The following is a 115929-nucleotide window of genomic DNA, read 5'->3' on the forward strand; positions in this document are numbered from 1 at the left end:
ACCGCTTCCACCGTCTCCCTACAAAAAGGCTCGTTAGCCCAAGCATCATAGAACCGGAAAGGTATCCGGCCCTTAGCCTCGAGCATGAAGCAATCAAGAATAATAGGCGCATGATCCGAACCAACGATAGGCAAATTTCTAACTCCCGCTTTCCCAAACCTACACAACCAATCTCCACTCACTATTACCCTATCTAGTCTTGCTTTTATTCTCTTTTTTGGCCCTCTCCCGTTAGACCACGTAAACTTTCCCCCGGAAGCTCCCAAATCTATTCCCCTCGAGACCCCCAGAAAATTCCTCAAAATGTTTCCCGATCCCCACGTAACTGATCTTCCCCCATCTTTATCACTTCCAGCCAAGACAAGATTAAGATCCCCAACTAGAGCCCACCCCCTACCCGAACTCACCACCAACTTACCTAGACTATCCCAAAAAGGCACCCGATTCTCCACTTTGGGGGGTCCATACACTCCCCATAAATCTCAATCTTTATCCCGAGTATCCCCTCTAACTATACCCCAAATAAATTTTTTTGACACCTTCCACACATCTAATTTAATTCCCCGACGCCACCACATACACAGCCCCCCAGACAACCCCACCGAGCCAAAACCCACTCCGCCCCAATACCCCATTTTTTCCCTAAGGTGTTGCATCTTACCCTCACCCATTTTTGTTTCCAACAATAACAAAACATCCGGATTATGGTCCCGAATGAGGCTCCGGAGCTCCTCACCCGCCGAGTCCCTATTAAGGCCCCGGCAATTCCACGAGAGAACTAACATTTAAACAGTTGGGGGTTGATTTGGCCCGCCTCCTCGGCCACTGAATTTGAGAGGTTTTGTTCCATGGGCTTCAGCTCACCCACGGCACCCGAGTTTGTCACCTTGTTATTCCCGGTAACCCTGATACCTCCTTGTTTTTTCCTGGACGCTTTAATGAGTTTCCTATTTCCTTGTGACACTTCACTTTTTCCAGGCTGGAAAGCAGCTTTGAAATTTAGTGTCAAACTTGCCAGAGTGCTTCCCTCGTCCACGTCCTTAGTTCTAACCGCCGAATCCATGTAGCACCTATTTTGGCTGATTTAACCAAGCTTTGACCATCTGGCATGAGAGTTTTCTTTCTTTTTGTCGTAAAAACCACATTCTCCTCTTGGCTCCGTAAGTTGTTGATGGGTGTAATTGGCCCAGCCCATTCCGATTGCCCAATCTCCACCCTTGACCCGTTTCCTGGTCCAAGTATTGGCTCACAAGTAACACCAACCCCTCCAGTTTCTGGCCCACTCTTATTATTCTTTTGGGCCTCTTCTTTGTTAGGCCCATTCTTTTCCCATGGCTTGTCTTCCATTCCCAGCCCTAATTCCACCTCACTCATTTTTCTGCAACTTTCGATCACTTTATCCCCACCCCCCAACAGCTTGCTTTCTGACGAAATCCCAGTACAGACAGAGTTAGTGTTTGCACACAGCAGCGCTGGCACGGCGGACAACCTCGTCTCTCCCAGACACACCTATGTAAAATCAGTGGTCCCTTCTTCTCCAAAGCCTCCACGTGTCCCTCAGCGGGCTTCATGCTACTCCTCCTTGGCGCTCCCGATCTCGACGCGCTGTTTTTGCTCACTTCATCCCCACGCGCTCTGGCCCAACCCGCCGTAGAGAGGAGCGGCGTTTCTGCTTCTGCCGCCTTGACGATAGCATGCTTGTCAATCGATCCTGTAACTTTCTTCAACTCTCATCCAGATTCGTTTTGATATCGTTCTGTCTGCTTCTTCTCCACTTCGAAACAAGACTCCAAACGAGACTCACTCCGTAGCCATGGCCCGTACATGACCACTTTTGGCCCGTGGATTGAGTTTACCATGGCCGTTTCTATCTCCTTGCAATCCCCTTGACCATGGCCTATCTTCCCACATTTGTAACAGAAATTTGCTAATCTTTCATATTTGAATTGTATCCAGGACATATGACCCTCTCCTCGGTTAAGGAAAAACCCGGCCATCAACGGCTTGGAGACATCGACCTCACATTGCATCCGCAAATAATCCTCCCATTCCTCCTCTCCCGCCCCATCCTTGGTGGTACTGAAGAAAATCCCCAATCAGTGGAGCCAGCTCCTTCGCCATTTTTTCCGATTGAAATTTTGGAGGAAGACCATGTCCCTGAACCCAGAATGGACAGAGATCCATGTTCACCTCCGTTAGTCTGAGCTCCAGGGGCCATCTCCTGATAATCATCTGGTTCCCCTTCACCGTCCATGGCCTTTTGTCTAGCACAAACTTCAACTGATTCATATCCCAAAATCTCATTTTGAACATCCCAGGTCGTACCTCTTCGACCGTCCATTCAGCTCTCGACCTCCAGAGTTGTTGAATCACATCTCTGATCAGACCCCTCCCTACTGGTTTGTCTGAGCATACCCGAGCCAAGAGGAGGTTGTAGTTCGCATACAACTCAGGGTACTCCTCTTCCTCAGGTAAGGTGAGCACTAACTCCGACGAAAGCATCTTCCTTGTCTGTTCTACCACATCCCCCAACTCGCTCTCCATCAGATTGCACAACTGGAACTCGAAAGAAACACTCGTATTTCCCTTACCCAAACCCACAGCTCAGAATGACTCCCTCACCAGACTCTCGTGTTTCCCTTACGCAGCCTAACAGCCCAGAAAAAACAAATGCAGCTCCCTAGCCCCTTTCCTCACTCAACTCCTCAGCTCACCTCGAGAAACTACACCTAGGAACCCACATGAAACTACCAGCGGGATAAACCCCTTTTGTTTACTGATGTTATTTCACCTTTCACTATTTGTTATTTCACCTCGAGTACCTCTTGATGCACCCATTTTTGTTTTTGTCTTTGAAAAGACAAATTCATGCATTACGTTTCCGCTTACTTGTTCGTGTACCATTTGATCTCCTTCAACCACTGCTTCACCTTTTTGAAGCTTTCCTTAGCAATAACATCATACACGATCTGTGATTTTGTGGCTTTTTATGTAGTCCAAATGAAAATATATATGAATAGCATAAAAAAAGATCAACGATGAAAGGAGAAAAAGAAGAACAAAACCAATGCCAAATTATCTAAATCACATTTCCAAATGCATTATTTTTGTAATCTTGTCATACTTAACTGACTAAATTCATGATTTGTACACACAAGCCATTTAGATTAAATAAAATTCACGAAACATAAGGCCAACCAAATTAGAGACTAACAAGACCGCTAAAATTAGTTTCTTTAATCCTTATTTGTTCGATCGCCGATTCAATCATTTAAATTACTTGCTTGCAAGACCAAAGTCGATGACGTAAACCTACAATGAACAGGTGTTTCAAAACTCCATCATGCAGGAATATAAAAGAATAACCTCCAAATACCTGTTTGCACGCCTCCCTAAACCCATGAGGAAGTTGTCTGGCTTAATATCTCGATGCAGAAATGACTTTGAATGAACAAACTCCACGCGGTTGATCTAAACCAAAAACAAACTTAATGAGAAACTGTAACGAACGATTAAGATACAGTCTTTTAGACAATTTCAATCCGTAGACCCACCATCTGGTCTGCTAGCATGAGAACAGTCTTCAGAGACAATTTCCTGCTGCATAAGTTGAATAAATCCTCGAGACTTGGTCCCAGTAAATCCATATCAAGCACATTATACTCTCCTTCGGTGCCAAACCATCTCACATTTGGAATTCCAGCTGAAAAAAAAATCACATAAAATCAAGTATCAGGTGAAAGAGACACGATGTGAGTAACATCTAGAGTAAACAAAGACTGTGGCACATAACATCTAGAGTAGCAGAGATTCGAATCCATGTCACTGGATTAAAGCTCTTGCACAACGCCTACGAATCGGTAGATTTAGTAACTAAAACAGGTTAAAGAATTACACAAATTCATAAAACTGAGAGCACATTTCCAAACTTTTCAATTTCAAAAACCTAAAATACATAAAAAAAAAGAAACGCACGCAGTTACAACAAATTCCAAGAAATTAGCCAAAGGAATACTCACAAGCTTAATTGCAACCTCCTCATTCGACTGAATGTTAGCACCTAAAATCAAACAAATAATAATTGATTAGACAAAACAAAAACCAAAACCAAAAATACAAAAAAGTAGCGAAACAAAGAATTTGAAAACGAACCAAGGTAGATCTCCCCGAACGATCCGCTTCCGATCGAGTCGGAACTTGCCTCCGACTCGAGGCTCCATAGCCAATAAAAAATAATGCAAAAATGTAAAGAAAAAAAATCCCCGAAGACGATTGCAAAGAAACAGAGAGATAGCTCAGAAGAAGAAAATTGCAAACCCAAGCATATCCTAAAATTTCTTACAACTATAGTGGACACTGACAGCGATCCTGAGCACATAAATAAAAAAAGTCAAAATTACCCCTAAATATTTTGGCAAGAAATAGAAGAAAAATTCAAAGTTTCCATTACCTCAACACGAACTGACTAGCCTTCCTCTCAACTTCCCTTCCCGGATTCACGGTGAAATCTTCGAGAATCAACAAACCCAAGCAAAACAAAAAGTTAGACCCTAGAATTTTATCTTTGAAATGCGAGCAGTGAAGAAGAAAAAAAACCGTGAGCCCTTACCTTGGACGAGGTAGGCAGAGGAATTTCCAATCATCTTCCTCCATTTTTCCGGCGAGATTCACCTCTCTCTCTCTCTCTATTTCTCTCACTCGGCTTTTCTCTCTCTCTCTCTCATCGCTTTGCTCTCTCTTTCTCCTGTGTATTTTATTTTTTTTAAAGAGCCGGATTAACGAGAGAGAGAGATGGAAGATGGATCAGTAGAAGATGAATCGATTTATTGAAAATATTGAGAAAATTAGAAGTGAAGCAGTCAATAAAATTGCAATTAAAAAAAAACAAAACAAAACAGCGCCGCCACGTGTCACGCAGGCAGCATCCGACGTGGCAACACCAGTATGAAAGTTGGAGCGACATTGCCTCTTATTATCTATGTTATGGATATATATATATATATATATATATATATATATATATATATATATAGTTTTATCTTCGCATATTATAAATGATAATAGCAAGTAAAATTTGTAGAGGCTAATTTGTGCTATCAAGAATCGTAAACAATGGGCACCAAAGGAATCGACGATTAAGAAAAAACTCTTAAATATCATGAACGAATAATAAAATGTAAAAAATTTATTTTGTACATTGATTAGACTTTCACAGGTAAATAAGACTTGCGTTCACTTTCTAATGAAATATGGAGACACATATAAGGTGAAAGTAAATAAATATCAAAGATAAAAAGAAAGATAATTTGATAAAGAAAATATAAAACTAACATACCCTCAAAATAATGTATATTATTGATATAGTATAATATAGTATCAGTAATTATGATTATAAAATACATAAAAAATTATAAAAAAGATATTGATGAGAGAGAGAGAAAAAAAATAATATACATTAAAAAAAGATTTACAAAATAGATTAAAAAAACTAAAAAAAAAAAAGATATAGTATAATTAAGAAAAAACCCTTAAAAATCATGAACGAATAATAAAATGTAAAAAATTTATTTTGTACATCGATTAGATTTTCTTGGGTAAATAAGACATGCGTTCGCTTTTCAATGAAATATGGAGACACATATAAGGTGAAGAGAAATAAATATCAAAGAGAAAAAAAATAGAATTTAATAAAGAAAATATAAAACTAACATACAGTCAAAATAATGTATGTTATTGATATAGTATAATATAGTATCAGTAATTATGATCATAAAATACATAAAAAAAATTATACAAAATATATTGACGAGAGATGGAGAAAAAAAATAATATACATAAAAAAAGATTTACAAAAGAGATTGAAAAAAAACTAAAAAAATAAACGATATAGTATAATTAAGAAAAACCCTTAAAAATAATGAACGAATAAGAAAATGTAAAAAATTTATTTTGCACATCGATTAGGCTTCCATTGGTAAATAAGACGTGCGTTCGCTTTCCAATGAAATATGGAGACACATATAAGGTGAAGAGGGAAATAAATATCAAAGAGAAAAAGAAATAGAATTTAATAAAGAAAATATAAAACTAACATACAGTCAAAATAATGTATGTTATTGATAGTAACAGTAATTTTGATCATAAAATACATAAAAAAAATTATACAAAATATATTGATGAAAGAGGGAGAAAAAAAACCAATATAAATAAATTTTTTTTTACAAAATATTAAAAAAAAACGAAAAACAAAAAAAAAAAAAACCGCCACGTGTCGCCGCCTGGCGACGCCACGTGGCGGCTTGTGGATGAAAGTTGGAAGGGGAGTTTGTGTTTATTATCTATGTTATAGATATATATTAATTGTGCATAATTCCCATATATTGGTATTTATTATAAATGTGTACATTACTCACGTTTCCCACAATTTTACAAAAACTAGACCCAACTTCCCAAGTAAAAAAAGTAGGTAATTAAAGTAGCAAATTTGTAAGAAATTGTTATATGTAAGAACGTAAGATGTTTTAGGGATATTTTTTACACAATAAAAGAAGCTTGGGGTAAGAATTAGTGAAAACTTAAAACTATTAAAGTATATATTTCCATAATTTCAAATGTAGAAACAAAAAAATTGAGAACATTATTTCAAGATTCTCAAGGCGGGTCTTTTTTTTTTTTTTTGGAACTCCAGTAATTGAAAATTAGGCTTTAAACAAAATAACCAAAATTGACTAATATTGAACAACTAACCAAACCTAAAATAAAATATCTCATTTAAATATGAAAATGCAGTTATTTCATGTGAATGATTGCCAGTCAATGGCTCCTCATTGTCTTGCAACCGTGTTCCTCGTGGTGGCTCACTCAAATTTTAACTTTTCCGCCTAGCGTAGTTCCGTTGCATTGATGATGTTATCTCGGCCGACTTGGTTGCTATTATTTAATGAAGTGGTTATATATAAACGGCTATGACTATTACACTGGAATGAATTAATTTACTGCCCTGTCGAAATTTGAATATATTACCATATGTTACGACATTTCCCTTTCTTTTTTCACGCTTAACCACACATGCAATACAAATGTGATAGGAGGGCAAATTATTTCTGACAATTTGTAATGAATCATAACGTGGCTATAAATATCATAGCATAATTCAGGGGTTTGATTGGATTTGGACCACAGGCTTACTCATGAGTGAGCTACCTTGAAAAAAATGAATTCAATTTTTTTTTTTTGTTTGTTTATTTTTCCAAATTCAAAGGACTTGTTGCTTCAGTAAAAAAAATAAGACTCACTAATTTCCTTCTCTATGCACAGCAAATTTAATGACTGAAATTGTTTTTTTTTTTGGACAACATCACTAGATAAAATTGTATGTTCGAGTAGAGATAGTCACCGAGCATCTCAGTGTTATAAAATCGTCGAACACAAATTAGACAGTATTTGAACCTTGCTTAAAATACACGCAACCACACAATTCAAAATCAAACCACACAAACGAAAAACAGAAAAAGAAAGAAGAACACCGGATTTGTTGACGAGGTTCGGTGTTAACAAGCTTACGTCCCTGCGAACTCCTTTAGGTAAAAGGTAGTCCGATTTGCACTAATTCTTCAAGAACAAATGCAACAATCTCGATACAACTCTTCTCCGAGAGTAAATCCGATACACCTTCAACACTCTCAAGAAATCTTGGCTTTTCCTCTAAGAATCTCACTCAGATATGTCTTTTTCTCTCTTGTGTTTTCTCAGATTATTTTTTTCTCTCTCTACATTCAATCGTACATAAATCAATGAAACAATACAAGTGATATAAGCACAAATCTTAACATAATAACTGCCTCAGCTTCCCAGCTTCAATCTCAGCCATCCAAAGCCTTCTAATCTCCATCACTTACTTAGCCACGTTAGCTAGTGAGTCTTCAAGCCAGCAATCGTTCCAGATTGATGCAATGACAGTCGTTTCTATCATAGCTTGCTGAGCACGTAACAGTTGCAGCTGAATATACAAGATCTCCACCTTCAGCTTCAACTCTTACCTTTGTTCTTTCCTTCTACTGCAAATCATATCTTCATGCCTGAAATCATCGTTCGATCTCCTCCTTCACTACTCTGCCAAGACCCTCAGCAGTTTAAGGCAATGCTCAAACTTACTAAGTGTCACAACCTTGCACACCATATTTTTAAGGAATTGACTATCCCGAATTTGTACATTATTTGAATGGCGGGTAATGGTAAATATTAACTTGGTGTTATAGGAGATTTGGAAGGCTCGCTGCAAGAGCAGTCACGACGATGTTAATATGCATTATCTCTATAGAAAAAAGGCTACTGTTATGAACTTAGATGATCTTCAATGCAATCGACAAGGTACTTCATTATACACGTAAAGCATAAATATAACATTATCCATTTTGATAAAATCATTCGGGACATTGCTCCAAGTCCCTCTGCTTGGTTAAAGTAGTTATCTCATCCCGATAGTTTGAAACTTATAACTAATTGTTCTTTTTCCGATGGAAAATGTACGATAGAGGGCTTAATTAATCATAAACACTGTCGGCGATTTGCATTGTCCGATATGTTGGTCCTATTATGGCAAACTCTAATTTTTTAGTTGAAGTTAAAAGTTTAATTTGGAGTATTCACTTATTATCTCTTTATTGGTGGATATATATCAATATATTGAAAGTGTAACCAAGTGATGATTGATGCCATTATCGGTAATTCTCAGTCTCCGTGGTTGATGGGATGCATATGGAATTTCACAACGGAGGCGCTCAAAAACATGAAACATTGGGAGATGAACTTTGCATCGAGTTCTTTAAGCAACATGAAACATAAAAGAATAATATTCAACCCCGGTATTGGCATTAATTAATTAAGCTAATCACGTTTGAAAAATGCTATAAATAACTTAATAATCAAGCCACAAACCGACAAAATCTTTATCCGGTCATGATCAAACCTGAATAAGCAACACAAGCCACACAGACTTGAGCAACCCTGTTTTATTGCAAATATAGAATCCCCAAAATTAACTACTTGAAAAGGTTGAAAAATTTGATAATCGGAACCAGCGAGCTAGATATAAAGGAGTAATGTTGTTGGAGAGTTAAACAAGATCTTTGTTCTTGTAGAGCAACATCTGACATGCATATAATTAAAATAAAATAAAAATAACAAATGAAAGATTACAATATCATTCCAATCTAAAGCAAACCCTAAATCTTCTGGAGCAGACAACAAAGGACATCATAGTAACTATGAATTCAATTGATAAAAAAACTATGAATTCAAAATGAAATTGAGAGAGAGAGAGAGAGAGAGAGCTTGTTGTCGGCTGGTATCAAGCAAAGTCGCACGAGAGCCTTTAGGAATATCACAAACACTGCCGTTGCTGCCGCAACCTGTGGCAGAAACAGCCTTCGCTAAATCTGGTTCGAGAAAATAAATGCGTAGCTCCTCAAGGAGCAGATTCTCGTCAGAGGACGACACATGGGGGATCCTGGAACTTACTTACTGTCCAATCCCCAGGAGTAGCTGAGTGTTGAAAAGTATCAAGGATAGTCCCACATCGATTGGGTATTACGATCCTGGGCTCTTTATAAGGCTTGTGGGTTACTCCTCTAATTACCAAGCTTGGTTTTAGATGGAACCCCACACCTTTAAGATGGTATCAGAGCGGGGCCCATTCTCGGTTGTGGGCTACCTGATCGGGCCTATACTTCACGCTTCCAGTGCCTGTGCCAATGTGTGCCCGTGCCTGTGCGCGTGAGGGGGTGTATCAAGGATAGTCTCACATCGATTGGGTATTACGATCCTGAACTCTTTATAAGGCTTGTGGGTTACTCCTCTAATTACCAAGCTTGGTTTTAGATGGAACCCCACACCTTTAAGAAAAAGCAACAGCAAAATCCAGGCGGATGGCCTAGATGCAGGTAGGGAAGATGAAGAAGAAAAGCAAAAATATTAAAGAACATTGCAAGGTTTGACAAAATCCAGAACTTCGAATTAGATAAAAATCAAAAGAATTAAAAGAGAGACAAAAATAGATGTTTCCTGCTCCCATTTCTTCCATCCATGAATCTGAGAAAATAGAACCACAGTCAATTACCTCTCATTTTTACACAAATATAATTTTTTTTTAAGAAAAAAGAACTTTGTTCATTTCAATAAACTGGCAGAAACCAGGAATACAAATGCTAATTGAATAATAAATAAATTTAAAAATTATTTAAAAAAATTAATCAAACCTTTAGCCTCCCGAGCATCATTGTAAAACCACTAAACATCACACGAAATAGCACTAAAAATCATGTGCAACTGATGCGAACCATTTACAGAAATAAGTGGCTCATATTCCTGTCAGCAATAATTGGATTAGAGGTCTTGTTTACTAATGGAAAAAATCTTCATTAAAATTGTTTTCAAGTAAGAGAGTGGACTAACGATCTAGTTCACCAGACAATACATGTTTTTATCATCAAACTCATGAGCATGTTGGTTTCTTTTTCCAATGATGTAGTAGATACTTACGGTTTTGAACCACAACAGTTTTCTCCCGTGTTCCTCATCGCTCGATTTCGTTTCTTTGATAGAACATGGCAACATGGTCTCTGCACTTTTAATGGGGATACATACTTTGGCAATGTAGTTCTGACTTAAAGTTAAGAGCAGCGAAATGAAGCCCAGAGAATCATCAGCTCTGTGAAATCGACACACCCAAAATCACACTATCAGAATTCAAATAACTTAATATCAGCCCTGAAAAAGGAGAGCAGAACTCAGTCAAATCTACCTGCTTTGACCTTCTCAAGAGCTTCATACAGACTGCAAGCCTATATAAAATAAAACCATGAAAAATGATTCAAATAAATCAAACTTATGCTTTCGCTTTTATTTCACAAAACAAAGAACCAAACTTCATTTCAAAACAGTAAAAAACAAAGACCAATATCGTAATCACTTTCTAGCGACAAAAAGAAACACAACAAGCACTTACAACGCCAAACTTGTGAAGTACTTCCTCCAAGACAATGGGATGATGATTATGACAGCGCAAATCCGGCGGCCACTAAGGTCGACGTCTGATCGAGCTCCCTCAACTGACCCGTCATCTTCATCGCCACCGTGGCTTTCCAACCAAACTCCGAGCTCTGCAACAAAGATGACATCCATATCGCGCTTTTTAAAAAAAAATCGTTCATTAATGTCTATGAACTTGAATGTAGACAAATCCAAAATAGTCCTAATTTTTGTAAATATATCAATGAATGATATTTAAAAAAAAAGGTTATCCTTCAATATAGGAAGTTGAAAAATGGTTGGGTGCTTTTGAGTGTTGAACTACGGTCAATTCAGGTCTGCATGAACGATTTTTAAGAGGAGAATTGTGGACCAACGATATAAAAATGTTTCAACCATTTTTTTAGAGAGAATAAAATAAAATGAAAGATAGAGGGACAGAGGACCCTGATCATAAAGTAAGGATTGTGATTATAATTAAGATCTTGGACACGAAAACTTAAATTGAAAAGCTAACCTAAACTAACGATCCACGAACCATTCTCCATCAGATGAATGCAGGTTGTCCTGATTATGAGGTTTAAACCCATCAGAGCTTGGACCGCTTCCAACAAACTTCCTCGCCTATTTGCTTGCGCTATCAACCTGAAATCAATATATCAATTATATAAAATCGATAAGAATAAATGATCTTGTTATTGAAAGTTGAAAAAACATAGAGAGAAGGGAAAAGCATAAAAACCAGCTTAGTGTGGAGAGAGAATATGAAGCGGTTGAAAATTCATAGTGGCTAGATAAATAGATACACACGACTGTTGGTTTAATCAAATCGAATCACATTCTGATGTACACAATTGTTGGTTTTGGCTTGAGATTGAGAAGTCGGCGAAAGGTTTTTCACATTTCATCTTCATCTTTCGTTTCCCTCATGATATTAAGATGATTAAAGGACGACGTGAAATTAATTAGCACTAAATACGTGAAATTAAGATGACTACAGTCCGTTGTAACGAAGAGAGTTGTAATGGAGAGAGAGAGAGAGATGAGATGAGGTGGCACGATATTATTGGCTAAAAGTAAATATCAGGAACAAGGTGATTTCGTCGTAATTTCCGGACATATTCAGATCTTCTCTGTTGTTTTGGAATACGATGAGACTGGTGTATAAAGCCATTACTGTTCGAAGGTATGACATTCCTCAATCAACTGGGGTTGTTAGATTATACGTTCTCGTATGAACCCAGAAGATAATACACTAAAATAAGTTGGACAATGCCAGTAAATTGATTTGGTTGAAGTACAAATAAGCCTTACTGAAACTGTTTCTCTCACTGAAGCCATATCTGCTCTGCGTGAACTGATTTTTCAAACCAGAACCGTGGCCGAAAAGCGCACAATTTCATCATATCTCTGCACACGAAGAACAAAGTGGGACTTTATTAAGATTAAGAAGAGAAAATGGAGAAGATATATTTTTTTCACTGACTGGTGTGTAGAAACAAATAGCCCATCAGATTTTGCTTGGGTACAATAAACAAGAAGAAAACAAGAGTCTAAATTATGTTTATATTTACTTAGTAAGTGATGTTACCATGAAAGGAAAAAAAAAAAGCTCAAGAAGCCCGCCAGGTGTCGGCGAGTAGGCGAGCCCGGTCACGCGACGGTCCCGACAGTTTCTGGAGAATCACGTTCTTGACATGGGCTCCGGTTGTTTCACCGCCAAGGCTCGCTAGTTCCAGGTACACAAATGCTTTTAGCATTTCTCCTTCCTGTCCAAAAAAAAAAAAACTCGGGTTAAGCCGTTTTACTAATTAAGCGGAGATCGGGGTTTAGCAAATCTTCTCCTTTATCAGGAAAAAAAAAATGTTTTTACCTTCGAAACCTAAAACCAGACCAAACATCAATTTGAGCAAGAAATTAGAATCTAGAAGAGGAGGAGGAGCGAATCTGGAGGCCGACAACGAAGAGAACGGAATCGGGCGGGAAACCTAAAATCAGACCAAACATCAATTTGAGCAAGAAATTAGAATCTAGAAGATGAGGAGGAGCGAATCTGGAGGCCGACAACGAAGAGAACGGAATCGGGCGGCCGAGATTCTTCGGAAGCGTCGTCGCCAACGAGGACAGAGCAGAGGTCGGTGACGGGGCGGCAGCGGCTTGGTAGAGGCAGAATCGGCGAAGGCAGAGAATCGGCGGAGGCGGAAGAGGTATGGTAGTGGAAATGAGAAAAACGCCCGATAAAAAGGATTTGAGTTTCGAGTGGACACGAAATGGGAGGAAACGAATAGACATAAGAAATATAACTCATCTGATGTGTCGTGATTTAATAGGATAAAAATACAATGAACAGTCTATTAATAGTGATTTCATGATTCTGACTTATTATATTATATAGATATATATATAGATATATATATATATATATAGATATATATATATATATATATATATATATATATATATATATACACAGATTAATGCATACCAAAATTTACCCCGTATAAGAAAAACATTTACCCAATTTAAAAATGAAACAAACGATTATTTAAAAAAATGAAGCAAACTCACGCCTTAAACTATGAGTCCATTAGTTAAATAATCACATTTACAATTAACATTGTTAAATAGTCAACATTTCGTAAATCTTAGGTAAATGACCACTTCATATATTTATAGATGTAAGTTTTAGGTAAATAGTCAATTCCATTTATTAGAACACGTCATCTTTATGATTATTTACCTAAAATTTATGAAACATTGACTATATAGGAATTTCAAACGTTTTATTTGGCTATTTATCTAATTTTTATTGTTAAACTATTCATTTTCAAACTAACTCGTGAGATTTATTTAGCTCGATACATATATCGGCATCTTGCTCCAAGGAAATTTAGATATTGTCATCAACCTAGACATTACACCAACAAATACACCACTTAATCACGACTTAGTTGATATCATATATAGCTCATCATCATCGTCATATTCTTACAATGAACCTTACGTGGGGTCTTCTTCTTAAACATCTGAATATGACTCAAATGCGACCACTCGAACAATAATCGGACTCCGAACACGATGCTGACCATCATTCCAAACTATGCTCCCGAACTTGTAAAACCCGTGCATCCTCTCATTAGAGAAGAAGCTAACTTGGTAAGACAAACTCTTTGTGGCCACGTTGAATATAAGCGTCTCTGGTTTCACCGTTATGTCTATGCCCGGAGGAGCGTCGATCGTCGCATTGTACACAGAATTCACGTACCCGATATTTGTTACTGTCCTTGTCACGTAGACTTTGATTCCCTTCCTAAGCTCCGGAACCGATATTGATGGAAGATTTAAGTCTAGAGGAGAGGCCACTTTTCGGCTACAACTTTTTTTCTTGTGGGTCAATATGGTGAGTGATGGGTTATCGAAACCGCTTGCACAGAGATAATCAACATAGTCTTGTGTGGTCACATTATAAACTAGCCCCGGATCCAAGACTTTGCTCGGGTTGACTTGTCCACCTCCAATGTCAAACGGGTCTGCGGGTTTACGGTTCGGTCCCTCGGCGTAAATTTGAGACCCGTCCGTGCCAACTTGAGACGCTGCAAATGCAAATCCACAGATAAATTAAATTAAATTGCAGTATGTGAGTTTTCATATGAAGATCATATTCCACGCGATACTAGTTAAAGCAAGGGCAGCAGGCCTTGGGCCCCCTTAATTTATTTTATTTTTATTTTTAATACAAATAAGCTCTTTTAATTTGTATTTGTTTATATTAAAAAATTCAGCCCTTGTGATTTATTAACTCATCTTTATTTTAAATTTATCCAGTTAAACTTCAGGTTAAAATTGCTCCCTAGAAGTACCTTCATAATTAAGATATATATGCTAATTAAATTTTAGAATAAAATAATATTTTTAGCTGATTTGAAATTTAGAATTTTTTGACTCTCTTAAAATATTTGTATTTGATTTTTCCCATCTAAAACCTTATTTCAACTTTTAGCTGGCCTAAATTTTAAATTTTGACCCTCTTTAAATATAGGTTCTAACTCCGCCCCTGTGTGGGACTTGTTGACTCACCGGTCGTGATGAGAGCGGATCTTATAACGGAAGGGGTCCAGTCCCTATGAACGGACTTGATGAGCGCCACTATCCCTGAAACGTGCGGACACGCCATTGAAGTTCCTGATGAAAAGCCATAGCCACCGTTCAACACAGCAGACAATATATCCACTCCAGGGGCTGCTACATCGGGCTGTACCAGTACACCATGTCATCCAATCTCTGTAATCAGTACAAATAAAGTCTATATATGTATGTATATAGATTTTTTTATAAAAAAAAGTTAGTGGGGTTATGCCTTTAGAATGTCCGGGGTCAACGAACTCGGTCCTCTGGATGAGAAACTCGCCACTCGTGGAGACGGAATTCTGCCGATTGATGTTCTCGGGCGGCTCATCTTTGCCGTTGGAGATCTGTGCAATAGTAAAATAAAAAATAGGTTTTGAGCGAGTGATGATAAAGTTGGAAATCATGAAATGAAGTGAACTATAGTACATACTCTTCAGAGGATATGTAGTGGAAAATTTGTGTCGCGATTGTATAGTCTACAATAATAGTGGGAAGGTCAAGCGTCGAAAGGCCGTCGGAGTGTGACTGGGCAAATATGAGGCCAACTCCTCCAGCGAGAAACACCGCTTTCGCAGCCGCATTGACGTTTGGCTCTGCTGATAGCGAGAAACACAACACTATTTTTCCCGCTGCCAATGTGGAATTCAAATTTCCCGCCAAGCAATTGCCGCTATTAAAATGAATGGATCATAAGTTCATAACCATAATGGGTGTATTAGTAGCAATATTAGAATATTAAAAGAAAATCATATAGTTGAGTGACTTGTATGTTACCTGGTTGCATTTACTGTGAGTATTTGGCGTGAGTTTGCCACCGGAGCAGAAACATGGCGTCCCCCTCCGAAAGACATACCTTGTCCCTGCAACAAAGAATAAACTACAGTTATTGTTCAACATACTATATTATTTGTGCAAATAGTCTGCGGGTATTAGATAAGTCCCTTAACTAATTTTTTTTAAAGTAAAACCGGTCTTTAATTTTATATTGTTGCATTTTATTCCTATTTAGTATAAAGAATTAAACCTGTTTTTTGTTTTTTTACATTCAACATTTAAACAACTTAAACATATTTACAAACTTAAAAAACTTGCATAATTTATCTCGTGTTTTTATGGTCAAAATTAATTTTTTAATATTATTTTATATTATAAAATTAACAAGTTACATGAGTTTGTGATGTCCTAATTTATTTAGTTGTTGAATTTTATTAAAAAAAAATTATTTATAATGCTTTTTTATATAATAGAAAATGACTTAATACTATACATACAAGAGTACCATTTTTGCCCCGAGAGTTAGTTTAAAAATCAAAATACCAATTGAATTATAAATCGAAAGACTATTTGTGCTAAAAAAAAGGAAATTTTCAAAATCGAACCCCTAGTTTATAGTTTATATGCGTACCCAAAATGTTTGGTTGTTTCCAAGAGCAATAGGGGCCGGGAAGGCTCTATCAATGGTTGTGGCTGCAACGCTAATGACCCACGGAGCTGCATTCCCAACGGTCTGGGAAACGGGACCATCATTTCCCGCCGACGCGACGACCGTGATCCCGTTTTGTGTCGCGTGAAACGAGCCGACCGCAGTCGAATCCGCAACGTTGTTATAAAGAAAATGAGGCACGCTTCCGCCGATGGACACCGATATGACGTCTACTCCGTCCTGAATCGCTTGGTCGAACGCCTTGAGGATGTCGGATCCGGTGCCCCGCCCGGCCGATCCCCACAGCGCTTTGTATATCGCCAAATGCGCACGAGGAGCGCCTCCTCTCAAAATTCCCGAGGCCAGGCCTTCAGCGCTTACGCTCTTCACGAAATTCCCGGCCGCCGTTGCCGCGGTGTGAGTTCCGTGCTGCTCAGCGTCCCTTGCCGACACGAACTCGCCTATGTCAGAGACGTTGACATTGAACTGTTCTGTGTATCCTTTGAGATACCATCGAGCGCCTATGATTTTTTTGTTGCAATTCGATTGATTGAATTGTTCTCCCACTTGGCACGCACCTTTCCACCGTGATGGAATTTCAGGCATCCCGTCGTCCGAAAATGCTTCAGACTCTGGCCAAACACCTGCGCATCATCAATTAGCATAATACCTAAGAAACTTGAAAACTTAATTGCACCACTTATTTATACAGCCTCATACTACAAAAAAGGTCTTTAGAAGCGACAAAAAGTCGCTTCTAAAGACCAAAATCTTGCTTCTATTTGTTAAGGCATCAGTGTGACGTGGCATTACTATCTGACTCTTTAGTCTTGCTCATGTCCTATGTGGCACACCTTTACTCTTTTAGTGTTTCATTGGCTTAGTATAAATATCTCTGTTTTGTACTGCACACTTGCTCTAATCAATACAATACAGTTACTCTCTCTCGAGCTCTCAATCTCTCTCTAGAATCTGAATATGGTATCAGAGCCCTAACTCCGGTTTCGGAAAGGGAGATCCAATCATGGCGACGGAGTCGACGACTGTGGTGGATGATACAGCAGAGAACAATTCTGCGAGAGTGAATCCAATTGTGTTCAAGAATCCAATTGGAATGAAACTCGATCTTAATAATTTTCTTGTTTGGCGAAAACAAGTTCTCTCAACAATGAGAGGACATGATCTGCAAGAGTTTCTTCTGTCAAGCACTGGCGGAGCACCGGTGAAGTTCGCTGAGCTCGAAGACGAAGAACTGGAGGTTGTTACTCCAGCATATCGAATTTGGGAAAGACAAGATCAGTTGTTGGTCTCATGGCTTCTCTCATCAATGACTGAAGGAGTTCTTACTCGAATGGTGAACTGTGATACTGCTGCTCAGATCTGGAAGACGCTTGAGGTTTATTTTGCGCAACAAATTCGAGCTAAGGTGTCTCAATTCAAAACTCAACTCTCTCGAACTAAGAAGATTGATATTACAATGAATGAGTACCTGCTAAAGATCAGAAATCTAGTTGATCTGCTAGTTCTAGTCGGAGAGTCATATACTGAGAGAGATCATGTGGAAGCAATTTGTGAAGGATTGCCTGATGAGTATGAAATGTTTATATTGGCAACCTCTAATCGCAATGATATGTTTTCAGTTGATGAAATTGAAGCTTTACTCCTTGCTCAAGAAGCTAGAATTGAGAAGAAGAGTTTTGAGCTGGATTTGCCACAGTCCAAGAGCTCTAAGCCATTCAGTGCCAATTATTCGTCGATGAACTCTCACTATGATCGTAGAGGAGGAGGATCAGGTTATCAAGGCCAGACGCAGAGTTTCAATGGCGGTGGATACAGTTTCTCAGGAGGACCACAAAGCCATGGCTACAATAACTACTTCAGAGGATCACAGGGAATTCGTGGTGCTCAGCGAGGACGAGGCTGTGGTTTTGGAGGACGTGGATTTCAGTCAAATCGACCTCAGTGTCAAGTTTGTGGCAAGCTAGGTCATCTGGCACTGGCTTGTTTCTACAGATTTGATGAGTCGTTCAAAGGTCCTTCTCAGCTTCAAAATAGTGGAGTGCAAGCTAAATCCACAGGTGCTGTGCAAGGTCATCTGGCTCAAACATCAGTCACTCCTCAAGATGTCCAGAGTCAGCACTAGTACTCTCAAGATCAGTCATGGTACATACCTGACTTAGACTGGTATCCAGACTCCAGAGCAACCAATCATGTGACGTCTGAGCTGCAGAACCTGGAGTTGCAGTCAGAGTACCATGGTGGTGAACAACTGCATATTGGTGATGGTAAGGGACTTTTGATTAAGCATATTGGTCACACATCCTTTGAGTCTCCTTTTACTAGTCACAAACTTGATCTAAAACATCTCTTGCATGTCCCAGAAATTACCAAAAATCTCCTTAGTGTGTCAAAATTTTGCACTGATAATGATGTCCTTTTTGAATTCCATTCTACTCGGTGTTTTGTCAAGGACCAGAGTACTAGGACTATTCTTTTGGAGGGAGTGCTTAGAGATTGACTATACGTGTTTGACAAGGCTCAAGTTTCTCTCAGTTCCCTACCTAAGTCTAGAGTCTCTCAGTCTGATTCATGTACTAGGAACATCACAAACTGTAAAGCTTTCATCTCAGCTAGTGTACCTAAACTTGATCTTTTTCAACTTTGGCATAACAGACTTGGTCATCCTGCTTGTAAAGTTGTTCAGAATGTCATGACAAAACTAAATATTTCTCAATCTCTGAATAATATTGCCAAAGATGTGTGTTCTGCTTGCTGTTATGGAAAAATACACAAATTTCCCTATTTTGCCTCGGAAACTGTATATCAAAAACCTCTTGAGCTTATTGTTACTGATTTGTGGGGTCCTTCACCTGTTCAGTCCAGGAATGGCTTCAAATATTACATCACCTTTGTAGATGCCTTTACTAGGTACACATGGATTTACATGCTAAAAGCCAAGTCTGAAGCCTTTCCTGTTTTTCAAAACTTTAAGTCTTTTGTGGAACTTCAGTTTCCTCACAAAATCAAGTGTGTGCAATCTGATTGGGGAGGGGAGTTTAGACCTTTCACCAAGTTCTTAGAGAGTCTAGGAGTCACACACAGAAAGCTATGCCCTCACACACATGAACAAAATGGTTTGGTTGAACGAAGGCATAGACACATTGTTGAGAATGGTTTGACTCTTTTAGCTCAAGCTCAGCTACCTTTCAAATTCTGGGATGAGGCTTTTCGTACTACTGTGTTCTTACTTAATAGATTGCCTACAAACATTCTTCATGGCAGTACACCATTTCAAGCTCTTTTCAACCAACAACCCAAGTATGACCACCTTAGAGTTTTTGGATGTGCCTGTTATCCAAACATTCGTCCTTACAATTCTCATAAATTGGCCTTTAGGTCCACACTGTGTATTTTTCTTGGGTTGAGTCCTGATCATAAAGGGTACAAATGTCTTGACAAGTCTGGAAAAGTCTATGTCTCCAGGGATGTTATTTTCAATGAATCCTTGTTTCCCTATACTTCTCTTTTCCAGTCCTCACCCTCATCTCCTCAGTCTCAGCCTTGCCCTCTACCATCCATGTCTATTCCCCTTGTCCCTGTCAGTCCTGTGTTAGCTTCTGTGACTGATCAATATGCTCAATCTGGTTCCTCTCCTTTGCACTCACCATTACGTGCATGTCTTGGTTCCTCTCCTATGCCCTCACCATTGGCAGTAGGTTATGGCTCTTCAGCTCCTCTTGCAACTGAGTCACCTGTTGCAGCTGTGCCTACAATTCAACATGGTCCAGGAAATATTGTGATCACTCTTCCTGGTGCTGCCATCCCTGCTGAAAACACTCATCCTATGGTCACTCGGGCCAAGAATGGCGTGTATAAGCCAAAGGTGTTCAGTGCCTCTGTGGAACCATCGTCTGTTCAAGATGCATTAGCTTCTCCTGATTGGCATACTGCTATGACTGATGAGTACTTAGCACTGATGAGGAATGAGACCTGGTATCTCACAGAGCTACCTGCTGATAGGAAAGCCATTGGTTGCAAATGGATCTTCAAGCTCAAGCACAATGCAGATGGTACTTTGCATAGACACAAAGCTCGGCTTGTAGCTCAAGGGTATGGTCAGACAGCTGGCTTTGACTACACTGAAACCTTTTCACCAGTTGCCAAGCCAGTCACCATTAGGATTATTCTGACTGTTGCTCTCTCTCGTGGCTGGACTGTGAGGCAGCTAGACGTGTATAATGCATTTTTAAATGGTGATTTAGAGGAAGAAGTGTACATGGCTCAGCCTCAGGGATTTGGAGACCCCAACTACCCTACTCATGTGTGTCGTTTGAAGAAAGCTCTGTATGGCTTGAAGCAAGAACCCCGGGCTTGGTTTGGGAAGCTGTCTCACGCTCTCATATCTCTGGGGTTTCATGCTTCTAAGACTGATCATTCCCCGTTCATTAGGTGTAATTTGGATGTTCAGGTCTACATTGTGGTCTATGTGGATGATATCTTGGTCACAGGCAGTGACACCAAGGCTGTTGAGAAACGTATCGCTCAGCTTAGCTTGATGTTCTCAATGAAGGATTTAGGTCTACTGAATTTCTTCTTGGGTATTCAGGTGCTCAAAACTGAGTCAGGAATCCTGTTGTGTCAGACCAAGTATATCAAAGACCTGCTGAGCAAAGCCAAGATGCAGTTTGCACGATCATGTAACACTCCTATGACCAATGGTCTCAAATTGACAGCCTATGGTAGTGATGTGGCTTATGATGCTCAACTTTATCGAAGCATTGTAGGGGGGCTTCAATATGTCACGATCACGAGGCCTGAGCTTGCATTCTCGGTGAATAAAGTGTGTCAGTTTATGCATTCTCCGCTTCAAAGTCACTGGTGTGCTGTGAAGCGCATACTTCGTTACTTGGCGGGCACGCTAGACTATGGTCTACATCTTTCCAGTGTTTCTCATTTCAATATCACTGCCTTCAGCGATGCAGACTGGGGTGCGAACTCAGATGATCGGCGCTCAACCTCAGGTCATTGTGTATTTCTAGGAGGCAACCTGGTTGCTTGGAGCTCAAGGAAACAGCACACTGTGGCATGTTCTTCAGCAGAAGCAGAGTTCAGGAGTCTAGCTGGTGTGGTTTCTGAAGTCACATGGATTTCTTCATTACTGGACGAGTTGCAACTGCCACGCTCTCGAGTGCCTGATATCTGGTGTGATAATATCAGTGCTGTTATGCTTTCTGCTAATCCTGTGCTCCATGCCAGGACGAAGCATGTTGAGATGGATCTGTATTTTGTTCGTGACAAGGTTGCTCAAGGTAGTCTTCGCGTCAAACATGTCCTAGCGTGTGATCAAGTTGCAGACGTGCTTACCAAGGCTATCTCTAGCTCAACATTTCCTGTTCTGCGTTCCAAACTCCATGTCACCAGTCTGGATGACTTGAGTTTGAGGGGGGCTGTTAAGGCATCAGTGTGACGTGGCATTACTATCTGACTCTTTAGTCTTGCTCATGTCCTATGTGGCACACCTTTACTCTTTTACTGTTTCATTGGCTTAGTATAAATATCTATGTTTTGTACTGCACACTTGCTCTAATCAATACAATACAGTTACTCTCTCTCGAGCTCTCAATCTCTCTCTAGAATCTTAATACTATTTGACCATTAAAGTGACATTAAGAGCGCCAAAGTCGTTTACAAAAGTTCGCTTATAATGATCAGTCACTTCTAAAAGGGACTCAAATAAGATATTTTCAAAATAGCGTTAGAGAAATCATTTTTCCTCTTCAATTTCTGTTCAAAACGGTTATGATTAATGGTCTTGAACTTATTATCTATCAATGTATTTAGGTAACTGGATTGTCAATTTATTTTTTTCTTTTATTTATTTATTTATATATTTTTATCATACTATTTGTGCAGCTAAGTTATATAAGCCAAATTTATTTATTTTAGTTTTATCCTATGTGTAATTGATTTATATATGACGGACATAGTTAGGTATGACTTCATATGAATAGCTATATAGACACCTTAAGTTCTTATAATAAAAAATTAGGAAAATAATCAACTTAAACGTTTGACATTGCTAAATAACCAACATTTGATAAATCTTAGATAAATAGCCCACTTTGAGACGTAAATCTTAGATAAATAGCTAACATTTGATATATGAAAGTGACTATTTAGCAAAGATTTACGTATGAAAGTGGTTATTTACCTAAAATTTACTAAACGTTGGCTATTTTGCAATATCAAATGTCTAAATTGGCTATTTTCCTAATGATTTTTATAATAGCCAACTAATTAGTCACTGATTTTATTGACAACAATTAATTGACGATCTTTCCAAAATAATTTTCGCCCATTTACAATTAATGAGTGGGAGTTATTTGACACTAAAATAAAAAAATTTATGATTATTTTAAGAAATTTATCACTTCCGAAAAAATTAATCATAAGTTCAAAAAAAATATATTTGAAATTCAACTATTGCACATTTAGATTATTTCATTAATTTTAGATAAGTCTTGTCTAGTTTGCAAATCCATTTTTTTAAAATTAGCTAAATCATCCTTTTAAATATAGTTCATTAAGATAAGATGGTGTTTTCATTTTGAAAAAAAGGCAGTTATCGTTGATAACACTAATACAAGTGGCTCCAACCATAGCAGGTGGATCCCACATGTGGTTTAGCCATCAATGGCCGCGGCGCGATGTCAGTCCTAATTTATTTATAATTTATTTCAAAATAACCTTCTATATGGGTCTAGACGTGGTGTAAGAATTCTAGAACCGAGAGGCTAATAGGAGAGAAGTGCAGAATCACTAAAACGGAGCTGACGTGCGTCACAAGTAATGCACGAAGGAAGGATGCATTACGTGTGAATGAAGCAACGGCAGTTAGGATTAACTAGACTAGACTTAGTTAGCTTGAGTAGATCAATTGGTTAAAAGTTAGTTACAAACTAGATCTGAAGATTGAATTTTCTATATGTAATCGGTTTACTCTTGATGATTGTTAAAGAAGAAAATTGTCCCGATTCATTATCTCTTCATTTTCTCTCTCTCTCTCTCTCTCTCTCTCTCTCTCTCTAAATTCTCCAATCTGAGATCTCTCAAGATCCTTTCAGAGGCCAATCAAATGGCATTCCTATTAGATTATGGAGACAATATGGAAGAGATCAAAAGACTTGATACGGTCGTCAATGGTCAGGTTGATCGGGACGAGGAAAGTGTCGAATGGTTGGAACGAGTGATCCACAATCATTTTTATGAGGCCAATAACATTAACAACCTAGAGAACTCCAAGAGGGTTGCAACCAAGTATACTGAATAGAGTTTATTGTGGATTCGTATGGTGAATGGAATGATAAAAATCAACGTCGATACGGAATATAAGAATGTTGAGTCTGTTCTTGGCATCATTCAAGAAATAAAGACTTAGTGTGGATGTGGCTGACACTAGCACAAAATATAGCATCAGGTGTGACTGTTTTCGCACCTGAAAGTACAAAAGTCGCACATGGTGACACTTTCAGGTACGACGGTAGGTCTGGTGGCCGGATGAGGCGGAGATCCGGTAGCTGAATGAGGCGGGGGACCTGAGACGGTAGCTTGTGGTGGTCGGCGAAGTGTTCTCAGGCGAAGGAAGAGACATAGAAGAGAGAGACGGAGGAGATGGTGGTCGGAGTCGGCTTTGAGACCGGAGAAGGGAAGTTAGCAGAGAGGGAGAGAGAAAAAAACATGTTTGCAACGGCTACCGAGAAGAAAGGGTCGACTTGGGTTTTTAAACAAACCCTAATAATCAAGTGCGACTTTATCGCACCTGATAAATCTTCAGGTGTGATCTGGTAGCACCAGCTGATAATTCTTCCAGTGCGACTAGTCGCGCCGAATCATAATAAAAAAAAAATCATTCGCCACGTCAGATTAATGAAATAAAAGAGGGGGAGATAAGACCCGCCTAAAAATTTTAACTATCCGATGCGACAAAGTCGCACCTGAAAGTTTGAACATATTTTCAGGTACGACAAATCGCACCAAATAGCCAAAATCAAAAGACAATTTGAGCGAATTTTTTGGTCTTCTGATTAACTATCTGATAGTCGCATCTGATAGTCTTGCGCATCAGAAAACCATTTTTTAGTAGTGTACCTAATGGACCCTTAAATAAATGTATATTTTCTCTACAGTTATAAATAAATTATTTGAATTTACAAATATGTATTTTACTTTTCATAAGAATCTTAATATTTTCTGAAAACAGTGAAACTAATATAAGTTTAATCATTCAACGATCTAGCTCAGCAGGTGACAATACTGTATTTTGCATTCATACGACTTCTCTTCTTGTGTGAGAGTGGATTTCCATCCTCAAATTTGTAGATAACTTATTCAATATTGAACTTTAGATAATCCTTTTTTTTTTGTAATTTGTAATTCCTTCTATTTGAAGTTTAGATGATTACTTTTGTAATTTGTGCTTAAATATCTACTTAATGTAATCACTTATACCCTACATAAGTGACGTAAACGTTTAAATGAAAATAGTGAAAAAAAATTGAAAAAAAGGGAGAGCTATACATAGATCCATTGGGATCAACTATGCTAAATTCTAGTCGACTAAGACAATTTGTATGTACTATATATTATGAAAGAAAGCATTAATTAAACTATACTTTTAATATTTCAATGGATAGCCCTCATTTAACCTTTCTAATCCTATAAATCAATGTTAATATTGGGTTGTAAAAAATTACCGGAATCGATGACGCCGATAATGATCCCTGTCCCGAGACTCTCACTTAAAAGATTCCGTGGCTTGTTATGATTGATTCCTAAGAAGTCCCAGCTATGAGTTGTGTGAGGTTTCACAATGTGATCTGGAATTACTTTAATTACTTCCGGATGTTCTGCGTTGCCAAAATCATCATCAATATTAATACAAGTCAATAAAACCCTTCATTAATTTGATTATAATTCAATCCAAATGTACCTGCTATAGCTCTTGCCTCCTCATCTGTTAATTTTGCAGCAAATCCAGAAAAGCCATGTCTGTAGCTGTAAAGAATGGACTTCTTCGCACCTTCTTTGCTTCAATTCCACAATTATAGCACATTTATTATCATTATTCCATGATGTATAGTCATGGTATATGTATGGATGTTGAAAATGAAATATATATACCTGCCCAAGAAGTCAGCTAACAACTTGTAGTGTGACTTTTTAGTTAGCGCAGGATTGTCATGTGTCTTCTCTCCCAAGTAAACAATATGAACCTGAAAACACCAAAACACTTCATTAACATTCAATCTGAAATACCATCAAAAAGCAATATCTCTCTCGATTCTAATGAATTCTCGGACTTACGCTAGTTGAAGCCTCCACAAGAAGTGCTGGGAAATAGCTTTGAAGAAGACATAATGCAAGAACCACTGCAGATTTCCATATTTTTGGAATCATAATTTTCAAACTCCACCTTTTCTGGGATTTTTTTTAATGGTGGGAAGCAGCTCTTTTGGAATCATGATCTTATAGTATTAGGTCTCAGTAAGCATACCGATTAAATAAAGACTTAAAACAGGTGAGTAAACAGTCATCTTCAGCTACTTGCAAACTATTTTATTAGTATTTTATAGACAACCTCAAAGACTATTGCGCTGAATCATTCTTCCAAGAACGAGTCCATGAGCAAATGTTGCTTATTTTCTGAAGTAGAATGTGTATATATCACACCTATCGTCACAGCCCCCGACCCTCTTGATAAGGTAGAATAACTCAAAGCATCGCCAATTGCTAATTCACGTACACAACTAAAAGAATTATAGTTTAAGAGCTACTAGCGAGTTCCTTCCTCTAGACCTTATTTTTATTTATTTATTTTATCTGAAATATATTCAGTAGTACCCTTTAGCCCTTGGCCCACTAAAGCTCGAAACTCTAACTTGAAGTGAGATCCATAATCTCTGTGCCTCCGCTGTTCTTTTTGCGGCTGCTCAATTTTGAGCAATGACTAATATTTGACGTAGACAAATTTTAGGTTGGGCATTTAAATTTGCGTGGGTCGCCTCAGGTGAGAAACCACCGTCAGCCTAAAGAGGGACAACCCTTCTCGATGCAAAATTTAATCTTAACATGAGGTTTGGAGGCAGGGCCGGCCCAAACTCATCAGGGGCTCTAGGCGATTCAATATTTTGGGCTCTATAATACTAATAAAAATTTAAATTTTCAGGGTAAAAAATATAATTTTTTTAGAAAATGGGTCAAAAGTGTAAATTTTTAGGGTAAAAAATGTAAATTTTCTTAAAAATAAGCAAAAAGTGTAAATTTTTTGGGGCCCATCCACATATGGGGCCCTAGGCCTGGGCCTAGCCCGCCTTAGCCCAAGACCGGCAGTGTTTAGAGGGAAGAAGTAAGTCCCCTTTGGATTGATATATAAGAGCCAACGCCGGCCCATTCAATCACTAACAGTACCCTTCTTAGAAAGAGCCAAACCATATATATATCAACTCTCAATAAAAACAAAAACTGTGAGCTAATTATGATAATCCCACAAAGAATACCGTTAAATCGAGGTCTTTGAGTGATTTTTTTAGTAATTTCTTCTCAAATTTGTTGTGCGCTTTCAACTAGTCTTTTGTGTTTTGGCTATCTCATTTTACACTACGTCCGGTGATTTTAGTTATTTGTTTATTTTGCATCTTTTATTTGTTTTTATTGTTGGATGCAATTTTCCGGTATTTGGATGCGACAAAAGTAGAATCCAAAGCTCTTAGTTGTCCTAGTGATGTTCCTTAAAAATAAAAAATAAAAAAATAAGACGCACCCAAGAAAGTTTCTCTCAATTTCTATCGAGAATTACTTTTTTTTCATTTTGTTTCGTTTATATTTAGTTTTTTTTATTCCTTTTTTAATTTAGTTTTGGCTTTAATTTAGTTCTGGCGTGGTGTTTGTTTGCGCAAGTCCGTCATGTCGATTGTACGGAGAGATGTCGTGTAGTTTAAGTACTAGGGAATGGGGAATGACTTGGGGAAAGAGCCTTTTTTTTGTGCGACTTGGGGCAATACATGTCAGGTATTTCATATATATCCTATTATATTAGGGTTATCGACCCTATAAGCCTAAAGTGACAAGCAAATAAAGAGCTTTTGACTTCCAATTCACATGTCATCCAGTTGGGTCTTTTACAAAAAAAATAGTAAATTTAAACGTTGATATTATTAAATAGTTAACGTTTCATAAATCTTAGTTAAATAACCATAAAGATGACGTGCCTCTATCAAAAAAATTTATGTTTTTCAGATTTGTCCCTCTTTTTAATTTCCGAATTTTAATTTAAATTTTGATTATTAATTCAACAATTCATTTAAGTCAATCTTTTTTAAAATTTAAATTTTAAATTCTATCTTATGTTTCAAAAAATAGAAAGCAGCTATTTCTACATTATTTCGTGGATTTCTGATAGCATATCAATGCCCAAAATATACGCAACAGTTATTTTTCTGATTTTGTGCTTAAGATCGTAGTTCACATTTATAATTATTTACAGATATTTACAGAATATTTACAATTATTGACACACATTAACATAAATTAACACATTTCTTCTACGTTTTTATTTGAATATTTTTGTGAGTGATTCATTTAAATTTGAATTGTGTTATGTGTTTAAATTTATAAATTAATTATTTAGTTGACTTAATCGCGTTAAGAGGGGCAATTTATCGAATTCATTTAAATAGTTGACATTTGAACGGGAATGATATGTATGAGTATTCTTGTAAAACTGCGCTTGTAAATAAAAGACAGTGGCTATTTAGCAATGTCAAACGTTTAAGTTGGCTATTTTTCTAATTAATTGTTAGTTGATTAGTGGAAAAGTTTATGATGTTCGCGAAATTGAAAATTTAGATGAGCATATGATATTAGAAAGATGTTTGAATTTCCAATTTCCCACTCTTTAATACAATGAAATTTTAAACACAAACAAGAATTTCACATGAAAAAGTGCCTTCCTTATCATTTGTTGATCAATATCTTTTCGATTATCATTTGTTGATCAATATCTTTTCGATTATCATCTTTGAGTTAACTTATGTTTAGAATTTATTTGATTTTATTACATTGAGGTATCTAACTAACGCTTGGGAATAACAATATCATTGTGATCACCATTCATTTCAGTATGTATTTGTGTGTTTTTCTTTCATATTTTAGGTTTTATTTTTTGCTTCGGTGTTGCTTAAGGAGAAACAACGGTTCATTAAGGATATTTGATATGTTAGTTTTATACACACTTAACGTGTATTTTGAAACTTATATTGAAGCGAGTCTTGTTGTCGGCCGTTCTCAGAAAACCCGAAACATTAAATTCAACGCAACTTGTATCGGATTTTGAATCCGAAGGCCCAACGGGCCGGGCCACTAAAAAGCTCATCATGGCCCAAAAAAGAGCCAAAGCCCACTCAAGAAGAGCGCAAACCGAGCCCACGCACGAAGCAGGTCGCGCGCCGCGCTGACACACGCAAGGTGCGCGCCCTCCGAAATCTCTCCGCACGCGCCTTACCTCCGTCTAAGAGCTCATCCGCAGCTCTTCTAAGCACTATAAATACCCCTCCTCAGAGGGACCAAGGTACACACACAATTCTCATCTCTTTACTCGATTCTAGAGTTCTGAAACACTTCCAAAAACCCTCCGCACACAGTTTCTTCTAATCGAGCCTCCAATCTCCTAAATATTCACTAATGAATATCGGTCCCCCACCTCAAGCATAGCAATCAAACTAATTTTGTGCGTCAAAGCACGCCCCGGAGGCATTGCATCTGTGCCCCTCTAGGCTTATTTTCTCTTCTTCTTACTATCAAGTCTCTACGACAAACGATTGAGCTAAAGGAGCGACACTCGTGACTTTCGAGTATTTCGCAATTGGCTCGGGTGCAGCCACTTGGTCCGGCCTTGGGTCGAACCGCCGGAAGGTTTAAATAGTTGTTCAATTTTCAGCGACAATATTTTGGCGCTTGAAAGAGGGGATTTCCGGAATCAAACAGCCCGAAATCTCTTCCAATCATCTTATTCTTTTCTTCTAAAACATCCAATTTTCTCAAACTTGAGAAAATATGAGCAATCAACAACCTGTACATTCTGAAAGATTTAGAAACCCCGATAACGCGACGAGAGGCATACAATATTTCCTACAATCTCGAGCGGATGGCGAATGAAGAGTCGCTCCTCGAAGAGAGCTCGACTCGCTTGCCGTCTCCATCTCCGGATAATCGGGACTCCCGTATTAGGGAGATGGAGAAGGATATTCTCCGACTAAAGTGACAAATGAAAAGTTTCGTAGCCGTGGCTGCAAAACAAATTATGCACATCGATGGGATCTTTGAAAACCACAATAAGGAAGGTCGTGACGTCGATCCAAATTACAAAGGCCTTGAAGGTTCCAAGGAACCGAGATTTCTCTCATTAAGGACGGAGGACTCCCCGATGTGAATGAACCGGTCGATCGAATCTTCCGCCTAAGACGAGGAACACACATGTCGCTTCCCAAGAAGGAAACTACTCTCGACGCTCCGTCCATGACCGACTTGGTCGAAAGGAAGACGTTGCAGACAGCCAGGGTACACAAAGAGCAAGACGTCCCAGACGAAGCTCACGTCTTCGCGCCGCAAACCAAGATCTTAGGGATCGCCTCACCGCCCAACTGAGCGAGCGTGGCAAAGACTTGAGAGAACGACTAAGCTCTCGCTCTAATGCTCCCCCTGCGGCTCCTACTAACGGGAATCGCCACATGGATCATGGCTCAAACGAAAGGCGGTAAATGACTCTTACCAAGCAAAGGGTTACTCTGACCACCAGCCTCGATGTCATCACCAGGATCCACAACCTTCGAAACCAAGTCTGTGATCTCCGAGAATACGACGTAGGTAGTAGCTAGGCCTACGGGTTCTCGAGGAAACTTCCTTTCCTTTCACGGCCCAAATTTGTACGGGAAATATCAAACTCCTGAACCTCGATCCCTACGATGGAAAAGCAGATCCTGCCTACCACATCCAACAATATGAGACTTGGATGGCAATGCAAGGTATTACTCCTAGGGCCATGTGTCGGGCCTTCTGTCTCACACTCGCTAAACGCGACTTTGAGTGGTTCATAAGCTTAAAACCAGGTAGCATCCAATCGTTCAAATACCTGAAAGACACGTTCCTGGCATGCTTCGCTACATCTATGGTCCAAAATAAGACTAAGATGTACTTGTGGTCTATTAGTCCAGAGAACGGCAAGTCTCTTCGCTACATCTATGCATAGTAAAACTCTAAAATTGGAGTTCCATTATTCACCCACTCTATAAACTGATATTATAATAATATTAAATTACTTTCATTAATATCAAAACAACCCCAAAATTATTATTATTACATGTTATCTATCATAATATTTTATTATAACAAAAATAAATACAAATAATTAACTAACTACGCCACCAAAATTTGAGGATTTGCTAATTAGTCAACTTTTTGTAAATTTTAGGTAAATAGTCAATTCGGTGACGTGACATCTTGTAAATTTGATCAATTTTAGAAGATTTTAAGGGTATTTACATCAATCTGGTCTTGTAAATATTTTTTTTTTTTGCCATTTACTAAAAACTTACAAAATGTTGGCTAAATAGTAAAATCCATTGTTTCATGGGGCTATATCTACTGGACCCAAATAAATATCATACTCTTACAAATATTTTATATCATTCTAATTAGACTGTGGTACAAAAATTAATTTTAAACATAATAACATAAAATAAATTAAAAATATAAATCTCTATTAAAAACAAACTTTAAAATAAATTACATGACATAAATATATAAATAAAATCTTAAAAAATAAATTGTCAAGAATAATACAGCACAAGTAAATCAAAATGTAAAAAAAGAATGTATCTTAGTTAGCAATTTTATGTAAAATGTTTTTTTTTATGTAATGTGTTTTAATTAGTATTTTAGTTTATTATTTATATACCTAATGTTTAATTATTATATAGAGTATGTGTTTAACCAAAAAAAAAAAAAAAGGAGAAATATGATTGGATAAAAGATACTTATATGTGTGGTAAAATATGATATATAAAAAGTAGTTAAAATTATTTAAATAATAGATAGATCAAGAATATATGCTTTTTTGGGTTAAAAATAAATTTTTTGTTGGAGATAAAACACTATTTGATTGATATAACTTGTATAATAGAGTGAAAAATTGTGTAATAGAATTTAAGGTTGGATATGTTCTTAGTCCATAAATATGAGATTTGACCTCAAAAATACCTATTTCTCTTATTTTTTTAGTTTTGTTTGGATTTTTTTAGAGAATTGGTTATTTCTATTCATCTTCAACTAGTTTCTTCTTTTCTCATGTTCTTAACTCTTTAATTATGTCTTTGTTTATTGCTTTTGCTTTCATGGTTTTAATTATGCACTAAGTTTTTTTTTGAAGTACTTTGATGTTCTCTAGTTTATTTATTTATTGATTCGCTTCCATACGTGTTTGCTTGATTTGAGCTGTGCATATCGGTATATTAATTAACTACATCTAAATTTTTATCTAGGATCATTTAGAGGTCATGAATAGTCTTTCTTTTTTAATCAACATCGACGGTCTAGGTGAGTAGAATAGTGTTTTATGTAATCTTATGAGTTGACATTGTTAATGTTTGTTCTTATTTTAATAAGACTTCGTACCGAGAGGTTATATAGTCTGTCAAATATTTAGGATTTTTATTCAGTTGAGGGAGGTTAACAATTGTTTTCGTGAATCGGATCGGACCGGTTAGTGTTTAATAAAAGTGTGATAAAATAGGTCTAAAACAATAATTTTATTTTAACGGTCTAAAATAGTGTAACGGTCCAAACTGCTTTGTCTAAAATTGTCTAAAACAATTAATACCGGGCAGAACCGTGATAGCCTTCATGTATAAAACTTTATTCACGATACTTGCGTGGATACAATTATTGCAACAATTTTTTGAACCTTTGACTCGTAATTTCCAAATTCTATCTGCGGCTTAGCCTATATCGATCAATTCGGGCTTATATATAAACTATATATACATACATATAAATGATGCTGATGTAGATGGCATCGGAGATATTTCCTTTTGTTTTTTACATGATGCCGATGGGATGCCCAATCTAGAACCGATGTTGTTCGTGATCTTATAGTATTAGGTGTCAGAAAGCATGCGGTCAACGATTAAACAAAGACTAAAAAAGAGGTGGGTAAACAGTCATCTTCAGCGACTTGAACACTCTTTAATTGGTATTTTATAAACAACCTCAAATCCTATTGCACTGAATCATTCTTCCAAGAACGAGTCCACGAGCAAATGTTGCTTTTTTATTATTTTCTTGAAGTCCACACCCATCGTCGCAGCCCCTGACCCACTTGATAAGGAAGAAAAACTCAAAGCATCGCCAATTGCTAATTCACGTACACAACTAAAAGACCTTATGTTTATTTATTTATTTTATCTGAAATATATTCAGTAGTACCCTTTAGCTCTTGGCCCACTAAAGCTCGAAACTCTAACTTGAAGTGAGATCATAATCTCTGTGCCTCCGCTGTTCTTTTGCGGCCGCTCCATTTTGAGCAATAACTAATATTATATTTGAAGTAGACACGCTTTAGGTTGGGCATTTAAATTTGTGTGGGTCGCCTGAAGTGAGGAGCCAACGTGAGCTTCAAGTGGAAGTTTAATGAATCATGGGAAAATAACACATTCATACCTTGTGTTTTAGTGAAATGTCGAGTTTAACCCTCGGTTTTCAAAAATGTCGAGTTTATACCCTCTGTTTAACTAAAATGACGAAATTATACCCCCTGTTTATCTAAAATGACGAAATTATACCCTGAAATGAATAACAGCATCACAAATCTCCCTTTCATTGATATTAACTCTTATATAAGAAAAACCGAATCAAATCTAAATCAGTACCCTAACTCCAAAATTCTCAATTTTGAAATAAAAATAGCCCCAAATTGAAATTAAATAATAAAACTCATACCTCCTAAGAAATAACTTCATTCCGTGTTCGAATTGTAACTCTACATCCTGGATTCTCTGTTCGAATATGCGATTTTGATGACTATCAACTATCGATGTTTACCCATTTGCCTCTTTCTGTGTTCTTCACGATTAAAAGACTGTTGTTTATTTTTTAGTTTTTAAATAAATTACATATATGGCGCAATGAATAAAGATAATTGGTGTTTATATATATAAATATTATAGTCAACGTCAATAAAAAGTCAATAAAAAGAATATTCGTGACACTGTTGTTTATTTCAGGGTATAATTTCATCATTTTAGTTAAACAGATGGTATAATTTCGTCATTTTAGTTAAACAGAGGGTATAAACTCGACATTTTTGAAAACCGAGGGTTAAACTCAACATTTCACTAAAACACAAGGTATAAATGTGTTATTTTCCCATGAATCATTAGTAATATTAGTCATTGCCCACTGATAAGCTTGGGAGATTCGACTTTCCCGCTGGGGATTTTTTCAACCTAGGTTACTTTCTTCTCGCTGACGCCGTTTCCGGCGGTGGCGTGACGGCCGATTGCCGTCCTTCTCTTGGGTTTCTTCACTTTTCTTTCACTGTTTATGGATTAAGGACCATAATGTTTGACGATGATGAATTTCCGCGCCTACAGGGCATTACTCGTGATGAGAATCTGAAAAATTCTGTGGTGGTGCCGCCTATGCCCCATAATAAATTGAATAAACGCTCTTTTGCATCAGCCTCATTGAAATCAGAAGAAGCTCTTTTCCCCCAAATTCCCATGGCAAACAGAACGTACAGTATCAAGAATGGGATTCCAGCGATCTTGTTTACCTAAACTGAACTGGCAGCAGCCGATCAACAACTCTCAAATGCTCTCATCGCCAAATTTACTGCTGGGCGTCCTCCCCTACAGCAGATCAGAGACCATATTCATCAGAATTGAGACCATATTCATCAGAATTGGAATCTTGGAGAAGTGCCTGCCTCCTTGATCACAGGCATGTATTAATCATTTTGCGCAATGAAGCAGATGTTATTCGGGCCCTCTCTTGTGAGTCACATCGGATCGGGACCTCGTTATTCCGACTATTTCACTGGACCCCTGATTTTGATCCAAAAAAAGAATCCACGTTAGCTACAATATGGATTATGCTTCCCCAATTGCCGATGATGTACTACAACATTAGCATGCTAAAACAAATTGTTTCTAGTTTTGGTACATTTTTGTAGGCAGATGAAAACACGCTGCAATATAAACAGCCAAGACATGCTCGGGTCTGCGTAGAGATTGATTTGGCTAAGGAATTACCAACGGAACTCTGGATTGGGACCAAATTAGACAATGGATTTTTGCAATCCGTGGTGTACGAGGGGAACACATCCTATTGTCCAAACTGCTGCCGTCAGGGCCATTCTCTTGCTGAATGCAGAAGAGTGATACGAAAGAAGTTTGAAGCTAAAAAAACCGATGCCATTTATCCGGATAAGTTGCTGCCCCTGAATAAGAATAGTGAAAACCCGACCACCATTACCTCATCACAAGCAGCGACTACCAAACCCAACAGCATCCCTAGTGTTGCCAACAACCTTCGGAACCCCAATAACCTTCCTACTTTGCAGAACAATAAAAACCACACAAAGACCACAAATTATCCATCCCTAATCTTACTTGATAAGCCACAAACTAGCCAGGAGACCACAAATATTGACCCTCTCCAATCTGATCTTAGAGAGGATGAGGGAATTGGACCAAAGTGACCAGCAAGAAGAAAGGTAAATTATCTAAGAAGCTGAATGACAACCATGGAAAAAATATCGAGAATGTGTTAAGGATTTACAGCTGTAACCGGTTCCTGTCACTCTTCCCATATGTGACGATACGGTTATTCGCGCTCAGCAAAAAACTTATTTCCATAGTTACTTTTCACTGAGGAATTTAGAAGAGTATGATGATATAGTAATATCCTTTGATACAGATTTTCACCAACCAATTGATAACATCACAAATCAGACACCAGCGAATGAGAGCATGACTACTGAGGCAGGGAAAAAAAGGAGCCAAGAAATTACTCTTCGAAGATCGTCTAGGCAAATTAATGCCCCACAGATTTACTCCCATTCCAATAATCAATGATCAAATCAATTATTTGGAATATTAGGTGGATTGCTAGTATGGATAAAGTGGACTACCTTAAGACTCTCATTAGTCGTTCTCGAATTAATTTACTAGTACTACTAGAGCCGAAAGCCAAGTTTAGCTCTATGTCTCGTTTAAGCCTTAAACTGGGATTTACCAACTTCCCTAATGGAGATGACGTCAACAGCAATGTGTGGGATTTTTTGGAAACATCCCTTAGTGGCAAGTAATACGTTGTTTCACGAACAGTTCATCAAGATGGACATCAATATATCGGGTACCCTACAGATTTACTCCCCTTCCAATAATCAATGATTAAATCAATTATCTGGAATATTAGGGGGATTGCTAGTATGGATAAAGTGGACTACCTTAAGACTCTCATTAGTCGTTCTAGAATTAATTTACTGGTACCACTAGACCTGAAAGCCAAGTTTAGCTCTATCTCTCGTTTAAGCCTTAAACTGGGATTTACCAACTTCTCTAATGGAGATGAGGTTTATAACAATGTGTGGGTTTTTTGGAAACATCCCTTAGTGGCGAGTAATATGTTATTTCACGAACATTTCATCAAGATGGACATCAATATATCGGGTACTACTTCTACAATCTCTGCTATTTTGTCTATGCAAGCTGCAGTTCTATTAACCGTAGAGATCTTTGGGCTGGAATTCTCGCTACTATGGATACTGGTGTGCCGACTATAATTGGAGGAGATTTCAATGTTGTAAAGGAGGAATGTGAAAAAATCGGGAGAAAAGGCATTGATAGAAGGGATGTAAATGAGTTTAACGATTTTATTTCGGATGGTTTCCTCATTGACGCCGGGTACGTGGGGTCCAGGTTCACATGGTGTAATAATTTAAAATATATTCAACCAACATGAGCTCGTCTCGATAGGGTTCTTGTTAACTCTCCTTTTCAGCAAAGCTTTTCAGCTCTTAAGATTGAGCATCTTACTAGATCTCTCAGCGATCACTCGCCTTTACTGATCACTGCTCAAAGCCATGAACCTATAAAGTCTATTTTCAGATTCTCCAAAATGTGGCTGACCAGTGGTGATTTGATGCCCCTCATTAAGAACCACTGGAAAAATTATGAGCCTAATTCTTCTCCAATGGCCCATCTTGCCACGAACCTTAAGCAATTGGCTATGGTTCTGAAGGTTTGGAATTGGAATCACTTTGGTGACGTTCATCAAGCTGTCCAATGTGCTAAAGACAAGGTTAATCAATGTGAAAGTCTTCTCTAAAATCAGTGGAACAACCATCTTGCTGCCCAGCTTAGTGAAGCCAAAGACAAATATGTTATGGCCATTAAAAGAGAGAAGATGCTTCTTAAAGAAAAGGCTAGTTGAAATGGATCTAAGAAGGTGATAATAATTCCGCCTTTTTTCATGCCACCATCAAAGAAAGAAATGCAAGACCGGCTTTCCAACTAAAGCTTGCAGATGGCTCTCTTACTTCAGATAAGAATCTCATTAGCTCTGCTTCAATAGACTATTTTTCTAAATTATTTGAATCAGCCTCTTTTGCTAATCCTGATTCATTTTTGGATATTATTGATGCCTCTATTTCAGTTGATAAAAATTCCATGCTTGATGCCATACCTTCTGCGGATGAAATTTTTGAGGCCGTTAAGAAACTGAACACTGATAGTGCCCCCGGGTGTGATGGCTTCTCGGGCCATTTCTTCATCAACTACTGGGAGATTATTAAAGAGAGCTTTGTTCTTGCAATCCAAGATTTTTTCAGAGGTGCTACTATCCCGAAGATGATCTCGTCCACCACTCTAGTATTGATTCCGAAAATGAACCGCCCCACTAGCTTCTCTGATATGCGCCCTATCAGCCTGTGTAATTTTTACATAAAACTGGTATTCTATCCAAATCAATGGGATTAAAACTGGTTTCTTCAAATCTTCGAGAGGACTGAGACAGGGTGACCCTCATTCTCCGAACGTGTTTGTTATTGTACAGGACACCCTTAGTAGAAGACTTAACCAAGCTGTGGATACTGGGGCAATGAAAAGCTATCATGTCCCTAGCTCTAATTGTACTGTGAATCATCTAATGTTTGATGATTGTATGCTTTTATTCACTAATGGGGGAAAATGATCACTTAGTTATCTAAAGAAGATACTTGGGGACTATGAAGCTGCCTCTGGCCAACATATGAATGCATAAAAAAAAGCTCTTTCATCCCTAGTTCGAAGAGGGACATGATTTATTCCGAGAAAATCCATGAGGTAACTGGATTCGGGGCTTCTTCCTTTCCTATAAAGTATCTTGGGGTTCCTTTATTTAAAGGAAAATGGAGGGCAGCGTATTTCAAAGGCTTGATTACACAAGTCAGAAGTAGATTAGGTGGATGAAAAACGAAGTTGCTCTCCACGGGAGGTAAACTTACTCTCATTAAATATGTTCTTAGTAGTATTCCCATCTACACACTTGTCATTCTCCCCATCCCTAAATCAGTCCATTACAAGCTTGATAGGCTTTATGCAAAGTTCTTGTGGAATGACAAAGATAGAAATAGACACCACTGGGTGGCTTGGGACAAAATCTGCAGACCTTTATCCTATGGTGGATTGAATATTAGGAGAACATGTGATATGGCTGAGTCTCTCTAGCAAAAATGGCGTGGAAATACATTACAGATAAAAGCTTGTGGACTAACTATATGAGGAATAAATGTTTAAATACTAACCATGCAGAGGATGTGACTAAAATCCGACATGGTGGCTCTAGTCTTTGGAAGAAAATTAAGAATATTATCCCTGATTTGTTGGATAATTCTCAGTGGAATATTGGGTGCAGAAACTCCCTCTTTTGGATGGACAATCGGTATGGATTAACTCTCAAGTTTCTGGCCGCGGACTCCGATAATCTTAAGCTCACAGTGTCGGATGCGCTCCATGATCAACCCTTACTAGATCGGGTAAAGTCTCTTGTCCCTTTTGGTATTTGGCTACAAATGTGTACGCGTCTCTCTGATAAATGTGATAATCTTATTTGGAAACCTCACGAGACTGGGAAATTTTCCGCCTCTAAATATTATTACTGGAAGTTCTATCCGAGAGCATATCTGAGTAACTTCGCGTAGAATATCAAACTCTATAAATCACATACCCCGGCGAAAATTTTCTAATTTGTTTGGAAATTGTGGTACCATGCTATTCCTACTGATGATAGAATTATTAGATTGGCGATTTCGCTGGCCTCTAAATGTCATTGTTGTGAGACACACGAGGCTTAAACGATTAATCATCTTTTCTTTACTAGTGAGTTTGCGGAGAAGTTATGGCAAGTATTTTGTGGGATTTTTAAACATCTGAACAAAGAGATTACTATTCCCCACTTTTTTGAAAACTGGTTCACAGGCAATATAGAGTATCAAGAGGTTAAACGCAAAATTCAGGGAGCATGTGTGACGTTATGGGAAATTTGGAAGGCGCGATGCCTTAGCCACTTTGACGATCATGTCATGAGTAGGGACAAAACCCAGCGCAGCGTTGAGTAATATATTTCTCTATTACTTCTGGCTAATCCGAAAGGAGCTGATAAGAAAATCCGCAGCGATGCATGGCTTTGTTGGAAGCCACCAAATGAGGGTCTTAAACTGAAAATTGATGGTGCTTTCGTAATGGATGTGGGGCAGTTCGAGGACTCATCCGAGACACAAGAGGTAAATTTATTTATGGATCTGCAGGTCCTGGCAAGGTGGTAAATAGCCTGGCCGCGGAGACAGAAAGTCTCGTTACTAGCATTCTTAATCTCTCGGATCTTTGGCAAGATATCACTAGCATTGAGAGTGATTCAAAAATCCTTGTTAATTCTCTGGTTGGTAAAACTAAAACGCTTGGTACACCGAGTGTCGTTGGAACATGATTAGGGGGGCTATAATGAATATTGATATTAGCCTTGTGTATCGGGAGGAGAACATGGTGGCCGACTCACTTAGTAAGTTTGGTTTTTTCCTAGCTTGTTTTACAGTTTTTGATTTTGATAGTTTACCCGTTCATATTCGTTCTTTAATTGTAAAAGATTGCACGGGATATAGATATCATAAAAAAAAATTCTGTAATCTATCCCTTTTGCCTTCTTATTTATCTTTTTTAATATTCTTGAGTTCTTAAATTATAACCACGGTTTTCCTCTGCCACAAGTGAGGGCTTATCAATAAAATTCTCGTGGTACCCCCCACATTTCTAAAAAAAAAAAAAGTCATTGCCCACTTAAGCTCAAATCACTATTCAAGTGTTTGATCAACGTTTATAACAATACGTGATCTTATAATACGACGAAATATAAACCCTATTCTATCACTCGCAAAAATATGCAGAGGTGAAACAAGAGAATTACCATCACACCCAAGAACAAAACTGTTTTCTCTCAATACAGCTCTCAAAAAAACAGAAAGTACGTAATCAAAATCCTAAGGGAAGAATATATCTTTTATAAGAGCCAAAATATAACATTTGATGCCTTACTAGAGTTTCTATGTAGATCGCCTTGGTTTGATTCAGTGAAGAGAAATCTCGAAGCGAACCAAATAATATATCAAACTTGCACAAAATATCTACATAATCGCATCTGATGTGATCTTCCAAACAGTACTTGTGTTTCCAAAATGCTAAGAATATGATTTAGTACATATTTGAAGTAGTTTTGCCAAACTACAAAAATAGCCAATCAACATAACAACAAACTACCCCTCTGTTTTTTGTAGGTAAACAACATCGCATCGTCTTTATTAATCGTCCAACATTACTCACAGTCATAGCCATAAAGTGAATGAGCAACAAATCACATGGCCTAACAGTAATACGCATTTTGCCAAGCACAAGTGAAAGTTCGAACCCACATGTAATGACTTGGTTATTGTATCTCCCCATGTTTGCTTCAATAAAGTCAATGAGGAGGCAAGATGCAAATGATTGAACACCAAAATAAGCACAAACATGAACCAAGCAACAGTATAAATATAATAGCAAGTTTCAAAGTAGGCTAAAATATTGCATACACAAAATTAAAAGATGTTCATATGGACGATAGAACAAATTAAGCATATACAGCAAATGAGAAGGTCTTCTACATCGCATCCACCTTCCTTGTTCACGTGATCTTCTAAGATAGGGGCGGCTATCTCTTGAGAAGTATAAGTGCCATTCGTGTTATTGGTCAAGCACATCAACTTTAACACATCTTCTATCTCATTCTTCATGTTCGAGTAAATTTTGATTACCTCCTCAAGAGACTTCAGTTGTCCATATAAGGTACTTGCGGTGATGGCACGCAACTGAGCAAACATTAAAGGTGTCATGTTCAGAAAGCTGCAGCTTGCAGGAACATAGAGGTAGATGGGGGCCTCACTATGGCAGGATCATGATCACCCTGTAACACCTTGTAACTGAAGGAGATCTTTGCAAATACGAGCTTAGATGAACTAGACTCCTCTAGTTTTAGTACATTTGAATGTTTCTTCACAAGAATTCCACATATCAAAGATGGATATGGAGTAGGGAGCTTCACAACATTGAAACCAGTATAACGAATGACTTGGTCAAACACAAATTGACCATAGTGTAATGTGGCTCTTGTCCCAATCTGGAAAATTATATGAGCAAGTGTCGGAGAAATGCCAGAGGAATGAGTAGATGGAGCCCAAATCTTAACAATAATCTTGTGCAATATTGCATACTTCACACTCAAGGCAACAACTAGAAATTGACCCTTGACATGCTCAATATCTCACTTATGGAGGAAGAGGATCCTCGAAAATAGGTACGATTTTCCCTAATTATTAATCGTAATAGGAGAGAATTCAAAACAATGGACGCGAACATGTACCTTCTGGATAGTCAGAAGACTCTTAATTAGCAATCTTCTCTGGAAGAATGAATACAAACTCCCTCACAAGCTTCACATAATATGGGCCAATATTCGTCGTTTTCATCATATTGGCGTCATCAATGAATTCCATAATTTCCATGCAGGTATGGGCTTCTTCTGTAAGAGTGGTCTTGTAATTCTTAGGCCACTTTCTCAGATAGTTTGGGACTTAGCTTCAATGTTCTCAGAGCCCTCACATTATGGGCAGTGAATTCATTTTCCTATGTTCATTTTAACCATAGCCTCTGTCATTATCTCTCCATTTTTTGAAGTTCTTCCCATATCTGAAGCCTTGAGGAGCCTTGTCTCGACGGTTGTGTCTATTAAAAGGAGTTTCATGTTGAGCATTCGAGCTGCCTTGTCTCATGTCAAGCCTTCTCAAAATTCTTCCAAAACTTTTAGCAAGCATGGAAAGAGTTTCATCATAATCATATCATTAGAGACATTGATATTGTGACAACCCGACTTTTCGGACCATCTTACTATACTTATTTATTTTACTTATCAAAATTATGTATTAAAAAAATGAGGATTTTATTTTCTATCATATAATACCCTTAATAAACCGTAATCTGGAAATTTACGGATTTTTTTTATTTCTAATACATACATTCTCAAATACCATAAAACAATAAAATCATACTAGTCATTGTCAAAATAATTTGGTCAAAAGTATAACAAATAACTGAATAAAAACTAAACTTTGAGCTTTGATCATGGTCAATCTTTGACTTGAAAATATTTGACCTTTACTTGAAAACTGGTATTTTTAATACCAACTTAGTAGAAAATAAATTATAATAAATTTGTTAATCAAGCTAAGGATAAAATGATACAAAACTATAACATACTACTTAATCTATATTAAAGATTTATTTTAGAAATTATATTAAATCTAATTTATCTTATGCTTAGCGGAAGTCTTTCTTACGTAGTTGCAACCATAACCCGACCATCTTGCTATCGATGCCGCTGGTCCATACTCATCACTTGGCAGTAAGTTGTTTACCTACAGCACATACGTAAAAAATTTCATGGAAATGAGCTATCGCTCAGCGAGAACAAGATAAAACTCACAAAACAAGATGAGTAATGCAATGCATGGACCGGTTATTAGTATTTTTATTCTAAAGGTGAAATGGTCTTTCTTAACATAAATCTTATCATATTTTATTCGGGGCTCCCCTAGAGTAGTTGTACCAATTTCAGTGCACACTTTGGAAATAAAGATATGAGGTTGCAAGGTCCCATACTTTGCTCCATCTTATAAACTTATAGCATATGAGAAATTTCCCCATTTGGGCCCGTAAGTCGGCTCGGGAAATTCTCCTTGCAGACCTCCGTAACTCGAGGTGGTACGACTCTCTTACTTATCTTTTCACTTTATTATTTAGGTGACATGCAAATATGACATGTAATATAGATAACCATCATACATAACATCATATGTGACATGATTATAACTTAAAAAATAATATGACATAGCTTACCAGTGCAATGAAACATAACATAGCTCAATAGGAAACGTTAACTAACATCTCATACATCATACATAAATTTACTTAGCATAAAGACATGTGCAAACATTAACATACATAATGTCATATAAATTTAAAAACATGTCATTAATACTCCATCTTCATCATTTATCATAGCACAACATATCATAAGCTAAAATGCATAAACGTAGACATGTAATCATCGCATAATATATAACAACTCATATATCATATCATCGTACTTAAGCATATCGTATCATGTATCACTTGGCTTATAACTATAAACAAAACCATATAATACTATCTAACAAACCACGTCATGAATCACAAAACTCATCATAATTTTATTTACAATCTGGAGTATTACTAAAATACCCTTAGTAATGGAAATCTCGAGAAAATAAAACTGTTGAGATAAATTCTGATAAAATTCCAGAAAATATAAAATAATAATTTGAATGTTTTCTTCTGAAGTGGAAAGAGCAAAATCGGTTTTAAAAAAATTAATAAAGGTTTAAAATGCATGATGAGCAAAAGACTAATTTTATAGAAACTGGACAGATCTGCGCATGTGTTGTAAAAGCACTCAAACACGTAATTTCTTACATCTATAAGTGACCATATTTTCATCTTATAACAATAACATATGAATTAATATTGTATAAAATTTTCAGTTGAAAATACGATTTTTAGCTATTTTAAAAAAATCAATTACACGATGTTTCAAAAGAAGATACTATGTTTGCGCACTGATCGTAAAATATTTTTAGAAAAAAAATAGTTCATCTAAAAATCATGAAATTAGAAATACGTACCAAAAACATCTTAAATATTCGTGTGTAAAAAATATGAGATCAAAATAATTTCGGTAGCTATATAAAACAAGACGCTTCTTAAAATATATGAAACTCTTTCAAAACAGAAAATATTTTTACCAATAAAACTTGTAAAAAAAAATACATATTAACAAATATAATCCTAAGAGAATAAAAACAATGAGTTTTGAAATAAAATACCTCTTATCTGATCGTAGAAGACACTCCCTAAACTTTGCTAGAACACCAAAATGAGAGAAGAAACCCCCTAAACTTTGCTAGAACACCAAAATGAGAAAACTCCACTTGATAAATAGGATTTTCGTTCTCTCTCTTTTCTTTATTTTTTCTGAGGGATGGAATTGATAGTGTTTGGAGAAAAAAAAAAATGTTTTGATCGTGTAAGTGAAGGGGAAGGAAAAAAAAACTATAGGTCAAAAGAAATGGTAACTGCTAAGAAAATCATATCAAAGTACATGATGCCCAATTAATATACTTAAAATCTCTCTCTTAAATATAGCATACGGTGAATAATGAAAAAAAAAGTCCACGTACAAAAAAGAAGGAAAGTCCTATTACTAACATCCACATCATTAATTCTGATTATTTCTTATATATGTAATACATATATATATATATATATATTTATATATATATATATATATATATATTTATATATATATATATATATTCATTGAACTTTATTTTTTTTTGTCAGTATACGTAATAACAAAGTAATTGTTTACATGTATATATATATATATATATATATATATATATATAATGTATATATGTATATGTTTGACTTACCAACATAAATAACAAATTTCACACCGACAAAAAGTTAATTAAAAATCAATTCTCAACTAATACATAATGTATATACATAACACATCAATATCCAAATTTTATATATATTTTGTGTCTTGAAAAAAACGAAATTACCTTTCCAAGTAATTTATCCACAGAAAAAATTCATAACAAATAAATTAATTTTTAATTTAACATCACAAATTTTTAATTTCTTGATGGCTAAGTTTGGGGTTTCACAGATATTCAGAGATTTAGAATCATAATTTGAAGCTTTGAAAGAACCTTTCTTTGACTTCTTCTTTGTGGGACTCTCATTGAGGGACAGTTCAAAGGTAAGTAGAGATCCTATGATCTCATCAACCTTCATCTTGGTGATTTCTTGGGCTTCCTCAATAGTTGTGACCTTGATCTTGAACCTCTGAGGCAATGATTGGAAAATCTTTCTCTCAAGTTTTTCTTTTGTCATCTTCTTTCCCACCCCATGTGACTCATCAGAGAGATCATGCACACACATATAGAATTCATTGGCGGTCTCCTTTTCTAGAATCTTTTCTCAAAATATGTAGTCCCCAATTGAAGCCATGATGTCTTCGCCTTAAAATTCCAATCATAACATGTTTCGAGATTTTTCCACGCCACTTTGGAACTGACAAATGTGTTTATCAGTCTAAGTACATTATTGGCAACTCCATTGTAGCTAGTATTTAGGGCTTTGGAGCTTACAAGAGCATCATTATCCTCAATATGAGACCCGTTCTTTTCAGGCTTTTGGACAATTGTCACTTTGTCTTCAAGAGTTGTCATCGGATGCACTACAACAAATTTCATTTTCTGGTGCGGAAGGGTATCGGTGCGACATGTCGCACCTAAACGGGCATTGGGTGCGACATGTCGCATTGGATACCTTTCCAGAAAACCAAAAAGTTCGCTCATTTTAAGTGGTATCGGGTGCGTCAAGTCGCACCCAATACTATCCGGTGCGACATGTCGCACCTAAAAGTTTTAAAAATTTTAGGCGTCCATAAAATCCCTCCTCATATTTTTTACTGTCTTGAATTGAAAAGTTTTTTTTTAGTATCCGGTGCGACATGTCGCACCCAATATGAGCAACACCTGAAAGTATTAGGTTAAAATTATAAAATATCGCTCTTTCTTCTTCTTCTTCTTCATTTTCGCGACTCCACTCTCTCTCTCTCTCTCTCTCTCTCTCTCTCTCTCTGAACCTCTGCGACTCTCTATGCGCGACAAACGTCCTCGCCGCAGCCTCTCCTCCTCGCCGCTGCCTCATTGTAAGCGACTCTCACTCTCTATTTCTCTATATCTCACTCTTTTTCGGTCTATCTTACTCTCTTTCTCTTTCTCCTGCGACGCCCTCGCTCCGCGGAGACCTCAGCCTCAGTCTCTCTCTCTCTCATTTTGGCGTTGGCGCTGGACGCGCTTTGCAAGCTCGGCGTCCTCGGAGACCTCATCGAGATTGACATCGCGTCGGAGGATGAGGACGACAAGGACCGGGCAGAGAAATGCCAGCGACAATGGCCGAAGCTCCTGAAGAAGATCTAGGCGCTTGGGCCGCGGCGAAATGGCCCCAACATCCTCTTCACGCCAAACCCAGAAGAAGAACCCGGAGGCGGAGCGGCTTGAGACCAGCGTAGTTTCAAGGTTCCATCTTCTAATTTGTAAATTTTTATAATTAAAATAACGTATTAGGTGCGACATGTCGAACCTAATACTCTTTTTTGAGATTTTCTGAAGGCAAATAGGTGCGACTTTAGGTGCGACATGTCGCACCCAATTTCTGAAGGCAAATTTTTATAATTAAAATAACGTATTAGGTGCGACTTTAGGTGCGAAAAACTTTCGGGTGCGACATTCTGGGCATCGGGTGCGACTTTCGTCGCACCCTTTCGTCGCACCCGATGCCTATATTTGTAGTAGTGATGGCTCTATCCATGAATGAATGTCTTCCAAGTCTTGTGGTTGATAGACTTTATGAAGGAACTCATCATAGCCTTCCAGTAAGTGTAAGTTGATCCATCAAGAAGTGGAGCACGACTTACAGATCACCATTCTCTAAAAACAACCATCTTCACACAAACAAGTTAAATACCAAGGAACACACCCAAATAACGCTCTCATACCATATGAAGTTAAGTATCTCATGTTTAATTGATGCTCTTATGATGTTACGGATAAGTTGTGTGATCCAAAGTATTTTACCTGATTAATGCGTAAAGGAAAATAAGTAAATAAAGAAACACATAAGATTGGTAACCCAATTTGATCGGTGGAGAGAAATTCAGAAGCAAATCAAATAATAAATTAGACTTGCGCAAAATATCCACATAATCGAATATATACCACGATCAAACAAAACATGTATTTCCAATGTGTTAAGGACATGATGTAAGACATCTTGAAAGCAGTTTTGTCAAACTACAAAAATAACTAATCAATGCAACAACAAAATCAAATTTGTATTTGAATCAAAGAAAAAGAAAATATGGATCAAATCCAATTCGAATATCAAATATTTGAATTGTACTCTTGTCGAAATTAATCACATGGTTTAAATAAAAAGCTCTCATAAGCTTTATATGGTTATTTACGAGACATGAAATCCCCATATGTACGCAATTTAAATAAAACAAAACACATGGATAACATATAGATTTTCAAACTAATTTGTGAGATTTATTTAGCTCCATACATATATCAACATCTTGCTCCAACCAAGAATAGATATGGTCATCAACCTAGCCATGACACCTAACGAATACACCTCTCAATCACGACTTAATATCCATAGCCCCTTTCATATTCTTACAATGAACGTAGGGTCTTCTCAAACATCTGAATATGACTCAAATGCGATCACTCGAACAACAATCGGACTCCGAACAAGATGCTTACCGTCACTCCAAACTATGCTCCCGAACTTGTAAAACCCGTGCAGCCTTTCAGTAGAAAAGAAGCTAACTTGGTAAGACAAACTTTTTGTGGCCACGTTGAATATCAGTTTCTCGGGTTTCACTGTTATGTTTATGCCCGGAGGAGCCTCGATCGTCGCATTGTATACAGAATTCACGTACCCGATGTTTGTTACTGTCCTTGTCACAGACACTTTGATTCCCTTCCTAAGGTCCGGAACCGATATTGTAGGAAGATTCAAGTCCAAAGGAGAGGCCACATTTCGGTTGCAGCTTTTTCTCTTATGCGTCAATATGGTGAGTGATGGGTCATCGAAACCGCTTGCACAGAGATAATCAACATAGTCTTGTGTTGTGACATTATAAACTAGCCCCGGATCTAAGACTTTGTTGGGGTTGACTTGTCCACCTCCAATGTCAAACGGGTCTGCGGGTTTACGATTCGGTCCCTCGGCGTAAATTTGAGACCCATCTGTGCCAACTTGAGACGCTGCAAATGCAAATTCACACAAATTAGAAATTGCGTGGATTATATTAGAAATTGTGAGTTTTCATATAAAGATCGATATTCCACCCGATACTCTAAATAAAGCAAGGGCATGCATTGGGCCCCCTAATTTTTATTTTTGCAAATAAGCGCTTTTATTTTATTTATCTGTAGAATGAAATAAAAAAAATAGCCCTTATTACTTATTTTAGTAATTTTTATTTTGTAATTTATTCAATAAAACATAAAATTGATCCCTACTTATATATATTCAGAATTAATAAATATACTAAACTTTAGAATAAAATAATATTCTTAGATGATTTTAAGTTTTCTGTTTCTCTCTAAAAATTTTGTATTTTATTTTTCCCATCCAAAAATTTATTGACATTTAGACTCCTTAAATTTTAAATTTTGACATGTTCCAAAAAAAATTAAATTTTCACACTAATCCTTAAATTTAGTTTCTTGCTCCGCCCTGATTAATTGAGACTTATTGACTCACCGGTTGTGACGAGAGCGGATCTTATAACGGAAGGGGTCCAATCCATATGAACGGATTTGATGAGCGCCACTATCCCTGAAACGTGAGGACACGCCATTGAAGTTCCCGATGAAATGTCATAACCACCGTCCAATACCGCGGACAATATATCCACTCCCGGGGCTGCTACATCGGGCTGTCCAATAACCTCTGTAATCAGTACAAATGAAGTCTATATATGTATGTATATAGATTTTCTCTAAAAAAGGTTATTGGGGTTGTGCCTTTAGAATGTCTGGAGTCAACGAACTCGGTCCTCGGGATGAGAAAGTCGCCACTCGTGGAGATGGAATTCTGCCAATAGATGTTCTCGGGCGGCTCATCTTTGCAGTAGGAGACCTGCGCAGTAGTAACAAAATTAGGCGATGGGAATCATGAAATGAAGTGCAATTAATAAATATATATACATACTTTTCAGAGGAAACGTAGTGGAATATTTGTGTAGCTATTGTGTAGTCTACAATAATTGTGGGAATATCTAGCGATGAAAGGCCGTCGGAGTGTGACTGGGCGAATATGAGGCCAACTCCTCCGGCGAGATACACAGCTGCCGCAGCCGCATTGACGTTTGGCTTGGTTGATAGCGAGAAACACAACACTATTTTATCCACTGCCAACGTGAAATTCAAATTGCCCTGCAAGCATTCGCCGCTATGAAAAAAATGATCATCTTAGGTATATTGATTAGGAGCAAATCATATAGTTGAGTGACTTATGTAATACGTTACCTGGTTGCATTTTCTGTGAGAAGTTCGTGTGAGTGTGCCACGGGAGCAGAAACATGGCGACGCCCTCCAAAAGACATACCTTGCCCCTGCAACAAAGAATTAAATTACAACTAAATGGTCTCCGGCTGGTAATGAAGTCCCTAAATTAACTTCTAGAGTAAAACCGGTCCTTTTTTTTTAGCATTTTAGTCCTGTTGTGTATATAAAGAATTATACTTTTTATGCATTCGGCATTTAAATAACATGATTAATTTATGTAGTGTTTTTAGGGTCAGAATAAAAACTAATTAGTTATTATTTCATATTTTATTAAATAAAAAGGGGTACATGCAGCTTTTTGTCGATTTGCTTGGGAAAGGTTAATCACGTACTTACAATTAAAACATCACGTCGTCAACTTTTAAAGATCTTTCTAATATTTCATTTTCTCTCTGCAAAAAAACTTAAAGTTTCATGATTCTCAACCGCCACCCTCTCTTTACGACGGGAGATACCATTCCCGGTCTGATGTTCTCTCTCTCGCCGGATTTTGTCTGCTTCTTCTCGTTGGATTCTGTTTCCCCCATGCCGCGACGGATCTTTGCTCTGACGGTAGATCTCGAGTCTTTGGATGGTCACTCCCTCGGATTTGGTCTCACCTTCGACGCCTCCATCTCCGACCCTTTCGACGGCTTCGCGTACAGTGGTCCTCCCCCTATGCCTCCCCCAGCTTCGTGCGTTCCGTCCCGACCCCTCTCGTGCGTTGGTGATGTTTATTGTTTCTTGAGGTGGGTCATTGAGAAGAGGCTAGTTTTAAGATAAGAAATAGTTTTTATTTCTTGAAATTGTGTGTTTTGGACTAGATATTAGGGATTTTTACTAGTTTAGTTTATCTTTTGCAATCAAGTATTGTAAGCATCGATGTTTTGTCCACGATACTATGGTGGTTTTTTGTGTTCGGGAATATGACGTAGTCATCTTTCAGATTCGTAGCTCGAGGTTTTTTGTTAGTCTTTTAGCGGTACAAAAACTCGAGCGTTTTTCTCAATGGTTGGTGATCCTCGGGCATTTTGGTTCATTCACTAACCTTTGAGAGTTTTTTTAAAGAGTCGATGAGTTGTCTAATTTTAGTGTGGTCTATATTTTGTTCGTCGAAAGTTTCTACACAACGTGCTTTCATCTGATTCTAATAATATTGAATTGTTATTGTTTTGAGGTCTCATTCTATCTTGTTAAAAGATTTAAAATGTTTGTAATCTTGAGTTTCCTACTCATTATTTATAAAAATAAAAAAATAAAAAACTCTTGAGCTACTTTTTTCAACAACAAAACTAAAAACAAAATACATTCGCATCATCTAAAATGGCTACATTTCAAGCTTTAATGAAAAGTTGGTTAAAAATCAATTAATCAAACGTAGTTAGTTTTTACATATAAAAATATCATACTACTTGAGTTTAACTGGTTTTTTAGTCATAGAACTCTTTATTAAGAGGTTTTTTCTTTTTTTAATTTTAATAATTATTCGATGTGACTTATATGCTATAAAACTACAAGTTTTAGTAAAAAACCATTATGACTCCAAGAGTTATAAATCCTTGTGCTAAAATATAAAATTTCAAAATCTAGCCATATAGTTTGTGTTTACGTTACGTACCCAAAATGTTTGGTTGTTTCCGAGAGCAATAGGAGCCGGGAAGGCTCTATCGATGGTCGTGGCTGCAACATTGATGACCCACGGAGCTGCGTTCCCAACGGTCTGGGAAACAGGGCCGTCATTTCCCGCCGACGCGATGACTGTGATACCTTTTTGCGTCGCGTGAAACGAACCGACTGCGGTCGAATCCACAACGTTGTTATAACGAAAGTAAGGCACGTGTCCGCCGAGGGACGCCGATATGACGTCTACTCCATCCTGAATCGCTTGGTCGAACGCCTTGAGGATGTCGGATCCGGTGCCCTGCCCGGCCGGTCCCCACAACGTCTTGTAAATCGCCAAATGCGTGCGAGGAGCGCCTCCCCTGAAGAGTCCCCGGGCCAGGCCTCCATCCACGCTGACGTTCTTCACGAAATTCCCGGCCGCCGTTGCAGCGGTATGAGTCCCGTGCTGGTTAGCGTCCCTCGCCGACACGAACTCGCCTATGTCAGAAACGTTGACTTTGAACTGTTCCGTGTATCCTTTGAGATACCATCGAGCGCCTATGATCTTTTTGTTGCAATTGGATTGGTTGAATTGCTCTCCCACTTGGCACGCGCCTTTCCAGCGTGACGGAATTGCAGGCATTCCATCGTCCAAAAATGTTTCAGACTCTGGCCAAATACCTGCACATATGAATAGTATCAACATATAACCAATGCATAAAATTAGACCCATAAAACTTCTTTTAACCAAAAAAAAAAATTAACAAAAAAGAATAGTTCAACTTATGCTTGCGTCTTGTGAAAGTATCATGGGGTTCCATATCAAAACCAATTGGTAATGAGAGGAGTAACTCATGACCTTTATAAGCTCTTGTTAGTTCCCATTCACTTTCGATGTGGGATTCCTAACACGCCCCCTCAAGATGGCGGCTCTTTGCGTTCGCTCATCTTGGGCCGAATCCCAACGATTGGATCGGATACCCGTTTGGGCTTAATGGGCTCTGATACCATGTGAAAGTATCATGGGGTTACTCCTCTCATTACCAATTGGTTTTGAGATGGAACCCCATGATACTTTCACACGTCTCCATCGTATGACTGGCTTAATATTTTTGTTTGAGCTATTTTCTTAATTTTTAGAGGCTAGAATTCCAGCGTAGGTGGTTCAAATAGGCTATATGACTAACTCTTTTTAAATTTAATTACATAAAATTTACGTTTACTTTTATTTTATCAGTAACTGAAAAGGAATTTCCAAGAAGTTAGTCGTGCATGTGTGCACACTGCGTGTGGGTGTGTCTGTGTGTGCACGCACGCACGCGTGCGTGTGTGGACTTGGTGGCTGTTGGCGGGAGTTATTGGAACACTCCTTGAAGCAATTTAAAGAGTAAAATCAGTTTTTACAGATTGGGAGATTTTGTTTTTGTTTTTCTAAGACGAGAAAGAGCAAAAGTCTAATATCTCGAATTTTTAAGTCAAATGTTGTTGAATAAGTTTATCGAAAGGACGAGAATAAATCGAAAATGGAATTTAAGGACATTTAAGGTCGAAGAGGTTTTGGAATATTTTCGAGAAGTTATGAAAGGCAGCGCAAGAGAAAATAAATTCCAACGACCTTAAATAATTTCTACATGAAAGAATTTTCAAGACAAAATTATTTAATTGATACCCGGACAAGTTTTCCACCTCCCGGGAAAGGAATTAAAAGAAAAGGACTCGTTTGTAACAAAGAAAAGAAGAAAAGATTTTTTTGTGGAGGAAATTGGAAGAGAGAGAAAGATAAAGATTTATTGAGCAATTAAGGAATGATTTAATTGCAATTTTTGAGAATCCTCTCGGCCTTATCTTTTGTGGTAACCGACTCTTTTCTCTAGATGATGTTGTCGGTCATTTTTGAAACCTATTAAATTCTTTATGACTTACAAGGAATTTCACGTCAAAGCCCAAACAAAGGTAACTAATAGGCCCGATCCGGGCCCACGAAGGCTAAAAAGTCCACTCGAGATGAGCCCATGAATAAAGGCGACGAAAAAATGAAGAAAAAAGTCAAAAATGACCATGGCGCGCCGCGCCACGGGCAGGCGTGCAGCGCTACACACTTGGCGCGCCACGCTAGTGTGAACGCAAGGCGCGCGTGCTTGTATTTTCATGAGCGCGCACCCGGCATTCCGCGCGCACCTTGCCTTCACCCAATCCGACATTTGGTGCTCTTTTCAGCACCCTAACCACAATAAATACCCTTCTCCTCAAAGAGATAATTTTCTCTCAACACAATCACTCGATTCGAGAGTCGTGAAACGTTATCGAAGACCCTCCACACATAATTTTACTCTGATCGAGCATGATACTCTCAAATATTCTCAAAGAATAACAGCACCCCCACCTCACACACATAGCAATCAGACTAATGTTGAGCATCGGAACGCGTACTAGAGGCACCCCTCCGCGCCCTTCTAAACTTATTTTTTTTTCTTCTTCTTACTCTCAAGTCTCCGCGACGAACGAAAAACATTCTTGAGCTAGTAGAGGGAGCTCGTGACTTTTGATTTTCTACAACCCGGTTCCGGCACGGCTACTTGGTCCAACCTTGGGTCTAACCACCCAAAGTCTTCCACGTTGTCTGATTTTCTTCGACAACATTTTGACGCTAGAAAAAGGGGCACGAAAAACATTCACGAGCTCCCAACAACAATTCTTTCCGACTTGGAAAGATAAAAAATTCCAATCACCTTCTTTTCTTCTTCTAAAATTATTCAGTTTTCTCAGAGTTGAGAAAATATGAACGATCAAATTCCTAACGCATTTGACAAAAGCGAGAACTCTCGCGCAGAGAGTACCTGATACAATTTGCGCCGACTGCCGCAGAGGAACGAAGACTTGCCTTCAAACGAGGTCAGAAGTTCGATCTCGGAGAAAGACCCGCGTGACTCCCGCATTGTTGAGCTAGAGGAAAACGTCTAGCGATTGACGAACCACCTCGCAAGACAAGGGAACAATAGAGCCATTATCGAGGGACTCATCAGCCCAACAGGAAAGGCTCGTAGTCTCTCCCGCTTAGGAGGTTCCGAAGATGAACATCAAACATTCATACGAACGGGGACGGGTGTGATTACACTCAATCTTGCACAGACGAGAGCGATGACACTCCCGGCCCCAACGTTTGGGACCTCGATCACGACATCCATAACTTAGAGAAGGCACCAACAAACGCGCTATTCAGTGCGAATCCCAAAGTCCTACAGCTTTGGATGAGCTGGGATACGGATGAGTTGGGTCCGAACCATGGCCCGTGGATGTGCCGGCACCACGAATTCTCAATAGCGGAACGAAAATCGGGAACTATCCCCTCGTCGTAAAGACAACTTAAGGAAGCACCTCGATGCCCGTCGGAAGAGCTCGGGAAACCAGCTTCCTCTTAAAAACGGGGTTGTGCAGAAGACAGTCGGACTCAGCCAAAATAACGTCGCTATGTCTCGTACAACGCCCGTTGACCAGGCCTCTAACGAAAGAGGGCAAGACACCCCACTCGTCCAGATCGGTCTCCTTGCAACACATGCAGACGTGGCCACCATGCTCCATGACTTCATAAACGAGGTCCACAACCTCGTGGCCATTTAGATTATGATCCAAGAGGTCTGGGGAATGATGAAACTTACAGCTTCCCCGTTTATGGCTGACATCCTCAAAGAGGAATTTTTGGGCGAATCCGTATGCCGGATCTCCCTCGCTACGAACGAAAAACAGACCTCATTCACCACATCCAACAATACTGCATGTGGATGGCAGTGAAGAAGAACTCGCCGGCAATCTTGTGCCAGGCATTCAGCCCCACTATAGGAGGACTCGCCTTCAATGGTTCGAAAACTAGAGGCTCGGGTCGATCAACTCGTTCGAGGAGCTGCAACGTTCCTTCCTCACTCGTTTTGACGAGCTGCAATGAGAAAATCCTTCAAAAATCTCACTTGCGATCCCTCAAACAAAGAAGAGGAGAATCCCTTTGCGGATACTTGGTTAGATTCAATGAAGAGTCTAACAAAGTAAACCACTTCGAGGACGGAGATGTCGTTGCAGCGATCCTCTAGGGCTTCAAATTGAGAACTTCCTTAGCTCTATCGTCAAACGAGAGCCGCGAACAATGGCCAAGCTCTCGACTCGCACCGAAAAATATATGTCCCTGGACAACTTCAAGCAAAGCCAAAAATCTCACGACGACCATCATAGGGAGGAAGAAGACTCTGACACCCGTGACTTGCAAAGGAAAAGGGCAAAGTTCGATGACAGCTCTCGTCCACATGCGAGACAAAAGCCTCAGCTACCGGATAAGTTTCCCGATTATGTAAACTACACGCCGCTGAACACACGGCCCGAAAGAATCCTCGCTCTAAGAAGGGAAAATGTTTCAAGACCTCACGTCTATCAGAGCTGACATGCCCTGAGTTGGCGCACCAAAGACGTTCTGAGTAACGCACCAAAGACGCCCTGAGTTGGCGCACCAAAGACGTTCTGAGTAACGCACCAAAGACGCCCTGAGTTAGCGCACTAGAGACGCTTCGAGTCGGCGCACTTAAGACGTCCCATAAGGCGCACCAAAATCATCTCTCACAATGCACCTAAGCCGCCCGCAAGGCGCGCAAAAGTCATCTTTCGAGATACACTGAAGACACCAAGCAGGTGCAATAAAGGTTGTCCTCCGAGACACAATCAAATCAACGACTATTGAACAAGACGAAACACGACTTACTTAAGAAACAAGACGGTGCATCAAAGACATCCAAGCTATGCAATAAAGACGCCCACGAGGCGCAACAAAGCCGTCCACCTCGATGAGACGCAATGTGACATGCTTCCTAAAGAACAAAGAACGTTCTTGAGCTAGGAAATGAAACTCATGACTTTCGAGTTTTTATAACTCGGCTCGGGCGCGACCACTTAGTCCGAACTTAGATCGAACCGCCAAAAATCTTCCATTTTTCCAGAGCGTGACAAAAAGCATTAGAGAAGGACAGAGAAACTTGACGTGGTGAGAGATAGAGGGGGAGAGAGAATCGGTATGTCGGTGTATCTTCTAGCTTTTCTATTTTGTCCGACATTTGTCTTTCAATTAATTAACCGCCTCAAAATTTAATTGGGTTTTCTTATAAGCAATAAAAAATTATGCCGCTTTATTATATTAAGGTATATATATATATACTTGTGTATATATATACATACATACATTTTTGTCAGGTGCAAAGCCACGTAGGGACCATTGGTGACAGTGGCCTTGGATGATAATGAAAATTAGTAGATATAATTTATAATTATTATAAAAATAATTAATCATTATAATTGTAGCTAGGCTCTTATACCTAAGGGATTGGTGTTCGAATCTCAGTGTCAGCGTATTAATCCATTGTTTTCGAATAATTTATATATTTATAAATAGTTTATAATAATTTCTAATTCTATTATCTTTATTGTTTACACAAAATCCTTAAATATATACAATTTTATTTTTCTTCTAATTTTCATCATTTTAAGCTACAGATTTATCCAATTTTTATATAAAAATAATTTTCAACCCTATTAGCATTGATAACTAGACTATCTTCATTGTTTACATAAAACCCATAAAAATCTACAATCTTATTTTTCTTCTAATTTTTATTGTCTCTACTATTTCCACTTATTGATTTATTATTAACAAAGAAATACTTTATTGTAACTAGCCAGTCCTCTAACTTCTTTTTAGATTATAGTCAAACTTTCATTTTATTATGAAAATAATCCACCAGGTCCGTGATAAATTAGTTGATTAAAGAGTAAATTACTCTTTAGTCAATTAATGTACTACTGATCTGGTGGACTATTTTCTTAATAAAATAAAACTTTGACTATTTTTAAAAAAAATGGTGGATTATTGGGCTACTGACCTAATTGCCACTTAACAATGTAGGTCTATTATATTTGAATATGTATGCATTGTTAATTATCATTTTAAGGATAATAAATTATGCCTTTAATCATTGCATTAATAATAAAGTTTGTATGCAATATTTTTAGAATTCGAGAATTCGTCGTTCAATTTTATGTCTATTAATCATAGTATTATTATAAACTAGTAGGCAGTCTCAGTGAGGTGTACGTTTGTGAAAAGGTTGAGATTTGTGGCTGCGTGACTCCTGATTTTAGGGAGAATTAAAGAACATTAAATCAGATCGGACCATCTATTTTTAAAATCGACGGTCCAGTTTAAAACTATTTTGTCTATAGTCCAATTTTTTAGACCGGTATAAAACGATCTGATCCGATTTGAAAATTTTAGACCGCAATTTTGATTGGACCGGACCGGTCTTAATTTTTTAAAGTTTTTTTATTAAATAATTCTAAGAGATTTGGATGAACGAATTTGAGTTTGACATCATAATATATATATATATATATATATATTAATGTTAATATTAATTTTTTTTTTTCATTTTTTGCTATTTTATAATTAAATTTGTATAAAAATAAAAAATACTAAAAACAGTTAAAAACGGTCTAAACCGGACCGGACCGGTCTAAAATGGTTTGATCCGATTTAGTTTATTTTATTAAGCGATACAGTCCAGTCTAAAAAATTTCAAACCGTTTAAAATAGTCTGATCTGGTTTGGAAGTCGGTTATCGGACCTGACCATACATACCCCTACCTTATTTTTTTCTTACGAATGATATTGATAAATAATAAATAAATAAATAAGAGTAGGAAGTTAACCATAGAAGGAAATAAAGAAATGCACTTTTGAAACTTTTGTTTTAGAATAAGTCCTACATGGACAAAATATGCAGTATGAAAGAAAAAAATGGGATGTATACTGACAAGATCAAATAAATGTACAACCAATGTGCTACATCAAATTATAGAGGTACTAGTTTTTTTTCTCTCTAGGCTCTCTCGGTCTAAGAGTGTTTCCTTTCCCTTCACTGTGGTTTTTTCTTTCCCCTCTCTATGGATGAGATGATTGGAAAGCTTCAGGGGTTCTCCCTCGCCGGTGAAGATGAGGTGGTGAGCATCGAGGATGATCTGGTTCAGGCGGGTATGGCTGAGGTCAAATTCAGCCTCTTAGGGAAAATTCTCACGGTTAAGCCGGTACGGCTGAATTTCTTTAAAGACCTCTTCCATACCCTCTGGAATCCCTCTGGTTCCCTATCCATCTCCCAAATCTCACCAGACAAGTTCCTCTTTAATTTCTCCAATGCGTCGGACAAACGGAGGGTGCTCTCAAATGAACCTTGGAACTTTGATAAAGCGTTGCTCATCCTCAAGGAGCCCTCCCCTGACCCGGGAGGTGACGACAATTTCTGGTTCACCAGCCTCTGGCTTCAGATCCACGGTCTCCCGGTGTTTGCTATGACCAAGGCTATTGGTTCGTTCCTTGGTAACCAGGTGGGTCAGGTTCTCCACGTTGACAGTGACGGCAATAATCTCTGCTTTGGTCGTTACATCCGAGTCCGCATCCGTTTTGATGTTCGAACCCCCCTTCGGCGCGGATCTAAAATCAAACTCGGGGGGGACGGTGAAACTCGCTGGGTCGATTTTAAATACGAGAAGTTGTCGCTCTTCTGCTTCAGATGTGGACTCTTATCGCACACTCTCCGCGATTGCTTGTCTCCGGAGTCAGACCCACTGCAAGCTCTGCCATATGGTCTCTTCCTTAATGGCTCCTCCCTCCGGCTTGCCTCTGGTCGCTCCCCAACCCAGCCTCGCCGGGGTCGGATGACTCCGCCCTCTCCCAACCCCGCCGTCACTCTGACGCCCCCATCCCCCACTGGCCACCACATCCCGCTGGTCCAGAATCCTTCGCCCCCAGAAATTTCGGCATCCTCATCTCCTGATCCCGTAACCCTCGCTGCCACGTCACCCAAACTTTCCCTCCCAACAAACACCAGTTTGAATTCCCCCATTAAACCCGCCCCCAAAAATCTCGATCTCACTCCTCCATCCCCTTTTCCTCGCGATAATTTCCCTCCTGACCTCCCCTCTTATCGCCTCAACGATTCCAATCAAATCTGCTCTCTAAATGCCCCTCATTCTCTCTCCGAAAAATCTACTCCTATCCCTAACCCTAAGGGTCAACCCCCTTCTAATGCGGCTAAAATTCTTTCACAAACTTCCGCTGAGTTCCCTTCTGTCCAATTTCCCTTTATACCCCCAGGTCTTGAGTCTTCCATTTCTACCCTTAATGATATACCCATATCTCACTTTCCCCACTCCCCGTCCCAAAGCCCTCCCTCACCAACTCCCAGTGTCATCCCCTCCAACTCGCCAGACCCTCCCCACCTAACCTCTCTCCATCCTCAAATACCCATCCTTCCCCATCCCTCCTCAACCCCTCTTCCCCTCCATAAGGACTCCCAAGCCTTCTCTGTGGGTCTCTCGTCCACAGACTTTCCTCTCCCAGCGAAAAAATGGAAGAAAGTGGCGAGGGAAGTGGGTAAGGTTAAGGCTTCTCGTTCCTTGACGGCCAAAGCTCAGAAACGCAAGCCATCGGGCGTCTCTCTTTCTACTGGTGAAAAGCTCAGGAAAACAGTGGATGATGCTTCCATCTCCACCCCAGGATCGGCGGCGACTGCCTCGCAGTCCCGCCGGGTCCAATGAATTGCCCGGCGTGGAATGCTCGGGGTTTGGGGAACCCCGAGTCATTCCTGAGACTCAAAGGCCTCATCCAAGGTCTTTCCCCGGGTCTGGTTTTCCTTAGTGAGACTAGACTTCATGGCAAGCGTGCTCGTGATCTCGGGCCCAGGCTTGGTTTCCCTCACTCCCTCGCCGTGGACAGTCGTGGTCTGAGTGGGGGTCTTCTTCTCTTATGGCAAGCTGATTGGATTGTGGATGTTAAAAGCTACTCTCCTGGGCACATCGATTGTGTCATTACAGACCCGCTTGACCGCGTTTGGCGTCTTACGGGATTCTACGGCCACCCTTGTCGGGATCAGCGTTCCCACTCCTGGGACCTCCTCCGCCGCCTCTTCTCTCTCTCCTCTCTTCCTTGGTGCTGCTTTGGGGACTTCAACGAAATCCTTGACTATAGGGATAAAGTTAGGGGTTCTTCAAGACCAAGACCGAGCATGTTTGACTTCGGTATCTGCCTCGACGATTGTGAGCTCAGAGACCTCCCCTTCAGTGGGGCTCGGCTGACTTGGGATAATGGTCAGAGTGGTTCTTCTAATATCCGCGAGAGGTTAGACCACGTGGTGGCAAGCGATGCTTGGTCGGATCTCTTCTCGTTCTCCCAGGTGGCTCACCTGGGCTTCCACGGCTCTGACCATCGGGTCATTCAGGTCCTCCTGGACCCCAAGACAGTCTCCAGGGCCCCCGTTTCCACTGCCTTCAGATTCGAGCCTTGGTGGATTAAAGAGGATGGTTGTCTGGAGACGATTGAGCAAGCTTGGAACTCCGGCGACCAGCCGATCTCTGGAGACTCTTTGGTGGCTTGTCTCAAAAACTGTGGCGACTCTCTCCGGGGCTGGAGTCGCGAGAATTTTGGGATTATCCCCAAGCAAGTTCGTGCCACGGAGAAGTTGCTCTCCTCTCTCCAAAATGGGAGTCGTTCTGCTGCCAATGTCTCTCTCATCAGGGATACTGAGAAGTCCCTCTCCCGCTTGCTTGTTCTCGAAGAGCGCCACTGGAAACAACGCTCGAGGGTAGATTGGCTGCGCTTTGGTGACGCTAACACAAAATTCTTCCACGCCAAGGCTCGGGGTCGACGGAAAAAAAACCTCATCAAGGGCCTGGAGGATGATGGCGAGTCTTGGTTCGAGGATCGTGATAACATAGCCCGTGTCGCTGAAAATTACTTTTCCGACATCTTCAGCTCTTCCTCCCCATCCACCGACAACCTGCTTGTCTTCGAGGATATGCCTATGGTCAGCCTTGATCTAGATAGCAGAACAGCCCTGGATATCCCTTTTTCTCCTGAAGAGGTAAAGCAAGCTCTCTTAGATATGGGTGCCGATAAATCCCCAGGCCCGGATGGCTTCCACCCAGCTTTCTTTCAGAATGCGTGGAGTATCGTTGGTCCCAGGGTCTCCGAGGTGTGTCTGGCAGTCCTCAATAATGGTGCTTCGGTCAGCCCCTTTAACCAAACTACGATCACTTTGGTCCCTAAAGTGAAGATGCCAAGGAACTTAAAAGACTACCGTCCAATCAGTCTCTGCAATGTGACGTACAAGATCATCACGAAGACCCTCGCTAACAGATTGAAGCATTTCCTCGAACCCATCATCTCTCCGACTCAGAGTGCCTTCGTCCCGGGTCGCCTTATCACGGACAACATTATCGTGGCCTTCGAAACTCTACACTCGATGTCTCGTCGAAAGAAAGGTAATAGAGGCTGGTCTTGTATGAAGTTAGACATGAGCAAAGCTTTCGACCGCGTGGAATGGTGTTTCATCGATACGATGCTTCGGAGGCTCGGTTTCAGTGACAAGTGGAGGCATTTGGTTATGGATTGTATTTCGACCCCGACGTACTCATTCAATATTAATGGCGAAGTTGTTGGCAATGTTACTCCTTCCCGAGGGATTAGACAAGGTTGCCCTATCTCTCCCTACCTCTTTCTCATCTGTGCTGAGGGTTTTTCTTCTCTTATCCGGGGCTCGACTATGGCCAAGCAGTTAACTGGTTTCGCTAGTGGACCTAGGGGTCCTCGGATTGATCACCTTTTTTTCGCGGACGACTCTCTTATTTTCTGCCGAGCCAGAGCTTCTGACCTCCAGACTTTGAAAAGGATGTTGAAGAGCTACGCAGAGGCTTCGGGGCAGATTATTAATTTCCAGAAATCCAGCATCCGGTTCAGCCCCAATGTCTCCTGTGAGGACAGGAAATCCCTCAGTGATTTCATGGGCATCCCTGAATCAGCTCTGCTTGACTCCTACCTTGGTCTCCCTCAATTCGTTGGTCGTCGAAAAAAGATTGTCTTTCAAGGGGTCTGTGACAAAGTGCGATCCCGCCTTTCTTCTTGGAAGAGTCGGATGTTCTCTCAAGCCGGTCGCGAAACTCTGATTAAAGCAGTGGCTCTTGCGCTCCCCACTTATGCCATGAGTGTTTTTCGTGTCCCTGTTTCCCTTTGCTCGGAGATGGAGGCACTTATGGCCCGTTTTTGGTGGGGTGGGGACCCTGATAACCGGAAAATCCACTGGGCATCCTGGGATAAACTCTGCCTCCCGAAACTTGATGGTGGGCTCGGGTTTCGTGACCTTGGTCGTTTTAATCAGGCTCTCTTGGCTAAGCAGGGCTGGCGCATCATATCTCGACCCTCCTCGCTCGCCGCTAAGGTACTAAAGGCTAAATACTTTCAAGCTGACTCGTTTATGTCTACTCGAGTTAAATCAGGGGCTTCTTATCTCTGGAGGTCCATCTTGTGGGGACGAGAGGCTCTCGATAAAGGCCTCCGTTGGCAGATTAAAGATGGCGCGAATACTCGGGCCTTCTCCGACAAATGGCTCCCGCGAGAACCCAGCCTCTCAGTTCTGACCTCTCCTCCGCCGAACTATGCCAATCTCCGAGTCTCTGAGCTTATCCACCCCAACTTGCGCACTTGGAATGAAGGCCTGGTGAAGGAGATCTTTTGGCCACCAGATGTCGAGTCGATCCTCTCCATCCCCTTAGGCCTCCATTCTGCCCCGGACTCCCTCCTCTGGCACTACGACCGCTCGGGAGAATACACTGTTAAATCAGGTTACCGGCTGCTCACGTCGTCCACGCCCGAGACCTCTTCTTCCTCTCCGGCCACGACTTTCTGGAAATCCCTTTGGCATCTCCCCATTCTCCCGAAGATTAAAATCTTTATGTGGCGGCTTGTTAACGACGCTCTCCTGACCTTTGAAGGCCTTGCCCGCAAGCACGTCCCTGTTCCGCGCTCCTGGCCTCGATGTGGTGCCTTCGAATCCTCTGAGCACATCTTCTTCCTCTGCCCTCCTGTCAGGAAAATGTGGCGGCTTTCCACTATCGGTGATCGTCTTCAGAGGTACCACCTAGTTGGCTTCGAGAATCTTTTGAAATCTCTTTGGTCAGAGCTAGCTGGAGATGAACGTCCCCAAGTCGCCACCATATGCTTTCTCATTTGGAAGTCCAGAAATGACCTCGTGTACAGCTCCATCTCCACCACCATCGCTGACATTCCGGAATTGGCTAGCTCCTGGGTCCATGAGTTCCAAGCTGCAACAAGGCCCGCTTCACCCAGAAAGCCCCGTGCAAAACCGGGCTGGACGCCGCCTAATGCTGGAAAACTGAAGATGAATGTAGACGCTTCGATTCCTAACGATGGCCGGGGATCCGGGTTTGGGGGTGTAATCAGAGATGCTACTGGGTCCTTTATTGGTGCTTTTTGCAGCCGTGTTCCTGTGACCCATGATCCTCTCGTCGCCGAATGTCTTGCTCTCCGTGAAGGCCTTTTGTTTGCCAAAACTCAAGGTATTTCTGTGGATGTGGTGGAAAGCGACAACCAATCCCTGGTTAACGCTATCCATTCTCGGAATCCCCCGCTCCTCATCGAACCCCTCATCACTGACCTTCGCCTTCTCCTCGCCGACGCTGGAGACTGCTCGAGTTTTTTCATCCCTCGCACGGGGAATGAAGTGGCTCACACTCTAGCGCGTTTGTCTTTTTCTTTTTCCAACGCTGTTTGTTGGCTTTTCGATTGTCCGCTCTGTATTAAACATGTTCTAGCTTCCGATTTGGTTGCTAAAGATTAATGAAAAGGCACTCTCGATTCAAAAAAAAAAAAGGAGGGTGTTAAATAAAGTCCCACACGAAAAGAAAAATAAAATAAAATAAAAAAAATAAAAATGCACTAAGAAAGAAAAAAAAATGGGATATATGTTAAATAAAAAATAAATAAAAAAATAAAAAATGCACTAAGTTTTTTTTTTTTTCAGCTGAACTTTTTAGAGAAAGAAGTATCTCGGCCCATGTTGGTTAAAGAAAATTACATGACTGTAACTCTTTTAGGAACCATATCAGGTCAATGAAGGCTATATATTAAGTTATTAACTATTAACTAATTAAAAAAGTACATGGAGAAAAGCATAAAAAATAACATCAAGCACACTAATTGTTAGGCTTTTGTTATATTCTTGAAGAAGACCATAATTTTGCTAAATTTTCAATTGTAAGTCCAATAATAAAGTTCTATATTATTTTGTCCGTGTCTTTATAGTTATTTTATTATTATTAATTGTTTTTTATGACACCTAATTATTTTGTGTCTTAATTTGATACTTTTATTTTTAGAATTAGCCTCCGACATAAAGCTGCGCTTATGGTACGGAAGAGGGATGTAAATCCCTTCCTTCCGGCCTTGAAATTCGAGCGGAATGATTCATGCCGTGGAGAAGTATGAGTGGAAGGATTTTCTTCCGCTTGATGAGTGAATATTGATGGAAATCAGCGGAAATGGTTTTTTCCTCACGTACTCATGTGTTTTCTTTTCTTCTTTTCTTTTTTTTTAAGAAAAATTAGGAGCCGTTGGGTTTGTGGTAGTTGCAAATCCAACGGTTCTACATTGTGCCAAAAATAAATATGTTATCAATTATAATCGGAATAAATTAATTTATCATATACCTAAAATGGAAATTCGTGGAATTCCGATCAACATTAGAAAGAATAATTTCTTCCAATCAAATATGAAATTCCATGCCTCATGAAAATGAAAATGCATTTCCTTTTACAAGCCCAAATTTACTCCGGCCTAAGTTTAATGGAACATTTCCTTAACTAGGACTAAATTAAGGCAAAATTCCAATTTCTTATTTTTTTCAAAAATTTACCAAACTATGACTAATAAAAAAAAAATTCGTTTTTTCGATGGGATGAGCGGGAAAATAGAAAGAAAGAGAAAAAATAAGAGATTTTATTGGGAAAGATTGTAGGTTGGTAATTAGTATGATGGTATAATAGGTAGATTTTTGTGTATCTCTCATTTGACTTTTGTTTGACCGGTCCTAATTTGGTAAATTTTTGAAAAAAATTGGAAAATGGAATTTTGCCTTAATTTAGTCCTGCTTTTGGCAATTTTCCAAGTTTAATTTGACGCGTTCGTTACGGGTGATACATTTTAATTTATTTATATTCAAAGTGGGGAAAATCGCAAAAGAGATGAAAAGTCAACAAATATCATTGTCACTTGGTGAAATCGTATAATAAAACGCTAAAAATTCAACAAATATCATTGTGACGCAGCCAAAGTGTCTATTCTGTTTAGTATTCACGGTAGAAAATTAAGAGGAATTATATATATATATATATATATATATATATATATATATATATTGACATTATTGTTTGAATGTATTTAGAAAGAAAAAGAAAAGGAAAAAAAAAATCCATGAATTACTTGCCATTCTTTACGAGCACAAATTTCAAAACAACTAATTAAAATATTTAGATGAAGATTTTTAATTTTATGATACATTTTTAAAGTATAAATAAGTTTATTATATTATATATTATTATTATTATTATTATTATAATATATATATATATATATATATATATATATATAAAGGAGAGGAGAGCCTCCCTTTCACGAAACACTGTTGATTTTTTTTTGAAAACTTTTTTTAAAAATATAATAAAATATTGTACTTTAAATACAAGTAATGTTCATTCGAACCGATTTTTTTTATTCAGAAAGATAAAAATGTTTTCAAAAAACTTTAAATACATTTTTTCCAAACCTAAATATTTATGGACATATCTTTGTATATTTCTTCTTTCAGACTAAAATATATTAATTATTCTGCAGTAACACCCAGGTATATATAGCTTGTATATATATAAAGTAGAGGAATCTCCTATACTCACAAAAGCACTGTTCAATTAACAGTTTTTTTTTTTAAAAACTTTTTTTTAAGAAAATAAGATATTAGACCCTAAACACAAGTAGTGTTCATTCGTACCGGGTTTTTTTTATCGAAAAGATAAAAATGTCTCCAAAAAAACTTTAAATACATTTTTTTTCAAACCTAAATATTTCTGGACACGTCTCTATATAATTCTTCCTCCAGACTCAAAATATTAATTATCAGAAATGCGCGGAACATGCTGTTTGTTATATATAAAGTAGATGAATACTACTTTCTACACACAAAAACATGTTCAATGAAGAGTTTTTTTTATAGAAAAAAAAATGAGATTGGACCCTAGACACAAGTAGTATTCATTCGTACCAATTTTTTTGGAATTATAAAAATGTCTCCAAAAAAACTTTAAGTTCATTTTTCTGGACATGTCTCAACATATATTTCTTCCTCCATATTAAAATATATTAATTTTTATGCAGCAACGCGCGAGGCATACTGCTTATATCTCATAAGAATATGAATATTTTTTGTTAAATGACTACGATGCTATAAATTTAATTATTCAAAGATCTAGCTTGGGTGACAAGGATATGTACTCCATTTGCTCTCCTCTTGAATAAGAGAGTCAAATTTGTAGAAAATGTCTTCAATATTGAAATTAGAGAATTAGTTTTGTAATTTAGTTTTACATATCTAATGTAATCTTTACGCTCGTTATATCGACACTTATGTATGGCCTATTTGAACACACTAACCTAAACTCTAGAAAACTATCTTATAATTAAGAAAATAGTCCAATTAAGACAAAATGTATGTACCAAGTTATTGAAGAATTAAACATAAGTTGAGTTATATTTATAATATTCGAATACTAAGACTATAATTATAATTGAGGGTAGCAAGATTTGCTTCTTAAGGAAAGACTATAACCATAGGTTTTGGGAGGTTAGAATATCACTCATGTAATAAGGACTATAATAATTTAAGGACTCCTCGAGTGTAAAGTAGATATGCATCATATTATTGTTGGAGTGAGAAAATAATCCAATTAAGACAACCTATGCACCATATTATTGAAGAATTAAGTATATCTTGTCTTGAGCTATACTTTTATTGTTAGAAATTACCGGAATCAATGACGCCGATAATGGTTCCTGTCCCAAGATTCTTAGTTAAGAGATTCCGTGGCTTGTTATGATGGATTCCTAAGAAGTCCCAGCTTCGAGTTGTGTGAGGCTTCACAATGTGGTCTGGAATTACTTTAATTACTTCCGGATGTTCTGTTCGTTGCCAAATTCATCATCAATATTAATACAAGTCAATAAAACCCTTCATTACTTAGAATCTAATTCAATCCAAATGTACCTGCTATAGCTCTTGCCTCGTCGTCTGTTAATTTTGCAGCAAATCCAGAAAAGCCATGTCTGTAGCTGTACAAAATAGACTTCTTCGCACCTTGTTTGCTTCAATTCAACAAGTATAACACATTTATGAATACCATTATTCTTATTATTCCATTTGTAACACACATTGTCGATGTTGAAAATTAAATATATATATATATATACCTGCCCAAGAAGTCAGCTAAAAGTTTGTAGTGTGACTTTTTAGTTAGCGCTGGATCATCATGTGTCTTCTCTCCCAAATAAACAATGTGAACCTGAAAACACCAAAAACTTCATTAACTTCTAATCTGAAATAATGCCATAAAAAAGCAATATCTCTATCGATTCTAATGAATTCTCCGACTTACGCTAGTTGAAGCCTCCGCAAGAAGTGCTGGGAAATAGCTTTGAAGAAGACAGAGTGCAAGAACCACCGCAGATTTCCATATTTTTTTAGTCATCATAATTTTCAAATTCTATATTTTTTGGTACCTTTTTGTTTTTTCAATGGTGGGAAAACAGCTTTTAATATATAGCGGGAATGCCCAATCGACACCGACGCTGTTGAGTTATCAGGTCTTAGAAAGCATGCGATTACGATTAAACAAAGACTAACTTAAACACTATTTTATTGGTACTTGATAGACAATAATCTAAAAGCCCACGGAATTTTTCTCCCAAGAACGAACGAGTCCATAATTCTAGAGCAATTGCCACTTTTATTTTATTTTATGATTTTCTTAAAGTAGAATGTGTGTGTATATATATATATATATATATCGTCGCAGCCCCTAAGCCATTTGATAAGGCACAAAAACTGAAAGCATCGCCAATTTTAAATTCACGCACAACTGAAAGAATCATAGTTTAAGAGCAACTAGTTCCTTCCTTTACGCTTTAATTTTAATTTATTTATATCATCTTGAACTTGAATACATTCAGCAGCAGTACAATCCACACAGGTTGTCCCATGGCCCACAAAGCTGGTGAAATCATGAATATCTCTGTGCCTAGTGTTCTCTTGTGGCGGCTCAATTTTGTGCAATGACCAGTTTTTTTGTTGGAAGTTGACAAATTCTAGGCATGAATAAACGTCACATTCTTTTGATTAGGGTACGTATGTTGGCTAAACATTACGAAACAATTTTTGTGGGAATAATAATTAGACAAATGGCAAAGAAAAATATTTTTCAAATAAAACTGAAAAATATAAAATAGATAATGAATAAGACAGAATAACAAATTAGTAAAATCGGATTTGAAACCTCAACCGAGATAAATGAAAGAAATATGAAGTAGATAATTTTCTAAAAGTGATATTGCTCTTATATGGGTGCTAGAGTAAAAAACCACTTATTATGATATAATGGTACATAAGATGAGCTGGATTTCGACGAACATGACTTGCACCTGACTAGAAAGGAAAGAAAAAAAAGGATATGGAGAGTAAATGAAAGTTGTTTGAAGCCTTGCTTTTTGTATGTTGAATGAGACGCTTAAGCCGCCTTCCATATCGGCAAGCTCTTAGTTGACAATAATGTTACTATAATATATGAATTTTCATGGCATTTCCCATGATAAAAATGATACGTTTTGTATCCAAAAGTAGATGATCACTTAAGTATAATAAGTCATTTAAAAAAGAAACTTGATGTAAACATGAGTTAAATCAATAAAATAAAACATTAATTTCTAACAACAAGCATATTTTATGATTTATCAGTCTTTGTCATGAAATAACTTGTTCAGCCAAGTTCAAGATCCGGGTTACTTCAGTCACTTTCCTCCCGTCCGAAAAAGCACTAAATATTTTGTTTAGTTCCGATTTTTATGGACAGACAACTATCGAATATTTTTATTATATTTCGACTTATTAGATTTCGCGAGAGATTATGAATTCCATCGTATAAAATCCACCTAGGGTTTGTTTCGACAAATTCATTTTTATGCTTGATCAAATTCATGCTGACTTTAACCTAGAACCAATCTCTCTGCTAAGAGATCTTCATCGACAACCGGTTCAAGGAATTTGCTGCTGTTTATGCTTTATTTGTACATAGTTTGTGAGTGCGTATTTTGCGTTGGTACGCTAAGAAGATCTTCGGGAGGAAAGTCGTGTAAAAGAGAGAGGGAGTCTCTGATTTAAGGAGAGCTTAGATTGCCATTCATTGGAGAAGTCAAAGAAGCTAGGCGTTAGGGAGGGAGTCTGCAAACCTAAGTCATGTACCTATGATTATTGAGATAGTGGATCGTTTTTCACCACCAAACGTATCAGTCCTCTTAAGTAGGTGTTTTATCACCGAACATGGTTCTCAATTTTGTGTTTCCTTTATTGCTTTCTAGTTTTTTGGTTGTTTGATTGAGTGCTTAATTGTTCTTGCACAAGCAGATAGTTGTTCAACCAGTTGTTCAAACCGATATAGTTGAACAACTTTCTCAGTACACGTTTAGTAATTTCACTTTGTCTAATAAGCTTCGCCCACCAAGTGCTTGATAATTTTTTCCATGAAAAAAGTCATGAACTAATTAGCAGATATGTATACTTACTCAGTGTTGTTTTGATCTCCGTCTTTTGTAGCTTCCAACAAGAAAGATTTGTGCACGGTGATGAGAAAATGGATGGTAGAATCAACACAGATGAATGGAATGATTTTGCTAGATAATCTTTGTCTTCTTGTTTCAATTTGAATTTTGGTTTCAAATATAAGTTTTCTTATCATACAAACGAAGGAACGCTCATTAATTTCTTTTTAGACAGTTCGGCAGGGTGTCTGAGAAGTCACTTTGTGTATATCTTCTAGCTTTCAAGGTAATTTCCATGATATAGTCATTAGTATGAAGAAGAAAAAAATAGTGTGGGCAAAAAAATTCTAATTAATCTTTAAATGAATAATTTGACAATGTGTTAGATATTATAGGCTCATGAGTATTTTCAGAGAAGGGGTTGGATATACAATACTATAAGAACAGTAGTGCATATAGTAGAAAACTAAAACATGTGAACCAACAAATTTTCAGTGTCAATTCTTTAATGGAGTCATTTAACAGTAGAAATGAATATTGGAAAGAGTTTGTGAATTTTGAAGTTTATAATATGTTGATAAATGAAATAAAATAAACATAGATTATATCAAGGAATATTAACGTTGTCTTTGATATCCTTGATTTTACACATGTATTTTTCCTTTTGGTCTTCGATTAATTAAATATGATTGGCAGTTAATTACATCGCAAGGCTACACTTAGGTCATGTATACCTATGTGGCAAAAGATATTTCGGCCAAGGAGGGCTAGGCAAAAGAGACTTGGGTCAAGGATGGCTTAAGACTTGTGTCATTTTGTTGAATTATCAAGTGATAACTAAACGACGTAGCTATATGCTTGAACATTATTTGTTGACGATGAAATCCTTTGACAAGGATTCACGCATTGGCCGTGACTTGAACAAGAGAAGGAATGCTTCAGCCTTGATAATCTAATGGCTATGACATTTTTAATGAGGGACTTGAGGCACATCAACGCGATTTTGGAAGGATATAAATAATCTTCCATATGCCACGGCCAAAGCACACCAAGTAACTCTCTCTCTCTCTCTGACATAAGCACTCGGACCTCTCTATTTTATATAAATTGGCCTAGAACTCCAAATAATGTAGTGTTACTCTTTTACTAAAATAGTGTAATTTCAATCGTGATGGGATAGGCCGTAAAGAGTATTTCAAGCAAAATGTTAAAGGATGATTTAATAACACTAAAATAAAAACAAAAACAAAATGTGTAACTTAAATGCCTGACTCAAATATGAAGAAAATATAAAAATAAAAAAAATTGAACACTAAAAACGGGGACCAATCTATTATGATGGGCCCATTTGCATCAGCGCCTGAGTCAACTTTGCCTTTAAATAATGAGAAGTGAGAACCAACCTGATCCAGCCCAGCCCGCTTCTTCGTTTTTGGCGGGAAATGAGTTCTCAACCAAAAATTTAGAGCACTCGATTTGTCCGTACTGCGTACCATTATCATTTGTGCCTCAAACTCGAAAAATCCTCAGTTTTCACATAAAGAGACCCTACTCCGCGGAGCAACCCAGACGCTTCGATTCCCAAGTACTACTCTCTAAACCCAGTTTTACTCTTTTTCTCTGATCTCGTTCTTTCTAATCCTGTTTTGTCGCTTCATTTGGGATCTGTATTCCTGTTTGTTACGCTTTAAACCGATTTCATTTTTCTATTAAAAAAAACGATGGAGAAGAAACCGCTCGTTGTTCACAGCTTGTATTATGTTCGACGAATTGTCTCACAAATTGCGAAATCGGAGCGCTTTACTTTCACCAATCATTTTCGTTAAACTTCATATGTGCTCAAAATGCAATCAATCAAGTAAAAGTTGCAATAGTTGTATTTGAGCTTCTTTGTTAATTGCCAAGATTCCTCAGTCACGCGGTAATTTGGAACAGCCTATATATGCTATTATTTATATGATATTTGATTAACTCAGAAGAAGGCGTTTTATCCATTAAAGAGCTGCTTCAAACAACTGAGAAAATCGACTCATAATTTTCTTTGAGAATATGGAACAAGAAGAGAATTCAGAACGTGGAGGTGCAGAGGCGGTTTTGAATCTCCAACCGGGCTCATCCGTTTCCCTTTCATATCACCCACTCTTCGGTCCCCACGAAGATATAATGCTCCTCGAGCTGGACGAGAAGCTTCTTCAAGAAGTTCTGCACCAAAGGTATCCCATGGAATCCAACTAGCTAGCTTTACCATGTGTTGAAAGAATTTCGGGTGATTTTTCCAAGCTTCGTTCTTTGTGCAGAGTAGTGATCAGGGGACAAGCCGATGAAGAGGCGGTCCTTTGTAGTCAATCGAAAACTTACGGTATGAAATTTGTTGGTACGTCGAATTCCGTTTTGCTCGTACCGCCATCAGATCAGCCAGGGTATCCCGAGACTGGCGTTGCCTCGGCCATTAAAGCTGCTCCGGGGGTCATGGAGCTTGTCGAGGTTGCTCCGAGGCTCGACAAACTCAAGACTCTCCTGTTCGAAAACCCGTACAGGACCGACGACGAGGAAATGGGAGGTTCGGAGAAAGGACTTTACAAATGGGAAGACCTAGCTAGCACTGTCCAAGCCAGCGATGAGGAATTGAGGTCCGGTTTGGAAGCCCTGTCAGCGTTGGAGATCGGCGGCCATTGGAGAGTCGTGGACGAGAGCTACATGGATGTGATGCTGAGGATGTTGCTGAACAACTCGGTGCTCAACGACTGGTCTCTGGAGTCACTCGACCAATATAGAGTCGTGGACGTTCTTTGCTCCGACGGGTATCCTTTGAAACTAGCGGAACATTGCTTGAGGGTCTACGGTGTTAAAGTGAGCGAGGGCGCGGCGGAGTCGGGCCCCGTGTGGAAGCTCGACGAGAAAAGGGTGTGCGTTCACTTTGCGAGGCAAATCTTGCGGGGCGGGAAGATAAGGATGGAGAGCCTCGTGGAGGAAATGGATAGGAAGACCCCGGAATCCATGCAGGCGAGTTTCGATATGCTCGAAGGCGAAGTTTTGACAGAGCGATTCGGGGTCGACACGTGGGTCCGCGGTTTCAGCGTCTCATCTCTGCCCTCGACCCCGCCCGAGCGCTTCTCTGCTCTTTTCAACGAGCGCCAAAAGTGGGAGTGGAAGGATTTGGAGCCTTATGTCAGGTACATTGTTTTTTTTTTGTCTTGTTTTCTTTTTGCTAGAAACTTGGGACCTTTTGGTTTTTTCTTTAGCTATTGGTTTGAAGTGGTAATTTGTACTTGAATCAGGGATTTGACTGTGCCTGGCCTCTCCTTGGACGGTTTGCTTCTCAAACACACTCGAAGAACACAACCGAACGCTGATGCAGAACCTATTTTCAGCGCAAGGTAGTACGGCGCTTTTGAAGAGAGCTCGATGAATAGTGTACCATCACGAAATAATGTTGTTTTTGTTCTCTTGGAACTCTGATAACCCAAACGTTCTTTTGCAAAGAATCCTAAATGTATTCTATCTGTTTAGTTTACCTATAAATCCTTTTAAAATGGTGCAATGTGCAAAGAACCTATGATTATTTCGCCGGTTAATTTTTTTTTTTTTCCGCCACCTATCTGGCCGATCAGCATCTTTCTTGATTTAATGACATTTTTACGATTTTTCATTAATTCTGGTGAAAGTCGCAAAAAATTTCTGTCAAAAAGTAGGCGAAAATTTTGAGTAGACATAAATATAGTTTGTACTTTGTAGTCTTTTATCATTGGTTAACCTTCTAATATCAAGTACTGAATCTGGAAAAACGAAAACATGTTATAATGAGTGGTTAATGAATCACCTCTCAATTTTTTTGTCTTTAGATTACTTGAAAGAAGATGGAATCAAGGTTTGAAATTCCGGGAAAACCGGACGGAAACTAGTCCGAAAATCGTTTTTTTTTCAAAGTTTCGATACCGGTATGTACAAAACGGTTCACTTTCTGTTTTTTTTTTCTTGGATTCCGAGGAAACCTAGGATTTCGGTGTTTTTTAGGAGATCCGTCCACTTTCCGGTTGTCTTTAGGTAAATTTTCACGCATTCCGACAGAAATTTACCGGTAAGTGGTCAAATACCGACAATTCTTAAAATTTGATGAAATTTAGTATTCTTCATGAAACTTGTAGTTAGTTTTTGATGATTTAGTTCAAATTCATAGTTTTTAACTTAATTATTGTATTTAATTGGAGTTTATTTCCAATTTGTTTCAATTTTTTGGTTACATTAGAAAATAGGATTTAGATTTGAATGTGTTTTTGACTTTTTTGTTAAATTAGTTGTAGAATATGAAATTTTATGTATAATTAGTTGATTTTTAATATGAATATCATCATTATTTTGATTTTGTACTTTGTATTGAACTATGTCATTAAGTTTGCGTTGGATTTTTGTTGAGCTATTATTGTAGATTTTTCCATTTTTATCCTATGTTATGTATGATTTTTTTTAAAATATTTATTCACTACATTCCCCTCGGTAAGTACGGTATTTGACTGTATTTTTCGACGGTAACGGTATTATCAACGGTACAGTTTCTTTTTCCTTTTCCGTTTTCCACGGTATTCCTTTCGGATACCAGTGATTACCAGTAAATTCTGAACCTCGGAATGGTAACGGTATTTTGATCCTCGGATGTAATACAAAAAAACACGATATTATTAGAAAAGGTTCAAAACGCTCGCACCATCAAGCCGATTTTGAAATTGAGAGCTGTTTTCCACAATATATGTTGAAATCGAAGGAATTGGAACTATTGAATATCCAGCTTGCACCATAGCCCTTACGGGCAACCAATATACAGTAATAGCAATATAATTGTTTTGATCATTGGTAAAAATTAGCCATTTTTTTGTCACTAGCGACTCCCAAAAGCAATAACATTTTGCAAATCATTGTGCCTAACATCTGTTCATATCCATCAAAATAATACGAGTAGAAACAAAATTTTATGTCTTATTCACCATATTTTACAAAAAAATTCTTTCTCAATTTCATCATAGCAATCTCATAAGAATGTTAACATGGATGAGTATTATTGTGTATAATTGAATAATCTGTCTTGTTACTTGTGTAGTCTTGTTATTAGAATACAAAAAGAATTATATGAATATGAGAGACACGTCTCATTTTGATATGACTACACCCTTCTAAGAGATTAAAATAATAATGATACAACAAAAGAAAAATATTGCATACGAAATCAATATCAGCCAACAGTAGCATCGCCATCACCTGCAATAATTGTAGAAAAATATGTAGGGCTGCAAAAACAATAACATTTCTACCTAATTTTGATAGACAGCCTAATTTCGAACATATATGATCAAATTACAATATATGAAGGCTAATGTTAGGCTCAAGTAAAACGAAATACGAAGAGTGTTTTTAAAGTACGACATTTTCAGAGCAGTGATTGTTACAAAAAATTTAATAATTGTGTATTTTCACACGGCAAATAGTTATTGTGATTATTTTTCTTAATAATGAAATGGTAAACAATCATCAAAGTAATAAATTCCAAAACAGTAATAAAAAGTTAAAAAAAAAAAAAATATATAAAGAAAAAAGATCGTTTTCAATTTAAAAAAATATTATCCTTCGATAAAAAATTTAAACACGTTATTCTTGCGATAAGTTTCAAAAACACACTATCACATGTAATTCTCACACACAAAAATAATACTAGACTACTTGTAATGAAACTATGGCTGGAACTTGGATTTTATGCTGGGAAACGAAAATTTTATCAATTTAAAGGATAATAAAAATTTGAAGAAAAATGTGATAAAAATAAAATGTTTGGAAGTCAAAGAATAATCGAGGTAAATAGAATTTCGAGAATTTTTTTACAATGGATTCTCTTATATAAATTTTAGATGGCTACCAAATAATATCAGGTGAGCTTTACCTCGATACGTTGTATTTCCTGGATCTAAACTCACACTGCAACACTCATTCAGCCTACAAAATAAAATAAATCACCATTGAGAATAACGTTAATATGGGAATGGGTATTAATGAAAATATACAAGTAAAATTGAACAATTTTATTAGACTACATGATATCGGAAAATAGAAACATTTGCCCCATTTTTTGAGCGGTAGGCAACTATGTCCGGTTTAATGTTTGTTCCAAATCAATACCCATTTTTAGTGTAAAAATATGCGTAAATGTGGAACATTTTGAAAAGAAAAACGTGAAAGAGGCATTGAAGCCTATCACTCAATAGGGGCAATTAATGTCATTTTTACCATGATGATAGCATCACACCACTTCTTCTTTTTTTTTTTTCTTTTTTTATAAACATGGTGTCCGAGTAGGACCCAACTAAATTCCACGAGGCCCTGGCATTATCGACCGGGAGACTACCCTAGTGGCTCTAATTATTGCGTCCAAGGGGAATTGAACCCGGGACTTACAAGGTCCCGAGAATAGCCCTTACGACTAGACCATGGAGTTCACACCACTTCTAATTTAGGTGCCACTATTCACTCCATAATTTCAGCTTGATTTACATATCTAACCACGCCTTATTATTATCAACTGCACTTCTAAGAATCCAACATTTTTATCAACATAAACCGAACTTCGTACTTGATTGCTTTGGCATCCAATCTATTCTCCTTTCAAACCAGAGCTCACTACTCAAGAGATAAATTGCTCTAAATCATACTTGCAACCTTCCCACTCATTCAAGTTGTAAATTAAATTAAAGGTTTACTTTATACGTGCGATCTCATTCATTTTGCCTACTAAACCAATAAGTTCGACACGACCTCTAAAACTCAATTCTTCTATAAAAAGCATTTCCAAAGAGGGCTTTGTTGTAGATGGAATATTCCTGCTTCAACAGAATATCAAATATTTCATGTTTTTAGTGCTTACTTTTAATTATAAAGCAAGTGCTTATTATTACCTTCTCATTTTGGGGGTCAAAAATGTCTTTCACATATTCAAAAACGTCTTCAATCGGCCTTTCAGCATTAACCTGAGAGAGAAAAATTATCCAAAGTTACTATCACGCTTATTATACAGCACCTCGATGCTCACGGTCAAAATAGACAGCAACAAAAAAACAATATAGAACCAGACCATTATAGTATTTACCTTTCTAACTTTTCCCTTTGATTCGTAGTGCTTGATCACGGGGAGACTAGACTCCAAGAAAACCTTGAACCTCTTCCTTATTGTTTCAGAATTGTCATCCTCTCTTCCCTTGATCATCAAAATCAAAACAATATATTAGTAAACCTAATCAAATTATAGAAATTGTAATGGAATATATTAGTATATACCTGGTTTCGGCCCAAAAGACGCTTCTCCATCTCTTGTTCACAGCAATCAAAATACAGGACAAATGCTGGCTCAATTTTAGTCTGCATGAAGAAGTAATTGAGGTTATGTTCTTCATTTACACTTTTTGCCAAAAAGATTAATTACATGTAAGAAGTGCGTAAGAAGGCTTACAACTTCCTCGAACGCAGCGCGATTTTCCTCATTACGAGGAAAGCCATCGATAAGAAATTTGTCGTTCTCACTTTGCTCCATAGCTTTCTGGAGAAGCTTGATAGTTACCTCAGAGGGAACGATCTTTCCTTCTTTAATCATGTCCTGAATCATTGTTCTGTAGATCATAAAAGTAAAGAGTGTAGACAGTTTAACATCAAATTTTCTAAATAGATGATAAACTGCAATAACATGAAAATGCGAGGCTGAATATAAAATCAATGCACGTATTCTTTAAATTTTTTTGAAAATAATATGAAGCAAAGATGACACAGTGAGCTTAACACAAGCCCAGTTTATAACTACGCTTTTCCAAACAAACAATAGACAAGGTAAAGAGAATCACGGAGCTAGATGTTAAGATCACATATCATTCGAAGAGATTCTGGATATAGAACATGATTCTATTATCTAATAAAATATCGCCACGCGTTTATTGACAATTATGGTTCTAATCAGATCATTTGGAATTTATCACGGTGAAACACCAAAACATTGTAATGAGTTGGGACTCTACTTCCGTTATGTAGACGGTTGATCTGACATAAATTTGTTCTTAATTGCCTTTAGCAGAAATATGCAGAGTGTTAAAGGAAACGTAATTGCAATAAATAATGAGAAATTAATATTTTGTTTAGTGATACATATGACAACTCATTTGGAATATACTAAGAAGTGATATACCCATTCGTAGATCCAGATTTGATTTCTGCTCGGAGAAGATCACCGGCGCTAAGATGAGTAAATCCGAATTGCTTGACAATCCTAGAACATTGAGTACCCTTTCCACTGCCTGGGCCACCTGAAAATCATTAACATCATTGAATAAGAAAATCAACTAAAAACAATAAGAGTATATAAGAACCAGAGTACGGGTTATAGCAACAAAGCGTTACGTGAGAATCATAATATAAAAACAATACATTTTGAGAAGAATCTGAACAAACTCTTACCTAAAACAAAGACAACTGTAGGATTCTTCTCAACCAAGCTTTTGGTGACATCCTGCAACTAGAATGTTTACAAAGCTTAAATGGTTGTGTTCACATGGACTGCTTATTTTATGTATGTGCTAATAAGATTTCAAATAGGCAAGATTAAAAATTAAATCAGAGGGAAGTGCTTGATAACACTATTGGTCATACATCGCCTTAATTTCTTCCCACATATGAAGCTTCTCACAATCTTTTTAATTTCCGCATGTGCAATGATTTATAACTTACTTGCGAGTTGTGATACGGATAAATAGTGTTCTTCCAAATTTTAGGTTCACGTAAATGTTTATATATCTATGACAGATAATAAAAAAATACATGCAAAAGAAGTCTAAAGTCGTATATATATATATATATATATATATATATATATATATATATACCTGTTGTGTAGCTTCATCGACAGCTCCCATTGTAACCACTAAAGTTTGTTTTTGATATATTACCTGCATAAATGAAAGTAAATCTAAAAACAACAGAAAATATGGATAAATACACATAAAAATACTCCTACTGCATTCATACACAAATTAATTTATTTTGAGTGAATGTTTGGAACAACCCAAGGGGAAAAAAAATTTAAAGTACATTGTATACAGTATTTTCCTTGTGTTGTTTGCATTATGGAAAAATTGAGATATAAATAATCGTCTTATTTAGAGAATATAAGAGAAAACTTGATATGCCTTCCTACTTGGGAAGCATCAGAATTCAATTCAAAATGCAACACATGTGAGAACAAGATATACACGGACACAGATATGCCTATCCACGATGTTTATGTACCATGAGTTTTGCCTCAGTTCAGGTCTCTAAAAACTTTCTACATGGAGCATTACAGTAGAACGAAAGTTAATTTATTGGTCATCATCAGAGGCAAGCTTAACATTCTCCAGGATAAATAAGAGCTTAAAAAGAGCAATACAGTTTAACAACAGTTTACATTTAGGTCCCGAATACCCAATTTCCCTTTTGTGAGTATGTATAAGCACATAAGAGCCACGATAAATAAGAGTCAACACAACTGAAATGCTCATATTATATCGAATTAGAGGATTTTCCACGAGAATATGAAAAATCACGCAACTGCGTTGGTTCAATATGAAACGGCCAAGCTCTGAAATGAGATCTACAGAGATTGAGAGAGAATACCTCGAAATGTCACAGCTCAGGGAAGGGAAGACCGGACTAGTCTTCACGGGATCTTTTGAGCGTTGTGGTGAGCGAGGAAGAAATGAGCCGAGACCTGGATCTTGTAAGCCGGTAAAGGCAAGCCTTGAAGTTTAAGGCAATTTACCCTCTCTTATCTTTTAACTTTTTTTTTTTTTTTTTTCAAGATAAAAATAAAAAAAGGGTGATGTAGCTAAATAGTCAATTTAAAGTTATGAATTTGCAAAATAGTTAAGGTTTGTCTTAATTTAGTGAAATAGCAAAAAATGTGCAGTAATTTAGTTTTAAAAAAAAATTGACTTCAAGATTATTTTTTAAAGTGATAAATTGTTTATAATAATCATCAAAAAATTTGATTTTGGCTGTAAAAAAACATTTTGAAAATGTAAATTTGGCTACTTTGTTGAAAAGTTGAAACTTTGACTATTTTGCTAAACAATAAGTTTCAAATGACTATTTTATATAATTTTTCCAAAAAAAATATATCAACCTTGAGTTTGATCGAAATGCAACGTTTATTTTCTTGAATTCTATAAATATAAGGAATTACGCTTCATATATAATATGGTCCATAAGGTAAATAGTCAATTTACAGTTTGGCATTGCTAAATAGCAAACATTTCATAAATCTTAAGTAAATACTCATTTTCATATATTCACATACGTAAATTTAAGATAAATAACCACTTACATTTATTAGGTCACAACATCTTTATGGTTATTTATCAAAGATTTATGAAACGTTGGCTATATAGCAATTTCAAACGTTTTAGTTTGCTATTTACCTAATTTTTTGTTATTAATGTCCTTATAACGCGTTTACGTATCAAAACTCTTTTAATTTAAGTTTTATTGTCTTTTTAAAAAAAAATTAAATTTGAACGTGTTATTCTCGTGTAATAAAATTCTATTCCTTTTATTTATATATGAGATTATAAAAAGAAGAGATTCGTTAATAAGTAGCCACAAGATAGGGTGGAGATTAAAATAATAGCCAAACTATGAAGTTATTTAAAGAAATAGCCAAGGATAATTAAAGATACCCAAAATGTCCTTTTCTCCTAATTTTTTTCTTCTTCTAGCTTCTCGTCCTTAGCTTCTGTCGATCTTTCGATCCCGATTGCCTCGTTCTCAATGACATCGTACGATCACTCTTCTTCTTTTTTCTTCTTCATGAATCAATTCCTAATTCATTTCATTCATGGAATCATCACTCACTCACTCACAGAAGCTTCATTAATGGCGGTTCTCTCACCTCCTCGGCTTCTCTCTCCTCTCACCTCCAAAACCCTAGTTATCCCTCTATGCCTCCGAACCTAAGTCTCCCAACTCGGCTGCTTCTTTTCTTCCACGGAAAGAAAAATAGGTAATAACCAATTTTCTCATCACAGCTTAATCACTACCATTCTCTTTTCTCTTTGTGACTCAATTTTATTATAATTTTATTTTTCAGGGGAAGAAATCAAACAAACCCTTGTCGACCATGGAACAGCCTCTTCTTCACAACCCGCCCTATCGATGGTCGCTACTCCGGTCATCGCCGGCCCGAGAATGGTGGGGCCGCCGAGGAAAGTGCGATTCGTGACGGGACTGAACTCCTTCGCCGGACTCAAGGCAAGCAACGACGTGGATTCGCTCGGAGCTCCGGTCTCCGCCGAGCAATCGTTCACAAAGATCGCGATCTTGCTGAGATCTCCGAGCGGCGGAGCGACGTACAACGCCGCCGTGGAGATCTTCGGGATCTCCGTCATAATGAACGGCCCCACGCTCGTCGGCGTCGCCGTAGGCTTCGCGCTCCTCAGGATGGAAGCCATTGTTGAGAAGTCAGATGCGTAGATGAGGAATCGCAAAAGCGTTCATTGTTTTTTTTTTTTTTGTCGATCGTGTTGTTGGTAAAGTAAAGTTTGGTCTTTCCTCTTTTCTTTCCTTTCTATATATAATATTGATATATATCATTGTTACGGTAAACACCGCCGACACCGCCGCCAATGTGGAGGTCTCCGACCGCGTCGTCACCGTCGTCGCGCCCGCCGGATCTATGATCAGGATCTCTCTGCGGAATCAGTTCGGCGACGGAGGTTCCGGCGAACACACTTCTAACACACTTATTTTATGGTTAATTTGTTAGATTAACTAGAAAATGTGCTAGCAATTTTGTTGAAAGTGTTTGCCCTGGAATTTTCTAACAAATATGTATAAATCGGATTTACTGTTATATTTACCATAGAAACGAATTATTTACTTAATGATTAATATGATTTACTATCGGATTTACTGTCCTCGATTGTTCACGGAAATAATTAGTAAATCGTATTTACTGCTAGATTAACTAATCTTCATCTCTGATGTGAAAATGAAAGAGAATAGCAATATAAAGAGAAAAGCAATATAGTAGTAAATCGGATTTACTGTTATATTTACCATAGAAACGAATGATTTACTCAATGGTTAATATAATTTACTGTCGGATTTTTAGTCCTTGATTGTTCACGGAAATAATTAATAAATCGTATTTACTGTTAGATTAACTAGTCATATTTACCATAGAAACGAATGATTTACTCAATGGTTAATATGATTTACTGTCGGATTGTTAGTCCTCGATTGTTCACGGAAATAATTAGTAAATCGTATTTACTGTTAGATTAACTAGTCCTCATCTCTGATACTTTTCCTGTTAGATTAACTACAAAATATTACGGTAAATAAAATTTACTTTTATTCTTGTTACAGTAAATAATATTTACTGTTGTTCTTATTACGGTAAATAAAATTTACTTTTGTTTTTGTTACGGTAAATAAGATTTACTATTGTTCTTGTTACGGTAAATAAGATTTACTATTATTCTTGTTACGACAAATAAGATTTAATGTAGTTTTTGTTATTGTTAATTAGATTTACTAATTTTTTTTTGTTATTGATGATATTATTTACTATGATAGTTAATAATATTAACCTAAGGGTATAATTGGAATATTGGAATGTTGTCATGATAAATTGGCTATTTTCCTAAATATGTTAATAGTTTGGCTATAATTTTAAAGTAGGGGTGTCATTTTGGCTACTTCTTTAGCCGGCCCTAAAAAGAAAGGAGTTTATTTAAGGGAGATTTAGATATATAGCCCCTTCAAACTCCCTACGCTAAATTTTAGCCAAACTATCTAAAACTTAATAAAGTAGCCAAAATTAAAATATGACACAAACACCATCTGATAGAGACATATGTTGGGCTATTTCTTTTAGAATTAATGATATTTTTGGCCCCTCATCTTTGACCTCTTTAACACCCTGGTCCCTGATTAAAAAAGCCTGCAGTTTTGGCCCATTATAATAGTCATTTTTTCACTTTCAGTCCTTCTGTTAAAAAAACCGTCAAAATAGATGAAAAATGGATCATGTGCTTATCATGTGCTTTTTAAATGAGGACAAAATCGTAATTTAATAATAAATTAAAAAACAAATAATATTACGATTAAAATTAATAAAATAAATAAAAAATAATAGTTATAAAAAATAAAAATATCTGGCTCTTCTTCAAGGACGGAGAGATCGTTCACACCGTCGTCGGAGCCAAGAAAGACGAGCTCGTCCAGAAAGTTGAAGAGCTCTCTGCCACTGCCTCTCTTTGAGTTGCTTTGCTCTCTCTGTTCTTAGACTCACTTTGCGTTGTGTGTGTGTGTGTGTGTTTTTTTTTTTATGAAGGATATGATCTTTTATAACTCTCATTGTGTGGTTGTGTTGTACTGGAAACATATGCTAAATAAGAAATCTTGTGCTTTGTTCCAGACACCTTGTTTCAAAATAATTAGATTAAAGGTATTTGCTTGCTTTCAGTGCTTTACCACCACTTCAGAACAAGTGAGTTTATAGTTGGGGATTGAATATTGGAAAAATGAGTTAGAGCTAGCGAGGTTTAGAAGGTTGTACATCTTGGACTGGACTTTGAGTTTGACTGAGAAAAAAGAAAAAAGAATAATTTCATTTCAGTAAAGAAAGAAAGGAAAAAAGTTTAAAAACCATCAAAACCAGTAAACCGAACACATTCTCTGTGGACAATGAAACCAGAATCCCTCACTGAACTATAATTGAAGTGTCACGAACTAGAAACCGGACCCAATAATTAATTGCGAAAACGCATATAATAAAAAAATAAATAATTGAGTAGATCGTCAAGTTTGAAATTTTGATACACAGCGCTCTTGATACAAATCAAAACCTCTCTGCCAATTTCCGAACTGCCTCTTCAGCAATTTGAAGGCCTTCAATTCATTTGTCCTGAAATCCACCGAAGAAGAATCGTCGAACCTGAGCTTTAAAGGGCACAGACTATCAAACAGCTCAGCACCGCCGCCACCGACCTTGTCACGCTTCTCGGCTAGTCTCGAAATCAACGTCCCAAACACCTCTTCTTCTTCTTCTTCTTCCTCAGCCGAGCCGAGAAACGCCCCGGGCTTATGCAGAACGAACCGTTTCGCGGCTCGAGAACCGGCCCACGGTTCGTCTCCGTCGTCGGCGAGGGAGACCGAGTCCCCGGTCGCCGATTCGCGAGCGATCTCCACGACCTCGGCGCACCGGAGCCTGTGCTCGGCGTCGACGGAGAATCCGCTCCCGCCGGACTCCGCGGCCCGGGCATCGTCGTGGACCCCGATCTCGGCCGTTCGATCCGGACCCACCGCGACGAGCCGTTGGACGCGTACCAGGTGAACCAGGTCCTGAAGCGGCTCCAAGACCACGTCGTGGCGCTCGGGTTCTTCTCGTGGCTTGATTTTGGTGTTGTTTGTTGTTGTAAATAAGAAATTTAATTAGGAAGTATTTATTTATTTATTTATCTATTAACAATAATTATGAAGTATAATAGTTAAGGGTATTATGATAATTTCATTTTTTTTGTTCTACACGTGAGAATTTTCGGTCAATTTTAACAACAATGCTAACAGAAGGACTGAAAGTGAAAAAATAACTATCATAATGGGCCAAGACTACAAGCTTTTTTAATCAGGGACCAAGGTGTTAAAGAGGTCAAAGACGAGGGACCAAAAATATCATTAATTCTTTCTTTTATTGTTTGAATAGTTTGACTATAATATTATCGAGTCTAGACATTTGACTAATTGATATGATTTCCACTTTATTTAAGGATAAAAATAGATAGTTCAACTTTAGTTTCGAAAGAAAACGAAACCGATTAAAGGAGAGTTTTGACGGTAACCGCGTTTTAAAGTATAATTAATCTTAAAAGTGGTGATAAGGGTGAGTCTTGATATTTCTAAGAATCGAGAAGATAAATGCCGCATTTCGATTAAAACCAAGGGTGACATGATATTTTTTCAAAAATCAATAAATACAGTAAAAAAAACAATATAAAAAAAATACATAGAATTGGTAATCAGTTTAGCGAAAAAGGACTTAGTGTCAGAACGGTGTATGTGATTTTTGAAAAGCAATTCACTATAATAATGAGAGGTATAATAACTTAAGCTTGCAGACTCTCTATCAAGTAGCGTCTCATTTAATTCTTGTTGAACTTTAAACAAGCACTATAACCAAATATTCAAAAACCTTAACAGAGTTTTGTTGAAATAAAAATCTTCCGCATATATCAATAGATTAGGAAATTGAATAGGATCATATCTCTAAAATCTAGGAACTAAAAAAAATAAATATATTTTTAAGTTCGATTCGCGCGAGAAAAATCAAATGATCAGAATGATTCATTTGTCTTGAACGAGTAATTGCGCTGAATCTTGAACAACATAATTTTTTTCCAAAATAATAAGACGGACTGATAAGTGCATTTCGTACAAGTTAAACTCCAATTTCTCGGCTCGAATCTAGCAAGTTCTTGATTTTTTTATGCTTTTAATGTGTGTATGATGATTTACAGGTTGTCAAAGAACTTCTATAGGCTCTTTGGATTCATTTCCCGACAAAACGAAGCAATTGAAAGTCAAAACGGGGTAAAATGGAGCAAGAGAAGCAAAGTATCTTCTGAAAGCGCAGATCCAGATTCCCATGCATCCGTGCACCGTGCGGATTATTTTGTCAATCATTGAGCGACAAGCGCGTTCCGTGAGGTCTTAGAAAGCTTCATTGTGCGTCCCGCACTTCCTTCTGCGGGTCGCACAGTTTGCAAAAATTCTCGCCATTCATCTCCGAGCAGCAGGCATGGAACGCGAACTCCTCAAATTCCTTGAAACGCGCGGCGAGCTACCTCAGGCAGAAACTGAAATTAACAATTTTTAATCATTTTGAGCCGTCGAATCAGTTGTAATGATTTTTACTTTAACTTTTTCTTTTGCTTTTGAATTTTTTCTTGCGAGAGATAAAATTTTTGAAGAGCCGTTCATCCTCATCTACGCCATCAACAATTACACTTTTTATTCTCTTCTTATATTCTCTTGAACTCCCTTTTTTATTTATGATAATTATTATGGTTTTGTAATCATTGAATTCTCGTTTTTCTTCTTCTTCTTTGTTTCTTCACTACGCCATGAACTAATCCTCTTAATATAGCGGGTCTTGAACATTGTTATGAATTCAATTTCTCTTATTTGAAGTATTTATTTGTTCTATATTTTTTTGGCTTAATTCAATTGTGTTCTTAGTGCTTGAATGCGATTAGCTAGCTCGTTCATGAATTTTATATTGACTACTTGATGCTTGAAAAATACTAGGTTGATTGTGTACGTGAATTGAATTACTGTAATGCATTCTTAGACTAGAGATAATTAGGTTATTACTGAATCACTTAAGCGTTTTTGTGTTTAATGCTTACCTTGTTTTTAGGAATTGAGATCGAGAGATAAAATTTTGATATAGATTTAAATTGTTAGATGCTCTCGAGAGATTTAGTGATATCATTATTGTGAACATGACTAGCAAAGTATGGATATTTTAAGGACTATGACTTAACTTATTGATAAGTCATAGGTTTATTTATTTGCTTTGTTTATTTATTCCTGTTTAATATATTGATAATCATTCTCCTCCATTTTTTGAGTTCAATTCATTTCTAGTTGATTTGATTGTTAATTAAATTTAGTTTTCGTGAGATTCGACTCGTTCTTACGATATATTTTTTTTTCCAACTACGTGCACTCGGATTTTTTGCAACACATACTGATTAATATATTCAGCTACGTTAAACAATATTGTTAGTTATTTAATGGTATATATGGTTGTTAGATCATCAATTTATTAGTGTAAATTCGTTCTGTTTTTCTTCTTCCCCTTGCAAATCTATAGTGGTTGATAAGGGCCGTGAGATTTGAGGTAAGAAATGAAACCCCTCTTCCTAGTTCCAACGTCCATATCATTGACAAAGAAAGCTTCGAAAAATCTTTAATTTTTCTGAGGAAAAAGAAAATACAACAAATCCAACATATTGGTATTGCCTATCACTGGGTTTACTCGTGACATGGATGAGTTAACTCAGTTTAAAAAACAGTGTTGACTAGGAAAAATAAGATATATTAAAAAATTAATGAAAATATTGGACAATTTAATATGGATATCAGGGATAAACCAAGGGTACAAGTAAAATTGAATTTATTTCTGTCTTTCACATGTTCAATTTTCCTGTTTCACATATGACTTTCTGATATAATTAATCAGAAAGCTATTCTTTAGTAATGGAAGAAATTTAGGGAAGCTCAAAGCTCCATTACAACGTCTTTCAACAATGATGTAGCTCTGAGAATATCGGATCAATATATATATATAAGCGGTCTAGCCGCGCGTTGCCGTCGGGCAGTGACGGATCTAGAAAAACTTATAGGGGGGGCAAATTTGAAAAACAAAATCAGGGGGGGCCAATTTGAAAAAAAAAATCTCAAGTGGGACTAATTTGTAAATTTTTAGGGTAATTTTTTAAATTTTTTTAAAAAAATGAGCTAAAAATGTCAAAAAAAAAAATTGAGGGGTCATGTGACCCCCCTGGACCTTACGTAGATCCGTCGCTGCCGCCGGGATAATTAATGCATTTTAGTAGTTGTATTGTATCTATCAATAATATCTAATTTAGATCCCATCACTCATTTAAAAAAAAAAAAAATTTAGATCCCATCACAGACACAGTTGTCCTCGCTATTAGCTTGCAATATATATGAAGAAAAAAACAGAGGCCATTTTATTAGATAGTCATCTAAATAAGAAATAAGAAATAAGAAACATGAAAATGACATAGAAGTCCTGTGAAAGTGAAACACACCTCAAACTCTTATCAAAGACCCATCTGAGAGCTCTTCTTTCTAACCCATCACATTCCGAGACCCTCTTTCCAGCAACATGCCAGGTTTGTCTCTCTCAAACTCTTTATTCCCTTCTCGATATATCGAATCGATTATGATCTTAGCATGGACTTGCCTTGCCTTTTGCGTCTTTTGTTAAATCTGTACGTGTAGTTTGGCAAGAAAGTTTCCAATAGGACGAGACCAACTGATCTTCACTATTTATCAGATAATGGACCGTAGTCCGTATACAGACAAGTATAGTCTGTTAAGTAAAATGGGGTTAGAAGAATGCTAGGTCACAGCATTTATGTCAATGTCACGGATTCATTTTGAAATTGATCAACACTGAGAAGAATTACACGATCTTATAGATATAGGTCTCCCCAAAAAATGAGTAGACTTTTTCTTTCCTCATCAATTTCGGCCTGAGTTTAAGATTAATACATTTTTTTAAGTGGTAACCAAAACATTGTCAGATGAGCAAGGACCGTTGTTGGGCAAGAGAGAAAGTGAAGGCATTGAACAAAACCGGTCGAGACGGTGGGTTTTAGTGGCGATGAGCGCCACGGTGGCGGTGGCGAGCCAGTCGGCGGGGATTCTTCTGGTGAGGTTTTACTACGCCGAGGGAGGGTCCAGCAAATGGCTCATCACTCTCGCCCAAACAGCCGCTTTCCCGCTCCTATTCTTCGTCCCCAAACGGCGACTCGACCGTCCTTCGATCCCCGTTCTAGCCTCAACTTACGTTGCCCTCGGAGCCCTTTTCGGCGCAAGCAACGCGCTCTTCTCGACGGGGCTCTCGTACCTCTCGGCCTCGACCTACTCTCTCCTCTGCTCGACTCAGCTCGCGTTCATCGCCGTCCTCTCCCGCCTCATCAACTCCCAGAACCTCACACCGCTGATCCTCAACTCCGTCGCGCTCCTTTCCCTCTCGGCCTCGCTCGTCGCGGTCGACGATCGCGACGGCTCAGGACCTTCTCCCGGGTCGGGATGGGAACGGCTCGTCGGGTTTTGCTCGACGGTCTCGGCCTCGGCGATTTACTCTCTCATGTTCTCGCTCACGCAGCTCGCGTTCCAGAGAGTGTTCGTCGCGCGGGAGAGTTTCTCGGTGGTGGTCGAAATGCAGGCCTACGTTTCGCTGGTCGCGACTTTGGGATCGCTCTTCGGCCTCGTCGCGAGCGGGGATTGGGCGTCGTTGGGCGCGGAGATGGACGGTTTCGGAGGAGGACGGGTCTCTTACGCCTTGACTTTGGTGTTCACGGCTCTGACTTGGCAGGTCTACTTTGTTTGCAGCACCGGGTTGATATTTCTCGTCTCGTCTCTGTTCTCGAGCGTGATCAGCACTCTCTCTTTGGTCGTGAACCCGATCGCTGCCGTGATTGTTTTCCGGGACAGCTTCGGGGCTGTGAAGGTGGTTGCGTTTTTTACGGCCGTCTGGGGCTTCGCGTCTTATGTGTATCAGAACTATCTTGATGAGTCTAATGGGGATATATCAAGTAGTGATGATTTCGACGAATCTTCAAGCGTTTCTTCGTGATGAATCTCAGCTCAGAAGAGTCTTTTGGTTGACGATGAGCACAATAGTGCATTGTATTGGTTGGTTCATCAGGTGAGCCACAATCGAGTCAGACGGGTCTGGGCATTGAGCGTTCTCCGAAGAATGAGATCGACATCTATCATTACGAGAGAAATCCAATCTCTTTGAAAGGTTTTTCAGCACCACATGATTTGTTTTTAGACCCCTGGGATTTTAGAGAGCCAGCTAGCATGTCACTTGCCTAAATGGGCTATATATATCCACTCACAATCATACCATGAGCTTGACATCATTTTCTACAGTCAAATAACTTGGTATCTTTGCACATTCTTACAGAAATCATTCCTTGGTCGACAGCTTTTATTTTATTTTATGGAACACTCGTCAATTAGTTCCCAGAAAATCTCTGGCAAACAAGGGCATTCTAAAGTCCAAACAAACGAATTTCCTGAAAGTTTCCGAGCTAGTGTGCCGAGGAAGATGACCACCTCAAGTTTGTGACCAACGCGAGCCTTATTAATAAATAAGGTTACATAGGTTGCAATATTGAGATTTCGTCAAAACAATTGACTAATGTTAAGAAAATAGTGTTGGGGTCACCGATTTTTATAGTTTAGAGATCACATGTACATATACATGTTTTCCTTGAGTCACAAAGAAGTAAGAACTCCTATAACCCGGTATAAAATATAGTGAGTATCTCCAGGTTCAACACAGTGTTGAGCTAAATTTTACTTATCGGTAAAAAGAACACCAATGACCGTATATAGGCGGTGTAAGGCTGATATTTTCAATTTTATTTATTATTTTATAAATAATATGTTTATTGATAAGCTCCTCAATATTTAAATTTAGTTCTTGTTTGGAGCAAGGTTTTAAATGCCGTTTTCGATGTTGTTTCGAGCTTTTCATGATCGACAAAAAATCCATATAGCAATGGAAATTGCATGAAAAAATAGTAGAAAAAGATGACATGCCGATGGAATTGCATGTTGTATATAGGGCACTCTAGTTAAGTAGCCCAAATAGAATTATGAAATTTAGAAGCAGCCATTGTTTGAGAATTTATCGTTAAATAGCCACACATCCAAAATCTTTCAATTGCTTGCCTATGCTATCCCTTGACAAATCTTACGTAAACATGTCAATAAATCATCAGAAAATTAAAATAAAAACGCAGTAAATACACGCGTTTAATGACGCCCGAAATTCAAGAAACTATTTCATGTACACTAGAACTTCATATTCATATTTTGAAGTCAGTAAATAAATTAATAAAATTATTCTTCGCCATTTCTCTGTGGGTTCGAAAAACAAAGAAACATAATTCAAAATAAAGAAACAAATAAAACAAATATTAACTATTATTAACAAAAAATTACAATAATTAAGTATTCAAGATTAAGAAATACAACATGGAAACAACATCATTAATTAATCTTAATTAACATATATTTACAGACAATTCGAAGTAAAAAAAAAAAAAACCGAACCAGCGTCAATTAATTAACAATCTGCACTTCCCTCCGGCGCGATGCCCTCCAACGGCCTCTTCTGTGCCCGACGCTGTATGGAGCCTAGATCTAGGCATGCGCGCGTCCTCAATACTCCACAACGTCCTCCCTCTTCTCCTCCTTGATGCATGGTGCTTTTCGTGCTTCTGTCAACCGACGAAGAGCTGCATTTCCCTCCGACAGGGTGCTCCTCTCCGACGTTGTGTCTGCAAAGACCAACACACAGGACCTCTGACAAGCTCTTCCACGCCCGGCGCCATCTGGAGCCCAGATTTGGCCACGCGGGAGTCCTCGACGCTCAACGACGTCCTCGCTCTTCTCCTTCTCGATGCACGGTGAATCCGCGTCTTCGTTGGCCGACCAAGACCTCTGCCGCCCTTGGAGTACAGATCTTCAAAGAGAGAGAGAGAGAGAGAGAGAGAGAGAGAGAGAGAGAGAGAGAGAGAGAGAGAGAGAGAGAGAGTAACTGACTGCTATTAAATTAGAGATCAACCGTTTGAATATTTAAAAAAGGAAAAAATAATTAATTTCTAAATAGTATAAAAATCGTTGACAACGAATGAAAGCTATATTTTTAAGGGTTATTAAGTTATATAGCCACCCGGCTATAGTGAATTTAGATATAGCCCACCTTTGGTTAATTTCTTGTAAATAGTCAAGTGACTTATTAACACATTAGTAAAAGACTTATTTAACACAGTCAAACATGTAAAACATAGGTAGTTAATAAGCTGCCACGTATGCAAGTTGGTTATTTACAAAGTATTTACCAAAGGTTGACTAATTTACAATTCTTATAGTTTAGGTGACTTACGTAGCAAATTTTTTGTATTTTTAATTTTGAAACGCTAATCCAAGTGCCAACTCAACAACGTGGCTATTTGTTGAACAAATCTTAAATGTTGACTATATTGAAAATCCTAAGTTTGATGTGATCTAATTAGTTATAAATTTAAAATATATAGTTATTGGCGATAAAAATACTCAATATTTTCGATTTGTTGCAATGTAATACCCATTCTTTAAAAGTTGCGGAAAAAATATGCAATGTTACAATATCCTTCTACCGTTACTACTTGTCCGTTAAAATAGATGAAAATACAAATATAAGCCCTCTAGATGAACAAAAAAAAATTAACAAAAATTACTCATTCTCTATCCTTGACTTGAATTCTATACCCTCTAATGCATTTTCGTTAATTTTAATATTATTTTTAATACTGAAAAAGTTTGAATACTCATTTTAAATAAATTACAAATATATTAAACAAACAATAAATAAAGAGCTAGAAGCAATTTATTTAATTTTTTAAATTAAAATAATTAAAAATTAATAATAAATAAAATGCTATTAACATGAAATTTTTCAAAAAAAAAAATCATATATATAAATCTACATGCTCATGCTCATTGTGAGAAAAGAGAGGAGAGCAGATAATATAGAATTTTAATTTTTTTTTTCTAACTTAATAACAAAAATTAAGATTATTTTTAATTTTACTCATTTAAATGACTTATATGTGTCTTTCCATCCATTTTAACGGAAAAGTTGTAACAGTGGAATGATATTGTAACCTTGAGTATTTTTTCCGCAAGTTTTAAAGAATGAGTATTAAACTGCTACAAATCATAAACATTGAGTATTTTTCCGCCAATAACTCTAATATATATAAAGAGGCTATATATATCTTTCATGTTTTTAATTTTTTTTAAATATATGAGATTTATAATAAATAATATGAGGTTTCAATTATAATAGTATTTTTTAATTTATATTTAGAATATTTTTAAACTTAATTAATAAAATACATATTATTTCTTTTTTTATTTTCATACATTTTTAATTGACTTTTGTCCAATATTTTATATTTGTCTAAAACTCTCAAAATAGGGAAGTTATAAACAGATTGTTATGGTGGATTAAAGATAATGATGCTACTTATTATATTGGTAAGCTACTTATTGTATATTTATATTCTTCTGATTTTTGGCAATGGGTTTTAACTTACTGGTCTTGTGGCACCGGGCTTTAGGAAAAAACTAGACCTTACAAGGAAAACGACGATTGGACCTTACATGGGTAAATGCTAAATATAGCATTAATTGTCCCTAATTTAAGAATATAGACTTCTATGTCTCTTCCATGGATGTCTTCAGCTAAAAAAAATTGATAAAACTGTGTCCATTTCTCCTTACATGGAGGGAAAGAACGATGACTAGACCTTACATGGAAGGAAAAACGAAGGACTTTCGACGAAAATGAATAAAAAAAACGATGAAAAAACGTCTTCTGTGGGCGCACTCTAGATGGCAACAATTTTCTCCGAAAAAATTGCCTGTTGAACCTCGGTTTGAGATACTAAATTCTATATGATAGATTGGTATTATTTAAATATTGATAAATTTTATTTTTTAACTATACTATTATTGGAATAAAAGTGTAAATTGCATTTAATACTTTGTGAGTGGCTGATTTATGGCTAAGATGTTAGTTGGGTCCACTCATCGGAATTGATTAATTCTTACGTATACTTATTCTTCGTTGCGATGAGTATAAGATTGAATATTTATTTGCCAAAATCATTGTTATATTAAATGAGAAATTGATGCTCAATGTATGTTGAAAAATACCAATAATTGTGAAGGAAATATAAGTGTTATGGTTGAGAGTGCTTTTTAAACAATCTCACATGGAAGAGATATGTGGACTTAGTATGAGCTTATATATCAAATTTGGTCAAAAGGGTTGGTTCCCAAGGGTGACCTAATTTTTTAGAGTGGCAAGGATTTAGCAACACCCAAGTCCACCACACACGTGCGTCGCCGCCGTCTAATTTTTTCCTTCTCGATTTTTTTGTTATTAATAAATGTTGTTGCACGAAAATGAACAACGATTTAAAGCTTGGACTGTTCGACCCAAGGCCGGATCAAATGGTCACACTCGAGCCAAGTGTGTGAACTCGAAAGTCTCAAGTTGAGGATCCTCCAGTCGGAGGCGTTTTCTGAGGAGAGAATGGGGTGAATGGGGGGTGCGACTGCGCTTCTTGTGAGCTGTCTACGTACCCACATTGCGGGATCAAGTCAAAACGTAGTTCAAGACGTGTGTATACGCTGTTTGAGGCGCAGAGCCCGGAGGGTGTACTCAATAGAGGAGACAGAGCACGGAGGGTCCTCGGCGATGTCTCAGGACTCTAGAATAAAGTGACCCGAGAGAGAATGTGTGTTTTCTCTCTTTGGAGACGAGAGAGATTCTCAGTGGAGAATTTCGGGCGCATCCTTATGCCCTGTAGACGTAAGGATTTTCAGTAGAAAATCCCGGGTGCAGCTTGTGCGCGGGAGATTAAGCGCTCGATCAGAGAAAATTGTGTCAGAAAGTCTCTGATAGCGTTTCAGAACTCAGAGAGTGAGTAATCATGAGGATGAATGAACGTCTCTCTCTCTCTCTCTCTCTCTCTCTCTCTCTCTATCTCTCTCTCTCGCTGAGAGAAGGTATATATAGTGAATGTGGAGGCCTAGGAAGGCCTTTGGACAATCTCGGGGAGCGCGCCACGGGTTTCGGGCGTACGAGGCGGCCCGCACGCAGCGCGCGGGTGCGCGGTGCGGCCGCGCACTGGGTGGATGGCGCGACGCGCCATTTCTTCTACGCGTCGAGCGCACGCTTTCTTCGAGCACGAGGGGCTTTTAGGAGAACGCTCCCCGCGCATGTCGAGCGCGGGACGCGAGAGCTAGCCGCGCGTGCATGTTGAGCAAATTGTCTAGTTGTATTTTTCAAATTAATTTTATTAATTTTTTGAAATTATTTCATTTAATTTATGGCAAATTGTCTTTGTATCCTGTCAATATTTTTAATACTGCTAACAATTATTTTATAGAATTTTTATCGGTAATCAATATCTCAATAAATTATAATTATAATCGCTGAAATTGGTATAAATATTTAAATATTCATATAAAATATCCATCAATATCTCATTCTTTCAAGATTCATGCTTGTGATGATACAAAGAGAATCTGACCTATTACTATAGTTTATTATACCTCATTATTGTGCTCTATCATTGCCACATTTCTGTCATCATGATTGGGGTCTCCTCTCTAGAACTAAAATAAAGAAATTCAAATATTAAATAAATTCCAAGTTGCCACGACTATGAAAAAAAGGGTAATTAGCAATTGCATTAATCGCAATTGGGGGGAGGCAAATGATTCACATAGATAAATAAACGTATGGAATAATACTGTCTCAAATTTTAAAACTCGTATCTTCTGCCCTAGGATTAATTTATATAAGGTTGCTTTGCATGTCGAAGAGCTTTTTGGTTATTTTAATTTTCGAAATTTATTGTTCTCAATCTGTCCTTCTTTCTTCTTCTTTTTTTTTTTTTTTTTTTTTTGACGGAATCAATCTTTCCTTTTTTTTCATCAATATTTGAGAGTTAGCCACCCTAATGCTTATAGGGAAACAGTAGACAATAAATATAAAAATCTACACGTATTTGAAATATTTTATATTCTCTCGAGCATCGGGTAAATTTGAAAGGTACTATTCCCTAAAAGAGATGACCATGCAAAAAAAAAAAAAAAGTAATAAAAAAACAGAAAACAAAAAACCAAAAAGTGTAAAGCTCAAATATTCACTTTCACCACGTTGTGCTCCACATTCTGCACAACTGAATTTTAACAAAAATAAAAATGTTTAATGCGAAGATGCATCTCAATTATCAAAGCACCTTTAAAGTTTAAACTGCTTCTGCCCAAAGTAAGGGATACAATAGTTTAATGAAACATAAATTCCTTAATGACTTGCAATGAGATTTGGGAATCATTGTAAACTGAAGTCAAAACTCAGGAACGGATGACTTAAATATATCTCGGAATACTAAAGAGAAAAATTTGAAATCTGATTTTTTTTTTATTTGAATATTAAAATAGAAAAATTAAATTCAATATTTGTTTGATAATTGTTATAATACAACTAAAAAATGAAAGAAATAAGAAAACAGTTTTTAGGTCTTTTTTTAATTTTTTCACTCAATTTTGTAACTTTTTTTTTTTCGATCTCCATTTGACATCTCATTCTCTCCTCTCAACATCATTTCATCATCCTCACTTTCGACTATCGAATTTGTTTTCAATCCTCGAAAAACTCAAGTTTTACAACCCCGGCGAGAAAACTTTAAACTCTAATATTTAAATAGTCAAAACTCTGTTTCACAAACCGTAAATTGGATCGTGATTATCTCGTCGAGTAGATCAGTTTTTATTACTTTTAGTCAAATTCGGTTTCAAAGTTTGATAGTTATCATTTCGACTCCGACGATAAACTTGATGTTTTCTGGTGACTCTGTAACCAATAATCAAAATGAAAGGTACAACAATGATTCGCATTAGAGGCTTTCATTTAGTATATATCTCGACGCCTGATTCTTTGGTAGATTATTACACTACAAGTACAACTACGAAAGCTGAATAAAAAAAACTAAAATCTCTATCAAGTTGTCATTTAAAAACAACTGTAAAAAAATTATTGGATTACAACTATAAAAAACTGAAAACATAAAACAAAAAACAGTTTGAGTAATCTACCAAACAACACAAACATTTTTCCATAACTTGGAAATAGGCAATGATCGTTTGACTCGGATATGAACAAATGTTACTATTTATTTATATTATATATTTATATTTCTGTTCTTGAAAAAAAACATTTTTTATATTTCTGTGATAAATGGTAAAGGGTAAAATGTATTACGTTATATGTCCACTTAATTAAACGGGTATAACGGTTACTCACTTTTTTTAAGAACTAAGATTTTTATTAGTCAAAATATAATAGAACTATTAATGAGTTCAAACGTTTATTAGATATTCTAGTAATTAATACACTTCGAAAGAATATGTTAAGAAGCCTCTATCTAAACTATAATTTAACATAAATTTGATGCAAGAAATTTAAAAAGACTAATCCGTTTCTAGAGGCACAAAAGTGCAAAACAACCTACGAATTCCTAGTCGTACTAAGTTACTAACATCTCACTTTTAGCCCTGAGCAAAAAAAAAAAAAAATCTCATTTTTAGCTTTAGATTACTTTAAAATGGTTAACTTTTTTTATTTCCTTAATTCGATAGTTAAGTACTCTTATCTTCTATGTTTGCATTTTTTTTTTATTTTATTAAGATTATATATTTACCTATTTATCTCATTTTCCCAATGTTTTCTTAATTATTAAACAAGCAAATAAATTACGCTCTCAGTTACCCGTTAATTTAGCTCGCATTTACCTGCAGTTACTTAAGGATATGATAATAATAACCCCCAAAATGGAAACAGATATCACAGGTTTAAACTCTAAAAAGAAAAAGAACACATACAATCACATCAATCCAAATAACATAATATTTTCATTGGAAAAATCACATTATCTCTCTAACAATGATTTTAAGGCGTTAAACTTATGCCAAAGTCAAAATTGGCTACGAAAATTAAATGAAAAATCAAAATGCTATATGAAGTTATGAACACAATGCTTGATATTTACATATATATACATGAACACCATTTAACTAATCCAAACAAACGCAATATTAAATATTTGAAAAATTCATAGAAGGGTCGGCGAACCTAGCCGAGAAAGACCTCGAGAGAATATCATTATCTTCCAATCCCATCCCTTGATCGAAATTCTTTGAATAATTAACCGGATCATATAAAGAGTATTGTTGTCTCACCGAGCAGCTCCTTGAAAAAATCTTATTATAATCACTGCTCTTCTTATTCTTATAATGGCCCTTCTTCTTCTTTTCCATGACATTGATTTTCCTCCAAAACGACATCCATTTGGTGTCGTATCCGCTTTTCTTTGTGTAGCCTTGCCCCAACACTGTGGTTTGGCTGTAAGATGAACTGTACCATTCTCTTATTCCCATTATTATCTAAAAAATACCAAAGCTATTTTCTTCTCCTTCTGGCCTCAGAGAGAGAGAGAGAGAGACTAATTCTGGTTTATGTATATGTAGTTGTAACTTGTAGCTTTTAAGACGACCTTCTTATTTAAATGTTCTCATGAACCGTTGAGTTGGTGCAAAACACCGAGTGGCAATTAATGCGAAAAGAATAATTCTTCTACAACTAACAATAATTATTAAAAGTAGATAGCGTGCATTAACCTGTGATACCCTTTCATATATATATATATATATATATATATATATATATATATATATATATATATATATATATCACACCTTTGGTACATATTTGTAATATATTGATGAGGGCTTATGGACTTAGACGCACTTCAACAACATGGCTCAATTTGACATCTAGGTTGCGGATAAACAACATTATAAAGTCTCATAACATTAATAGTAACATAATGGAGTATTTGCAATCGCAAAGATAGGGCCCTCCCTCATTGCAATACACTCAACTGTCACGTCAATTGACTAATTACCAAGCTTCAATAAATGGAATAAATTTTTTATTTTTATTTTTTTCAAGTATTCTTCAGGTACGGCTTAACTGGTACTGAAAAGTCTATTGTATTGAATTTTGATTATTTATTTATCTAACGATATATCAATATGTGGGTTAATATTGCCACTATTATTAAAAAATTTACTTAAACATACGGCAAAAGTTCTATTATAAATATGTATATATATATATATATATATATATATATATATATATATATATGCGCGCGCGTTTTTTTAAAAACTAGCGTTGATATTACTATAACGCGCGTTAAAAATATACGGATCAAAATTATATTAAAAAGAAAATCTGCGGATCAAAATTATTTAAAAGTTTAGAATTGATCACGAATGAAAAAAGAAATTTGAATTAGCTTGCAATATACCAATTAACCACCAATATGTCAATTTAAAAACAAAAATATTACACCCTTTTCGCGTGAATATCTTTGCATTTGCATGGCATGTGCAATGAAGATCATGATAATAAATACGAGTACGACTGTACGATCCAAAACATATTTTGAAAATAAGATAAAAACGATAATAGCTAGTATACATCTGTATATATACAGATACACATTTGATTTGAATTTGATCAATAATATCTCCAACTTTCTCGTATATCATATCCACGAGACGCATTATGGGAAATTATATACATTTTTCATGTGCGTGTGTACCATAAAGTGGAAAATCAAAATATTATATTAATAATGATATGTATAGAACTTTAATTCGACGTAATGAAAATTACAACAACAAAATAAAAAGGAATGTGTTATCGGCCCAGCCCCAATCGCGACCAATCATAGGGGAAAAAGCAGTCAGACTTGCCCTGGCCATTGATCGGCCCGTGGGCCTGTTCGGACAAGGGCCGGCCCGACAGCCTCGGCCCAAAAACCGAGCTCAGCCCCGCAAGGCCGACCTCGGCCTCAGCTCACCAGCTCGCCCTTGGTCGAGCTCGTCACTTCGCTCGGTCGAGCTCGTCAGCTCGCCCTTGGTCGAGCTCGTCAGCTCGCCTTTGGTCGACCTCGCCAGCCCGCCACTGCTCCTAGTCGAGCTCGCCACTTCGCCTGGTCGAGCTCCTAGTCGAGCTCGCCACTTCGCGTGGTCGAGCTCCTAGTCGAGCTCGCTACCTCGCCTAGTCGAGCTCGCCAGTTCGCCTAGGCCGAGCTCGCCAGTTCGCCTAGGCCGAGCTCGCCACTTCGCCTAAGCCGAGCTCGCCTTGCCAGTTCGCCTAGGCCGAGCTCACCAATTCGCCTAGGCCGAGCTCGCCAATTCTCCTAAGCCGAGCTCGCCTTGCCAGTTCGCCAGGTCGAGTTCGCCAGTTCGCCAGGTCGAGCTCGCTAGTTCGCCTAGGCCGAGCTCGCAAGTTCGCCTAGGCCGAGCTCGCCAATTCTAAGCCGAGCTCGCCTTGCCAGTTCGCTAGGTCGAGCTCGCCAGTTCACCTCGGCCGAGCTCGCCAGTTCGCCAAGGCCGAGCTCGTCACTTCGCCCGTAGTCGAGCTCGTCAGCTCGCCCTTGGTCGAGCTCGACCTCGTTGTCAGAGGCCCATCCTCGGCGAAGGAACACGCCAATGACGCCAGCCTACATTATCCTCTGCCAAAGGACATACCGCTGACGCTAGCCTACATTATCCTCTGCCAAAGGGCATGCCGCTGACGCCGATCTACATTATCCTCTCCCTAGGACATGCCACTGACGTCAACCTGCATTATCCTTTGCCAAGGGCTATACTCGGCCATTTGCTTCACTCGGCCAAGGGGCCCACCAATGACCCCTTTGGTCGCCTATAAATACGAGAGGCCCACTCTCTTCAAAGGGGAATCCAAAAATCCATTCTTGAGCACTGAAACGCTGCCGAACTCGTACCTCGCTCGAGCTTTGGCCTCTAAACACCCCTAAAACCTCTATACTCCACCTCAATCCCACTAATGTTGAGCGTCGGAGAGGTAAACAGGGGCACCCCCCCTGTTTCCCCTTTGTAGTTCACGTGTTCTTTACTCCTTTTTAGGTACTCTGACGAACTCAAGGGACATCCACAGCTAGGGACGACTTGGGATACCGAGTCCGACACGCTCGAGTCAAGACGAGACCACTTGGTCCGGCCTTGGGTCTAACCGTCTTTGGCTCCTAAATAGTTGTCCGAAAAACTGCGACAACATTTTGGCGCTAGAAGGAGGGGATCTCTCGACCTTGACAACACATCCCCTCTACCAGTCTTCTTCTCACTTCTACGACTCTCGAGAGATGAGTCGTAGCCCCGCCACCTCCGTGGGCGCCCGAGCGACTAGCTCGAGGCGCGACCTCCAAAGCTCCGCGCACCGTCTAGAAGGGCAACCTCATGATAATGAGAGCCAGCCCCGAGACCCGGCGAATGACCCCGAGGCCGCAGTCCGAGAGGACACGGCTCGAAGGCTCGCCGAACTCCTAGACCGCCCCGGCGTCATCGGCGCGCTCATCGCCGACCTCCTCGACTCCAACAACGTCGGCGACATCAACCACGAGACCAACCTCGACCACGCTGTTCACGAAAGTGGACGCGCGCGCGCGCTTCCAAGGGGACACCCTCGGGCGACCGCGTCAAGACGTCAACTTTCCGATGAGCACGCGCACGCGCCCTCGAGGGGACACCCTCGGGCAACCACATTTTGGCGCTAGAAGCTCGCACAGTACCCGAGGACGCTCGGTCTCGAGGTCCCGAAAGGGACGCTTCAAGCTCACCGTCCGCGTCCAAAACCCTTGTGAAAGTGACAACGTCGATGGTCTCGGCCCCCGCCAAAGGCGTCGCCCGAATGACGCGCCCTTAACAAGGGTGATAGGGACGGCCTCCGGAGACTTGAGAGACCGCATCAACTCTCAAAGAGAGAATCACGAGTTCGACTTGAGAGAAAAACTCGACGCTCAACGTGGGACCGCGATCGTCTTGGGGCAGCAACCACCCAACACTGATCAAGCACCCAACCAAAAGCGCGCAGCCACGCTTGTGATGCCGGCCGTTGGTCCCGAGTCACGAAGGAAAAGGCGCCGGAAGGGTCGAGTCCCTAGCGACCACCCTTCTCCAGCCCCGAGGCGATCCTTCGTCCCGCTCAACAACAACAAAAATATATATATATATATATATAATAATAAAGTCTCGAGGGGCCGATGGTTAGGCCGGAGGTCCCAAAGAAAGACTTCTCACGTAACTCCTCGAGATGAATTCATTACTCGAGTCGAGCTACGAGTCCGCGAGTCGACCGATGCTCCTCGCGCCGACTCTTCACGAAACTCCTCGTACAGGCTCTACGTGAGTCCTCGAGTCGAGTTCGAGTCCACGAGTCGACTGATACTCCTCGTGCCAACTTTTCACATGACTCCTCGAGATGAGTTCATTCCTCGAGTCGAGCTTCGAGTCCGCGAGTCGATCGATACTCCTCGCGACGACTCTTTACGAAACTCCTCGTGCAGGCTCTACGTGAGTCCTCGAGTCGAGTTCGAGTCCACGAGTCGATTGATACTCCTCGTGCAGGCTCCACATGTCTCCTCGAGATGCGTTCATTCCTCGAGTCGAGTTCGAGTCCACGAGTCGACTAATGCTCCTCGTGCCGACTCCTCACGCAACCCCTCGTGCAGGCTCTACGTGAGCCCTCGAGTCGAGTTCGAGTCCACGAGTCGACCAATACTCCTCGTGCCGACTCGTCACATGTCTCCTCGGGATGAATTCATTCCTCGAGTCGAGCTTCGAGTCCGCGAGTCGATCGATACTCCTCGCGACGACTCTTCACGTAACTCCTCGAGATGAGTTCATTCCTCGAGTCGAGTTCGAGTCCACGAGTCGACCAATACTCCTCGGGCCGACTCGTCACATGTCTCCTCGAGATGAATTCATTCCTCGAGTCGAGCTTCGAGTCCGCGAGTCGATCGATACTCCTCGCGACGACTCTTCACGAAACTCCTCGTGCAGGCTCTACGTGAGCCCTCGAGTCGAGTTCGAGTCCACGAGTCGACCAATACTCCTCGTGCCGACTCGTCACATGTCTCCTCGAGATGAATTCATTCCTCGAGTCGAGCTTCGAGTCCACGAGTCGATCGATACTCCTCGCGACGACTCTTCACGAAACTCCTCGTGCAGGCTCTACGTGAGCCCTCGAGTCGAGTTCGAGTCCACGAGTCGACCAATACTCCTCGTGCCGACTCGTCACATGTCTCCTCGAGATGAATTCATTCCTCGAGTCGAGCTTCGAGTCCACGAGTCGATCGATACTCCTCGCGACGACTCTTCACGAAACTCCTCGTGCAGGCTCTACGTGAGCCCTCGAGTCGAGTTCGAGTCCACGAGTCGACCAATACTCCTCGTGCCGACTCGTCACATGTCTCCTCGAGATGAATTCATTCCTCGAGTCGAGCTTCGAGTCCGCGAGTCGATCGATACTCCTCGCGACGACTCTTCACGAAACTCCTCGTGCAGGCTCTACGTGAGCCCTCGAGTCGAGTTCGAGTCCACGAGTCGACCAATACTCCTCGTGCCGACTCGTCACATGTCTCCTCGGGATGAATTCATTCCTCGAGTCGAGCTTCGAGTCCGCGAGTCGATCGATACTCCTCGCGACGACTCTTTACGAAACTCCTCGTGCAGGCTCTACGTGAGTCCTCGAGTCGAGCTTCGAGTCCGCGAGTCGATCGATACTCCTCGCGACGACTCTTCACGAAACTCCTCGTGCAGGCTCTACGTGAGTCCTCGAGTCGAGTTCGAGCCCGCGAGTCGACCAATACTCCTCGTGCCGATCCTTACGAATTTTCGGGATTTCGAGCTCGTCAGCTCGCCTCGCCCTGGTCGAGCTCGTCAGCTCGCCTCGCCTGGCCGAGCTCATCAACTCGCCTCGCCTGGCCAAGCTCGTCAGCTCGCCTCGCCCTGGCCGAGCTCGTCAGCTCGCCTCGCCTGGCCGAGCTCATCAGCTCGCCTCGCCTGGCCGAGCTCGCCAGCGCGTCGCCTTGCCTTGGCCGAGCTCGTCAGCTCGCCTCGCCTGGCCGAGCTCATCAGCTCGCCTCGCCTGGCCGAGCTCGCCAGCGCGTCGCCTTGCCTTGGCCGAGCTCGTCAGCTCGCCTCGCCTGGCCGAGCTCATCAGCTCGCCTCGCTTGGCCGAGCTCGCCATCTCGCCGCCTTGTCTTGGCCGAGCTCGTCAGCTCGCCCCACCTGGCCGAGCTCATCAGCTAGCCTCGCCCTGGCCGAGCTCATCAGCTCGCGTCGCCCGGCCGAGCTCGTCAGCTCGCCCCACCTGGCCGAGCTCATCAGCTCGACTCGCCTGGCCGAGCTCAGCAGCTCGCCCCGCCTGGCCGAGCTCATCAGCTCGCCTCGCCCTGGCCGAGCTCGTCAGCTCGCCTCGCCTGGCCGAGCTCATCAGCTCGCCTCGCCTGGCCGAGCTCGCCAGCTCGTCGCCTTGCCCCGGCCGAGCTCGTCAGCTCGCCCCACCTGGCCGAGCTCATCAGCTCGACTCGCCTGGCCGAGCTCAGCAGCTCGCCCCGCCTGGCCGAGCTCGTCAGCTCGCCTCGCCCTGGCCGAGCTCGTCAGCTCGCCTCGCCTGGCCGAGCTCATCAGCTCGCCTCGCCTGGCCGAGCTCGCCAGCTCGTCGCCTTGCCCCGGCCGAGCTCGTCAGCTCGCCCCACCTGGCCGAGCTCATCAGCTCGCCTCACCCTGGCCGAGCTCATCAGCTCACCTCGCCCGGCCGAGCTCATCAGCTCGCCTCGTCCGGCCGAGCTCATCTGTTCGCCTCGACTGGCCGAGCTCATCAGCTCACCTCGCCCTGGCCGAGCTCATCAGCTCGCCTCGCCTGGCCGAGCTCGTCAGCTCACCTCGCCCTGGCCAAGCTCATCAGCTCGCCTCGCCTGGCCGAGCTCGTCAGCTCGCCTCGCCTGGCCGAGCTCGTCAATTCGCCTGGTTGATTTCGCCTGGCCAAGCTCGTCTGGTCGAGCTCGTCACCTCGTCTGGTTGAGTTTGTTGCCTCGCCTGGTCGAGCGCGGCACTTCGTCTAGACGAGCTGGAGCGACTTCGTCGTTTCGTCCAAACGTCTTTGGATTCGGTTCATCAGTTCGCCCAACCGCGTTGGGCAAACTCTCTCAAAAACAAAAAATAGATAAAAGCATATTAAAGTCCCAAGGGACCTGTGGTTAGGCCGGAGGTCCCAAAGAGAGACAACTGTCACATATTTCCTCGAGACGAGCTCATTCCTCGAGTCGAGTTTGAGTCCACGAGTCGACTAATACTCCTCGTGCCGACTCTTCACATATCTCCTCGAGACGAGCTCATTCCTCGAGTCGAGTTTGAGTCCACGAGTCGACTAATACTCCTCGTGCCGACTCTTCACATATCTCCTCGAGACGAGCTTGTTCTTCGAGTCGGGTTTGAGTCCACGAGTCGACTAATACTCCTCGTGCCGACTCATCACAGATCTCCTCGAGACGAGTTCATTCCTCGAGTCGAGTTTGAGTCCACGAGTCGACTAATACTCCTCGTGCCGACTCTTCACATATCTCCTCGAGACGAGTTCATTCCTCGAGTCGAGTTTGAGTCCACAAGTCGACTAATACTCCTCGTGCCGACTCTTCACATATCTCCTCGAGACGAGTTCATTCCTCGAGTCGAGTTTGAGTCCACGAGTCGACTAATACTCCTCGTGCCGACTCTTCACATATCTCTTCGAGACGAGTTCATTCCTCGAGTCGAGTTTGAGTCCACGAGTCGACTAATACTCCTCGTGCCGACTCTTCACATATCTCCTCGAGACGAGTTCATTCCTCGAGTCGAGTTTGAGTCCACGAGTCGACTAATACTCCTCGTGCCGACTCTTCACATATCTCCTCGAGACGAGTTCATTCCTCGAGTCGAGTTTGAGTCCACGAGTCGACTAATACTCCTCGTGCCAACTCTTCACATGTCTCCTCGAGATGGATTCATTCCTCGAGTCAAGACTCCGAGTCCGCGAGTCGACCGATGCTCCTCGCGCCGACTCTTCACGAAACTCCTCGTGCAGGCTCTGCGAGAGTCCTCGAGTTGAGCCCGAGTCCACAAGCCAACTAACCATTCCTCGTGCAGGCTCAACAAGAGCCCTCGAGTTGAGTCCCATGTCCACAAGCCAACTAACCACTTCTCGTGCAGGCTCAACAAGAGCCCTCGAGTTGAGTCCCATGTCCACAAGTCAACTAACTATTCCTCGTGCAGGCTCTACATGAGCCCTCGAGTTGAGTCTTGAGTTCGCGCTCGCCGCCCAGCTCGTCGGCCGACAGGCAACGAGTTACAAATGGGTTCAAGGCTTGCGTCCGCCAGGGCGTATCTGGTCAAGCCAGCGTCCACGGGAAACCTCGCCACACAAATGTGGCATCGCGCTCGCCGCCCAGCTCGTCGGCCGATAGGCAACGAGTTACGAATGGGTTCAAGGCTTGCGTCCGCCAGGGCGTATCTGGTCAAGCCAGCGTCCACGGGAAACCTCGCCACACAAATGTGGCATCGCGCTCGCCGCCCAGCTCGTCGGCCGATAGGCAACGAGTTATAAATGGGTTCAAGGCTTGCGTCCGGAGGGCGTATCTGGTCAAGCCAGCGTCCACGGGAAACCTCGCCACGCAAAAGTGGCATCGCGCTCGCCGCCCAACTCGTCGGCCGATAGGCAACGAGTTACAAATGGGTTCAAGGTCTGCGTCCGCAGGGCGTATCTGGTCTAGCCAGCGTCCACGGGAAACCTCGCCACGCAAAGGTGGCATCGCGCTCGCCGCCCAGCTCGTCGGCCGATAGGCAACGAGTTACAAATGGGTTAAAGGTCTGCGCCCACACAACAAAGACGCGCAAATCGATTATACCTTCGGTGGCAAATCGAGAACATAAGACGCGCACAATACAACAGAGACGCGCAAATCGATTATGCCTTCGTTGGCAAATCGAGAAAACAAGACGCGCACGACACAATAATGACGTGCAAATCGATCATGCCTTCGTTGGCAAATCGAGAAAACAAGACGCGCACAACACAATAAAGCCGTGCTAATCGATCACGCCCTCACTGGTAGATCGGGAAAATAAGCCGCGCATGATCAACCCGAAACAATAAGTCGTCCCTCGCGATGCGCGAAGGCCGTTCCTCATGACGCAAACCCGAGAGCATTCATCCCGCATCCGCATAAAAGCGTGGATTTTTGAGTTTCCACTCGACCTACGCTCGACCGCAAACTCGGGGGGCTAATGTTATCGGCCCAGCCCCAATCGCGACCAATCATATGGGAAAAAGCAGTCAGACTTGCCCTGGCCATTGATCGGCCCGTGGGCCTGTTCGGACAAGGGCCGGCCCGACAGCCTCGGCCCAAAAACCGAGCTCAGCCCCGCAAGGCCGACCTCGGCCTCAGCTCGCCAGCTCGCCCTTGGTCGAGCTCGTCACTTCGCTCGGTCGAGCTCGTCAGCTCGCCCTTGGTCGAGCTCGTCAGCTCGCCTTTGGTCGACCTCGCCAGCCCGCCACTGCTCCTAGTCGAGCTCGCCACTTCGCCTGGTCGAGCTCCTAGTCGAGCTCGCCACTTCGCGTGGTCGAGCTCCTAGTCGAGCTCGCTACCTCGCCTAGTCGAGCTCGCCAGTTCGCCTAGGCCGAGCTCGCCAGTTCGCCTAGGCCGAGCTCGCCACTTCGCCTAAGCCGAGCTCGCCTTGCCAGTTCGCCTAGGCCGAGCTCACCAATTCGCCTAGGCCGAGCTCGCCAATTCTCCTAAGCCGAGCTCGCCTTGCCAGTTCGCCAGGTCGAGTTCGCCAGTTCGCCAGGTCGAGCTCGCTAGTTCGCCTAGGCCGAGCTCGCAAGTTCGCCTAGGCCGAGCTCGCCAATTCTAAGCCGAGCTCGCCTTGCCAGTTCGCTAGGTCGAGCTCGCCAGTTCACCTCGGCCGAGCTCGCCAGTTCGCCAAGGCCGAGCTCGTCACTTCGCCCGTAGTCGAGCTCGTCAGCTCGCCCTTGGTCGAGCTCGACCTCGTTGTCAGAGGCCCATCCTCGGCGAAGGAACACGCCAATGACGCCAGCCTACATTATCCTCTGCCAAAGGACATACCGCTGACGCTAGCCTACATTATCCTCTGCCAAAGGGCATGCCGCTGACGCCGATCTACATTATCCTCTCCCTAGGACATGCCACTGACGTCAACCTGCATTATCCTTTGCCAAGGGCTATACTCGGCCATTTGCTTCACTCGGCCAAGGGGCCCACCAATGACCCCTTTGGTCGCCTATAAATACGAGAGGCCCACTCTCTTCAAAGGGGAATCCAAAAATCCATTCTTGAGCACTGAAACGCTGCCGAACTCGTACCTCGCTCGAGCTTTGGCCTCTAAACACCCCTAAAACCTCTATACTCCACCTCAATCCCACTAATGTTGAGCGTCGGAGAGGTAAACAGGGGCACCCCCCCTGTTTCCCCTTTGTAGTTCACGTGTTCTTTACTCCTTTTTAGGTACTCTGACGAACTCAAGGGACATCCACAGCTAGGGACGACTTGGGATACCGAGTCCGACACGCTCGAGTCAAGACGAGACCACTTGGTCCGGCCTTGGGTCTAACCGTCTTTGGCTCCTAAATAGTTGTCCGAAAAACTGCGACAACAGAATGAAACCTAATCAACCTAAGTCGGAGCGAATTTAACACTAAATACATATAATTATTCATTTTGTACATACTTTTGTCGAAGAAAATAACAAAGAGCTATCAATTTCATAATTTCAAAAATGGTTCAGGGATAGATCCAATCAATTACAATCTAATGATCATTGTTATGCAAATATGTTTTAATTGAGAAGAAAACAATACCTTACGCAAAAACGACCATAAAAGGCAAAACGAGCTAGAAAATTAAAGAGGCCCAAACCGCCAAAAATCCAAAAGAACGACAAGGGCCCACCATGGATCAGCCCGCGAAAGACGACCCATCCAAAATGGCCACGTTCCTCCTCGCTAAAATGACCAGGAGTCCCCTCGCCCAAATCCCCTCAAGATGGCCTCATTGTCAGGCCACAAACCCTTCTGGTCCGAAGAGGCTCCTTGTCCAAAAAGAAATATCATCATCATGTCACGAAACCTCCTTGCTAATTCACAGTTGCTCGTCCAAAAATAAATATTCTGGTCATGTCACGAAAGCCTCCTTGCCAACTCACACATCCTCATCCAAAGAGGCTCCACAACCAAAAAGAAATATACTCGTCATGTCGCGAAGCCTCCTCGTCAGGCCACGCCTCCTCGTCCAAAGAGGCTCCTCGTCCAAAAAGAAATCTCCTCGTCATAACAAGAAGCCTCCTCGCCAGCTCACAGATCCTCATCCAAAAAGAAATTTCCTCCATATGTCATATAGCTTCCTCGCCAGCTCACGGCTCATCGTCCAAAAAGAAATCTTCTCGTCATGTCTCGAAGCCTCATCGCCATCTCACGACTCCTTGTCCAAAAAGAAATCTTCTCGTCCAGATTAGAGAACATGCGTGCAAACCAACGTCACACGCCCAAGGCACGAATTTGAAGGGTTATTGGGGGCAATTTCAAGTGGGGCTCACCAACACAACCCTAGCCCATCAACACACTTCAAAAAAAAAAAACACTATAAATACCCCTCTTCACTCCACCATTTTGAAAAGAAAAAAAAACTAGCAAACTCATGCCAAAATTCTCTCTTACTCCTCTCTCTCTATATATTCTTCTCCCACTAGAAAGAGAAAATAACACCACAAGAAAATTAGAAACGATTTTCTCTCATCTCATCTCACATCTCTCACACAATATCACACAAAAAGATAAATAATTCACTTCCATTCTCTCTAGAATGGGAGAAGAAATATATACTCTATCTCAAAAAAATTCTCTAAAACACACCATGGCTAAACAAGCCAAATTATATTCCATCTATAAAAGTGTCCAAGAGCTTGAGTAACCGATTCTCATGTTCTTCATTTAATAAGAGAAATATCCAACCACACGCTTCATATTTTCTCTTTTCTTCGAAAACCACGGCGACGAACTCACTTCCGGCATGAAGTTGGGAGAAGAGCAAACTCACTCCTGAAATGAAGTCGAGAGAGTGAACTCCCGGCGTAGAATCGAGAGAGTGAACTCCCGGCATAGAATCGAGAGAATAGCGAACTCACTACTGGCGTGGAGTCGAGAGAAGAGTAAACTCACTTTCGACGTGAAGTCGAGGGAAGAGCAACCACAACCACACTCATAATCTCTCATTAGATCCACGGATTGAAAGAAGTTTTGGGTTTCAACCCTAAAGCGTTATCTCTTTCTCGGCTTCAAAAGGAGTAGATAAGTGCTTGAGTGTTTAATGCTTCCAATATGAGTTACTGATACCATTGATCCATCAGGCAATTGAACATATATGTGATGTTGCAATTTATAATATGAAGAAAATAATGAAAGTGATGTGCATATGTGATTTGAGGCACCGGAATCTATAATCCAGGAAGAAGAAATACAAGATAAAATTGTACCTGTTAAGTTTGCAGAATGGTCAGCAGAAGGATCAGCAGAGGTGTCATGTGCTAAGAGAGCCATCAATTTCTTGTATTGGTCTTGAGTCAGGGAAGATATTGGTGCCGCATGAGAGTTGTTGCTGCTGTGTGGTGTGGGATGTTTAGCATGGCTGTCAGGGAAGCTGTGTAGCTTGTAGCAAGTGGCTTGTGTATGGCCGTGACTGTTGCAATGGTCGCAGAATGGAGGTGGTCGCTTTCCCGAGTGACGATTGGATTGAGGAGCAGCAGATTCCATGTTGTTGTGGCGATTATTCCACTATGCATTTCTGGAAGTGTGGAGGGCAGCAGAGTCCACGATTGAAGGTTGTATGTCAATCTCTTATTGTTCCTCTTCTTGGCGCACTAAGTTGTAGATCTGTTGAATAGAGGGAAATGGATCCATGAGAAGGATATGTCGACGTACCGAAGAGAAATTGTCATGGAGTCCTTGTAGGAACTCCATGGCTCGATCTTGATTGATTTGATTGATGATGGATTTCAAGTTCGAGCAGATGCACGGAGAGATGACTATGATGTTGTTTAATTCGTCCCAAAGACACTTCAATTGAGTGAAGTATGATGAGACAGTCATACCTTCTTGTTTCAAGATTGAAATGGATTTCTTGAGTTGGTAGATTTTTGGTGTGTTTGACTGCAAATATCGATCCTTGACATCAAGCCAGATCTTAGCGGCAGTCTCGGAGTAGAGGATGCTTGGCCGGATTTCACGAGAAACTGAGTTTAGAATTCAGCTGCTCACCAAGTCGATGCAGCGTTCCCAATTTAGAATATCACCTTGAGTATTAGGCTTCAACAAGGTTCCATCGACGAGACCATATTTATTCTTAGCTCGTAAAGCCATGGAAATTGCTCGACTCCATGTGGCGTAGTTATCACCAGTGAGCAGCGGCGTAACGAGGACGGTAGATGGAATTTCAGAATGGTGAACATCGTAGAGATTGGTTGCAGCCACAGGAGAATTGAAGACCGGAATGGAATCTTCGAGGTTGAGATCGTCAGACATATTGAACGTCTACAAAAAAAAAAAAAAAAAAAAAAAAAAAAAAAAAACTGATCAGATAACATTGAGTATTTGTATGCTAATGAATAGCAATGAATGAAAATTGAAAGGTAAAGAAAACGTAGAGTATAGAACTGGTGAAATAGAAAACGTGAATGAGAAAAAGGTAATAGCACTAATATGAAAATGATATCAGGAATAACACTTAGTTGACAATAAATGCACTTGATATGAATATATAAGGAGATACCACTACTATGAATCAGGCCCGGTTCTAAAACTTGTGAGGCCTAAAGCAAATTAATTTTTATATGCCTTTTTTAATGTTTATTTAGATTATTTAGTATATTTGAGCCTAAAAAATATATATTTTAGGCCTAAAATATATTAGATTTAGGCCTTTTTTTTTACATGATTTAGACTTTTATTTAGTAGGGGCCTAAAGCAATTGCTTGACCTCCCTAGAGGTCAAGCCGGGCCTGCTATGAATGACAGTGAAGAATTGATTCAGATAGTCAAACAATAAGATATGCGCAAAGATAAGCAGCAAAATAAAAAATAAACACGAGAAAAGAGAGACTGATATTCTGCTCCGATATCATGAAAACTGGAAATATGTGATTGTGAATTGATGTGTTTATTCCATTGATTTGTTGTCATTTATATAGGCAAATATCATATACAAAACGTGGAAAATAAATGATAATATCGACAACTAATCTTTCTAATAGTAAGGAAATATAACAAATCCGTAAAACAAATAAAATCTTATATACAAGCTAACTATACGCATAAGACTCTTCAACAAATGTGACACTGAAACGGATCACACCACATCCCTATTATTATACCACCACATCGATCTCAATACAGACCTCCGTCGACAACCTCTGACCTCCATTGACGAATCCCACACTGCCAATAAGCAACACCACACTGTGCCAACATGTAATTTCACACCACAACCCACCATTGCACTACCATCACTAGCGTGCAACGCTTCCCCGGAATAACGCCACACCATCAACTCCGACGATCAATGCCTATAGCAATCACCAGTGACCCACTCTGTAGCACCACTACCAAAGACACATGTTTGATGACTACTTGCAGTACACTTGTCAAATTATCGCTGCACATATAGTGTAAAGTTCTGTTGTAGCCACTCTTCCTTTAGATACACTCCATCATTTATGTCTCCACCCTCGGAAGTGAGGTGGTATGCATGCACCAACTCCCAGGGAAAGAGTATGGTGGCGGTTGTATTTTTTTTAAATATATTTCGTTACACATTGGAAATGTTCGAACTTCAATCCCAATCATTATATGTAGGCGTTAAAGGTATTGGTTTATTAGTCTTTTGGGAATAAGGATATATATATATAACAAAAAATTGGCTACGTAAGCCACCTAAACTATAGGAATTGTAAATTAGCCAACATTTGGTAAATAATTTGTAAATAACCAACTTGCATACGTGGCAGCCTATTAACTACCTAAAATATATGTTTGATCGTGTTAAATAAGGCTTTTATTAATCTGTTAATAAGTTTACTTGGCTATTTACAAGAAATTAACCAAAGGTGGGCTATATCTCAATCCACTATATCCGTGTGGCTATATAACTTAATAACCCTATATATAAAGGAGTTATTTGTTTTATTTGTTTCCAGCGAGTACGCTTTCATAGAATCTTTGCAATATATTATCTTTTCAAATCATAGCTGAAGGAGATTTTTTTTTTAAAGGGTAAATTACTATGGGAGGTTTTCAGCAAAAAAATTAAATAAATAAAAATTCTAGATAAATAATTAAAAAATTATGTATAATTTATGTGTAAAAGTAAGCGTGCATATATAAGTGAATGCCAAAACAAAGGAACTAAAAACTTAATCATATCACGTGCCAAAAAACACAATTTTTATTGTGGAAATTGCATGTAATAGTGCGTTTTTTTAAAATTAATCATAAAATACCATTTCTAAATTTTTTATTGTGAAATAAGTGTTTTTTAAGGCTTTACATTTTTCTTGTTAGATAATGGGCCACTATTGTCATTCGTTTGAAAACAATTTTGGAACTTGAGTGGTTCGAGGTCGGACTAAACCTGGCTTAGCGGTTTAACCCATTTGTTCCGCTCCCGTCATGTCCGGACTCCCGTTTTTTGACCAAACGGGAGTCTCGTCCCGTTACTGTAGCGGGCCCCCACCTAACGGGATTCGGACCCCGTCAGGCTTAAAAAAAATAAAAAAAATATATTTTAAAAGATTTTAAATAATTATATAGAAGGATTTAATTGAAAGGATTTTAAACTAAATGGGTAGGAAAAAATAATAAAGAACAATGTCAATTTAAAAATGGGCCTCCTAAAAAACCTCATGAACCCCTAAAAAGGTGCGATGCCGAGGAAAAAGAGTACCATTTTCCTCGTTAATTATTTGAAAATTTATCCCGGACAATGGTCAGGATATCCCTTAGTTATACAAGTTAGACTAAGCATTGATGTTTACATTTGCGAAATCAACTTCAAAATCGTCAAGAATATCAAAGCACATGCATGTTTCTTGTGCTCGATTTCTATGTTGAATCTAATCCTTACCACATGTCAATGCTTCGACCATCTCCGGTTTCAAGCTACATCTTCTATCGTCGATGATGCGGCCCGCGCTACTAAAAGCCGCCTCAGATGACACGGGTTAAACATGGATGGTGAGGATGTCTTGTACCATAGATGACAAGACCGGGAACCTCCTTGCGTTCTGTCTCCACCAAACCAAGAGGTCGTTGGCTTCGTCATCAGGTTTGACCCACTCGTTCCGATCGTACTCTTGTATCTCGGGATGGGACCGTGCGTCGGCTGGGCTCGACCTCGGTTGACTTGTCCCAGCTTCTTGTTGTTGAGGAGATGGGCTATAAGCGGGCGCCTTGACGAAGACATTCGTGTATTGGTGTCTTCTTGGATACTGCGTCTGTGATTGATTTGGTTATGCTCGATATTGCGAGAGGAGTTTCGCTTCGTATACCCTGAAAAGATCATTAAAAGCTTGCACGATCCTCGAAAGATCAAGTGCAACGTAATCTTGGTCCTTGAAATGATTTCTAATGTATTTAAGAAACTTTTTTAATCCACCGATTTTACATCGGCAGTCTAGAATGGCTCCAAAACCGTATAATAATAGAACATTTCCAGCCCCCCAATATTTTAAAAACTTGGCTCTCATTGCTTGAATACAATTTTCAAAAATTGTTTCGTTTTTATATTTATCAAAATGCACAGCAATTGCGGTCATAGTATGAAGACCGAGAAAAGAAGTAGGAGTGTAAACAGCGGAAAGATAACAAGTTTGTTTGTAAAAAACGTCAAGAAAAGAAACAAATGATTCATCCATCTTAATATCATATTCGGTAATAGCGTCATCGTCATGTTCACTGTTAATGTAAGAAACAATAACACTGACATAATGCTCGGATAAAAAAGTTGGTCAACATAAGAAATGTAGAATTCCACCTAATTTTGTTATCTAGATTAAATGTGCGCTCTTGGAGACCGTTGTGTCTAAGGCGTCTCTTAAGCTCGTCTACTCTACTGGTTGAACTATTGATCCAACTAATGTAATTCCTAATTTTGTTGATGGATGAGTCATAACTAGCGGCTCCAGCTTGAACTATAAGCTTTATGATATGGGTAGCACATCATTGATGCAAAATGGTATCCTCACAATGAAGTCTATCCTTTAACTCTCTAACCATGACGTTGTTGTTTGTGACATTATTTAAGGTTACGGATGTAATCGTATCGGTCAAACCCCAGTCAGCTATAACACTAACTATGATATCTATGATGTTTTGACTAGTGGGAGCACCTTCTATCCTCCTAAAGGCTATGATATGTTTGTTGAGGTTCCAATTGTCGTCTATATTATGCACTACAACACTCATGAAATCCATCTTTGATTGACCAGTTCATATATCCGAGGTTAAGGCTACACTATACCTACCAGATGATATTGTGGCTTTCATTTGTTCCTTTTCTCCTAAAAACCATTTTAGGATATCGGATCTCAAGGCTTTCCTAGACATTATTTGAACGTTTGGAATTATAGAACTCATGAATCTAACAAAGCCTTAAGATTCGTTATGACTAAAAGATTGATCGGTGGAAACAAAATATTCTACTAAATCATGTCTAAAGAGTACAAGATCGATGTGACTTACAATGCTTGACGAGGCTCCAGATTGCGTCCCCTGGCAGTGCCTGTAATGACTCCACAACATCGACGTCCCGACTCTTGTGTTGTGAGCGCTGAAGATTTTGCCACAATTGTGATATTTTCTGGATTTTTCGCCGTTCGAAATCACCTCTTCAAACCACGTCCACACAACGGACCTAGCACGATATCGTGATTGTTGTTGTGATTGTTGAGGTGGTTGTTGTTGTTGAGGTGGTGGTGGTAGTTGTTGTTGTTGTTGTTGTCGTGTTCGTCGTTGTCGTCGTTGTTGTGTCTCCTCTTGTTGTTCACGTTGTCGATGTCGTGAAACTTGACTTTGACTTCGACATTGAGGTGGTGGAGGTGGTAGGTCTTCTTCTTCCTCCTCCCCCTCCTCTTCTTCATTTGGATTTTGGGTTTCATCGTCATCTTGTTCTTCATATGGATTTTGGGATTCACGCATATGTTGCTCGTATTATTGAAATGCTTCATAAGCCACTTCGGATGGCGGAATTTGAGCTTGATAGGCTTGCTCGGGATCCATTTGAGGGTAGTATGGCACTTGGGTGTTTGGAATTTCGGTGAATTCAGAATGGCCGAAAGTAGGAGCAACATAATTTGGATCGAAACTATATTCGGTGTTTAGGTCGGGGGCGTTTTGAGACAAGTGCAACCAATTTTCTTCAAATCGGTGCATTTCTTGACCTCGCGAAGCTCTTCCCCTTCGACCTCCTCGGTTGTGGGATGAAGATGCCATGAAAAATTGATAGCGTTTGAGAGAATTTGAGATTAAGATTGAGAGAGTTTGAGAGAATTTGAGATTGAGATTGAGAGAGTTTGAGAGAAAAGTGTGAAGAAAATGAATGAAATGAAGAGAGGGGGGAAGAGGGTATTTATAGATTTTAGAAATAAATGGGTAAAAAAAAGTTAAAA

General features: G+C 39.2%; 5 protein-coding genes and 1 non-coding gene across 10 annotated transcripts; 3 read left to right on the plus strand and 3 right to left on the minus strand.

The window, feature by feature from the left end:
• Positions 1 to 13852: 13852 nt before the first annotated feature.
• LOC149390874 (subtilisin-like protease SBT3.5) lies at positions 13853 to 67828 on the minus strand. Of its 2 annotated transcripts, none has more exons than XM_089620308.1 (10): positions 67674 to 67815; positions 67489 to 67580; positions 67286 to 67383; positions 67048 to 67200; positions 51112 to 51776; positions 49476 to 49561; positions 49159 to 49398; positions 48972 to 49086; positions 15106 to 15280; positions 13853 to 14621 (listed from the first exon to the last, which is right to left on the minus strand). In XM_089620308.1, exons 1-10 carry the CDS (start codon positions 67767 to 67769, stop codon positions 14047 to 14049), a joined length of 2295 nt encoding a protein of 764 aa, XP_089476434.1. In that variant the 5' UTR covers positions 67770 to 67815; the 3' UTR covers positions 13853 to 14046. The 2 variants fall into 2 exon arrangements, with proteins under 2 accessions (XP_089476434.1, XP_089476435.1); XM_089620309.1 differs by lacking the exons at positions 13853 to 14621; positions 15106 to 15280 and adding exons at positions 47311 to 48206; positions 48709 to 48883 and having other exon boundaries at positions 67674 to 67828.
• Positions 67829 to 71291: 3463 nt separating this feature from the next.
• On the plus strand, positions 71292 to 73394 carry LOC149390875 (zinc ion binding protein). Of its 3 annotated transcripts, none has more exons than XM_089620398.1 (4): positions 71292 to 71413; positions 71805 to 72041; positions 72126 to 73001; positions 73107 to 73394. In XM_089620398.1, the coding sequence occupies exons 2-4, from the start codon at positions 71878 to 71880 to the stop codon at positions 73207 to 73209; spliced, it is 1143 nt and encodes a 380-aa protein (XP_089476524.1). In that variant the 5' UTR covers positions 71292 to 71413; positions 71805 to 71877; the 3' UTR covers positions 73210 to 73394. The 3 variants fall into 3 exon arrangements, with proteins under 3 accessions (XP_089476524.1, XP_089476525.1, XP_089476526.1); XM_089620399.1 differs by having other exon boundaries at positions 71808 to 72041; XM_089620400.1 differs by lacking the exon at positions 71292 to 71413 and having other exon boundaries at positions 71934 to 72041; positions 72131 to 73001.
• Positions 73395 to 74811: 1417 nt separating this feature from the next.
• On the minus strand, positions 74812 to 79606 carry LOC149390876 (UMP-CMP kinase 3-like). Its single transcript, XM_089619664.1, has 10 exons — positions 79501 to 79606; positions 78732 to 78794; positions 78307 to 78358; positions 78038 to 78155; positions 77315 to 77471; positions 77143 to 77223; positions 76955 to 77062; positions 76764 to 76835; positions 75755 to 75807; positions 74812 to 75078 (listed from the first exon to the last, which is right to left on the minus strand). The coding sequence occupies exons 2-9, from the start codon at positions 78759 to 78761 to the stop codon at positions 75799 to 75801; spliced, it is 627 nt and encodes a 208-aa protein (XP_089475790.1). The 5' UTR covers positions 78762 to 78794; positions 79501 to 79606; the 3' UTR covers positions 74812 to 75078; positions 75755 to 75798.
• LOC149390877 (small nucleolar RNA Z159/U59) lies at positions 79142 to 79226 on the minus strand. Its single transcript, XR_016300429.1, has one exon. It is a non-coding gene; the product is annotated as a small nucleolar RNA Z159/U59 (small nucleolar RNA).
• Positions 79607 to 81036: 1430 nt separating the features above from the next.
• On the plus strand, positions 81037 to 81354 carry LOC149390878 (uncharacterized). Its single transcript, XM_089619881.1, has one exon. The coding sequence runs from the start codon at positions 81037 to 81039 to the stop codon at positions 81352 to 81354; it is 318 nt and encodes a 105-aa protein (XP_089476007.1).
• A 6316-nt stretch (positions 81355 to 87670) lies between these two features.
• On the plus strand, positions 87671 to 90185 carry LOC149390879 (putative purine permease 11). Of its 2 annotated transcripts, none has more exons than XM_089618727.1 (2): positions 87671 to 87812; positions 88206 to 90185. In XM_089618727.1, the coding sequence occupies exons 1-2, from the start codon at positions 87806 to 87808 to the stop codon at positions 89282 to 89284; spliced, it is 1086 nt and encodes a 361-aa protein (XP_089474853.1). In that variant the 5' UTR covers positions 87671 to 87805; the 3' UTR covers positions 89285 to 90185. The 2 variants fall into 2 exon arrangements, with proteins under 2 accessions (XP_089474853.1, XP_089474854.1); XM_089618728.1 differs by having other exon boundaries at positions 88227 to 90185.
• The last annotated feature ends 25744 nt before the right edge of the window (positions 90186 to 115929 follow it).

The sequence above is a fragment of the Urtica dioica genome, chromosome 7 (assembly GCF_054948205.1).
Source record: "Urtica dioica subsp. dioica isolate 48M chromosome 7, U.dioica_male_clone48M_v1_H2, whole genome shotgun sequence".
Classification (NCBI taxonomy): domain Eukaryota; kingdom Viridiplantae; phylum Streptophyta; class Magnoliopsida; order Rosales; family Urticaceae; genus Urtica; species Urtica dioica.

Coding starts and splice junctions, on each gene's coding strand:
- LOC149390874 (XM_089620308.1), bottom strand. CDS start 67,769: ATGATGACTAAAAAAATATGGAAATCTGCGGTGGTTCTTGCACTCTGT. Junction 49,562..51,111: donor GAAACAACCAAACATTTTGG/GTACGTAACGTA, acceptor TCTTTGTTGCAG/GGGCAAGGTATGTCTTTTGG. Junction 49,087..49,158: donor CACTACGTTTCCTCTGAAAA/GTATGTATATAT, acceptor ACTACTGCGCAG/GTCTCCTACTGCAAAGATGA.
- LOC149390875 (XM_089620398.1), top strand. CDS start 71,878: ATGGAACAAGAAGAGAATTCAGAACGTGGAGGTGCAGAGGCGGTTTTG. Junction 72,042..72,125: donor CAAGAAGTTCTGCACCAAAG/GTATCCCATGGA, acceptor TTCTTTGTGCAG/AGTAGTGATCAGGGGACAAG. Junction 73,002..73,106: donor GATTTGGAGCCTTATGTCAG/GTACATTGTTTT, acceptor TACTTGAATCAG/GGATTTGACTGTGCCTGGCC.
- LOC149390876 (XM_089619664.1), bottom strand. CDS start 78,761: ATGGGAGCTGTCGATGAAGCTACACAACAG. Junction 78,156..78,306: donor TACAGTTGTCTTTGTTTTAG/GTAAGAGTTTGT, acceptor AATGATTTTCAG/GTGGCCCAGGCAGTGGAAAG. Junction 76,836..76,954: donor CAAAGGGAAAAGTTAGAAAG/GTAAATACTATA, acceptor TTTCTCTCTCAG/GTTAATGCTGAAAGGCCGAT.
- LOC149390878 (XM_089619881.1), top strand. CDS start 81,037: ATGGTCGCTACTCCGGTCATCGCCGGCCCGAGAATGGTGGGGCCGCCG.